Source organism: Centruroides vittatus, unplaced genomic scaffold (assembly GCF_030686945.1).
Source record: "Centruroides vittatus isolate TY-2023 unplaced genomic scaffold, ASM3068694v2 contig_1050, whole genome shotgun sequence".
Taxonomy (NCBI): Eukaryota; Metazoa; Arthropoda; class Arachnida; order Scorpiones; family Buthidae; genus Centruroides; species Centruroides vittatus.
This window is the reverse complement of record NW_027120679.1, coordinates 263,006-398,402: the sequence shown is the minus strand read 5'-3', so window position 1 is coordinate 398,402 and position 135,397 is coordinate 263,006. Positions and strand designations below refer to the sequence as shown.

At 30.5% G+C, this 135,397-nt stretch overlaps 3 protein-coding genes across 7 annotated transcripts; 1 reads left to right on the top strand and 2 right to left on the bottom strand.

Moving 5' to 3' along the window:
• The first annotated feature begins 19,169 nt into the window (after window positions 1-19,169).
• Window positions 19,170-43,042, top strand: LOC136970966 (intraflagellar transport protein 88 homolog). 3 transcript variants are annotated; one of them, XM_067265453.1, is made up of 21 exons: window positions 19,170-19,308; window positions 23,195-23,447; window positions 23,809-23,869; window positions 23,937-24,027; window positions 25,466-25,570; window positions 25,642-25,859; window positions 32,034-32,268; window positions 32,339-32,412; window positions 32,482-32,568; window positions 38,202-38,301; window positions 38,363-38,446; window positions 38,515-38,584; window positions 38,644-38,760; window positions 38,825-38,933; window positions 41,722-41,760; window positions 41,825-41,936; window positions 42,017-42,132; window positions 42,199-42,317; window positions 42,543-42,640; window positions 42,716-42,764; window positions 42,829-43,042. In XM_067265453.1, the coding sequence occupies exons 1-21, from the start codon at window positions 19,234-19,236 to the stop codon at window positions 42,939-42,941; spliced, it is 2,325 nt and encodes a 774-aa protein (XP_067121554.1). In that variant the 5' UTR covers window positions 19,170-19,233; the 3' UTR covers window positions 42,942-43,042. The 3 variants fall into 3 exon arrangements, with proteins under 3 accessions (XP_067121554.1, XP_067121567.1, XP_067121562.1); XM_067265466.1 differs by having other exon boundaries at window positions 19,171-19,308; window positions 42,852-43,042; XM_067265461.1 differs by having other exon boundaries at window positions 19,171-19,308; window positions 42,841-43,042.
• Window positions 42,974-89,022, bottom strand: Etl1 (SWI/SNF-related, matrix-associated actin-dependent regulator of chromatin, subfamily a, containing DEAD/H box 1). 2 transcript variants are annotated; one of them, XM_067265440.1, is made up of 19 exons: window positions 88,810-89,022; window positions 68,615-68,803; window positions 68,028-68,127; window positions 60,752-60,989; window positions 59,893-60,681; window positions 59,549-59,760; window positions 59,281-59,471; window positions 59,074-59,212; window positions 57,653-57,788; window positions 57,431-57,568; window positions 57,099-57,194; window positions 50,351-50,455; window positions 50,134-50,277; window positions 49,980-50,075; window positions 47,741-47,833; window positions 47,542-47,660; window positions 45,095-45,277; window positions 43,493-43,602; window positions 42,974-43,421 (listed from the first exon to the last, which is right to left on the bottom strand). In XM_067265440.1, the coding sequence occupies exons 2-19, from the start codon at window positions 68,784-68,786 to the stop codon at window positions 43,366-43,368; spliced, it is 3,117 nt and encodes a 1,038-aa protein (XP_067121541.1). In that variant the 5' UTR covers window positions 68,787-68,803; window positions 88,810-89,022; the 3' UTR covers window positions 42,974-43,365. The 2 variants fall into 2 exon arrangements, with proteins under 2 accessions (XP_067121541.1, XP_067121546.1); XM_067265445.1 differs by lacking the exon at window positions 88,810-89,022 and adding an exon at window positions 88,257-88,381.
• A 15,319-nt stretch (window positions 89,023-104,341) lies between these two features.
• Window positions 104,342-119,929, bottom strand: LOC136970934 (putative neugrin-like protein DDB_G0288135). 2 transcript variants are annotated; one of them, XR_010880068.1, is made up of 8 exons: window positions 119,665-119,929; window positions 119,325-119,490; window positions 119,164-119,232; window positions 111,792-111,984; window positions 111,610-111,706; window positions 106,125-106,578; window positions 104,734-105,855; window positions 104,342-104,666 (listed from the first exon to the last, which is right to left on the bottom strand). XR_010880068.1 is itself a non-coding variant. In XM_067265431.1 (7 exons), the coding sequence occupies exons 1-7, from the start codon at window positions 119,739-119,741 to the stop codon at window positions 105,412-105,414; spliced, it is 1,500 nt and encodes a 499-aa protein (XP_067121532.1). In that variant the 5' UTR covers window positions 119,742-119,929; the 3' UTR covers window positions 104,710-105,411. The 2 variants fall into 2 exon arrangements, 1 of the variants encoding a protein (XP_067121532.1); XM_067265431.1 differs by lacking the exon at window positions 104,342-104,666 and having other exon boundaries at window positions 104,710-105,855.
• Window positions 119,930-135,397: the final 15,468 nt, after the last annotated feature.

The following is a 135,397-nucleotide window of genomic DNA, read 5'->3' as shown; positions in this document are numbered from 1 at the left end:
ACAATATAGAATGGGTGTGTTCTACGTAAAAAGTTCTTACGACAGACTGATGTCATCACTGAGGTCATAAAGTATTTATATTAAGCTACCGAATGACAATTTTTTGTTATTATTAATTAAAAATACTTTCAACAGAAAAAATTATAAGCCTATTCATAACTTTAATATGAATGACATGTATTTTTTTTATGCCAACTTTTATTTGATAATAAATTCGAACACGTTTTGAAGTTATATATTTATTTAAATATGTCTTTAAAACTCTAATGATATTCATATTAATTATCGTAGGTGGCTATATAGGAGAGAGATATGTTAAAAATTTGTGTGAGCGGTGACGTCATATATGAGTTCTTGATAAATAAGTAATTAGTTCTAATATTTCTCTAGAATGTGTCCAGTAGGTTTTAAAGCTTATTTATGGTATTTTTATTGCCTTTTTTAGAAATTATTTAAACATCGTTTAAGAAAATTGTAAATTTTTATATTGATTATTATCTAAATAATAAAAACAAATTCTGTTACTGACGTTCGTTAACTATTCTATTTTTAAACTATTATTTTTTTATGAATAACTAATGATTAATTATTTTAAAAATTATTTTTCAGTTGTCAATGGGAAAAATACGAAAGAATTAAAATTGAATAGAGATAAAAACTTTTACATTTATTATCTAATAAGATATATTAAGACTGATAGTGATCATATGAATTGCTTTTAATTCCCAAGACAAGAATCGAAACTATTATAAAGTAAAAACAAGAACTTCAGATTGGAGTCTAAGATAATTTACAAAAGTAATTTTACTGTTAACAATTAAGAAAATAGAATTTATGAATGAAGGATGTCTTCTTTTAAAAGTATTTAATACAGACTACTTTTTCGACTGTTAATATTCTTCATCTACGAAGAAAAATGATTCAAACGGTACATTTAAAAGATTTCATATTAATACGATCCCAAAGAGAAATTTAAAAAAAAAAAAAAATTGTGGTTATATGCTTTTTGAAAGAAGATAAGTAATTTGGCTAGTAGTTGTTACATAGAACATTAGTAACATCTACAGATTCTTCTAGCCACAAATCTGTTTTCAGTCTTTAGAAATATGATTTGTTTCATCCTTTCATATCACATTAAGATTTTATTAGTTTTCATTATGTAAGAGCCATAAGATTTTAAATAAATTTTATTCTTTACTGAGATAGTACTACTGTATTTAGATATTTAAAGTTTTAATGACATACATTTATTTGAATTTTTATCAGCAATAATTATTGAGACTTTCCATTTCAGTCGTTAAGAAAATCAATTTCAAATATTTAACAATACAAGATTTATAGAATTTTAAAATTCTAATCATGTATTCGTTTAAAAATTAACTTATTAATGTTTTAATTTTTAAATTAATCATTATGTAAATTGTTACCCACTAGTGGCCAGTGTATAATATTGCTGAATACATAATTAATTGATCGTGGGTTCGCGTTTGATCAATAGTTCTGTCTAACCACGAAGTTTTCCGGCCTTTCTTTACTTGTCTAACACTCGAATAGGGGCCATTTTTTCGGAAGTACCGGAAGTTGGCAGATCGCCCGCTTGTTGCATTCCCTTAGTCCATCAATCCAATCCAACATGAATTACTGAATATTATTAAATAACTTATTATTAATCACTTAAACATTTAATATTTTTAAATTTTAATTTTGAATAATAATTTAATAATTTAATTTCACAAAAATCATTTATGCAATAATATACGAGTTATTTATTTATTTCATTAGAAAATGCATGGAACAAGTTTATCGCGTTTATTAAAATATCGATTCAAATTTCACTTAAAATTATAGAGTATTTTTATTTTAAACATAATTAAGATTTAATATATATATATATATATATATATATATTAATAAAATTTCATATATCTTACACCGTACATGATAAAATATTATTTTACCTTACATAAATATATTTTTATGAAAGCTTTATTTCATTAGCCAAACTACAGATTTAAATTTCATCATCAAAAGTTTTCCTATAAAAATATTCCGGAAGTCTTCAAACTTTTAACATCTACTTCGTATGTGAGTATTCCTCAAGCTGTGAGTATTATTTTTGCAGAACCAAGCGATAAAGTTATAGGAAAGTTTGAGGAAACATCACTTCATTATTCTAATGAAAACAATTTGAAAATTTTGAATTATCAGATTCATTTTATGGAGAAATCATTACAGACATTCGATTTACATTTTAGGATCTAAGTTCCGTATGATGTTCAAAAATAACTTCTGGATAATTACTTTTTTATACCCGATATAGAGGTTAGATCCGTTAGAATGTAGCAATCTCAGGATGTAAAATTCCTTACTACAGTTATTTTATCACGAAACCACACAATAAACTTTTAAAACTGTTTACAGTAATCTTAATAAAATTTTATTTCATTATTTCTTTATGATTAAATTGTATCTAAATTACTTTAAAAAATTAAGAGTTTTGCGTATGTGATGCTATTTGTATACTTATAGATATATACCGATGAATGAAATATAAAAATAAAAATATAGTAAAAATAACTGGAACGATAAATATTCATATAGTTATTTGTATAATTTTGTTAATAATAATTTTTTTATTCATACTTTTTATTGTTGTTATTTAGCGTTAAATCATTGAAACGGTATTTAATTGTTCTTCAGTGCTTTACCTTATAAGTTATTTAGAGATAAATAAAATTGGTTATCAATACTTAAACTAGAGAAACTAGAAATGTAAAGTAGTACATAAACACATAAAGGAAATAACAAATCTTTAAACAACATTAATCATAAACAATTTTTTGCAACGTCTAATTCTAATAAAGGTTATTGAATGTAAAGATGATTAGACAGGATACAAAAATCGTTATTTGTCAAAATAAAAGAATGGCATTTAAAAAATTGCAGGCAAACAAAACATTACCAAAATTCTATAGATCTAATTGTTTTATTTAAATTGTATTTCACGTAAAAATATAATGATTGAAACAATTAAAAAATGCTATAATTAGCAATTTAGAACCACAATAAAATTGATGATTTATAGAATAACTAGTAACCCGGGACGCCCCTAATGGGAGTTCTAGCAGCAGCGGTGTCATTCCGTGGTATAAATAATAAATTCATATTACAAATAAAAATAATAATATATTGAATTGCTCATGGCGTACCCTACTAAAACGCAGTCAAAAACGCAAAAAACCGCATTTATTGTTGTTTTAATATTGTTACGCAAAAACCTGAATTTATTGTTAATTTAAATAATAGCTAGGGGCGCTAGAATAATTGCCGATATATAAATTTGTATAAAAATAAAATAATAATTCAAACAATTTAAGGGAAAATTTTAAATTATTATGAATTAAGAAAAACCAGTTAAAATTCATCATGTATAAATTTATTATATTACATGTGTGAAAAATTTTATATTTTTTCCGACGCTTAATAAAGATTGAAGGATGTGATTGTATCTTTCCCCGAATTCACTTCCTTTCAAAGGTGACACATCTTCCGAATGTGTCACCAAGACCCAAACGACCAAAATTCGTCTATTGGACGTAGAACTTAACATTACCAAAGATGGGCATGAGAAGAAAAGGGGAGGACCTCCAAATAAAAGAGAAAAATCGATGACGACAGGACAGTTTGTTGTCTCCAAAGTTCGTCACTCATCTTTTCTCTCCCGGAACTCGGATACATCGCCCATCCTGCCGATCACCGCCTAGATCGACCACCTTGGATAAACATTCAACTACCTGAACTTTCACCCTACCAACCTATCATCAAGTGATCCACATCGATCTTCTGGACGTTTAAGATACCTGACGCCTTTCGGATCAGACGTCCTCCGAACTACCTATTCGCCGGTTAACCTCGACATCGACCTCTCCAACAAGAAACCGACCTCCTCAGCTACATAAAATACTCAAGGTATTTATCGGCACGCGACCGAATGTACACTCTCTCTCTTTCGCGGTTAAGGACTGGTACGATAGTTACGATAGTTTTAATTCTCTATATTGAAAATCCTGACTAACCTCCTATAGCTGTAAATATATGTATAATCCTATATAAATAAATGGGTATTTGTGTACGTTAAATCTGTAGTTAAGTGCACTTCTTTCAGATGCGCTGTCTGTCAAAGCGCCTCCATTCCGAATCCGACCGCTTACAGGCGCGACCGCTCGCGCGTGAAATCAACATCTAACGGCCATCGCGATTTCTGTGTCCCTTAAGACACAGTGGTGTCAGTGCTGACGTGGCATCTTGACGTGATGCCAACCCTGCGTTTACACATGTAATTAAATATTTACATATAATACGAATATATCTATTAATATTATCTCTAATTTAAATATGCAGAACGTCAGTTCAACGCAGTCATAAAGGGAAATAGAAATGACTACCTTATACGAGATGAAACTTGACAGTTGAGTGATGAATTTACACACGCATACTCGTACATTACATTTCGTCATCGAAAACTTACGGAATTATAAGTCTTTTTTTAAACTCTTTATACTAAGAGGGCCGCTTTTAGCAAGCCTATTATTGGTTCGCCCAGACCCACAATTGGATGGCCGAGTGGTGAGAGCAGGGGCGAGACATATCAGGATGGATTAATACCAAAAAGTTTATGGAGTTTTTTTGACCCGTTCGGATTCGATCACGTGCCCCCAGAGCGGCATGTTGCCACCCTAAAGCCCTGGTCACACTATGCGATTTTCAGCCGCGCAAGCGACTGCAACAAGCGCGAGTCGCGCGTGTCTTCTCGTGGTCACACATTGTTCGTTGACGTTGCAACTCGGAACACCTGACCCTATAATAAACCAATAAAATTACAGTAGCTTGTTTTTGTCTACTTTCGTGAGTTTACCGACATTTTACGTTCTACTTCAGAGTATTTACGGAATTTTAGTTACTTTTCTTATTAAAATAGCAAGCAGTTCCTTTTCTGGAATGAATAAAAGAAAAAAGGCGCTAATTTTGTTAGAGCTGGCGAAAATATACGAAGAGAAAAATAAGAAAACACGTTCATGCTGGGTTAAAACTTAGCGAAATGAAAATCAACGGGCTAAACCATCGTGCTTTCACCAGCTGATGAATGAATTAAGGCTTTCGGATGCTGAAGGTTATAGGCGATATATCCGTATGAATATAATTTATACTTATATATAATTTAGGCGAAACGTTTCGTAGTTTAGCATATCAATTTAGAGTGGCCCATAATTCGATATCAGTCATTATCCCAGAAGTTTTGGATGCTATTTAGAGGAAAGCTTGAATGATTTAATTTATTTATAATCGATATATTTTTTTCTTTTATATAAACATTTATTTTATTCAATTGTATATTATTAAAATTAATCAAACTTTTTAAAATAAATCTAACAAATAACTTTTATAAATTCAGATTTGATTTATATCGAATATAGCATTTAAATGTACTGAAACAAAGTTAATACAAATGTTATAATCAAGATATGTTGACAAATATACAGCACAAAGTATGACGTGGCACAAAGACGTTTTCTGATTGGATGCGCGTTTGCAACCGTCGCGAGTAGAACAAACTTTTTGTTTCTAGTTGCGGTTGCAGTCGCGCCGGTTTTCGAGGGGGATTACCAGTTAACGGGAACAGCTGTCGCGGTTGCAGTCGCCTGCGCGGCTGGAAATCGCATAGTGTGACCAGGGCTTAAAAAGATAAATCGATAACAAACAAAAAAGTATTTTACATAGATAATTTAATATGACAAAATAACATGTAGCCAGGGGTGGATCTAGGTTTTTCGGGGCCTAGGGCTTATTGATGTCCAATGGGGCTCCATTTTTTAAAGAATTTTGAACCCCAATTAGATTAAGAATCTTTAAATTTGGGTTTAAAATTTGGTTTTAATGACATCAAAATCAGAATTGAAATATATTTATTTATGAAATGATGTTGAATGACAAACTTTAAGAAATAAAGAAATATTTACATTGATTAAACTAATAAATTCTTCTCTAAATTAACCGTTCTCTCGCCTCTTTCGTAACGGGTCAGACCTGTCCGGTACATGACATTTCCATAAAAGTTTTAAACAAATACTGGAAATGACAAAAATAAACAATTTATGTATTTTAGTTGTAAAATACAAATAATACATGTATAATACAAATTGATACGATACAAACAATGATCGAAAAACTTGTTTTTTTTTTAAATTTTTTATAAACTAATTCTATTCGGCGATTTTTTCCGCAAAGTCGTTAATTACTTTATCATAAAAGTCGCTGGTCGCGACTCCATCAACGTATTTAAAAGCTCTTTTTCTATCGAAAGCAACGCTAGCGATCACAATTTTTCCTACGACCTAGTGTTCCTGGCCAATATATGAATTCTCTCCGTGGTCGAAAAACTGCGCTCGACAGACCCACTGGTAGATGGTACCGTAAATATTAATGATATTAAATTATATAATTCTTTTAGTACGTCTTTGTTCAAGATCGACATTAATTATAATGTGTTTTATGTCTAAGAGTTACTCGTCAATATAGTCCCGACACGAATATAAATATTGCGATTTCGCTACGTAATTTAGATAAATCAAAAAATTTCCCATAAAATTTACTTCATTTAAAGAATTAAAATACGCTTGGAAAAATTGTTAATAATTTTAATATTATGAAAAGCATCTAAAAGTGATAAAAATTCTAAAGATTTTATGTCTGAAAATCTGTCAATATAATTACAATTTTCTTTTAATTATACTGTAATTAAATATAACTTTGCAAAAAAACGTACATAAAAATAACATTGAATACTCTTTACTTTTTAAATCTTAAACAATTCACTTAGTCAGATAGCTCCCTACCAGGGGCTAAAAGATAAAACTGTTGGAAGCGTTATACGTGTGTAACTTCCACCAGCTAAACCGAATGAAATTGGTGCTCTGTAAAGCGCATGCGCCATTGCCTATAATCTGGCTTAGAGTACCTAGAGTGCATATACTGTTAGTTTTGTATGGATCGATCTGTAAAATCGGATCAGCCCTTGTCACTTGATACAGATAGCTTCTGTCATAGCAGAAAATATACAAGTAGGATCGAAGATGGCGACAAACATTTGTTAGTTAATAATAGTCTCTGCTTGTTAGTTAACATATACTGATTTTTAAAAATATTATACGTATAATATCTTTGAAACTCTGTATATGTTAACTAACAAGGATCAATTAATTAAATTAAAATAATCCATTTTATCCCTCGATATTAAAACAGTAGTTGGTACTAAACGACATACGCTGTTATGAATTATCGTTTATTTGACAAAATTGTTTGTGCTCATTCGTACGAATTTTTAAATCGTATTACTCTGTGAATAAAATTGTTTTCCACAAAATAAAATTTAAATAAAAATTTTACAAAATTAAAAATAAAACTTGCAGAAAAGGTGAAAGTGCACGCCATACATTCTTGCTGTACAATCTAGCAAAATTGTTTCTAAATACTTATTTTTTCATCTCAGTTTATCGGACATTTTAATAATGATGTTTTTACTTGTCATTTATAAGTTTTAAATAAGTTTCGTTGTCAACAATTAAACGTGTTTCTTCGTTATTTACTGTAAGCTTAACTTCAACCATGGAAGCCGCCATCTTTAATCTCTTATCCGATCCAAACGATCCTACCCTCCGCTCGGATTAGTTTGATCGCGATCCAGTTGATCCTAGATGGCGTTTGTATACGCAAATAGAGATTGATCGGATCGCAGTAGTTCCTTTGTATACACAATTTGAACGATCGAAGTGATCTTGGATCAGTTTGATTCCAAAAGTATATGCACCCCTAGATCTCAGAGTAGCGACACACGAGTCATCGCCGCCATGTTCTGTCGACTGTCAACACGTGGTCTAAGGGTTTACATTAAGAAATGAGGACGTTTTTTTTTAGTTTAATAAAGCATTGTATTCCTATAAGTGCTTTATTAAACTAAAAAAAATCGTCATTTCTTAATATAAACATATAGAACACGTGACGACAGTCGACAGAACACGGCGGCGATGAGCCGTGAGTCGCTACTCTCATATCTAGGTACTCTAGGTTTATAAAATGAACACGTCGCAAACGAATTTGGGAAGATGTCACGTCCGTGGAACCCACTTCTGACCCGCCAACGAACAATAGAGCCGCGTCGGCCCTCCAAACATTTGATTTTTGTCGCTGTTTATAAGTTTAATGGGATGGACACGTATATCTTAACGAATAAAGAAGTACTTATTCACACGTCAGCTGACAAGTGAAATTTACGTAGAAAGCGCGGGAACACGCTCAGCAGTGCTGGCGCTTCGAAATGGACTAGCCAACTAAAACGGCAGCGCTCGTGGCGGCAACACTGGTGATGTAACTGAGGCGGGAGTGGAACTCCGCCCATGCACTTTTCCCGCGCTCATTTCAACAGATAAGGCCACTCACATACAGGCCACACGCGCGCAATTTAAATATCGAAAAGTGAAAACAAAATTTTTTTCTTTAATCTTCTTTATTACTAAGGCGCCACCTAGGATTTAGTACCTGGAGCGACTGCTCTGTTCGTTTTACGGTGGGGCCGGCTCTGACTGTAAGACATTCTGATAGCATTACTTGGCGTGCAAAGGGCCACAATCATTACAAATTCCACTTTGGATTTTCAAAAATACAGATAACATTACTTTAGAATAAATTAATGATTCGACATTTCTATAATTTTATTTATTAGAAAACAGAAAGCATTAATTTAACTTAAAAATAATAAAGTAATCCTGTTTCTAATGAACATTATTATAATAAAATAATCCTTTGTGAAATATTTCAAACCGATTAATGTTTTTACGTAACGCGTGACGTAAAAATATGACGGGATCATAATATTTTACGCGTTCCAAACAATACATTCTAACAATACGCAACGAATTGTTAGAATGCATTGTTGACTTTTTCTATTGTAGGTGGCTATTGTTAAGGGTAAATTTGTTCGAAAGTTCCGCGTTTTATTGAGATTTGAGAACAAATTGCGATTAAGTAATGTACGGGAGGCAGAAAGGGCTCTCTGTGTCGCCTTTCTCTTAGGCCTGCTCGAGTAAAGAAGATGAAAATTTCCTGTCGGCCTTTTTATTCGAGTTACTCTTTACTCTTCACTCAAACTAACTCTTTGTGTTCTGCATCATTAAGGCTCGCTCGGATGAAGACGAAGACAGCACCCCGTTCTAGAAAAGCCCGCGGAAGGCGAACAGGCCCGCGTAGGGCGAACAGGCCCGCGTAGGGCGAACAGGCCCGCGTAGGGCGAAGAGGCCTTCCTAGGGCGAAGAAAGAAGATACAAGAACGGGGGTCGAAGGCGGCCGTCGACACCGTTCTAATAAAGTCCCGTAAGGCGAACAGGCCCGCGTAGGGCGAACAGGCCCGCGTAGGGCGAACAGGCCCGCGTAGGGCGAAGATGCCTTTATAGGGCGAAGAAAGAAGATACAAGAACGGGTCGAAGGCCGCCGTCGACACCGTTCTAATAAAGCCCGCGTAGGGCGAAGAACGAAGATACAGGAACGGCAGCAAACATCAGCAAACTTAACCGTTTTATAGTAATTTGAATCGGACTGCATTCGAATTGAAAGTTCCAATACTGCACGTTTATTTATTTTATTACAACGATTTCCTGAAGATGACCCAGGGTGGGTCGAAAATGTTAGAACAAATACGAAAGTGATTAACTGGAAAGATTAAGGTTATATTGGACGAAATACAAGAACGGGTCGAAGGCAAAAGACGGTGAGGCTTTCTGTGTTTCGTTTCTTTAAGACCCGCTCGAGTTAAGAGGCCGACCGGAGATGGAGAGGGCTTTCTGTGTCCCGTTTTATTAAATCGCGCGCAGGGCGAGTATTTTTTTTTTTTAATATTGTTTTTGGTTAATGAGGTTCGGTATGAGATTGAACTAAATTTTGTGACCCTAACGTGCATTTTATTACGACCTTGTGTATTTATAGATTTCCGTCTTTTTTATCACTAGTTGTTGTAATATTACATTTTTTAGTTCAGATAGTAATAATATGGTGAGTTTCGAATAGCTGAATCCAGAGGTAATTATGAATATTTTCATCGTGCGAGTTAGGAAGAACTCGGCTCGACAAGTGATGTTGGTCACTTGTGGAGTTGGATTCTTTCCAACTCTTGGAGGAACTCTGAAGCAGCCACCTCCACGTGGTGAGTTCTGGGTTGTCGTTCGTCTGGTAATGACGAACGGCAGGCGAAGAGCTGCTTGTTCCATTTTATCCATTCGGCGCTGCTGCGCAGCTTTCTTATGCCGATTGACGTTGAAAACCCGAAGTGTTTTGGTGTTTGGTTGAAATAGTCGAGTACAAAATCAAATTTAAATTTATTATAAACTGCTGATAAGTAATTTACGATTGTCCCTCCTGTGATTTATTAATTCTAAAACTGAAATATTTTGTTAAATACATTCTATTATATTAACTCAATGTAAAAAATGTGTAAAATTGTAAATATTTGCAAAGTCTTAGCTATCCCCGCAAACTTTCAATGACCCCTGAAGAGTCAATTACTGATTAATTACGTTACATTGATTACAATAAAACAAATAATACTATAAATTATCATTATTATTATATTTTTAATATTAACTATTTTTTACTATACAATAAGTGCTCATTGTTAATGAAAAAGTATTAAAAATTGATGATGATAATTCAATTTTTGTAGGTCCTTGACATTTGGGGGCCTAGAGCTTAGGCCCTATTAGTCCCTATGTAGATCCGCCCCTGCATGTAGTAATATACATTCTGTAATATAAACATCATAGGCCTATTTTATAGTTTTAGTTCATACCTAATTTTCAAATCCGCCTCAATGGAGTTACATTTTTACTTTTTTGTTGGAAAAAATTAAAATATATTTTGAGTGCCTCTTGTAAATATAATTTGAACTTTTTAAAGTTATAAACTATTAAAAATATCGTCTAATTTTTATAAAATTAGAAAATGACATTTAAAATTTCACAAAAAATACACATACTTTTACGCAGTGCCATCTTTAGAACGCAAGAGGCCCTGGGCCAGGACCAAGATGGGGCCCCCTTAAGGAAACAGAAACAATAGTATATTACAGACCTAGGGATGCATTATTTGTTTCCTCCCGTAGAGTATATACGATTTTTCATTTCCCTTGGCCAGGAAGTGGAATTTTCTTTCCGCTCAGCAGGAAGAAAGTACCGTTTTCGGCCGAGGTGTGGGGAATAAGAAGTATCAAATATTTTTAAAGTTTTCTTACTCTAAGAATAACAAAAATTATTATTTTAAAACTTAAGTTAATATATTAATCATTGAGTTTTCAATTATAATCAAACTTTTTAATCACACTTCAATTAAACTATTTCAGTTAACCTATTTTTTTATTTGTAACTTTATTACTTTCGGATTAGGGGCCCCCTACGGCCTGGGGGTCCTGGGCCAGGGCCCCGTAGACCTTGCCCTGAAGACGGCACTGCTTTTGATGTTTTAATAACTGAAATGTTGAGAAAATTTCCGATAGTTCTCTTTTCATACCATATCCAGTTCAAAAATTTTTCTTGTCACTTGAAAAATTGCAAATATTTACATTTAAAATACACTTTATATTAAGCATATTCTACTCTTTATATTTTAAAATATAACTTGTAATACGATATTTAATATTCCATTCAATGATATTTAATATCATTTACATGCAACCTCGTCAATAAAAGAAATATCTGGTGTTATTTTTAGAATTAAAAATGAAGTCGCGTATTGTTTTTAATAAATTTCAAACAAACTATACAATTTCTATACAAAAATTTCAATATTAACTATATTCCCAATACCATGCGATTTATTATAAAACAATAATTATAAATAAAAAAACAAACTACTATAATTAGTAAATCGTTTTTTTTCTATAAATATTTTCAGAGCACTGACGATAAATCACTGATACACGATAAAAATGTTATGTCAAGTTAAAAACTTGCAAATTTGTATTAAATTTTATTTATGTATATACGAGGGTTGGAAATTTAATAGTGGTGCCGGGGGGAAATGGTGACATGCTTGTTTCTGAGAGTGTTGTCACGTGCAGGGGCGAATCTTTCCTTTGCATGACCCGTTTCTATCGGTGTAGTACTTGCATATCGCCATCAGCAGCTCAGATGTGTCGATGTTTCAAACTTTAATTATTAAATGCTAATTTTTCTTTTAAAGATATAAATTGACAGCAGTTGTTTATTATCGTATTTTTGAGGGAGTCAGAACGTGGTTTGTCTGTGATCCTAGTTCAAAGCAACCGCGCTACCATTAAGCAGGATCTTTTGCAAATATATACTGTACAACTACGCAAGGCCGATGTCGTGACGAAACCGGAACTTTGAAATTCGATCTTTAAGCTGAGATATTACAGATCATATTTCCGCATTTAAAATTTATGGACCGATTGCTGGTGAGATCGTCGCGCGTTATATGTCAATCGAGTTTACGATTACTGTCAATTTATATTGATCTCTACGTTCACATGTACAATGTTGTGACGAAATTAACTTTTCAAAACTCACACGTGTGTCCTGCGGCTGAGAATGTGCGTTTTAACAACATGAAGAAAACCTGAAAAACTCCACGTGGTCAGTCCGTTGGCAAGGCCCGAATCACTCCAACTACCAGTGTTCAGTGGATTTATCTATTGAGCCACTGATGGGCTTTGATGCCATTAAATTTTGGTGGTTAAAAGTCAACAGAGTGGGGAGATAGAGGTCATGTGTTATATCTCGAGTGCGGTCGGACTTAATGAAGATTTTACTCGTTATTAGACCTTATAATTTTTTGAAAATAAAACTCATTTCTATCCTCAAAATTTAAAAGAAGTCATTCATAATTAAAATTTACCATTAAAATATTCAACATAAATACATGCAAACGCTGACAAAAAATAAAAATAAATTAAATTAAAATGATAATGTGTTTAATTAAACAATGACATTTTTATAGTCTACAGAAAGCTGTTTGGGAATTCATTATCCTTCAGAAGATGCAACTTTACATATAAGACGCAGGGCAATTTTTTGAGCTTAATTTTTTGAAGGCAAAAATACATCTTATGTGCCGAACAGATTATACATCATTTATATAGACATATCTCGACATATGAAGTTATAACGATCGTACCTTAAAACATTCATAATAGCAGTATCGGCGAACGTAAAACGCATTCAGTTGAGACAAAACAAAGCAAATATGAGGTTATGTGGACAGTTATTCATCTATAAGCGTATAACTGTCCACATAACCTAATATTCTCTATAATATGCTTCCTAATAGCTATAATACAGTATATTACTTCATTGAACGTAATGTACTGTACAGTACATTCTGTTTTATCATTACTGACATTGACTGCTGTTTATAGTTACCTTAGCATAAAAATGTTTCAAGGTTTGATGGTTCTATAATGATCACTTGACCTCTTTTCACTACCTGGCTTATTTTTGCTTGTATATACAGTACAGTACTATAGACTTTGCGATCACGCTATCGGAATGGCTGCCTGGGAGATTCGAGGGACATCTTTAGTTAGGCTATATATTTTTTATAATTATTAAATAAACAAACAAAACTTATCGTAAATGTAATGTAATTAAAAGATCACACAATGCACAGATTGTACAAATTAATAGCAATTTGCTTTTTAATTCTTATTCCAAATTCCATGGCTATTTTAAAATTCTGTTTTGATCATTAAAAAAAAATAAAAAATACTATATTGAATTTTGAAGTTTAAGTAAGGACTTGATTTACTTTAAGACGAGAAGAATCCAAATTATTATTTTTTGTTTTCTCTGTTCACTTTTAATTTATTCCTTCGTTCTTTCCCTTTTCCAATAATTTTTTTTTCTAAAGATTTTACTTTTTTTTCTTTAGATTTTGTAGATATAATATTAACTGTTCATAAATTACAATTTTACACGTTATTTTAAAGAATGTTCGAATGAAAAAGTATAAAATTTATTGTAAATAATATGTACCTACATTCAATCAACCATCGTTAATTAAATATTTGACACTTTTTATATACAGTACATAAAATGTCAAATATTTAAACTTTCTCTTTTTCTCTTAAATTTTAAGTTTTAACTTTTTGAGAGAGAGAGAAGTTATAAATTTATTTAACTCTATTTAACACTTAGTCTAAAAAAATAGACACATATATCAATATATACGGGCTTATCACACCAGTGAATGAGATTGATTGACAAATTCTTTAATGATTATTGCAGGACCCGCTCTAGGGGCAGATAACCCGGACGTTTGTCAGGGCGGCAAATCTAAAGGGCGGCATTATGGTTGTGAAAGTGACAAAAGATTTATAAGTTAGATACTTAATTAACCGAAATTTATATTTGTTGATTTTTTCTTTGGCTAAAATTACCATGAAATTTACATTTCGTATTTACTATTTTTGCGTAAAAGCTAAAAAATATTTGCAATTCTTAATTCTGAAGAAAACAATCATAAAAAAGTGGCATGTTTCATTAAATAAAAAAAGGCTAGGTATCTAAGTCATGCACCATATAGAACAACAGATCAGGGCGTTTGGTACACTTGTTTGAAACAGAAACAGGAAGGAACAGTATAGTAACTAGGCAGGTGCAACAGGTGCATCCGCACAGGGTCCACTTGGAAGGGAGCCCCAAAATGCATGTATTTGTTTTATTATTTTCCCAAACCTAATGAATTAAGGGGCCTAAATGCAAATTTTTGCTTAGGGCACAGGAATGGCTAGTTACGCCTCTGGGAAGGAATATCATGATTCGACTTGTTTATTACCTTTATAAACGGATGGTTTCATTGCAGAATAGCATTATTCTTGCAAATACGTCGGTGGTGATAACAATAACAAGATTTTATATTATGTGGAAGCTGTTTGAGTTTATAAAAAAATATTTGGTAATTTATAGTTCAGAGTGATTTGTTAATTTTTAAATGAAAGTACTACTATACTGTACATCTGTAAATATATTAAGCTGTTTAGTTTGATGGATACAATTTTTTAAAGTTATTATAAATTTATTACTTAATTTAATTATAAATTTAAAGATATTTTGCTAAATTCTCTATGCTTTTTAAGCAATAAAAGTTTATAGAACAGAACAAAATATTTTTTTTTTTACCGAGTGGTCTGTTTAAGACGGGGTTGCTCGTAGAAAAAAGTGATGTGATTTTAGGGCCTAGGAAAAAAAATTATTTTCTTAAATATCAAATAAAATTAACCTCTGATATTTGTTAATTAAGGATGTTCTATGTCTAAATAGTACCGCTTTTGTAAATTATTTCTTTCTTTATTTGGTCAACGTTTGTGTTATCAAATCAAACATTTCTTATATTGTGTGATACTTACGATTTTAGCTTTTTAAGGCAGGATATCTCTTTATTTTTGATTTTTATTATGTTATATTTTACATTGTTTAATTTGAGATATTTCAGAATGTCTGAAAGACAAGGAAAACTGTTTGGTAACCAGTACAAAAGACGAAGGATGGAAAAGAAAGCCCAAAGGAAAAAAAACAAGCTGGCCCTTTAAAGAATTATTACAGAACAAGTCGAAAGGCCCGATGCAGGCATCAGGGCATACTAAATTATAAATAAAAATAATAATATACTGAGTATTATACTGTAAAAATATAAAATAAATATAAAATAATTTATATTGTTAATTTAAATTAATTTAAATAATAGCTAGGGGTTCCCCTAGTGGCCATTTTTGGCATACCGTGACAGAAAGAAAGAAAGAGACTGTCCATGTTTTCAGCTTTATATAGTAGATATGTCTGGTAGTATCAAAACAAAAGACGACTCAAAATCCAACATCAAATTTGGTTATAAAAGAAAACACGAAATCGTCAGAGAGTGATAATAACCAACAAATGGGCGTTATTTCTAAACTGTTGATAACCGGAACTGACACCACTCCACCAACAAATGAAAGTACTGTACTATAAAAATTGGAAGATGCCCTACAAACTTTAAGTACAGATTCAGCGTTGTGGCCAAGAATTTTAGGTGATGCCGAAAGAAGTTTTTTGGTAAGGCAAGGGCCATCTAAGCGATTGTGTAGTTACAAATTTCATTCCGTTGACACTGGTCGAAAATTTAGCGCAGATTATTATACACGAATTTTCACCAATAAGTAAGTTGTAAGAGACTGGCCAGTGTTGTCTATAAAAAAAAAAAAAACAACATATACTGCTTTTTCTGCAAACTTTTCGGCTGCGTGATCAGTTCCTTTTCAAAAGAGTGTTTTAAAAGTTGGAAGCACCTCGTTGAAACTTTAAAAGACCATGAAATTTCTAAAAATCATATTCAGGCTCAAAAATCATGGCTAAAACTGAGTTAAAGGTTAAAGCGTTGAAAAACTATAGATGTGGCTGCTCAAAGAATTAATGCTGAAACAAACCATTGGTACGAGGTGCTTCTCAGAATTGTAGCAATCACTAAAATGCTTTGTAAAAGTTGTCTGGCTTTCAAGGTATATGCGACAAGCTGTTTGAGCATAATAACAGTAACTTTTTAATAATCGTTGAGCTACTATCTGAATTTGATCCCATTATGGAAGAACACTGCGTAGAGTGCTCAAAAAAGAGGAGACTGAAACACACTATTTCGGGAAAAATATACAAACGAGATAGTAGACCTGCTGCATCAAAGTATAAAATTCCATTGTATTATTGAAATAAAGAAAGCCAAATACCATTCCATAATTTTAGATTGCACTCCTGACCTTAGTAAGGAGTGCAATCTAAAATTTCATAAAGGTATAGCAATTGACTCTTGTAATCAGATATATTTCAAGTAATAAATCTGATTCCAATGAGGTTGAAATAAAAATTAATGAAAGCTTTTTGGACTTCTTTCCAGTTGAAAGGTCCAATAGGGAAACAAATGTCTGGAATTATTATTGGAGAACTTAAGGATTTGGATTTTACTTTGCAGGATATTACGGGGCAGGGATATGACTACGGGTCCAATATGAGGGGTGATAAAGCAGGAGTGCAATGTAAAATTAAAAATTTAAATTCGCGAGCATTCTACGTTCCGTGTAGTAGCCACTCCCTCAATCTATTGATTAATGATATGGCAAAAGCATCCCCGAATACCGCTAATTTCTTCAATGTGGTCCAAAAATTTATTTATTTATTTATTTTTTTTTGCATCTACTTTTCGATGGGCAATACTTTTAAAACATTTCCATGGATTAAATTTGAAACCATTGAGTGACACTAGATGGGGAGTAAGGTAGATGTCTTAAAGCCTTTAAGATTTCATATGGGAGATGTGTAAGACGCTTTGCTAAGCATTTATGAAAACCAGAAAATTGATAATTTAACAAGAGACGAAGCTTCGGGTTTATTAAAGTATACTAAACTGTTTAAATTTGTGTTAAGTAGTTATTTGGTATAAAGTATTAAACTGTATTGATCCATTAAGCAAGTTGATGCAGACAAAAGATTTCGATCTAGCATCTACACTTGATCTTTTACATTACTGAAAATAATTTTATAAGGATCTTATACGATCGGATAAATCCTTGAATAAAACTATTGTTGATGCAAGAGAACTGGCTGACGAAATTGACGTTGAGACTACTTTTGAATCAACAATACCACAACACGTAAGAAGAAAGAAACCTGTTACGAAGCACGAATTGAACGGATCTAAGAACCCAAAGAAATATGTAAGATAGTTTTTACAATTGATCAAGCACTAAATGCATTAGATGCTACATTTGAACAACAGTCAACGTAGTAACTATTTTCAATTCTTATATAATATATATGATTTATATATATGATAAATATATATGATAAAAACCATGTCTAAGGAAACACTATTAAAACACTGCAAAGATTTGGAAAGTATTTTAACAGACGGTAGAGAATTAATGACAATTTGGGAGTAAGATTAGATGTAGGATGGTATGACTTTATTGATAATAACAAAAATAAATTAATAATTAATGACGTAATAGTGACACTTGAATGAATAAATATGCAAATTAGCTGTATGCTCTAGCAGTGAGAGTGCGTTCTATTAGCGCAGTATTTCATTTGTTATAAGATGTTTCTGTCAGTTCAGCCGAAGTTTCTATTGTAAGTACAGTACATACATGTCTCTCGCTTTACATTAATAGTACTGTATTTTAATTATAGAAATATTAATTTTGGTAATTCGTATTAGTGTTCCGAGGTTAAGAAATGATGATTGTAAACCTATTTCACTTATGAGATATCATCTATGATATTTATGAAGTTGTCATGTTTACAACTGCCTTTTAATGTATTTTATAATGACTACCGACTGTAGATGGACTAATTATTATGTCCGAAATGCATTTTGAGTATTCATTATTATGTACTGTACAGTACATGTTAAAAGAGCCATAGTTTATTGTAGTTATATTATTAAGATGTTAAAAATCCTTAAAGAATTTGTGAATTAATCTCATTCACTGGTGTGATAAGCCCGTATGTTCGGTACATGTGTCTATTTATTTAGACTAAGTGGTTTTTTTTTAACTCTCCGCCCTGTGGGCACTAAAAGGGCCTCTTTTAGCAGGCCCATTATGAGTTCGGCCAGGCCCACAATGGGGCGACCGGGTTGTGAGGGTCGGGGCTCTGAAAGGACCATCCCCGAAAAATTCCTGGGGATTTCTCGACCCGTCCGGATTCGATTTCGGGTTCCCGAGCGCGGTACGCTGCCACCTTGACTGCTTGGCCATCCAGCCGTCGTAGACTGTTAAATAGCATCAAGGGCAAAAAGCAATATATTATTCTATATTAATATTCGTTGAATTAATAGTAAAAATTTTAATTTAAAGTCTATTTTTCATTAGGAAAAAGTAATGTCCCTAACATTAAAATATCAACGCATTATCTGATTTTCGAATAACTTATCGACGTAACGTTGCCAATCAAAATTTCAATATTTTATTATAATAATTTTTATCAAGTACGCTTGCCGATTTTAATTTATATTATTAAATATCAGTTTCTTAATAATAATTCATGGCTATTTATTTAGTGTATAGTTTAAATAAAAAAATAAATAATAATTCTAATGACGCCATGATGGATTTGAACGCTTAGATTTTTCGTCGTTTGGTCGAAGAAAATGGAAAATAATCATTCAGAAAAAGACGACGATTTATATTCCGGATACAATGATTATGATCGTTTAACGAAAAATGTAAGTTTTTCGATGTTTTAACGTGTATGTTTTTTGCATATAATAAGATTTCGATATTTACGTTTATTGTAATTGCAAGTAGAAAATCTCGATAAGTTCATTTTAAACAAAGTATCCACAAGCCTCCATTTTGATGACGTCTTCCATTTTGATTTAAAAAAAATTTTCTCTCTAGAAAACATCAATAATTGATGTTAACATTAACAAACTCCGAATCATAATTAACTTCTTTATGTAGCAAAATACAGTAATATCTCGGTTTTCGTCAATTTTTTCTACGAAAAATTTGCCTCTGATTTTGTCGGTGGGTCCGCGTGGTCTCGCTACTAATTTTGCGAAAACAAAGGACGATCCTCGCGTTTTCCTGCTCAGTGTGGCGTTGTTTCTCGTTGTGTGAGCATTACCCTGCGCCTCTAGCCAAACAATTCCATTGCTTTCCTTTCCTGTTTGCTCCATCATAGGACCAAAGAAAGTTTCCAGAGCCAGCAGCTCTTCGAAGAAGGCCAGGAACACGATCGAAGTTGAAGGAAATCATTGAAAAATACGAGAGCGACATTAAGATTGTGAAATCGGCACTTTTATATTCATTTTATATTAGCGAGGTTGAGACCGAAGTTTTAAACGCTAGTGGAATCATTCTCGACATTCCAAACGCCATTGTCAAACTTCTAGGCTTACAGGAAAGCGGTGTTGAACGCCCGACGTACACGTTTTCGCGTTTAAAACTTCGGCCTCAACCTCGCTATTAATTTCGTATTGTTTTTAGTGTTAAACACTATATTTATTCTCAATAAAATGTATTTTGGTGGGTTTAGAACGAATTAATTGGATTTACATTGATTCATATGGAAATAATTGCTTCGGTTTTCGTCTGTTTCGGATTTCGCCGATTGTTTTTGGACGGATTATCGACGAAAACCGAGGTATCACTGTATTGATTTCATTAAATTATTACGTTTTTATTTCAAGCCTGTTGAAACACATCTGTAATGAAACAAATTGAAACAAATCCAACTCCTTTTCCGAACAATTTGTTCTTCATTTATAATTTTTTACCTGGTAAGCCCAAATATACCGAAATAAAACTGATATAAGTTCACTATTCGTTATCATTACAAATCGTGATCATAACTTAAATATGCTACTTTAAACATATGTTGAACGCTTTTTAAGTACAGTATAGCCTATCCGCATGTCTTTACTTCAAATTTTCTATTACCGTAGAAATCCGTTTAAACGATGTTCCACATTTATCCCGGGTAAATGTAAGTGAATGAACTACTATTTTTACACTGGAATTCGTAAATGAAAGTTTAAAACGATAATATTATATATAGGTTATTTCAAAATGATTTATTTCTGTTAGCTTTTATTATTTAACTTTGATACGAGATAAATCATTCATATTAAAACATAACTATAATAATACACATTTTTATTCTTAAAACGATTGTAAGTACAGTAGAATTTCGTTTCGTGGATCGCTCGGACTCAATAGATCAATCCATTATATCACGAATAACGGATTTCTCGCACACCCAGGAAAACATCGGTTATTCGAAAAGTTTCCGTTTTTTTACCTTTACGTGAAAGAACCTACCTGTAACTTACTTGAAATTATTCAGTTGCTTAAGAATAGAGAATTTTTATTCTATAGAAACACATATGTTACGAGATCGTATATTATGCCGTACTGTACGACAAAGCTGACCGAAACTGTATGTATTGTAAGCACAAAAAAGAGGCAAAGTAAGCATATTCATTAGCACTTGACTTCACGAGTGCTAAAAAAACTCGTCCATCTTGATTTGTTTTGATGCCGTTTTTCTGCCTATTGAATATAACAACCGCTTAATATTAGCAATGTCATGTAGTATACATTGCTAATAATTAGGCGGAAATTCGGAATCTGTTCGTTCAGTGGCGTAGCGAACATAACTGGCGCCCGGGGTACGACACTTTATTGGCTCCCTCCCCCTCCAGAAACACATATAGTTTGTCTTGGAAACCATTTGGGCGCCCCTCCGCGAGTGGCGCCTGGTGCATGATACACCCCCTTGCCTCCCTCGCTACGCCACTGTGTTCGTTATGCAGAAACTCGTCAGGAAGGTCTTTATAACTTGGAAAGACTCGAGAGCCTTGCTAAATTTCGTCATTACACTTGGACCAGCGTCAGAACGTTGGATGGCTACTCCAATTGTATCAGCTTGCTGATTCTCTTCGTACAATTCTTCAATTGTCCCAGATATAACAAGTGCATCATCGAACTCTACAAATTCCTGGAAACAGCCAAATATTAACTAAACGTTTAAAAAATGTGAAGTTTACAATAGATAGGTTAGAAATAAAATCCGTTATTCCGAATTACGGATCTATTAAAAGGAGGTCAAATTGTTAAAACATTAATTTGGCGGGACCTGGGGAAAACATTCGTTATTTTCGAGAAATCTGTTGTTTCCGATCTGTTAAAACGAAATTCTACTGTATATTAGTATATGTAAAATATCTCCATCTTTGTTTGCTTTATATTATTTGCTCGAGCAGTTCAGTTAATCTCAATCAGTTTGCTGAAATGTTTCCGGGTGTACTGTAGATTACCACCTATGGAATTTCAGGACTTTGATTATATATTTGAACTCAGGGGACCGAGACGAGTTCAACGGTATCCTATTTTTGGACCGGAGACGAAAAATAAAAAAGTTATCACACTTTTTAAGTTACCATACTTTTTTAATGCTCTCACGAAGACGGCACCATAGTTGCTAGTACTGCCATCTTGCGGTAAAGTCTGCAAACCATGACGTCGGACTACGGTCATCCCCGGAGGGTTAAACACGCGATACGAGAGCGGAGAGAGCGACGCGACTTCCGATCATCGCGCGATCGCCATTTCGGTTAATGTTACTTATGGCAGCCGTTCCCACTATTCGTACTCCCGACTGACCTCCCGGAGGGGAGCCGCCGGCAGGCTGCCATGTGCTAAACGTCACTAGTTATTGATTCACGGTAGTTCTTGAACAAAGTAAAAAAAAAGGAGGAAACGTCTACTAAACGCAATTTTAACGGCAAGCGACGCGACTCCCGATTGCGATAGCGAGGCCGACTTAGCGGAGAGAGCGACGCGACTCCCTATCATCGCGCGATCGCTGGAAAAAAGTATGATAACTTTATTATTTTTCGTCTCCGGTCCAAAAGTAGGGTATCGTTGAACTCGTTTCGGTCTCCTGAGTTCAGATATATACTCAAAGACCCGAAATTCCATAAGTGGTAATCTATAGTATCCCCATGTTTCCTCTATTTATCTAAAATTCTCATAATTTTCTAAATTGATGCGCTTGTTTTCGCAATGTTTCCATTGATAGTGCAATCCTTTCTCAATTTTTCGAAATCTTTCTCTAAGTTTTCAATTTAAATGCTAATTTATAACTAATGTTCTTCTTTAAAATTTTTGAAATTTTAAATTATTTCTTTCAAAGTTTTCGGTATTTTTCACAATCATTCGTTTAAATAGTGTTAGAAACTACAATGTAATAATATTTTTAACAGTTAAAATATTAAAATTTATTGACCTTAAAAAATTTTGGTTACGTATTGACTTTTAAAAAATAATAATAATTTGGCATTAATTAATTTATTTAAAATAGAACAAGTAAATTAAAATAATATTTTAGTATATTTATTATCCACAAATTTCTTTCCATTAATTTTAGTAGCTTTTATATAATTTCTGATCTACTGCTCTGAAAAATAAAATGAAAATTGTCTGCATTTAATTACAGATATTATTAATGTAGTTTAAACTATATTTAATTTTAGCTAATTATTCCTATTTGTACGAGTACGAGAGATTACGTGTATAATATATTTTAATGTACTGTTTAAATAGGAATATGAAAGAAGTCTGTTAAATACCACAACACTTAGGATCGAGCCTTCTTCGGAAGCGACCCCTATTATAAATTACAAGACATTTTCCAGTAATAAGAATACAGGAATACGACCAATGACCCCAGATCAGATGGTTTCTTCCGTAGTAAACATGGGAAAATATCCTTCTCCTGAACCTACAACTAATTTGTCTAAACCTATGACTCCGAGAACTGCAGCAGGATATAGGTCTACTCCATTTCGAAATAAAGGTAATAGACTACTAGCATTATTAGATTTCTCTCTCTAGTTTGTTATTATTATATCAGCATTGGTTCGGATTGATATTACGAGTCGGGGCAGGAGCAACTGCTTTCCCAAATTCACGCAAAATAGTGAAAAAATTCGGGAAAAACGAGAACATAGCAAGAACAGACAGAGAAAGCAAGAACATTAATAAGTTACCATTGATGGCAAATTAAAAACAAAACTGTACTTGTGTTTTTTTTTTTCTATGTATGAAATTTCGGGAAAATCAATTCCTCTGCCAAAGTTTAACCAAAGTTTTTTCATTCTCTCTTGCGTATGATTAGGCTCTATATTACAGTATTATTTATTTTCCATAATTCTTAGCAATGCTGTCGCAGTTAAAGCTTGGAAAATCGGATTTTTCTGCGGTAAAAGATGAGCAAAGGTAATGAAATGTGTACAAATACCTTTTCATATTATTTTAATACACGAAAATTTACGCTCGTTATTAGTCCTCGGAAATACATAAAACAGCTTGAAAAAGAAATAGAGAAGTTAATAGAAGAAAGTTGCGCAGTTTCTGCTGAAGGCGATTTGAAAACAGTAAGTAGATTTTTACTTTATACGAAGTTAAAATATGTATGTATATATTTTTAGTTCATAGATTTAGCAATATCATTTTCTTTTTCTGTTTTGGTTTGGAATAACAATTATAATTCGAATAATTAAATATTTAAATTTAATTAACATATTTACAACTGGTTAAATTAACTTCAGATAGGAAAACAAAATTAGATAGATAGACCAATTTTTTCTCGTATGAAGTGAGCATAGGCTGACCATACTGTTTTGAACGGGACAATATCGTTTGCCTTGTTACGTTCCGGCCGTCCCGTTGTTTAAGTAAAATTTTTACTTTTGTCCCGTTTTTTGAAAATCGAAACACATTTCTCTAGTTTGTACACGTTTATATATTGTATTCCGAGCTCATGATTTATTGGAAAATATTTATTCTTCATTGATTCGGGTCATAAATTTGAATGACTACTGCCGAAAAAGAAATGGAATAAAATGTAGCTTATAAAATAGATTTTGAACGAATTTAAGGAGCATATTATATGAACGGAAACAGATGAATTCGACAATTCAATAAATAGGCGCTAGTAGAAGTCAATAATACCCATAAACTTGAAGAAATAGAATAAAGAAAAAATCAACATAGCTGACAGATGGGTTAAAATATTTAATGACATTCACGAAAAGGATCTTGAATTCCAAGATTTTAATAATCTCTTTGTTAGTCCTCTAATTAGTCTTTTGTATTTCAAGAATTACAGTTTCTGTAGAAAGAATATTTTCGTTCATAAATTCTATGTGGTCGAAATTAAATATTGAAACCACGAAAGCAATGCTAATTATAAAACTGCGACTTCGAGTGTGATAAACTTTATGATAAAATTGCGATCACCAGTCCAGAAGTTAAACAAAATAATGTAAATAAAATAAGTTCATCTGAAAAATATTTTTGGTTTGACTCTAGGAGACCTTCTACATTAACCTAACCACTAAATCTGATATCGTATTGTAATAAAAATTTATCGTTATTAGATATTAGAAAATAAAATCTTTTAGAGAAATTTATGTAAGTTACTTGTATGAAATACATATAGATTAATTTAATAGGAAATAATAGACTACACAAAATTCTATTTGTCCGTGTAGTTAGAACCTAGATAAAGATAGGATAAATGACGTCAGAGGTTTTTTCCCCTGGAAAATATTTATTTTGTTTACTATTTTGTATACTACTTTATTTTGATTACTAATGCCAGAATTTATTTGTTTAAGCCAATGCATCAAAGTATTAATTAAAATAGTGACATTTTGGCATAATGGAATGGATTTTATTCCTGTTGATTAATGAAATTTTAATATTTACCAATTTTTATCATTCCTATATTGTATTAGAAAAATTAATTACATTTACTAACTGTATTACATAAAATTTAAATTATTTTATGCGATTCAATTTATCGAAAAGGCTCTGGACAAAGCAAAAGAAGCTGCAACGAAAGACCAAGGTCTTGATCGTTATAGAGAACAATTGGTTGTAAACGTGTCTAAAGATATGGTCTTGACGCAGTGTGTAAGTTTCGAAAGTGATAGCTGTTTTTCGTCGAAACCTTATCAATGTTTAATCAAGGATCACTTTTTCAGGTATTGTCAAATTTGGCTAATCAGTATATGCTAAATGAGAATTATCCGGATGCTCTTAAAACGTACAGACTTCTCATCCGTACCGTTCCTTCTCCAACTTCCACGTATTTAAGAGTTAATATCGGAAATATATATTATAAACAAAAGAATTATCCAAAAGCTATCAAGTCATATAGGATGGTGTTGGATCAAGTTCCAACTATCTATCAAAGTTTAAAGTATGTAAGAAAATTTTTTGAATCAATTTTAAAGTTATGTACTCTTATTTGAATCTCTTTACAATGAATATGGCAAAATTTAAAGCAACATGTATATACAAATATACATGTAAAATACAAATATGTATTTGAGGAAAGCTTTCAAATGTTCTACAGTAAAAATGATGTAATGGAAAACTAATCCATGTCGCGAAAGCTTTAACAATTTCACTGAGTAATTTGTGATTTTGTAAATATTCAAAACAGAACGAATAATTGATTCAAAGATTTTATGTTGAACCTAATAATACACCAAAAAGGCTATAAAGTATTAATAGATGATAATTGAAATAAATAATTATTTATTGCTTTATCAGTTGCTTTATCAATATTACTGATAATATTAGCCTTTAAAATTATGTGTAAAAACAAATTTCTCTATAAGTGATTCTATTCAATAAATATAACGTGATTCATAATTTAATATATCAGCGACGTGCAGTGACAATTTTCAAAACTATTTTTCATACATTATAACAATTATTATTTAAACACCTGAAAAATTTATTTTATTCCCACATTATTAGCACATTAATTTTACTTTCCCGACTCATATATAACAGAAGAAAAATATGACGATCGGTCAAAAACTGCCCACCCCAGATTTTTACATTTTTGGATTCAGGGAAACTTGAAACGTCGAGAATGCAAAAAATTCGGGTTTTTTCCCTGTATTTATGGATATTAGTGTATGTGCGGGAGGCACGATGTTGTTTACCTTCTCCGAAGCTTAATAACTTCTACGCCTTTTGTCGGAAACTTCTGAAATTTTGCAGGGAGGTTTGTGTATTAGGGCAGGGTTCCCAAAGTGTGTGCCGCGGCGCTCTAGGGAGCCGCGGCTTCGTCACACTGGCGCCACAAAATATTTTAAAATTTTCATAATTTCAGTTTCAATTCAAGATGCGACATCTAGCAGACCCGGTGCAAATCATTAACTCAGTAATAAAGGTGACGCACAAGAATCTCAAAATGTAAAAAGCCTCATACCATCGCACAAAAACTCATTCTACCGGCTGCTGTAGATATGGTGAACATTATGATCGGTGAGTCTGCTGGGAAGACGCTTTCAAAAATGTCTTTGTCCAATAACACCATCAGTCGCAGAATACAGCACATGGCAAAGGACCTCCAATGTTTAGTTAATTGAAAAAAATAAAATAAAAGGGAAGGAATTTGGGTTTCAGCTGGATGAGGACATAATAATAATAATAATAAACATGTCATATTGTGAGAAAATTCCTGAATACAGACACACACACTGATACACTTCTTTAATTTCTGTTTTGGTTACTATGTCTTGACTTTGGTCCGGCATAGTACACAGCCACCGGTGTTAACCGAGTATATCTCACTTAACCCAACATAATAATAGCAAATCAAGTGAGCATTATTATTATTATGTACAATTTATAGATAGTAATAACATTGTAGAAGACTTTCTCTTTTGTAAAAGTATCATTGCTGGTGATAAAGCTCACGACTTTGTTCGAGATCCTTGATATTTTTATATCCGAAAATAATTTGGAATGGACCAAATGCATTGGTACTGATGGTTCTATGTCCGGGTGTTATGGAGAATTGCAAGCACTTTTTTGAAGCAAAGATCTTGATACACTGTAGACTCATTGTGTTATTCATAGGGAAGCACTCGCATCAAAATATCTGATTCCTACATTGATCCAGGCCTTAGAATATGTAGTAAATGTGGTAAACTTTATAAAAACTCTGCAGTTAAAGGAAAGTTTTTTCAAAAATCTATGTGAGAATGTGGGACCGAGCACACGTCTTTGTTGTACTATAGCACTTCAAGAAAGTACAAAACATTACCACGAGAGAGCCATCGCTCTCTCGAGGTAATGTTTTGTCTCGTACGTTTGAACTGCGACGGAAATTTATATTCTTCTTAAAGAGGAACAGATTTCTTTCTAAAGTAAAAATTTGTTCTTTGTAAAGACCACAAGTATCCCGATAATTTTGTGAATGAAAATTTTTTGGTAAAACTAGCATACTTATGTGATATTTTTGAAAAGCCCAATGCTCTGAATCTGAGAGATTCAGAGCATTTGGCATCTTTTGAAGTCGATTAAGAACATTTCAGTTTTTATAAAAAAAATTAAATTTATGGAAAAGAAAAATAAATGAAGACAGGAAAAGAACGTTTCTCCTTGTTGCAACAGTTTTTGACTTCCAATGGAATTGATTTTTCTCGAGGTATGAAATCTATTTTTGTAGAACATTTATCACACCTGGTTTGAGAAATACTTTCAAAATAATAATATCGATAAATTTGCACGGATTTAAGATCCATTTAATGCCAGTGCTCCATCTGAATTTATTGCTGCATAAGAAGAGAATCTTCAAAACAATTTAGCAGCATAGAATTAACTGAAGTTTTGATGTCAGTAAAAGATAAATATTCCTTATGAAGCTCAGAATGGTAAAGCTCAGATAATCTTAATTCCATTTGTACATCTTATTTGTGCGAAGCTGATTTTGTCGCTGTGATAAAAATTAAGCATTGCATGAAAATCAATGTGGAAAAGGAAATGAGGGTAGCTGTGTCCAGTTTGATTTCGAGATTTGAGAAAATGTGCAGTGATCAACAGGCTCATTCCTCCCACTAATTGTAATTAATCGAATTTGTTCAGTTACATTTTTTTTGTTATCGTAAATACGTATTCTATTTATTTTTTACTTAATATCCTAACTTTTGAAAAAAAAATATTGGCTATTTCGCAAATTGTACTTGTTAGAATTTGCTATTCAGACGTTACATCAAGGAATTTAGGGGACTAGCCTAGTCCCATTAATCCATTTCCGGCACGCCACTTTAATATGTACGTATATATATAATTAGTTCAGTAAAGTAAATATAAGGTTGAAGGAAGAATAAATAACAGATAAATATTTTTTGAGTCGGTGGTACTTTTTAATCAACTAAGAGAACTATCTGGAACTGAATTTTATTTGTTTTATATACATTAATTATTAAACTAGAAAGAATTAACGTCACTTGAGATAGATGCATCTCATTTTTTTAAAAGTAGCATTTTTAATTCAGTAATTTTGAAATAATCATTATTAAAACAACTTTTGGTGAATCAAATGAAATGTATATTTTAGAATTAAAAAAACAATGGGACATCAAAAATAAATATCTGAATAAGATTTTAAATATAGGCTACAAAATTTGCAGAAGAAGAGATTAGACTGCAATAATTGCATTAATTAAATGTCAATAAAATAAAATAATTTAATTAAATATTTTAACAAGTAAAATAGAATTTCTATTTTTAAAAATTTTTATAACAACTATATGCAAAAATCATCATGATACTACGCCCATGTTTCTCGGGCGACAAAACGAATAACAGATTTGTTGATATTAAACAAATAGAATTGTTTAATATCATCAGAACAATGATTTCTATATGTTTCAATGAAGATAGAGATGGAAAAATTATAACAGTCTTGTATGTATTGTATGTATTATCCTTGCTTCCATGTATCTTTTTATTTCCTTTATTCCTCTTTCATTCCATCTAGCACATGTAAAGTTAATAATAATTAATCTTACAAACGCATTTCCTAAGTAGGCCAGAATGCGTTATAAACAAATCCAAATTATCTATCTTAATCTACAACATTGACAACTTTCTACACAATCTGTGCTTGCAATATCAAATGATTTATTGAGGTGGAACATAGCGAAGCCTCTTCCACGAGGCTTACGGAATTGCGTTCGTTTTCAAAGTTAGATCGTTCGATTTTGATAAAACTTTGTCATTTTCCATTAATTGCGGCGAGGAATCCAAAAATGTAATAAAATGGGGAGCTATGATTTTGTTTTCGAGATACAAGATCGTAGTACGAGAATATGCGACAAAGCGATATCGTGCAGATCACGCGATGTCCCAAGGTCGATGTGGCTTATAGAATTGAGTTCGTTCTCAGAAATGCAATAAGGAATGTGGGTCTATAACTTCGTTTTCAAGATACATTGAGTTCAAAGTGACAACTCCATACTTCCTGATGTGATTGAGCGCATCTAACGAAATTTAGGGACAAAAAAAAATTGCGCGCGCCTGGAATTGCGAATGAACGCGAAAACCCCCAAATTGAATGTGAACTTAGAAAATTTTTTATAATTTTTCTACGAACAAACTTTAAAAATATACGAAAAATTTCTTGCTGGTGTATGAAGGGATTAAAAGATGGACAGTTTTAATAGAAAATTTTTTGTAATTTTTCTAAGTTCATACTTATTGTCCCGGTAATAAAAACTTTATTGGGCTGCAATTTGAAAAAAAATTGTTGACTTATAAATCTCCATTGTCTTTCCTTAATCTCGAGAACAGTATTTAAAAGACGAGACCAGAAATGAAAACATTAGGGGTTGGAGGCCCCGATTAAACTATATATAAACTTCCGATGCAAACTGAAAGTTATATTTCAATTCAAAAATTTTCCCCCGAAAGGTGTTAGATATATGATCGGCACGACTCTATTATTAGAGGAAAAGTATGATGTACAGGGGCAAGTCACTACTAATTCGAGACGGAGAGCATATATTTTAAATGATAAAAATGATTAAAAATTTCACCCCAGCATTGTGACAATGTCACAATAAATAATTGCTCGTTAAATATATGCTTTTACATGTTTCAATTTGTTTCTTAAAATACTTTTTCAGTACATAGACGAATGCGGAAATTGTTTTAAACAACCTCCATTGAAATATATTTTAAGTAACTTTCTTTATGAACGTATTCACTTTACGTGGTAATTCTAGGAACCATCTATCGCAACTAAGTTAACTCTGTGTATATAGATTAAGTTTACATAATTTAAGCCGTATTCAAGTAAACAGAGATTCAATTAAGTGTCGTTGGATATAGATTACATGAGTATTTTCTTAAAGAAAATAATTAGTCGAAATTCTCAAATTGAGAAATATCTAAAGACTAAGAATACTTCAGATAATCAAAAACTCGGACGACAATGATTGCTTTGCAAATTATTAAATGAACTAAATTTGGATACCTTAACGTATGCGATACTTTATTTTTATTGTAGTGTGTGATGCTTTAATAATTACACTTTTAATAAAGTGAATGTAAGACTATGATAACAATTAAAATTTTTTAATTGTTATGATAGCCTTATCCGTCATCTTTCCGCTCTTGGGGACCCGGGATCGAATCCAAGCAAACAATCCCAGGAAGTTTTCATGAGCGATTTGTTCAAAATACGTTTGGCCTCGTCTCACTACATGGAGATGACTTCATTGTTGGCTTGTTCGAAAGCACGATGGGCTCTTACATTAGTGCCCACAGAACAGACAGAGTCAAAAATGAAAAAAAAAAAAAAAATGGAGGAAATAATAATACCGTAAAAATGAGAAAAAGATTATAAAATATATGGGTGAGTGAAAAATAATGGCAGCATTATTGTTGAAAGAGGAATACTTGCAAATAACAAAAGCTGTTCCTAATAGTTGTTGGTTCAAACTACTCGCTGACAGTAGTATTTTACAAAAATCTCTTCTGATTTAATTTTATTTTATTATCTAATTACAGAGAGGAGTTTTCCTCTAAAAAATCAAATTTGCTACTGGCCTTATCTTTTTCCGACCGAAAAAAAATAACTGGATGGGCGCATTGACCCCACGAGCGCCTCCGTTTGTATGTCCCTGGGTAAAATTCCAAGTTTTCTTCTAGTAATTCGAATATTCTACTGTAGAAAGCATGCAAATAACAGACGATACACACGAGACCATAAAGAATAGAACAGTTTCGCCCTCACTCGAGAGCATATTTCTCTAACCACCAGTGCTAAAATGCTAAAATCAAGGAATGAAGACAGCGGTTTCCTCAGGCAGTAGTTGATGAATAAATAAATGAAAAAGCTATAAATTAAAAAGAATCTGCCGATAGCATTTGTCACCTTCCATATATTTGGAATACCCTGGCTGGTGATTATATTGAAGAATAGGAACGTTAATTTCATTTCTAAATAAAGCTTTTGTGTTATAGATGTTACCATTTTTTTTCACTCTGCCCACGTATATTAAGTTTTCTCGTACGTTTTGTCAATAGCAGACTTATGTATAATATAATTTTTTTTCCTCCTAAGAATAAAAATAATGAGAAATATAGGACTTGCATTTGTTCAAATGGGTCTCTTCGCCGAGGCAATAACTTCATACGCATATATCATGAACGAGAAACCCGATTTCAAGACTTGTTTAAACTTGCTTCTCTGCTATTATTCTCTCAGAGATCAGAACGGAATGAAATATTGCTTTCAACAGCTCATTAACATCGAACTCGGTTATATGAGTCACGAGAATAATTGTACTTCTAATATGGTAAATTTTATAATTTAAATAAAAACTTATCATCTTTACCAAAAACCTAACTTCTGCTTTGCATTTACAGGAAATCGGCGAAAATCATTGTTTTGTAACAGAAGCCATTCGAAATGACACACTGGCAAAACTCGAACAGAAGAAGTAATTAAAATATCGTATTTGTGAACTGCTAAAATTTTATACTGAACATGTAAATATTTTATTTTTTAGGAAACACGAAGCCGAATCTATCATACTCATTGCTTCGAAATTAATTGCACCCGTCATAACTTCGAATTTTTCTACTGGATATGAATGGTATGATTTCGTTTATTTTCTGATGATATTTAAAATTAACTTATTAGGTATATCAGCATTAAGTTTTCATATAATTTTTTATATACAAATAAACTGAAAAAGTCGTTTCTATATTTCACAATTATAAAATCATTTAATTATTTTAGGTTTTTGTGAATATAAAAAAATATTCTCTCTTTCACGAAACATTTTGTATTGGGGTAATTTTTGTGTGTTATAATAATAATTTACTTCGATGCTTTTGAACAAAATAAAAAGCAAACAAAAAATGGAAAATAAATTATCGTTAAAATGTTAACATGGCCTTGTGCTGATAAGAAAATTTACCATAAAATTCTAAAAAAAAAGTCTTTTTGGCAGAGGAAGCCAGCCATTTTTTTCCTTGCAGTTTTTTTATTACATTATGTTCTATACTTTACAATTACCACTCTTTTTTTTCGGAGTTTTGAAAATATTTCGGTAAAGTTTCTGCTCGTCTTCGATTTCGTAATTATATATTAATCCGAAACTACATTTCATTGGATTATCTATTTTTATTCGGAATTTCTGAAATTTACCAGTGAGTGGTAATTGAACGGATTAACGCCAGTTTTTATTATAGAATGCTTTAATTAATGTCGAATTTTTGTTTTTGAGTATTAATTTAAAAGTATTCGGTTTTAGTGAATGACTTTTATTAAAACTTTGAGCTTAGAAGTAAGGGATATCCTTTTATTCTTTTAACAAAATTACCATGATAGATTGCAAAACGAAAAGACGTTTATTCTGATGGGGGAGCTTTTTTTCGCAAGTTTATGTTAATAATGTGACAGAAAGAATGCATCATATAATGGATAATCCAAAAATAATTATATTGTTTTTATTGAATGACTTAGCAATACAAGTGTATTCGGAGAAGGGAAGACTTTTAATATTTTTTTATCTATCAACAAAAGTACAGTATACAGATATATACTGGACATTCTTTCGTTTAGCAATATCTAGATTTGCTTTTATAAAACTTCTAGACAAAATCATATGGTAAAAATAACGTAAAAGACATTTTTTTTTCCTCTTAATCATTGCCAGAAATAGGTGATGAATTGAAATTTCTTATTCTTCATAGGTATCAGACACCCATAGGCAAGGAAAATTTGAACACCCCTATACACTGTCTTTTATATAATCATATAGGCCAGGGATGGCGAACCTATGGCACGCGTGCCCAAAGTGACACGTATAGAGAAATCATCTGGCACGTAACGTATCATACGATTTCTATTGATCATCTGTCTTTTTCAATCATCCTTTTTTCAATAAGCTTTTTGTACATTTATTATAATTAAAGAATATTCGTTTAATTTCTTTAAATGTCGTTATTCGAAGTCTAAAACTTTGGCACACACAATCATCTTTAAAGTTAAGTGTACCTACTATATGGCACGCAGGCTCAGAAAGGTTTGCCACCCTGATATAGGCCCATATTATTATTATTTTTTTTAAAATAAATATCCACATATCATTATGAACATTTAAAAAAATTTTATTAATTTAGCGAGCATTTTGTTGCAATATTTATTGTGACATCGTCACAATGCCGGACTGCAATTTTTAATATTTTAAATTTAAAATATATGGGTCTTCACTAAGGATGCACCGATTAATCGGTAAGTAATCGGTAATCGGCCATATCGGCCATTTCACCGATTAATCGGTTTAAATAATCGGCCAATTTTGCATTTTAATATTTTTGTTAGAATGTCAGGTATAAGGCTAGTAATAAAAAATAATAAATTTGTTATATATTTATTATATATCACATGACAAACTGAATATTAAAAAAATTTTAAGTTAAATTACTTCTTTTATCAATACATATTATAAGGTATAATATAACCTATTCAAAGCTATCTCTTTATTTAAAGCTTAAACTTTAAATATATAAAACCATGGGCGTAGCCAGGAAGGGGCATGGGTGGGCACGCCCCCCAGTTAACCAGGTGCCCCTCCCCAGAAAATTACAGCCGAAAAAGTGTTGAGCCGATTTGCAAAAAGAAATAGAAAGCTGAAACTAATTTAATTAAGTGTAGTGTATCCACTGAAAGTCTAGATCTGACATGATCAACAAACAGCCCGCTTAATGAATTTATGCAGTCCGCGATTAATCTCTCAATATTAGCTACTTAACTTCTAATAATTGATCGCATGGATTCGCAATACTGCCTTATATCCTCAGAATGTGAAAGGTGAGAAGTTCTGACGCCTAAAACAAAAAAAAAAAAAAAAAAAAAAAAGGTCAATGGCTAGCCGTGCGGCTAAGACGGTGAACTATATTATAGAATGGTAAAAAAAATAATTCATGGTTAATTTTTGTTTAACGCATTGCTAGAGTTTGATATTAATGTTACGAGAACGTATGATTAAAGGAAGTTTCATATTATGTGTTAAGTTATTGTCGATTCCTATGGAAATTTCATTTTAATAAACAATAATTTGAAATAATTCCATTTTGTGTTAGGCTGGCCTCTACTACGCCCCCCATAACAAAATCGTGGATACGCCAATGTATAAAACCAATAAAAATTTAATATTCAAACTTTAAAACCCTTAAATTGTGATGCAAAAACATGAGAATTTTATCATTTTCAGAGCTTAGCCTATTTCTTGCCGCCTCATAAATGTTATCTCCAGTGCTGAAAATTCTTTCACTTTCAATGAAAGATGCTGGGGCACTTAGATATTTCATAGCTATTTTGCTAAAATTAGGAAAAAGTTTTTTTGAACTTCACCACAAAAATGGGTCACTATGTCTTTGTATAAAAGGTAAATGTAAATATTTTTCTAATTCTTGATCGAAACGCTTGTTCGTTTGTTTCGTTTTTTCTTCCTTTTTAAAAATATGCTCTTATTCATTCTTTCGTTTACCAGAAGCTAATTCATCAAATAAATTAGAAAAACTTAGAGATTCTCCTCCATCTTGATCATCTACAGAAATGGAAACTTCAGGATTTAATTCTTCTTGAGATTTTGAATTATCAACATTATCTAAGCTATCGATTGCCAGTCTTTTTATTTCCTCTACCATATCTTTTTTTTTTTTTATTTTATTTTGAATATTGAATCTAATAAAGATGACAAGCATAAAGACTTGTTTTCTATATATGCTGAAAATCTTTTTTTTTTTATTGAATTTTCTAGTCCTATTGTCTACTGCCCTTTGCTTTTGATAATAAGAATAATTTCAGTCTCTATTGTGTGAATTATTGAAGATGAGGTGGTTTCTCGGTTGCTGGTTTCCACAGTAATTTCTTCGAATGGTTTTAAAAGTAGAACAATTTTTTCAACGAGAGACCACTAATATGTGCTCAACGTGGAAATTTTATTATCTATATCATACGTGACAAGGACTTTTTGCTGTTCCAAGTTCTTTTGCAACATGTAGTATGTAGAATTCCAGCGAGAATTCCATCTCGAATTAATTTGTGTTTCTGCAAACCTAACTTGTCTTGCAAATCTTCCAATTTGCTTATAGCTACAGCAGAACGATTAAAATGTGTGACAATATTTCTATTAACTGTGATTATAGTTTTCACATTTTGTTGAGAAAATTTGCATTCGTTTAGTGTCAGCTGCAGTGTATGTGTAAAGCATGATAATACCTCTAAGTTGCAATTCCTGATTCCAGCTACCATATTTGCTCCAGAATCTCTCAGTACTAAGAATAATCTTCTCACTTTTCAACTATATTGTTCAAGAACAATGTTTATCTGTTCACTGATTCGTGATTTGTGGGAACCTTCAAAGGTAATAATTCGCAAAACAGCTTTCTTTCTTGCTGAAAATCATCCTTCAACCAGTGGGGCTGCTACATTTAAAAATGGAGAATTATTTGTAGTTGCTGTCCAAATATCAGCGGTTAAAGAAATATATTTTGCATCATCAATAGCTTTCTGAATTTTTGACTGAACTTTTTGAAATATATCAGGGGTGATATTTTCAAAAACATATTTTTTGTTGGGAATATTGTAATTAGGAACGATTTCTTTTAGTAATCTTTGAAATCCTAAATCAGACACAACAGAGTATGACTGTATATCTACACTTATCATTTCTCTAATCAAGTAATGAACTTCTTTGGATCGTTGAACATTTATATCTCACAATTTTTTCTTCCCTATTAATTGAGTTAAAGTAGCTTGTCTTTGGATATGAGTTTCCGTTGTTACTGATAAACATCCAGCTTCTTTCGTTTCGGAACTTTCTTTTCATCTTTTAAGTTTATTTTAAAAAGTTTTCATGATGACATTTTTTCAGATGATTTATCATATTTTTAGTGATAAAAGTTTTAGCATTTTTTCTACCTCTCGATATAGAAGCCTGGCACAAATTGAACTCGAAAATCTTCTCGTTTTTATCTTTCCTAAAAAATTTCCAAGCAATACTGGAAGCCATGAGGGATTTGGATTTGGCTATTAATTAAAATTAAAAAGTTTTCCAAAATAATAATTTATCGTTTTAATTTAATACGTAAATCTGAAAAAGAAAAAAATAGCTTCATATTGAAAATTATTTTTATGACAAATTGTTATTAAATTATTTTTATCATATGAAATTTTATCTTTTTATTAAGAATATATAATTTCATGCGATAATAATCATGATATAACTACCTATTACAGTAGAGAGTCGTTTATACGAATCAATTGGGGACTGGGGTTGTTCGGATAACCGATTATGTACGAAAAAATATATTAATCTGTCCGATGTTGAAATTTTTCTCCGTTGCGTGTCGCTTCGTGTTGAATTTTCGTCGATTTTAAGCCTAACGAAAATTTTTTTAATAATAATCGAGGCTATTGTATCATTAAAAATTATTTCTTTATTTTGTACAAACAAAATAAATATATTGAAAAATATAAAAACATAAAAATGATACTTTAGAAGTAAATCTAGTATCAAAAAAGTTCGATTCAGCACGACACAGTCCGACTGGAAAGCGTTTGGATAACCGGTGTTCGGATAAATGACTCTCTACTGTAATACAATAAATTAACACTAATCGGCCGATTAATCGGTAATCGGCCATTTTGCTTATAGGTGCATCCTTAGTCTTCACCTCAAATTAATAGTATCTTGCCCCTGTACATCATACTTTTCCGTTAGTAATGGAGTCGTGCTAGTCATCTCTCTCTTTTCTTGGGAAATTTTTGGATTGAAATAACGTGATTTCTGGTTTGCATCGGAAGTTCGTATATAGCTAATCGGGCCTCCTGCCCCTAATGTTTCCACATCTGGTCTCGACTTTCATGTATCTAACTCCGTTCTCGAGATTAAGGAAGGGCAGACAGAAGGTATTTATGAGAATTTATAGGTCTACAAATTTTTCAAATTGCAACCCAACGATCTATTCTTTCTTTATGAGTAAGACTGACGCTCCTAGGCGATCGCCTATATTCGTCTAATGGTAAAACCAGCCGATTCTTCAATAACATCTTATTAATTCGATAAAATCCACAGGCTTTCAACTAGCATTTAATAATAATGATGATAATAATAATAATTTATAAATATATATAGTAATTAACAATTGATAATTTTACAAATATTTTGTATTTGACTAAAATTTGATAATTTGTGTGGATTTTGAATTCCAGGTGTATTGAACAGTTAAAATTATCTGTCTTTTCCGAACTGGCAAAAGATTTAGAAGTTAATAAAGCTGTAATGTATTTAGAAAAAAGAAAATTCACCCAGGTAGAATTGGCAGTGATAAATATTTTTTTATCTATAAATGACAATTTTCATTTTCATGTAGGCTGTTGAGACGTTAAAGTCGCTCGTTAATGATCCTAGAATACTTGAAACAGTTACAACCAACCTTTCTTTTATATATTTTCTGGTAATTTATAAATTTATTTCATTAATATTTATATTATACAGATGTTTCATTTGAAATATTACTTACAGCAAGGAGACATTAAAAATGCTGAATATTATGCAGACGAAGCCGTTAGGGCCAACCATTATAATTCGGGTGGTATGTAAATATTCTAAATTCACATAATTCTTTTTAATGACGCATTTCTTTCTTAAAAGCTTTAGTTAACAAGGGAAATTGCTTACTGGCTAAAGAAGATTACAACGAAGCTATACGTTTCTATACTGCTGCATTCATCCGTGATGCTAGTTGCTTAGAAGCTCTGTACAACTTAGGTAATTAGAATCAGCAGCATAGGGTCAAACATACTATTTTGAATTGATTTATATCTTATTTTAGGGTTAACTTACAAAAAATCTGGAAGATTTTCTGATGCTCTTGTATGCTTTAATAAATTTCACGCTACTCTTCAAATTCATCCACAAGTCCTATATCATATTGGCGAAATGTATCCTTTAGTTTTGTCTAATATAATAATAAATCCCATAGTTTTAATTTCTATTTATAAAAACCACACTTAAACAGAACAGTATAAATATGAAATTTTTAATATAATAATAATAATCCATAAATATATGTAGCAATTAACAATTGATAATTTTGCGAATACTTTGTATTTGACTAAAATTTGATAATTTGTATTGAACAGTTAAAATTATCTTTCTTTTCCGAAGTGGAAAAGATTTAGAAGTTAATAAAGCTGTAATGTATTTAGAAAAAAGGAAATTCAAGGAAATCAATATCAATTAAATGACATTGATTTACAAGGCATCAGCACATTTAGACTCTGTTTGGACACAGCTACACCCATTACACGAATAATTTGGCTTTTACTGTAGTGAAATCAGCCAAAATGGGTAAAGAATAGGAACTACGTTCCAACTCTTGTATTATCCACAAATTACATGCCTCTCAACTGGTTTTAACATTTGGCAATGTAGCCAACATTAAATGACAACTTTCTATTTTTGAGAAAAATCATGTATGCATTTTAAAAATCTTATAATTGTGTTCTGTTAACCTATTATCTGTATATACGAGTATATTAAAAACAAAAATTTTAGTGGCATTTACAGTAGAAAAATTATAATTTTCTTAAAAAATATTATTTTTTGAAATAATTTGATGTTTCTGTCAATTTTTTAATCATTACCGTATATCTCGGCGGATAAGACGAGGTATAAGTTTTCGTCGAAGTTTTATAGTTTTAGCATATATCTGTCCTATCAACGGCCTATGAATTTAGTTTAGATCGGCGATCATCTTCTGGATAATAATACTGTATAGCGTATACGGAATTATGTCCTATTCGTAATTTTTCGAATAAACAAATTTTATTTTCTGCCTTGCGATTGTTGCAAACGTTCGCACTGATTCGGGTAATGATCTTGACTATTCACAAAAACGTCGTATGGGTTATTTTATTTTGTGGACATGCCCTACTCTCTACTAGTAAATAATTACGGTTTGTCCGTTTTACTATAATGGTTTAATTTATACAAAAAATATTAGATTGAAATTTATATCTGTCCTATAAGACGACCCCGGATTTTCGGGGCTTTTTTATAATTCAACTATCGTCTTATCCGCCGAGATATACGGCATTTAAAAAAGTAACAGAAACATCAAAATGACTCACCAGAAGTGTTGAAAAATTGTATTTTTCAATTTTTTGCCTTTTCATTTAAAACGTTTAAAGTATAAAATCAAATAGCGGCCGGATGGCCGAGCGGTCAAGGTTCGCAGCCTGCCGCCCTGGGGACCCGGGATCGAATCCGGACGGGTCGAAAAATCCCCAGGAATTTTTCGGGGGTGGTGCATCCGGATACGTCGGTTCCCGTCCCTCACCACCCGGCCGCCCCATTGTGGGCCTGGCCGAACCCATAATGGGCTTGCTGTAAGAGGCCCTCTTAGTGCCCACAGGGCGGAAAGAGTTACAAAAAAAAAAAAAAAAGTATATAAAATCAATTCTAAAAAAATCTTACACAGGTACACGACCGAATTTCTGGTATCTTTGCCGGACCAACAATGGTCGGCAAATTATACGTGACCAACATGGTCACGATAATAATTTCAACGACAGCTTACGCACCGAAACACCATAGTCCATTTTTTCAACAGTTCTGTTTGATCTTGGATGGATAAGGACTGGTGTTTGACACCACCGACACTCATTTTTACCAATAGAAAATGTAGTGTAAATGATGTAAGTGCGCCTGTACACGCCGCCATCTGTGGTCGCCCAGTAAACTAATCTGACGGCCGCGGGAATTTCAAGTTCCCTCTGGTACTTTTGTATGGATTAAAGATGGTGCCAGACCATCAAGATGGTGCCAACCACCGTTGTCGGAATTGGTTCGGCTGTGTACCTGTACTATATTGACTCGTCTGAATATGTACTTTTTCCAAATCAATGTTTAGATAAGTGGATTGCATATTTTTGCACTTTACGAAAATGAAAATATGAAATCTTCTTAGTTTCCCTAGAATGTGTCGACAGTGACACCGCGTTGATCAGTTGTCAGCCTATTCCACAGGAGATTGAGTCCAAACCTGTTCAGATACAATTTATTAGTCAGAATATCATCCTCCATTTTTCACTCATGATAGTCAGTCAATACATTGCTAATTACACCTGCTCATAATAGACAAAATTAGGATCAGTCACAGTCATAATGTGATAATTCCTCACATAAACATATATTTAATAGTTAATGGCATTTTTCCCCAACAGGTTGATTTAAAATATTAATATTTTTAACAAAGGATTCAAACATTTATTACATAAAAAATAAGTAATAAAATAATTAGTTTTCTTATTATTACTTATTTTAAAATATAAAAATATTAGTAGTTATTATACATCACTCTTCTCAAGGATATTTAAATATCTCAAATTTAAATATCCATAATTTTGTTTTAAATGCATTACTCAGTTATCTGTATTTACCTTATCTTTATTTTAACTTTAATTTATAATTCAATATTTATTTGTTTCCTTTACTATAATTCTGGTGTATATATCAGAATAACAATAAAAATATAACCACCACTACATTATAATGAAAATCTATTATATTTTAAAATTTTTTTCAAAAGTGAATTGTTTAATAAAGAGTGAATACAGTATTTATCTTAAAGTGATTAATTGTTACTGCCTTACAATTTTTTTTTTTTTTATATATAATTAAAAATTTCAGAATTAGCAAATATAACAGAACTTAATTTGAGTCAAGATATGAGTTAATTGGAAATTTTGATAATGCAATCAAATGGTAATCATATTTATTTTAATTATAAAGAATTAAATTTTATTCTACAATAAAATTTTGTGTTTAGGTATGAAAAATGTCTTTCTCTAGTACCATCTGAACCCCAACTGTTATCAAGAATTGGTTTTTTGTATGATGCTGAAGGCGACAGACAACAGGCTTTGCATCATTATGAACAAGTATAAATTTACTTAGTTTATTAACAAACAAAAAATGTGAGTTGTTTACATCATTCATTTGTAATCTAATAAAAAAATAGGCCTATCGTTATTTTCCGTCCAACGTAGACATTCTAGGTTGGTTGGGAGTGTACTATGTTGATATTCAGATTTATGAGAAAGCTATAGAATATTTCAGAGAAGCTTCAAGAATTGAGTGAGTTGAAAGTATCTCTATTGAAAAAACTATTCTTTAAATCATTCCTCGTTATTGTCATTCCAGATCGAATAATTCCAAATGGCTTTTGCTAATGGCAAGTTGTCACAGAAGAAATGGAAATTATAATGAAGCTCTAGAAATTTATAGGGATGCTCATGAAAAATTCCCTCAAAATATAGAATGTATGTTAAAATTAATATTTCAGTATCCTCTCATTATATTTGTAAGAATTAAATAAATTTAAAAAAATTTGAATGTATTTTGGAAAATGCATTCTAATTATCTTACCAAAACTGTACTTCATAGAAGAGAATAGTAGACTTTTAATAACAGAATATTGAACTTGTTTGTTTTATTCTTGCAAATATATTAAGGATTTATGCATATGTGTAAATTTATACTTACAGCTTTAAGATTTTTGGCCAGAATATCATCTGATTTAGGACTAGAAGAAGCTGATGAATATGTAACAAAGTTAAGAAAGATAGAAAACTGGAAATATGAAGTAAGCCTAAATGTTCATATTATTAAAAATTTGAAACTAATTTTCTGCTTGTTTATGCAACTGTTAATTTTATAGGATATGAAAATGTATGAACAATTTCAACAGAAATTAACTTTTATCAATGGTATGTTTCTCTAAAATCAAATTGTACAATTAATTTTAGACTAAATCTATCAATAAGATAACAGAACTTCTTACAGATGCCAATCAGCTAACAAATTATAATGCTTCAGTCACAAGTAAAAAATGCAATGCAATTAGTTTTGATGACATAGAAGTGAATGATCTTTTACCAGATTAATGACAATCTAGATTAGTATCTATGAAAAAATGTGCTGAGACAAAATTTATTTATTTATTTTTTTTTCTTAAAGTATAAAATAAAACCTTCATTGAATTATTTGAGATGGGTGCTACCTTAGATGATACTCAAACCAAACATGCCACCTTCACAATAATTACAATACTAGATAAATTATATTTTGTCACCACTTTGTGTACAAGATTAAATTTTGCATGCTTATGAGACAGACACAAGTTTTAAAATATCTCATCTGAAAGATCCTCTCTTTCATTGATTGAAACACTGAAATATTTCTTTTTTCCAGAGAAACTTTTGCTTGTACAACTTGTTGAAACTTCAAAACAGTTTATAATAACGTGGTATAAGAATGGTCCCTCCCGGTTGTGATTATAATAGATGGCAAATGATCCCCATAATCTTTTTATAGTCCTAAGGCAGATCGTAATAATTTATCTACACTCACTGGGTCTTCACCTTCTACAAAAAAACAAAAATAGCAATATTAACATTTGTTATAAATGTTAAAAATTTTATAGAAATTTATTTACCTTCATTATCAGCAGTAATATCTCTTTCTAGCTTCAGTTTATCTTGAGCACATCGAAGAATGTTTTCTTCGATTGTTTTTTCGCTAATCATTCTAATGACCCGAACTTCTCTACAACAAATTAATAAGTATCAATGATTATAATGATAAATAGAAAAGTAATTTATGTTATTGTGCAATGTTAAACTGTCCCCTATTCTCAGTTTGCACTGAAATGTACAAGTACATATTCAAAATATTCACAATGATACCTTTTAAGTTTTTTCTAGAATTGTATCAAATTACTTTTATTTTGGTTTTCAAAATCTGTATATGAGGGATGGACCAAAAGTCCTCAGCCCAACCTGGCAGTGGCACCAGAGAAATAAATTAGGACTACTTTCCATCTGTAATACATACTTCCATTCCAAGAGAATCTGTTTGTTCTGAGTGTAAAAATATGGGTTACAAGCATCACAGATAGCCTCACCATCTTGAAAATGCACACTAGAAAAATGGATTTTCAAGTTTGGGAAAAGGTGATATGGCTAGGATCTAGTACCCTCGGACTAACTTTTGATCTTTAGAAAATGCTGCCTTTTTTAAAAGTATTGACATAAACTTACTAGTTGAGGAACATATACTGTACAGTACACATGATATGGAAACTGAGACCAGCAATATGTACTATACATCTGGGATGAGATTGGCATCAAAAGGTTCTCAGAAAGTAGATTCTGTCTCCTAAAGTATGTTGAAATCCAGACTCATATTCTCATCACATGATAACATAGTGAAACAGAAACTAGACAAAATGCAATTTTTGTCGAAACTGCTAATTTGGATTCAGATTCTAAAGGATTCAAGAAAGGAGATCAAGTGGCTGACTATAAATAGTATTGGGATACCTTTTTGCCTGACAACAGAGATTTTGGGGTTATTGAGAAAAAGTCAAGAACTGCTCAAATTTTCACAGTGGATGAATAGAATAATGTGTTTTTACAGGCAAGAAACAACCCTTTGCAGTATATTCTTCTTTTTCTACATATTAAACCTTTTTTAATTTTTCAAGTAGAAAATATTTTTTATGTACTCAGTGATATTTATAACAAAGTAATTTGCAAATTAATATTTTTACTCTAACATTTAATTTTTCATTGTGACAGACTGCAAAAGGCTTAGTTTTTTAAGTACAAAAAATTTTATATTTATCAACAAATAAATAATGATTTTGCATATTTTTATTCTTTATTCCATTTAGTTCAAAAAGAAACTTATACAGTGAATGTAACAGAGTTCAAATAAATTAGCTAACAAAGATCATATTACAATCATTGTATACTTCTTAAAACATTTTCTTGATTTTTAGCAATTCTGTTTATGTTTTAAAACTGATTTAATTTCAAAAATAATAATCCTTATTACATGAAAATTTAAACTACATTCCATAAGACTTCAAATAAATTTTAATTTTAAAAAAATTATGAATTTCACGGATCACTAAAATTTTTTCTTACCATGCAAAATGGAACAAGCAAGGGGTATTCCTTTAAATATTAACATAAATATTCCTACCAGTTCTTTTTTTTATTATAATCCAATAAAGCCTTAATCTCTCACTTACCTGGTCTGTCCAACTCTGTGACATCTGTCTTCTGCCTGTTTATCATTGTACGGATTGAAATCTATGTCATGAATTATGACGACATTTGCAGCAGTCAGATTGATGCCGAGTCCTCCAGCTCGAGTGGACAGTAGAAACACCAGTATTTCTGGAGTTTCGTTAAATTCATCTATGAGTGGTTGCCTAGAAAAAAAAATTGTTAGTACATATTATCATCAATTTTAATAATAAAATTTAAGAAAAATTTGAATTAATACTTTTAACAATCTCTGCAATGTAAGAATGATGTATGATGCATCACATCTTGTGATTAAAAAGAAAAAAAAAATCTCTTAGTCTAAGAGAATATAATTCTTGGCTAAATAGCAAAAATAGTAATTATTAATCGACATGGATCAAAGCAAAATTTCATCTCATAATTTATGTAAGATATACAGTAAATTATCACTTACACATGAAGAACTGATTGCAATAAATATAAATAAAAATTATTTCTTTGTGTATAGTTAGGTTATAACAAAGATTATATCAGTCAAATAAGTCTCAGATACTTAATACACAATGAGCTCATTTTAACTCTCTAAATTGTGAAGAACAAAACTTGTATAAACATCACAAATAATAAAGTCATATCAATTCATTTTCAGACAGACTACATATTAATTAAGATAGTGTTGAGAAAAACATGCAGTTTTGTCCCCCCCAAAAAAGTTGAAGCAATGCTAGCAAATCAATATTTGTCAGTCCTTTTAGTTGCCAGATTCTATATCATTTCAAAATAAAAACATATATTAAAAATTATTCTGAATATCTGTGAGATCAGTCTCAACGTCAGAAGAGTTAAGTTAAAAAATCTTATAAACGAAAATATAAAAACTGTCTATTGATTTTTATCTCATTAAAAAATCTTTAACTTAAGAATTAAAAAATAATATGTACAGTACTCCCGATTATCCGGGCTAATGGTGGGGAGAGGTGGCATGGATAATCCGAACTATAATTATTTATTTTTAAAATACAACATATTATACATTTCTAAGGCAGACAATTATTTTAACATGTTTAATGCTCATTATTAAGAAAATCTGTGATTTTGGTTTGTTTGCAGGAATCTTTTAATGATTTTTTAATAATCAGTTCGAATTTTTCTGAGCTATGTCATTATACTTGAATTCCCATTGGTCAATGTATTCCAACAAAGTGTCAACAGAATTCAGGGCAGTGTTATGACTAATGTGATTGATAATTTCTTCTTCTCTACTTTCAGCTTAATTCTCTTGCTCTTCTGGTTGAATGAGATTGGAAATAATATTCGCGTCACTCATTATTTGTAAACCTCTGTCACATGAATCATGTTCTAACCACTCCTCAATATTTTCTCTATTAACATTTTCAAAGCCATGTAAATTTGCACTTAGCTCACTTATTTCAGATACTGTTTCACTTGCCTCGGGCTTGATAGAATCCAAAAATCACCTTCTACATTTGGTAGAATTTTCCTCCATGATCGAAATGAGTGTTATTGGCTTTATTTTGTTCCAAGATTGAGTTACACCATGTATCGCATCCAGTATTGTCATTTTTTTTCCAAAATTTAATCAAATCATTATCTTCATTACATTTTTTTAAAATTAAATTTATGCACGGATAATCTGCAAACCGGATAATCCGCACACGGATAATTGGGAGTTTACTGTATATGCATTCTAACATCACAAATAATAAATAATGCACCTTATTTATAAAAATATAATAGAGAGAAACAAAAATAAATAAGTAATGCATTTGTATCATTATAAACAATAATAACTATTTACTAACCTACGCCAGGTGTCGCCGACATCAGGAATCTGATACGGCATACAAAGAAGAATGATACAAATCCTATAGTTTATTTTTTGATAATTTTATGCTTATTAGGATATAAACAATGGGAATAAAAAGCTATTTTTCTCATTATTATTAGACATTTGAGCAACTTGATTCACTCCTGTCTTAGATACAATTCAAATATGTAACATTTAACCAAGAGCTAAACATACATTTAAAATGATGATTCAAAACATAATCCAACAAAATATAAATACTTTTCATGTAAACAATACTTATAAATAAGACATTTTCAATTGCAAATGCTGTCAAATTACTTAATAAGATTACATTATAGATTCCCTTATAGCTGAATTTACAATTGTTTGGTGTAATTAAATGAGTGAATTAGAAATAAACAAATTCCTAGCAATTTTAAATATTCACAAAAAGCATTTATTGGTGAAGTGACAATTAAGATGTCATGTTGGTGGTCTTTTACAATAAAAAAAGATCAGCAATAACAAAGAATAATTTGAACAATACAAATAATATGCATAATTGTTCATATTTAAAATTTAACAGAACTTTTTATCAAGTTAAATGTATAAATTTGGCAGCTGAGTTACAGCACTTACCTATCTGCAACGGGTATTGAGCCATCCATTCGTAGAAACCTGTAATTTCTGATATTCATGTATTCTTCTAAGATGTCTAACATTATTGTGAACTGGCTAAACAATAAAATTCTATCACCCTGGAATATTTAATTTTGTTATATTAATTTTTTACTTTGAAAAAATTTATTAAATCTGGTTATTAATGTATTCAACTTACATTTTGTTTTAGCTCAGGTATAAAGCTATCTAACATTTGAAATTTACCAGAACTCACTATTGTTTCAGGACTTAATTTAAATGATGAAACAGTCTGAAATAATTCAATAAATCATTAATTATCAACTAAACAAAATTATACAATTAAAACATTCTTATAAAAATGATTGTCATCTTGCAGCATATTGAAATATAATGCATACAAAACAGATTATTATATTAGATTTTTTATTTATGAAAAATTAACAGGTATCTTTAAATATCAATTATTATTAAAAAGATAATCCAGACTTTTACAATTTACACTATTTTAATGTGAGCCAATACCCAACACCTTGTCACACCGATATTTCAGAGTCAGAAATATCAGTGTAAGCTCTGTCACACATTGCACCTTTATTGATGAGTAATCGGTGAGAATTCTGATCCAAAATGCATTTAAATAAAATATCTGAGTTCAAGAACTACTCAAAGATGATCAATTGATCATCTTCAGAGTAATTCTTGAACTTGGGTGAACATCTGATTTGAGGGACATAATATTTCGATTTATTTGTCCAAAAAACCCCTTTTAAATGGTTATAAAAGTGAAGAAAAAAGAAATAAAACTTACTAGTTATTTTATTGCTAATATAGATAGTATCAAAGTGTTCATTGCATTCATTTTAAAGAATAGACTTTTATACATTTCCAAAAGTCCATTTTAAAGAGTATGGAAGTTCTCAGCAAGTAATATTAAAAAAAAAACTTGTGTCTTTATTTCATTCTGATGGCATAAAACTCTATACATTTTTAAAGATTTTCATCTCCAAGTGAACAATAATTTGCAAAGTGATAAGTTTAATTAATTTTAAACAAATTAAAAAGTCCTGTATTTATTTAAACATGTTCTGCTAAATTTGTTTGACAATGATTGTTTACTATGATGATATAATTTCATATTTAATGAACCTGAAGATGATCATTTAAAAGGATTACACAGAAAACAAATGCTGGAAAATTAAAGGTGGATTTTTTTATGGTAAATATACCAATACCAGTTAATTTATTAATTATTAATAAGATTGAATTTTGGGATGGCACAAATTAAGTAAAGTATATCTGGTATCAAAGATTTCAGATACAAGACTAGAAATTATAAAATGCTGTTGATACTCATACAGTACCAACTTCAAAAACAATTTACTTATTTATTCATAAAAACATTGGAACAAGAAATCCTTGACTCCATCTTGTAAAATTCTAAATATCAATATTACAGATAAAGAATTATTTTGAATTAATCTAGATAAAAAATAAACCAAACAAAATTTATTTGTTATTGTTCTTGCATCTTCATATCTAATAGAATTACTTCCAATTTTTCAATTAACCAAATTTTTTCTTGAGTTAATAGATGCATATTGGATAGACTACCAAGTCCAAATATTCTATCTAATTAAGTTATGTAAAATGAAAATCTAATTGCCATTTTAGAAACTTAACAAATTTTGCTAAAAATGTATAAACTAATGAATTTTATTTACATGTATTGAATACATTTAAGTAAAATATAAACTAATTTTTATTTGAAAATTATTTTATATTTCAATTCAATAATCTAGATTCTGTTTTATTGTTAAGTTTAACAATCAGACTGAATCTGTAAATTGAAAAAAAGAGGTCTTTAATTCAAATTTACATTATTATAAACTAAAATAAAACAAATTCAACAAATGTTTGGCATTATATTATCATGTAATATAGATAACAAAATCATGTGTGATAAAAATAATAAATTAACAAAGACTGACTCAAATATAAGGAAAGATGATTGTTTCAGTGTTGATAATTTTATTTTACTCCTCTTTATTAAAAAATATATTCTGCTGGCCAAGCAAAATGCAATGCATGATACAACATGATGGACTATAGATATTGAAACAATGGAAGCTTCTTTCGTGGTGTTGCATTTTGCTTGGCCAACAGTGTATATTTTTTAATAATCATATGTTTAATTATAAGCTTGAGAAATAATGTTCATAAAATATAAACTTAAATCTGTTTTATTAAAAAATAATCCAGTAGGGTATAATCTGTGCTATATACCTCTTTTTATTAAGATGTGCAATATAGGATATGTTATTAGATTGATAAAACCTTAATACCAACTGTAATTAATAATGTAGAATTAAGGAAACCATAATGTATCATTATATCATTAATAATTTTTAAACTAAAATCAAAATAATAATATTTACTTTATATTGATGGCAAAGCTTGTGTAACTGAAAATCGGACATTGGAAGCATATCTTCTAAAATGAGTTCAGGATTTGCATCACAATGAGTTGGTTCCTACAAAAAAAATCATCATTATTATAAAATTCAAAAATTGATTGTTTAATATTACTACCTTTAGCATTAATTTGGCCATTTGCTGAAGCTTATCTTCTGTGTACAACGTTCTAATTAATAGAGGATGATTAGCTAATTTCCTTAATTCCATCATCATTCCTATACCGTTTGTGTGTACTTTCTCTTCTGTGCTTTTCTTAACCTGATAACGAAGTAGAACAAGTGATATATATCATTTTTTCTTTTGAATATGATTAAATCTTTAAAATACTTACTTTACTGGATAATTCTGCAACTAAGTTGGTATATTCTTTGTATTGTACCTCTGCCATTGGACATAGTTTAACTTCGTCGTGTTTTGCAGGAAGTTGTTTTAGTACCTGTTTAAGAATTAAATATTTAAAATCAAAATTTTCTAACTACTTAAAGGCAGTGAGATGATACTTTACTGAACTATTATAACATTTTAAGTCCAGTTTTATAAGAGAGAAATATATGTATATGTATATGTTATGGACAAAGTGATTAATACGGGCATTATGAATAATGACCAACAAAATCAGGTATTGTAATAAATTTTAGTAATTTATCAAATTGAGCGGCCATTATGAATACTGCTATCATCTAGTCGGGCAAAGTGATGATAATACATTGAGGAGTGATCATCCAACATACGCTAGCCAATCAGCACTCGCATCGGAGTTGCGCGTGCTTATTGCATTTAGTACCGAATTTGGCGGAGGTCGCAACTGTTTGTGATCTCGACGGATTTCTCCCGGAGGGTGGCCGCCGGCCAGCCGCCAATTGTTTAACGTCACTAGTTATTTATTCACGGTAGTTCTTGAACACACGTATCAATATCTGGTATGTATCAATAGCGAGGTTGAGGCCGAAGTTTTAAACGTGACAACGTGTACGTTGGACATTCGGCGTCGCTTTCCTCTAAGCCTAGAATTGACAATGGTGTTTGGAAAGTCAGTGGAATCATGCTCGACATTCCAAATGCCATTGTCAAACTTCTAGGCTTACAGGAAAGCGGCGCTGAATGTCCGATGTACACATGTACACATTTTCGCATTTAAAACTTTGGCCTCAACCTCGCTAATATCTAGTGACGTTATAGAATCGGCTTCTGGCCAGCGGCTCCCCTCTGGAGGAATCCGTCAGGAGCACAAACAGTTGCGACTACCACCATGATGGCGCAAATAGGTAAAATTTTACCATTTAATTAATATAGTTAATAGTATTTAGTTTTAAAACATTACATTTTTTTTTTAAATACTTTGAAATAATTCACAAAAAATAAATATTTCTAAATGAAATAAGTGGAGATTTTTAATCAAATTAAAATGTCACATAATTTAAAATTTGGTACTAAACGTGATATGCACGTGCAACTGAGTGCTGATTGGCTAGCATATGTTGGATGATCACTCCTCAACGTATTATCATCACTTTGCCCAACTAGGTGATAGCAGTATTCATAATGACCGGTCAATTTGATAAATTAATCAATATTTATTACACTGCGCACCCTTTTTGGTCATTATCCATAATGACCGATTAATCACTTTGTCCATAACATATATATTTATACACACAAATAAAATATTGGAATTCAAAATTGCAAAATGGGTATCTGTCATCTGGAAAAAGTTTCCAGTGAAATAATAATTCATTCCTTTAAAAAACGTTGCATTACAAATGCAATGGATGGCACAGAAGATGACTTAGAGAAAATGATTTTCCAAAATCAGCTGTCATAGTGCGACTGATGAATCGTTTTTACAATATATTATCGATAGTAAGAGCAATTAAGATTTACTTTACCTATCTATGATATTTTTAACAAATTAATTCTTCACTTCTTGTTACTTCTCATTTTTTGAACTTTGTAAATAAATCTTACTACTAGTATTTTTTACTTTTCACAAAATCTGCTGAGTATTGAGATGTGGCTTAGAATCAAATAAATATGATAGTTAAAAAAAAACTTCTCAATCTTGAAATTGCAATCTTCCACAAATCAAAATGCAGAATTAACAAACTACATGACTCAGCCATTGCTGCTTCTTATTAGTATTTATTTTAATTAAGACATTTAAACAAAGTTGTGTGTTTTTTTTTTTTACTTTTTTTATGGAAACACAGAATTTTGCAGAAAAAGGCTATCAGGGAGGCAATCTCTATAAAATGTGACATTGGCAATTCCAACCTTTCCTTGTAAGTTTTTCTCTTAACAAAATAATTTTATAAAATTAACTGTCTTTATATAGTCCTACATATCAATTGATTTTTTAAGATATAAAATCAAAAATAATCTAAAATTTTCTTTTTTCCATTTAAAAAATTTTAAATCTTTCATGAAATGGTAGTTTCCTTTACTATCCAGTTTGCTTGTAAAACTTGTTTCAAATTTGACTTCAGAGAGGGGGATTATTACATGTACTGTACATTACAGTATTATATAAATTACAGGGTCCGTAGCACATATGTAAGTCAAAACTAGTGAGAAAAGTGAGTTTTTGGACAGAAATAGTAAGTAAAATGTGATCAAAAAGTGAGAAACCTTTCAGTAAAAAAATAGAAACTGGTATATGCAACTGCAATGGATTAATAATTTTTTATTTTCACTGTAATTTCTTCCAGTTATCTGTATTCAAACAAAAACATCTGAGATGTAAAAAACTTATAACAAGTAAAAATTTATGACAATTTAGATGACAGTCAAAATTTTTCTTAGCAGTTTTTCTTTAGTAAAGATAAGCTTGATGCTTAAAGGCAAAATGTAGAAAACAATAATACAGGTAAAAATCTTGCAGGTACCACTTGAAAGCATCAAGCTTATCTTTACCAAAGAAAAATGCCTAAAAAAGTTGGCATTATTTTTTACATATCAGATATTTTTGTTCGAATATCAATTGTGTTTGTTTAATAATTGTATAATTACATCAAGAAATAAGACAATGATGTGTGATTTGGTCAGTGCTCAGTGACTGTGTCGCCAACTGACACTTTCAATACGCTGTTTAGAAAAATTGTTATAAAACATTTTAATTGGCATAAATTTGAACTCATGTAATTCTGAGTAACATTTTGAATAAAATTCATTTGTTTCCTTGCAATTTTACCTTTATAAGCATTCAATTAAAACTGCCGTAATACTGAATTAACTATGGGAAACCCCCGTGAACTTCGACCTTGCAATCTGGAAGTTTTGCCAGCACCTCACTGATAACGAGTAAGGCTAAGTTTAAAAATTTGAGTTTTCAAATTTAGTACCAGTAGTTTTTTCTGTATGAGCATCTGCAGTGCCAGACGAAGAAAAATACTGCTTTTTTGGCAATTTTTGCACTTTTCAATTGCCTATATTTCAGCAATTGCTTTATAGAAAATATTGAAAGTTTGACCATTACCTAAGAAAACAATTTTCTTTCATACAAGATATTCAAAATTACTTCAGGTGTTTAGGGGGACAAAGAAATTGACCTCTGGAAATTGGCAACTCTGATTTCTGTATATATAGTCAGTCAGTGCCTTTTTTACTTGGCAAGAGGTCACTGCCCAGACTTGTGACATGAACAATAATACATGTTTCTACTAGTGATGGAACCATATGAAAATCTCTCTTGATTTCGATTCTGCTGAAAACTCTCAATTCCAATTCTTTTGAATATGTTCTAAAGTTTATTTTAATTTAGCAAAAAATTGATTTACATTACAAGCACAGTACAGTCATTAATTAATAAACATCAAGCTTAACTAGTAAACCCCCTTCAAAAATCAGAGCAACTGCAACCACAACTAGAAACAAACAGTTTGTTCTACATTGCTGATTGTATGCACGTTTGCATTCAGCACAACATCTTTGTGCCACATCAAAACATCATATGGTGGCAACATTGAAAATAGTTCATCATGGTGGAAAGTATGAGGATTGATACTTTTACAGAATCGAGATTAATTGAGCTTATTCAGGCTCAAAGAATGCCTGTGGGATTTTAATTCTTCATTTTATCGAAGATTTTATCGCTTCGTGTATCCTCACCAGCTGTAATAAAACGATTTGCCTTTTTTATTCATTGCAGAAAAGGAACTGCTTGTCATTTTAATAAGAAAAGTGCCTAAAATTCCATAAATACTCTGAAGTAGGACATAAACTGTCAGTAAACTCAAGAAAATAGTCAAAAACAAGCTACTGTAATTTTATTGGTTTATTATGAGGTCAAGTGTTTCTGAGTTGCAAAGCCAACAATCAATGTGACCGTGACAATACGTGCACAACTCATGCTTGTTGAAGTTGTGGTCGCCTGCATGGCTGGAAATCGCCAGGTGTGACCACTGCTTAAAAGTTGTTTTGAAATTTTCAAATTGTAAATTAAACTCATTTTTAAATTTACATTATTTGTGTGTGACAGTGACTGAACATTTTGCTTTCAATATATACAGATTGCCAGTCAAGCTGGTCAAATGGCAACTCTACTGTCATCCTATCTGCCTTAAAATGGAGACAAAGTAAAATCTCTAATCACTCTGACTTACATGAAAAGTCGCCATGACAGACATCGTCATGTACTCTGCTCTGTGGAAGAATCATTTTAGGAATCAGAAATCGCAATGAGATTTGCTTGATTCTAATTCACAGAAAATGCCCTATTTTTTTGATCCTGGTATTTGTTCCATCACTGGTTTCTACTAGTGTAATCTTCACTTGCTCATGTCAGTTTTCAGTATTCATTAATTGTCAGTTTTATTTCTTTAAAAAAAAAAAAAAAATGTGATAAGTACAACTTTCCTCTTCTCTGACTCACACTGCAGTCAATAAAGTTTGGCATAAATGCTATGCTGCCAACCAACAATTGTGGTGAACATGACTAAGTAGTGGAAATTCTCTTCAATGACAAGCATTAAAGTCTGGGTCAATTTCCCCCCACAAAGCAGAACATTGACCATTATTGTTACATTTCAGTGCCAATTTATTGTAGATATTAATCAACATAAATTATATCATTTTAGATTCACTTGGTCCAAAATACATTATCCATTAAATTATCCTGGTGATAATAAAATATCACCAAGATAATTTGAGTAAAGTAAAAATGATGCAAATTTGATGACATTCTTGGCTCATTTCCAAATTTGTTATGTAAAATGACTCTCCAAAATGACTTAACGGAAATCACTAGTCATTCTAGCCCTTCTGTTCACATCACCATACTTTCTCTTGCCAATAGGTGGCACCATGATAAACTTTTGCAAGGTATGTATGTCGTTAATGATTATGAGGTTTGTGACAAAATAGATTATCACAAACCTCGTAAACATGACACAATAGTATCCAAAATACGGTATATGGCATGTAACATATACTAAAATCTCAAAATTAGTGAGAAAAGTGAGGTTTTTATAAAAATAATGGTGAATAGTGAGCAATCTGAAAAATAGCTCTATGAAAGTCTCTATGAACCCTGAAATTAACTGTTTTATTCATTTTTTTATAATTAAAAGAAATGGATAGTGTAAATTTAAAATTTCTCTATTTTCAAACATTTGGTTCATAACTACTTTCACACAATTATTTTTTACATCTAATTAACAATAAGTTTTACAATATTATTGAAGTTTTCTGAACCACAATTTGTTAATATTTAAATGGTTTTTTTATTACTTATAAAAAATAATTTAAATTTATTCCAAAATGACATGTTTGTATGAAAATATCCTCACTAAAAAACTTTTATTTTTCAATAGTATGAAATTTTGTTAAGCAATTTTTCTTATTTCATTTTTAAATTAATATTTTTCTTCTAAATAAATCATAATGATAAAATTTTATAATTAAACAAAAACCTCGTTAGAAAGCAAAAAGTACACTATAAGAAATATTTTAAATTCATACATTTGTTTCACACATTTATAATTGAATAACTTGGATAATTTAACTGTATAAAAGTATTTTTTCATTGGAAAAGTATCATAACATCTTTTAAAATATGTGGAAAAATGTACTATATTCTTAAGTAAAAAAAATACAGTGAGTAACAGCTCTCTCACTAATCATAAATCCACTGCTTCAAAATTTTTTCAAAACATTATATATTTTAGTTTCAAATTACAAAAGGTATACTAACATATAAATGCACATCTCTTAAGTTTTTTGAAAGAAATTTTAGGAGTGAGAGCCAAGTCTTTTCTGGACTATTATATATTTAATCTGGGATCATATGTGCTTATTTGTTAACAAGCAAATAGAGTAAGGTGGTGATTTTCTGCTGAGTGCACAATTATCGCTCCTTGAATTTGATGATTCTGAAAAATCCCTTAATGTGTTTTCACATGCCAAATTTCAATGTCCTATTTTGTTTAGTTTTCAATATATTGTTTTGTTTACAGAACAATGTCCTTGAGCATGCTCCCATTGCAATAGTGTGAAGTAATTTGAGACAAGTTCAGCTAGAAATAAATGACAGGATAGCTGAGATGTTTCTCAGAAGAACCAGAAAATAATTTTGTATTTTTTTGACATGAAAACATTTAAATTGTTGAAAGTCACAGTGCCCCATGCTATCTTATGAAGACAAATGTTCAAGATCATAGTGACTTGCAAACTGCCATGGCATTATGTTATGCATAGCTGACAAACATCCATCAGTTCATGGATGTTTGTCAGTACAGCTATGCATGACAGCAAAAATGATGTCAGAGTGGAAAAATGCTGCTATATGCTTGCGATCATGCAACAATAAAGAAAAACTTGTATATGACTGCATGCATAAGGTAGTAATTTTCTGCAGCAGTTTTTTGAAGGCCTGTGATAAGAGGAAAATTTTTTGACTGAAATTTTGCACAGATAGATAGCATGTATAATGAGGATAACACAGAAGCACAGCTAAAGAAGTCAATTTGGTGAAAAATACATGCAAAAAATTGCTGCTATTGCATTTGATTTGCAAAATTAATTATTATTTAGTGTTACTGTTATTGACTGTATTTTAGCAAATTAACTGAATTAGATAAACTTACATCACATTTTAATCTTCTTAATACAAAAGGTTTCATTATCCTTTTAGCTTGTTCAATTCTTTCACGTTCAAAACTACTTCTATTATCTTCAGTTTTCTAGTTAATCAATAGAAAATTATTGAATATGATTACATATATTTCAGTCCATTTTGCAATATATATACATATATATATATTAAAATAAAATTATAAAAATATTTAACATATAATTAATAAGACATAAAATACCATAAAAGAATTATTATCTTATAAATCATTCTAAATAAAATTATAAAAATTAAGCTACATTAATTATAATGAAAAAATAATTATATAAATAATTTCAAACTCACACAGGCTGCAGAAAATACTTGTTTTACTTGATCAATTTTTCCTAAAAACATATCGGGCATTACAAAAATAAGTAGAGACATGAGTTCAGATAAATTATTTTGAAGTGGTGTGCCTGTTAAGAGAAGGCGACGTTTTGCCTTAAAAAATAAAAAAAAAAAGATTGTAGTCATAAAAATTTTAAGTAAAAGTTTAAAAATTAGTCCATTGAGAATATTTCTTACTCTAATTCTCATAAGGTTTTGATATCGTTGTGTTCTCATATTTTTTAACATATGAGCTTCATCAAATATCACATAATGAAAATCAAGATGTTTAAAGAGGCTTCTGTCTTCAGCACTACTAGTAACTAAAGCATATCTGTAAATAATAATAATATTATTATTATTTTAATTGTAAAATAGAAAAATCTATTCACTATAATTTTGTGCAGGTAACCCATGGACTATGTGTGTTTAAAACACAATTTGAAAGTGAGTGCAAATTATGCAATACGACTGGTTATATGCTGATTTTAAATTATTGTTATGAATGTATCAAACTGTTTTTTCTTTATCTAAAATCACCAAGAACATCTTTACAAAATGTGAAAGACCTTATGTACTGTACACTGCTGGCATATTCTTCTGTCATCGAGATTTACTCCAAAAGCATCAAAGATAGATGCTTATATGTACTGTACACCTGTGCCTTAGTTCTCTCACATTCATTTTCTTTATGTTTGTTCAATCCATGCTTTAACTAACAATATCAGACACTAATATTTGAACCTGTCTTGAAAGCCAATATATTTTCAATAATTATCCCCTATCTACATAATAGCATAATTTCAAAGATCTTTGACAGTTAAGATGCATTAGGATGACAATTGTTAAATCATAAGCTATAAACTCAATATACTTTTTATCCCATAAAGTGAATTTAGATACCTAAAAATAATCATATACATTTAAAGTGATAGTTCTAGCTTAACTATGAAACATTTTGTTTTGTTTACAGACAATAGCATTACTTTCTGCAATTTTTCGAGCAAAATCAAAACTAAAAATAACATCATTACAACTCTGCATAATGTTTTCTAAACAGTAATTGGATAAACAAAACATAATTTCAATATTATGTAGGATAGTTTGACCACTACAATTAGTATACAGCAATCATGACAAACTCAAAGGCTAACACAGGCCAAATAAACAAGGTTTAAGTTTATGTGGACTGCAAAAAAATGAGCGAAAATAAAATTAATGTTTTCTTCCTGACACTTTGCATCTCTCTACTACTATATTTCCTTCCCTGGGGAAATCTTATTTGCAGTGTTTTCAAAGCTGGCCCATGTTGAATGTCGGTAATTTTGGATCTGACAGATTATTTCCTTTCATAACATAATTGTAAATAACTGCTCACATTGATAAGTACTTCCAAACACAAAAATAATTAATTTAAAAAGTACTCTTTTTTTGGCAAGACATATGTCAAAAATTAAGTGGATTTTGCGAAATGTTTAAAGGAAATTTTAAACTTATTTTTGATCCTGGAATCTATCCCTAAAATAGTGGCACATAGTTTTGTTACACCCTGTATATAATTTAATTTCTTCTTTGTTTTTACAGCTTAATATTACATTTTTATTATCTGAATTACTTACGTTGTGACCAAAACATCAAAATCATCCACTTCATCATTGAGGATTTGATGTCTTAAGAGTCTTCTTTCATCTTGAGGTCCTCGATAACATAAAACACTTGCAGATGGTAACCATAAACGTAATTCTCTTAACCAGTTATCTACAATAATAATTTTTTAAACATATTTTGTAGTTAAAAAGTAACAAACTAAAAAATAAAAACCTTACCTATTGTAGATGAAGGAACAATGATAAGAAATGGTCCTTCTTCTCCCTTTTCTTTAATTTGTGCTAGAAAAGCAATAGCTTGGATTGTCTTTCCCAAGCCCATTTCATCAGCTAATATTCCATTTATATGCTTTTTGTGCATTAAAACTAACCAATTCAATCCCAAAAGCTGATATGGTGCTAAGTGTAATCTGCAATATCATTTCATAAAATGCTGAATTGAATATAAAATAACTTTAAAAGATATTTTATTGTTAACTATTTTTACCTATTGTTTAATAATGAAGGTTGTTGTGAGATATAACCTTCAATTTCATCCCCCTTTCCTTCTATTAAATATTCAATCATTTTTCCAGATTCCTCAGAGATACGTTGACATCGTTGCATCAATTTTATTACCGCTTCCCTAGTGTTTATCAGTGTTCTGGCTCCATTAAGTAAATCAGGAGTTATATATTTATTACTTTCAAATTTATTAACCTATAGGAGATTTAAAATAAAAGTAAAATTATTTTTTCAAACAATAATATCATAAATCAGTTTGAAATAAAATTATGAATTAATTAATTTAAAACAATCTATAAGTTTTAAATTATTTTTATAATTGTTTACCAAATCCATCCATCCATTAAATGGTCGAAGGCCCACAATAATGTCAACTTTTTTTTTGCTGCAACCAGGAATACTTATTAATTCCTCAGTTGTTGCTTCTTGAAAAAAGTTTAGAACTGAAGCTCTGGCTGGAGTCAATACATCGTCATTGTCATCACTATTATCACTATCATAAACATTTTCTTGCTGATAAACTCCTACGTCGTCATCATCACTATCAGCTCTTATTTTTTTAATTTTTTTTCTCTTTTGTAAATGCATAGGTTTTTTGAGAGGTGTTCTAACATGTGGAGTGTCATCATCATCACTTGACTCTCTCATTGGAATAATTTTCTTCTTTTTTTTTACAACATTATTCACAGTTTCTGAATTATTTTCTGGCTCAACCTTTAACTGAAACAAATCATCAAATGTTTCACAATTTTGATTTAACCAGCTATTATCTGAGACTGATGTATTTTTATTATCCTCAGACTTCTTTTCAGCATCACTTTCATCAGAAATAACTGGCTTAGCATCGCTGTAATTTTTTTTTGTAGAGTTTCTTCCATATGTTCTCATTGCAGTTGTTTTTGATAACCATCCATCATCACTTTCATCTTCTGAGTCTTTTATAATGGGTGCATGCATATTTGATTTTGTTTTAGCATTATCAGTTGGTACCGAATGTTGTGTATTTGTTAATTTCTTTTTCATTTGATTTAATGTATCCTGTTCTGTATTTGGTTTAATGCGTGCAGTTGCCTTTTCGATATCCCATTGACATGATACAAGAATATCTTGCATTTCCTGTTGAAAAATAAAAAATTAGCATTTATAAAATTATACTTTTTCACTCAAATCTTTATAATTAACTTACCATAATATCTGCATATGGAAAAGTATCCATTAATACTCTTAGACTTCTTTCTTTATCTGTTAAAAATTCTGAATCTATATCAGAATATTTTCTTTTTTTGAACCAATTATTGACTGAATTTTGTTCACTATCATCATCAGTCTCATTACATGCACTTTTTGGTCTTTTTTGAAGTATGGATAAGGAAACATTCTCAGAATTTGATATTGTGGTTGAATGAGTATCTGATTTTTCTGATCTGTATTGAAAAGAAAAGAAAAAAAAAAAGAATATACAACATTGAAATCCCTAATGTAAATTTAGATTACATTTAATAAACAAATTACTATCTAATAATATAAGCCACTGTAACAGTATACCTAGAACAGCCACTAGGGGCATCCCTAGCTATTATTTAAATTAACAATAAATTCAGTTTTTTGCATAACAATATTAAAACAACTGGTTGACTACTAAAATGCACTTTTGACTGCATTTTAGTAGAGTACGCCACAAGAAATTCAGTCTATTATTACTGTATTTACTCACATATAAGACAATCTCGCATATATAGGATGAGGTGTGACTTTAGAGATCAAAATAAAGAAAATTAGATTTATTAATGCAATTCTAATTTTATATCAAATGCACATAAATGCACACATTGTCCCGCAAAAATTACTGGCATTTTGAACTTTAAGGAAAAATCTTGTAAAATCAACAACATAATTTGTTCATATAAAGCTGGATGATCCGGAACTTTTTTGCCTATTCTTAACAGTCGAATCCACTCTATGTTGATTACACTTATGAGTTTCTTCAAATTCTGATTTCCGAATGATTATCTGTTTTCACCTGGGAATAAATTTAAACTTATATTGGACTCCAGTGTGATTTTGGAATTAAATTCAAAAGCTTTGCTTATCCTATTGCTATTCATCTTTAGTCTTGACAATACACAAGAACAATTCAAACAACCCAGATAAAATACTTTTGTTTTTAAACACTATAGGGTTACAGAGCATCCGGTAAAAAATGCAAATACATGGTTCACAAAAATTATTGCAAAAACGCAAAGAATCCTTCGCTCACGTTTATAGGACAAGGTTTTTGAAGCAGTGAAAAATGAATAAAACCCTTGTCTTATATGCGAGTAAATGCAGTATTTTTATTTGTAATATGAATTTATTATTGACATGAATTTATTATTTATACCACAGAATGACACCGCTGCTGCTAGAATGCCCACTAGGGGGCATCCCAGGCTACTAGTTAATCATAAACCATTAGGAACATTATTATTTTTAGCTTTTTGCTTCAAACGAAAATGTATAATCTATTCTAGATAACTATCATTGTAATTTCATATGGATAGTCTGAGGATTATCTGCAATTTAAAGATTTTTCAGAAAGTTGGTGCTAGTTATGTAATAGGAAAGGTTACACATCAATTTTAAATTTCATTTATGAGCTCACCAAACACTCTTAGTGACTTTAGAGAAGGAAAAAGCTGTCTTTATAAAAACATGCATGCTGAGACACAATATTCTTCTACATTCATAATTTTTCAGAAACCACAAAAGACATATTGCATTTCTCACTTTTTAGTTTTATCCTATTCATCTGCTGTATCTTCAATTCATGCTATAATTGAGATTACCAAATCTTCCAGTTTGAGTACTGATATTAAATAAGTACTCACTTTTTGAACCTTTGTATCCGATAATTTTTTACTCTCCAGAAAACAAACGTTTTTGTTTGTTCTTTAAAGATGGCAACGCACTTTCATACACCTGGCGTTACATATGCAAAGAACAAGAAGACGACAACGCTACGTAGCGCACGCATATATTTGAAAATTATGTTCGAATGTATTTTAAAGCTAAGCGTTTCTCGAAGAATAATTCAAATAATTGGGAAGCCAGTTTTCTTTTGTTCTTTTAACCTGAAGCAGACCTCGAGTGAGGCCGAAAACGTTTGTTTTCTGGAGAGTAAAAAAGTACCGGATACAAAGATTCAAAAAGTGAGTACTTATATAATTGAGTTTATTAGCATTCCTGCTCAAACATCTATCTTGAAAGCTAATAAATTTCCAGTAATTATCCCCTATCTATTGTAAATAATGATGATGTCACTTCAAAGAACTTTGACAGTTAAGACATATGATGCAATAATTAATATCAGCTATGGTGATCAACTATGGAGATTCCACTGTATATAGATAGATATGTACAGTTCATACATATACATAAAACTATTTTTTTTTTGTGTGTAATTCTTCATATTACCTCAGGCATAAAAAGATCATGGGGTTCAAAAAATCATAATAGTATGTATAGACTTTTGTTGTGCTTTTTCTGGCTGTATATCTATCCTTTATTTCTTTGTCCTAAACCTGCCACTGGGTAGTTCTAGAAAGCTGCTTTAAAAACAAGTTTCTAATTGTTATCTAAATTGTAATCATTGACAAATGTTGTTCTCACAATACATTTTTTGTGATTCATGATTTTAACAAGTTTTACACTGTCTAGAACCTGTCTATGCAATCCACCCTATGTTTAGATTGCGATTATGGCTCGGTGATATTCACAGACAAAATAATCCATCACAACAGACCAGACATCACATTCATTGACAAATAAAACAAAATCACACAGATTATAGATGCATTTGTTAAAAATACCACATCATACAAAAGACAACAAAAATATCAGTAAATATTTAGAACTTGCTTTTGAAACAATGTATATGGAGAATGGATAAGATGTTTGTCATACCTGTAGCTCTCTTCTGCATAGATGTCATACCACTGCGCATAAGTCTAGAAATATTAGATTTTAAGTACCACACAGCATGCACATCACATTACATAAAGCAGCTATACTAAAAACAGTAACATTTTTTCTGTAAAACTAGACACCAGTATTAACTAAGATATATCCATAAACATCATAACAATATGCTAATAAATGTAAAAATAAACTCAACATTCGCCAGACTGGTTGACTTAGGCTGTTCTTTCATGATGGATAGCATTTAGCATGAGATAACTGTGTAAAAATTTCAGTCAAACAAATTTTTTTCACTTATCATAGGCCCTCAAAACACCACTGTGGAAAATCCCTGTCTTATGCATGCAATTGCACAAGATTTTTCTTTTTCATTTGTCATATGATTGCATGCATAAAGTGATGATTTTCCATTCTGATGTTATTTTTGCTGACCTGATGACATTGAAAATGGTGTCATGACTTGTTAGCTTGAAAGTTGCTATGACCTTCATAAGAAAACCTGGGGCACTTAAATTGTTGGTCATAACTAGGGTTTCTCAAATGGGATCCTAATTCTTTTTTTAACCTGGGAAATCCTGCAAATTTCTTAAAATTCACTTTTTTCTTATTTTGTGTTAAGGTTAAGGAAATTTTGCAAATAGAAAGCATAATTAACTCAAACTGTCAGAATTCATTTGTATTTATTAATTTTAAACCTACTTATTAGTTTTTTAAATTTTTGCTCATTATGGCATGTCACAAATGGTCAATAATCAACACACAGCTTATTTGTGGCAGGACTTTCAAAATTCTTTACTTGCCAGAACCTGTGATATCTGGAATAATTGTGCTTACGCTGTGTTAATTTTTAACCATGCCCAGTAGCTTCAACTGCATTTTTTTTTATATTTTAGAATTTTACTTACTTTAACTTTTTACTTTGCATTCAATTAAATTTTTGTATTTCAATTTTTACTCTTTTTTTCCTTTGTCATAGTTCACTCTTACAACCTTCAAGATACTTTTACAAAACATAAAATCTATAAAAAAATAAATGTTTAAATCTGCCTACTATCCTAAATGGACCTTTACAATTTATATACAATAGAGAGTCGTTTATCTGAAACGTCGGCTATCCGAACGCTTTCCAGTCGGACTGTGTTGTGCTGAATCAAACTTTTTTGATACTAGATTTACTTCTAAAGTGTAATTTTTATGTTTTTATATTTTTCAATATATTTATTTTGCTTGTACAAAATAAAAACATAATTTTTAACGATACAATATCCTCGATTATTATTATAAAAATTTTCGTTAGGCTTAAAATTGACAAAAATTCAACACAAAGCGACACGCAACGGAGAAAAATTTCAACATCGGACAGGTTAATATAATTTTTCGTACATAATCGGTTATCCGAACAACTCCAGTCCCCAATTGATTCGGATAAACGACTCTCTACTGTATTCTAACTGAAAGCTGGTCAACTATGGACTCATATGACATCAAAAACTTTATAATTCAATTAGGATATTCTCAGATTTCTTTAGTAGATTATAATCAGTGAGGGGAAAGTATCCTCCCAATCTTTCCACTCTCACTACATGCAGAAAAGTATTTGAATATCTTGACTCTGTTCTTGTTAAAATTCCAGCTATCAATCTTTTTATTATTGCAGTTAAGCCCATTACCCTAAAAGAGCAAATATTGTTTTGACAATTAATAGATTTTTATCTTCTTTTAATTCCCTGTCAAATTGCCATCTCCTAGTGTGGCGATTTTAATCTCTCAAATGTTTCTTGGTCTTCCACCAGTCCTTATTATTGTTCTGATTAAGAGGAAAAGATTTTTATTAATAAAATTTATTACTATTTTAATTTTTCTCAAAACATCTTTTTACTTCCAGAAACAACACTTTTCTAGATCTGGCATTCAGTTTTAGTTGTTTAACTCTTGTTCATGGATTCTCATCTGACTATTTGGATTTATGGTCCCATTTCAGTCATAGAGAAGTCAATAAACACCTTTGCTCTTTTGACTGGTTACTCACATAAAATCCTCTTCTCCTCCATAATGTTATTACAAATCTATCTTATATTATTTTTAATTCCACCCTCAATAAATTCCTACAAACCTGCAAAACTGAAGTTTCATCCTACAAGTGGTTTTCCAATCATCTTAAAAAACCCAAGAACCACCTCAGAAAACAATGTAATAAGTAGAAAAGGTCTGGTGGTTCATGCAATCTCTACATTTTCTGTGTCATTCAAAAACAATTTTACTGTGAATGCAATACCACCTTTCAATTGTACTTTAACAAAATTATTTCTGCTTTCATTACTGATCCTCAAACCTTTTGGGGTTTTATTATGAATTTCTCTAGACAAGTTCCATGTAAGCAATCTACTATTCTGAACCACCAAATTTACAATGTTTACAACAATTTTAAAAATAGATTTATTAATATTTTACAATCTTCGGATTATAAAACGCTCTCTCATCACTCTTATACATATCATTTATTTTGATTTTCTGAAGTTTCCAAAGCTGTAGATATATTAAAACCATCTTACTTCAGTCCAGTTCTTATCCCAATCATATTTTATAAAATGTTAAAGCCAGTAGCTGCAGATTTTCTCTCGAGATTATTTATTATATTCACTCAATATAGCTTTGTTCCAAAACAGTGGTATTCTTTTATTATAATAGCCATTACAAAAAAAGATAAAAATTCCTTGTCCTATCACTTTGTTGCCTTATGCTAAAGCTATATTTACCGCAAGATTTATTACCCAATCACATGTAAACTCTTACCTATCCAGCACTGTGGTCTCCGTCACCATTTGACCTCTACCAACCTTCTTGAAACTCAATAATTATTGATAACTTTGAAAAAAGCAACTTATTTATATTGTATACATTGATATTAGCCAAGCCTTTGATTCTGTTCTTCATAATATCCTTCTTTCTATGCTCTGTGAACATTTTAACTTAGACCTTGTTTTTTACTCCTGATTAAATATTTCTTATCCTGTGCCTACAAAATTAAATTAGGCAAGTATGAATTTTCCAATTTTGTTCTGATCTGTAGTATTCAACAAGACTCAATTTTATGTGAATTGTTCTATTCACGAGGGGACCTTGTGGTCTCAGAAATTCAGTTCAGGATGAGACTTCGCAGGTTAATAGTATACCTCAAGAGTTACTACTAACTTGAATACAATTTTTAAAAAATTCCCTGACATTCCATGACTTTTTCTAAACACTAATAAAAATCCCTGACTTTTTCCTGATTTCTCCCGACTTTTCAGGTGTGTAGGAACCCTGTTTGTAGAAATATTAACAACTCTTGAAATCTCTACTCTTCTCAATTCTTCAATCTACTTTCTCATAAGTATTCCATCATGCTTGACAATGGAATTTCTAGTGCAATAATAATTATTAATTGGTTCATAAATTATGGTTTTATTTTGTGTGCAATAATTTTTGGGGAATTTTGGGTCCTGAAAATATTCTGCATGTCTTTTCAAAGTTGCATTGTATCACATTACTTCTTGCTGCCTGTAGACGGCTATATTGGTCTACCTTATTGCGAACAAAAGACCCAACAAGGCAGCCAATGAGACAAATTCCCTGACTTTTTTCAAACACTAATGAAAATCCTGACTTTCCAGGTGCATAGGAACCCTGAATGTACTTCATGCATAAAAATGCCTACAAAAGCAATGTAGTATTATATGTTATTACATTTTGAGGTTGAGGCCAAAGTTTTAAACGCAAAAACATGTACGTCTGACATTCAGCGCAACTTTCCCGTAAGCCTAGAAGTTTGGCAATGGCGTTTGGAAAGTCAGTGGAATCATGCTCGACATTTCAAATGCCATTGTCAAACTTCTAGGCTTACAGGAAAGTGGCGCTGAACGTCCGACATACACATTTTCGCGTTGAAAACTTCAGCCTCAAGCTCGCTAATATATGTAATATAATATTATATTAGTAAATTTTTGTTATTTAATTTGAATTAAGCACCTTTAAACACAAATTAAATACAAAATATGTGAATGTCAATTAACATGATTTTTATTACTTAATTAGATTTAGATTCAACTGCTACATGTACAGAAAAACAGTAGTAGTATCTTTCCTGCATGCACATTGAAATCTAATTTTAAATAGCAACATCATTGACAATTACTGATTACAATTACAATTGTTGATTGGTCAGACTGTCGTCAACTTTTCTTTAACATAGGAAGTAAAGGGAAGGGAGTTGACCATCTGTCTCTCTCTAATCTGTGGTCAGCTCTTGTCAAGTAGCTTGTTTGGCAACAGTTATTGTATGGCAACTGGTGCAATTATGAGTTTGAAACTCTGTTCATGAATTGATTTATTTAAAAAGTGAGTCATTTGAAACCTGAAGTTTGACTATATATATATATATATATATATATATATATATATATATAATGTCAAATTATCAAATTTATTTATACAAATTTCAATTATTATAATCAATATAAACATACCTTGGGCTTTCACAAGAAATTCCATTTTTCACTTCATTATCACTAAAATTATTACATGAATTTATTGATTTTTCAGATTCTGGTGTTTCAGGTATTACATCTGATAAAAGTAAAATTAATTTTTAAATAAAAATATTTATTAAAAATATTATTTTGTAAATTTATCATTAATTACTTAGCTCATTAAAAAATATTATTTCATAATTTGTCTTATTGATTTTTGACCTTAGATTGATCTGAAAATCAACTGTATCTATTAATATTTATTCATGAAATACTTTTTGATCTAATTTTAATCAAATTTTCTCTTTAACAACAAAATTTACTGTAACTCTTTTTACCCTTTCTGCTTTATATATAACTTATACATAATAAGTATAAAGACACAAAAGAAAGAACTGCATCAGCCAAGAATCAAACCTGAGCTGTGGTGCCTATTCCAGGGTTTAAGTAATCAAAGTATATTTTAAATTATTATTTAAAGTTGGAGTCGGATCTTCTAAAATTGTGACTCAGAGTCAGAGACTTGGCCTACCAATACCACAGCTCTGATGATTATAGTATGATAATATTATGAAAGGACTTACCAACTTCTTTACGTGAAGAAACTGGTGTTAACTGCAAATCATTATTCTGAGATGAATTACTGGAAGATGGGGTAGCACGAGAAGTTAATTGCTTTTTTTGGAATCTGAATTGACGTAATTTGTTTATTAAACTAGGAGAACTGGATTGGGAAGAATCACACATACTTGGCATTCTTTGGAAAAACAATCCTATAACATAATTAAAATTAAGTTATAAATATAACTTTTTAAAAATCATTTTTAAAGATAAATTTCATTTTACTTTTAAATTAACATCTTTTAATAATCTATATTATATATATATGAGGATGTTTGTTTGTTTGCCATGCACACCTAGGCCATTCAACTCCATCATCAGTTACATTCAAATATTTCTAACATAGATAATGGTGTACTGTACATCCCACCCCTTCCCCAAAGTTGACACTACTGCAATTTTTCACTACTTTTACCCTAGTTACACCCTCATTCAGCTACTTACAGGACACAACAACTTTAAGTAATACTTACGTAGGTTTAATCTTGGAGACAATCCACAATGTGTTTGTGGTATTCAGGAGTCAGTTTTTCACCGCAATAGGTACAGTACAATCACATTAAGGATAGTTTAATGAGAGTTTCTATTCTTGAAGGGTACAACTGGCCTTGCAACCTGCACCAACTCATTCACAAGCGTACAATGTTTCATCATTACTCGCATTCATATCCCTTAGTGGGGCTCTTGAGAGCACTTACTCTGGGAGCACGGATGCAGTTAGCTTTCTTTTGCTTTGTTTCAACTGTCAGTATATAGCTGCCTTTGAACTTTGTATTTTATTTCTTATTTTCCACCTTTTTCAGTCTAAATTTGGTTAGTTTAAGTTAGTCCCAGTAGTAAGTTAGATTAGGGATCTTAGCTTGGTTTCCGGTTAAGTTAAATTAGATTAGAGTTTGTTAGCTTTAGTTATCTGGTTAGGTTCGTCCTAGATTATAGTAGGTTAGTTTAGTTAGTGAGTAAGTTAATGTTTAAAAAAAATATACATATATTTGAGTCTTGCTCATTTGTCTCAGTTGGTCTGTTCGTCTCATCTAGTTTGTCATTGTGTTTGTTTTCGTGCTGTCTGTCTGGCTGTTAAGTAGTATTAAGATTTGCAATCGCATTCAGTTTTATTAGTATTAAGCAGATATAAGTCTTTCTACTAACAGCCACTTGGCACCAGTGGCGTAGCATGGATGTCAGCCACACAGGGCGGAGGAAAATTTCGCCGCCCCCTTATTCAGGTATCTCAATTTAAAAGACTAAAATATACAGTAATTCTAAAGAACTTTTCGGCAAGAACAATCATCATTATTGTGTATTGTACAGGTTACAAATAAAAAAGTCATGTATATATATTTTACATTATTATAATCACATTTATTACAAAATATTATTATTATTTATTGTGAGATTTTTCCACCCCCTAAAAGTGCCACCCAGGGCGGACTGCCCCTGCTGCCCCCACTACACTACGCCACTGCTTGGCACTAACTTCTACACTTAGCTATTTGTGGCGGCACTCAATTATTGATGTTCGCTATACTCAGGTTTTCTTTTAGACCCTTTGGGGGACTAAGCCCTTGCAGCCTAAAAACTGCACATCATCATCAAACATAGAGGATACTGTAGTGTTATGTACACCGTTCATGTACTACCTTTCTCTATTGTCTATCTCTTCTCCCTCCTTCTTCCCCTCTTTTCTACTGGCTAAACACTTCGTTAATGACCAAGGTCTTTCTTGTATGTATGTACAGTACAACCAAGAAAGAATCATTTTCAATTGGGTATCTACTTCACCAACAAAACTGTACCACTTCATGGAATCCAAATGCAACAAACACTACAATGGTAAGTTAAAATAACCAAACTCTTCATCTTGTTTTTGTTTTAATATTTGTTATATCATAGTATCTGATTTATACAACTACAAAGGTTATTTTATGTAAGGGTTTATCACACCGAGCAACCAATCTAACACATTTTAAAAATTTTCTTCCTCTACTGTACACAATTTAAAGAATTTTTAAACTGTTAGATTGATCACTCAGTGAGATAAACCCTTACATAAGATAATGTTTGTAGTTATATAAATCAAATACTATAATATAATAAAATAAAAGGTTAGAAGTAAGAAATAATCTAATGATCTTAATGTTTGTACTTATTTTTTTGCCCAGGCAATGCAAGGCTTACCTGCTAGTTTTAAAAATAGATTAGCTGAAACAGTTTTGAATTTTTCAGAATTGTTTTAGAAAAACTAACTTTAGATAGATTTTATATATATATATATAAATATACATATAAACTTATTTTTATTCATTGCTTACAGGAAATATCATCAATACTGTTATACATCTTAAATAATGTGTCCAGACTGGATAAAAAATATTTTGTACTAATCTTGAAATGCTCTAAGGGAACACTCTTTGCCTATGGCTAATGGTGAAGAAAATTAACAGTTGTAATTTTGAATCTAATTTAGTGATTTTGCTTTCTGAAACTTATAGCTAATACACTTCCTGAGAAAAGAAAAACTTTCCAGTTTCTCAAGATTCATCTACCAGAAATGTAAGAATGCAATCTCAGAATGAAGATAAAGTAATTTTGAGAGAACCAATAGAACAATTGATTCTTTTATATATTCAAGTTGAAAAAGAAATTAATGTTCAGGAAGATATTCATTTCTTGCTTAATTAAACTACAAATTTCTTCTAATCATAAGTTAAACTCTTTTTGGAATGACTGTCAAATATCCTGTTGTGGGTGTAATCATTGATACAGCACTTGTAGATTTGGAGTCTTGGCACTTGGTATTTGAAGGGGACAAGAAAGATGGTTATACTAGTTCAAACAATAGTAAATCATTTGAAGGCATGAAAAACTTGTCTAAACTTAGTTGAAAAACTGTTAAAGTTGGAAGATAAGGGGAAAAAATAATATAGTAATTTCCAGTCTTCCAGATAATGGAACTGATGAAGATGCTATAGTTTTGGTGCAAAATTTGTTTAAAGATAACTTAAAACTTTCTGAAGTAAATGTTAAGAAAGCTTATAGAGTTGGAGTTCAAGATTCACTCTGAAGAAAATTTTAATTCACAGATCTTTTATTTATATTCATTTCAAATTGAAGCTTTTACCAATCTCTCCTCAGTCTACAAATAATAAAACTATTTTGTAATGTACTATTACTTTTATTTGATTTTAAAAGATGTAAAAATTAAAACAAATAACTTACAAAAATACAATCTGTAACAGAGTTTAGTCTTTGCATTTTTTCAATATCTCAATTGACATCAATCACAACAATAATCATCCTGCATTGTGTAACATTGTACTTTTATTCTTACCCAAGATGTCATTTCATAATTCAAATTAATCAAGTTATCATTATTTTAAATTCAAGGTTTAAGCTAGGAAAATTTTCTGTAGCATTTTAGCTAATTTTACTAAAAAAAAATTGTAGCAAATTTTTAGAAACTGTAGCTAACATTTCTCATCCGTGAGACTGAACAGAACAGTACACAATACATTATTGTTTAAACAGTTGTTTATTCTCATAGATACTGTACATTATTCAGTGTACTGAACTACCAATATAACTTTAAATCTATTGTTACAACCCACAAATATCTTACATTATTGAATTAATTCTTCTTGTTTTTGATTTACACCAGGTAATGAATGCTGAATGAAAATCAAATTCACATCTTGATGGCCTTTATGGAGATGTTAACAAGTTGCTGATATTTTTTACATTAAGACAGTTTCCAATTGGAGATTTTATTAATGTTATCTCACAAAACCTTTCACACTCGACAGTGTGCCCTGGTTTTGAAAGAGAAAATTCAATAACTGTTGATATATGAGGGTAATCTGAGAGAAGGTCATTTACAACTATCATTTTATAAATTTTAGCCAATGGCATATCCTTACATTTGATAGCAACAAATCTTTTAAGCAAATCCCACTTCATCAGAAATTGTGTTTTTAAAATTACAATATTAACAATTAAGGAGATAGGGTAACATTAAGTATTCATTTATTGGAAATTTTCATGTCTATAAAGCAGAGAATACATGACACTTCGTACATGAGGTGATGTCTGTCAAGATGAACTTTTCTTTCACATAGTTGGCGCAATGAGAGAGTGAACTTGGTTGGTACTAACTGCCTCATTTTAAGAGATAGGGTGACATTAGGGTTGCTGGTATTGTTAGGTCAGCTGGTATTGGGTTGGTTTGACCAGCAATTTTAAATCAAGACAGGCAGTTGACAAAAATATTTATGTTTTGGCAAAACAGTTTAAAATATAAACAAAATTATATTTTAATTGAAAAGATATTAGATAATTTTATTTTTAATATTTAGTATGTTTACTTAATGATAAAATGCTTGAACAACACCTTAAATATTTTTTCAGCAACACTTTAATTTGTTTAAACAACCCTTTTCATAGGTCTGCATCAAGTTTATTTAACAAGAAGATTGCAGTGTTTAAGAAGACAGTTCAAATCTTTTTGTTAAACCTGATGCAGACCTGTGAAAAGGGGTTGAAAACATTCTTTTACAGAAATTAAAGTGTTGCTGTAAAAAGTATATAAGATGATGTTCAAGCTAAATTAGTTTCAGCCTATACAGAAGTGTTTTGTAATGATGAAACAACTTTTCAATTATAACCATGAATGTTTTTGTTATGATTACGGTGACCATACATCCTTTATTTAAGAGGACAGTCCTTTATTTCACCTCTCTGTCCTCTAACTTTATTTATTTTCTAAAATAGGCATTTTGTTCTTTATTTTGTAAAGTTGACGCAAAGTTTAAAAATTTTTTAAAATAATATATTGAACAAGTTAGTTTCGTGTACACCATCACGACCAGTGTCGTGCATTGCTACGTAGAGCACGGTAGTGCAGTGTGTCGCCAATTGAACGGCTCTTTGAAAGTACCAAGGGGTGGACACTCTTATGGGGATTTTTGTGATAGTTTTTTAACTGTCTAGTTGGTGGATAATACACTTGGAGCGTTGGTGACCATTCGTCGCCACTGGTCGGCAATCTTTGGAGGCTCGAGCATGTGACATTTTTACTATTGAGTTTCCCTTCTCTTTATAGTACAATAATTAATAATAATAATTAATAATTAATAATAATTCTTAATAATAATAATAAACGTCTAATGGGTTCTGGAATTTCCAAGTCTGTAAGGAAAGTTTCATAGTGTTGCCTAAGCTAATATGAAATTCTACTTCATCATTGGTTTAATAGTGACATGGTTATCTGGAATGCGTAGAAACTAAGGATTTTTACTACGAAAAAATACATTGGCAAGGCGCGGTGTATTAGTGGATTGTGCATCTGTCTGGTGACCTATTGCTACTGGCCAAGGAATAAAGATAGACGAGCTATATCTTTTTCGATACAACTAATACTAAGAGGGAATTCCGAAAAAGTAAATATTGTAGTTACCTAGGCTTCACCTATACCAAGTTATGGAGATGAGAGGAAGGTTCATGTGACAGTGAGTTCTAGCAGAGCTCGGAACAATAGTATCGGCATATTATCGCATGAGGGAATTAAAAATCTTATAGGAACTAGGACAATTTAAAGGAGGTACTATAATTACATCATTTTAAAAGTATTAAAAAAATATGACAGTTAACCTTAAACAAAGTTAATATGATATTGTTATGGACGTAGGGATCTTTCCCAATTTATGTTTTGTTCTTGTTAAGAAGCATTAGTCCCAAAATGGATATTACTTCCGTGTGTTGTATATGATTATCAACGTAAATAGCAAATACAAATTTCTTCTCATACAGCAGAATTGTAACTAATTATAAGATATCCAATTTGTTAAAATTTTTGTAATTAAGTTATACAGCATCTTATTTAAAAGTTAAACCTTTCAATAATGAATATATGTCAATGTTAAACTAAATAACTAAGATATATTATATGGAACTAATATGTTGTAATATGATTGTGATTGGTTAATAATTGAAACACCCCATGTAACAGGTTCAATCCTATTACAATAAACATTACTTACTTACTTACTATTCTTTATAGTACACTCCTTTTCTCTGGATAGTACACACGTGGACCTCGCATCAGTTACTACACTTTTACGCAACGTTAATTAGTTACACAGGGACTGCATGTAAGTTTTTAGTCCATTATTTCTAATTTTTCGTAATTAGGTATTACTTAATTTATATTTTGTAGACCATTTATCATGGCACCCAAAAGAAAATGCATTTTCAATCAAACATCACAAGAAGAATTTTCATTTATTAAAAAAGGAATAACAGATAGTGACGTCAAATGCAACAAGTGTTTAGCCAGCTTTAATATTGCGAATAGTGGCAGATCAGCAATTACAAAACACATTCATACAGCAAAACACGCAAGAAGCGGTCATAAGGGCTTCAACAAACAAATCGTTAAACTCATTTTTCATTAATAAAAATTCCGATGACAACCTAAAGGTTTTAGCACTAAAAGAGGCATCTTGGTGTTATCACTCAATACAACATAACTATTCATTTCGATCAAATGACTGCTCTTCTAAATTAATTAAGAAATGTTTTGAGGAAAAATATTCTTGTGCCAAGAACGAAAATGGAAGCAATCATTTGTAATGTTTTCGCACCATATTCTTTTAAATCAATTAAAACTGACTTAAGCAAAACAAATTATATAACTATTTATTCAGATTGTTCGAATCATGGTAATACTAAATTGTGCACAATTCTGGTCAGATATTTTTTAGCCAATTGTGGTGTCAGAGTAAAAGTTTTGAATATAAATAACCTTTCTGGAGAAAGTTCAGATATATTAACAAATTCCATCAAGGAATCACTGTCAAAATTTGAAATTAGTAATAAATTTCTCGTTTGTGTGCTGACAATACCAACAGCAATTTTGGTGGTTCCCAGAGAAAAGGAAAGAATATCGTTTTATTTAAAATGCAACAATCAAGTAAACATAAATTGATAGGAGTTAATTGTGCTTCCCACATATTGAACACTGCTTACATATGAACTGCATAAGCACTGCTGTAGATTGTCTTCCGATAGATATTGGAGTGACATTAGTAAAAATTTATTCACATTTCTATATTTACACAATACGAGTAGAAGATTTGAAAGAATTCTGTGATGACGCAGAGGTTCAATATAAAAAGCTTCTTGGTTACAGCAAAACACACTGGCTAACTCTTTTACCAGCTTTAGATAGAATTTTACAACTATTTAATCCATTAAAATCATACTTTTTAAATCTGGAAAAATGTCCCACAATTCTGAAAAACTTTTTCAATGAAACATATGTAAATATACTCGACAGTTAATTATTTAATGAAGTTTCGTGTGTAAAAAAAAATATGTCACAAACGCAAAGATCGACGCATGGCGATAGAATAACAAGCCCTGCCATCAAAGATGGGTTGAGATTTTTGAACATTTTACAGCAAAAGAAATTGCTTTCAAAAACATCTGTAAAATTGTAGAATTTTCTTTGTGTCCCTGGATCAAATGCCCTGTTAAACGAATATTTTTATTGGTAAATAATATGTGGATAAATGAAAAAAACCCAGTTAAAAGTAAGCACATTAGAAGCATGTATTTCCATCAAATACAACTTTCAAATGAACTGTATGGAATTTTATGACTTTTCAAAGCGTGAACTGGCACTATTAAAAAAAATTAATTCTACTGAAAAGTATCAAAATTAATGTTATTTAAATTTTTACAATGTGTGTGTATGTGTAATAATTGAGATTGTTTAAAATTTTAATGTATGCATTGTTGTATGCTACTATTTTCGTAATAAATATTATAAACTTATGAATTTTATAAGGTATTTTTTTTTATTTTCTTCAATATGTCCTTTATTTTCCCCAAAAAAATATGGTCACTGTAGTTATGATTCACAGATGATGCTGTCATACATTAAATTTTTGAATGGGTTTCATGTGATTCTAAGTAAAAATAATTGTTCATGCTAAATTTACTGCCATTTTGAGTTTTAAAAATTGATTTTTCAAGATGAATCAGTCTAGGCATTCATTTGAGGAATAGCCGAATTTACAAGTAAGCTATGTAAGCTGTTGCTTAGGGCCTCAAACATTTCTACAAAAAAAAAAATTAAAGTCTAATTTTGTAATAAAATGTTTTTTACAAATCAACAAAATATACTTTGCTTTTTATTTTGTGTAGTATTTCGTTAGTTTCTTTTTGAAAAGAATTAACATAAAGTCTTTTTTTAAAAAAATTGATAAAACCAATTAAAAAAAAAGATTTTGAATGGAATGGATATAAAAATTTAATTAAATTCAGTAAAATGTAAGACTAGTGAAACCTCATATCTTTTTCTTCCAATATCCGTATTAAATCAGAGACATGGTTTGATTTAATTCTTTTCTTTTTATGATTTACTTCTAAAATTGTGAAGGATTGGTAAGGGGCCTTACAGAGTTTAGCTTATGGTCTCAAAATGCTAAAATCCAACCCTGCGTCCCACACAAAATTACTGGCATTTTAAACTTTAGGGAAAAATCATTTAAAATTGACAGCATAACTTGTTCATGTAAAGCTGGACAATCGGGAAACTTTTGCCAATTCTTAACAGTCTAATCCATTCTTTCAAAATTCGGAGAAGCTCGTAAATATAACTGACCGTTTTCTGAATAATCATGTTTTTTCATATAGGGATGAAACATATTGGACTTCCGGATGACTTTGAAATCACAAAAGAAAGCTTTGCTTATTCTACTGCTATTTCATCCTTACTGCTGATAATACACAAGAATGATGCAAATGACCCAGATAAAATAGTTTTGTTTTTAAACACCAGAGGGTAAACATCTGATGAAAAATGCAAATATCTATGTAAAGTTTGTTTTCCCACTACAAAATAAGAAAGTAAAAGATTTGAAATAAATAAAGGGTAAGAAAGAATTAAGGAAATAAGGTATTATCAATCTTACACCAGGTTTGGAGTGACTTTGATAGCTGTCTGCAATTGGCATTAAACTAGTAAACACAATCATATAGTTATCAATGAAAAATTCTAAAAACTAGATGTAACTACAAATATTAACTCCAAAATACCACAAAACAGAATTAAAAAAAAAAGAGCATTTATTAAATGGAACAAATACTTTCAACCATATTTAATAACCATTTTCAAGTTCTAGAATGGAACATAATAAATTGAATCAAAACTATGTTTGAAAACTATAAATATTCAATAAATAAATATTTACATAGCAAGTCACATGTACAAGAGCACAGGATACAAATATATTTAATAAAATATAGAAAATAAGATTAAAACTAACAAGAAAATAACAAATATAAAATACAATAAATAAATATAATGAGTAAAAACATAAATATAGCAAAAGGTGATAAAGAATAGTATAAAACTTCGAAATAATGTCCTCCAAGCATGCAACACCACTGCAGAATCCTTAAAGTTAACTGCAGTTCTTTTCTTGATAGCTTTATTACTTACTACATCACACTCAACTCTGATGTCTTAAATATTTGGAAAGTCTGGAAATTTATAAAGCTATCAAGAAAGGAACTGCAATTAACTTTAAGGATTCTGCAGTGGTGCCACATGCTTGGTAGACATTATTTCGAAGTTTTATATAGCTGACTCTTGATAATCCGACGCTTTTGTAATCCAACGTGCTCAGTAGTCCGACACACCTCCCGTCAAGGTCACCGTAGTCCCCGTCCCATTATGTGTCTGCTTGCACAGAAGGATGTCGCAACATGAATCTCCCACCCAATTCTTACATGACGTCACACATTTCTTGTGTTTTCCGTGAGCAGTTCTGTACATACTGTATTATTTATGCCTATACATACTGTATGTAGTACATTTATTGGCTTCCATATTTCTTTAATAAACATGCTTTAGTTAACCAAAATGGGTGTTTCATTTCCATATTAACCTAGACAACATTATACTCATAAAATGTAGGAATATTGTAGGCTACTGCTAGCAAAACAATGCCAAATATGTAATCACTTTCGGTAATCCGGACACTTTTGGTAATCCGACACCCCTTTGGTCCCATACCTGTCGGATTATCAAAGGTCAGCTGTAGTATTCTTTATCACCTTTTGCTATATTTATGTTTTTTCTCATTATATTTATTTATTGTATTTTATATTTGTTATTTTCTTGTTAGTTTTAATCCTATTTTCTATATTTTATTAAATATATTTGTATCCTGTGCTCTTGTGCATGTAACTTGCTATGAAAATATTTATTTATTGAATATTTATAGTTTTCAAACATGGTTTTGATTCAATTTATTATGTTCCATTCTAGAATCTGAAGATGAACCTTAAATATAGTTGAAAACATTCATTCCATTAATAAATCTTCCTTTTTACTGAGTTTTATGTTTTTTTCTGAGTGAATACATACAGTTATCATTCTAGTCCTATTGTTTTTGATCAGGCAAAAAAGGATCAATATCAATAACTTTCCTCTTTGAAATAAAATTGCTAATTGTATCTATACAGATAGCAGCTTGCAACTCTTTGATATTGGTAATTGGTTTTGGTTAAATTATTATTGCATCATTTCATAAGTGACTGCACCAAATTGACACCTGATATGTTATTTTTCAACTTATTAGTTTGACTTCCACACTGATCCAGAAAGGTCTTTGTAATCATGTCAAAATTATGCATGGTGATTGGCATGTCCCAATCATTACCAATGGTAGCTACATTTAGGCCTATAATTACCTTTTCTTTACCAGCAGCAAAAATAGGTTGTCCCCATATTTTTAAAACGTAAATCTTTATATTGGTTGTATAGTGTCCCATAAGGAATATTACTCTTTAGCAGCTTTATTTAATGACCAACTATGGTCAATAAGTTTTTCATATACCATTTCACATCTCTCATCTGAAAAATACCTGTTTCCTGCTTTTTTCTTATAAGTTCAGACTACATTCACAAATTTCAGCACAAGATCTAAAACAAAAATTACACTGCCAGCAAACTGAATCAATGACCTGCACTAACAAAAATATCAAATGAAAAAAAGTCCAGAAATGAGTTGCATAACTTTCCTGGATATTATGAGATCTTATTTAGAAAATAACTTTTATAATTTTAATTACAATGTGACTTAATAAAATTGTGTATGGTGCCATTTGTTAGGAGATTTTGTTATAAAAAACTTTTTATATTTTTAATTACTATAAAATGGCAAAAAGCTTAATTTTGAAAATAGAAATGAGTTTTATATTAAAAAAAATTATAAATATTAATAACGAGTAAAACTGTCATTAAGTCTGATCCTACTGGAGATACACATGACCCCCTTTATCTCCCCACCCCCTAGATCTTTAACCACCAAAATTTAATAACATCAATGCCCCTCATATATAAGCCACCATGCCAAATTTCATTACTTAATCTTTACCTCATCCTGAGATATTAAGCAAAATATATGCCAATACACACATCCATAGAATTTTTTTTCATTTTTGTTTTTTTATATTACTTTTTTTGGATTCTGGTCTCAAAACATGTAAATTTGCAAAAATAAATATAAAAATAAAAATAAAAAACTCAGAGGGTCAAATTTGACATCATTCCAATATTTTTCCTTATGTATACCTAACAGCAGGAAAAGTAACATAGGTATTTGAAACTTAATTCAAAATTCAGACTTAAAAATGACTCACTAAAACCTTTGATTTTCCAGTAATTTGTTGCCCAAAATGGTTTTATACAAAAGATTCAAAACGTTCTAAATGTTTAAATTGTATCATAAAACTGTTCTTAGAATCTCAGTATTTGTAAACCTGATGAAGACCGAATTTTAAGGTCGAAAACGTTTGTTATCTCGATTAAATATTTTTACTGGATAATCAAAGATTTTAGTGAGTCATTTGTATATAATTTCCAGTGTCCTTATAAGAAGCTGTTGAATTTACCTCAGGCTTAAAAACCCATAAGAAATATTATCAATCTCAACCCAAAATCCAATCAATGTTGCCCTGTATTATAAACATGACTGCCACCAGCTGATATCAGCATAATAATTCTACAGTATAGATTTAGGTATTAATAGCTAAGATAGTAAACAATGCCTTAATGAAAAATGAACCCTACACAGAGAAGAAACTGATTCTTGCTCCACCAAAAAAGTGTTCTGTTTTTTGTGGTTTTCGTGAGTGAAAAACTCATGAAAACCACAAAAAACAGAACACTTTTTTTCAGGAGCAGATAAAAAATATTCAATCTACAAAATATTGCAAATTGATGCTAGTTTGACACATACACTTGCAGTTCAGACCTTACACACAGGCTGTTGCCACTTCATGGATATCAATGGATTATTCAAAGTGTGAAATTTGAAGAAGAAAACAAATACTGTATTTCTGCTATTATCAAACTGACCACTTGAAATCAATCTCATGCCGTTTGATGGTAATTCCTTTTTTGTAATAATGGTGCAATAATTATGTATATCTGCTACTATACTGAAAGAAACAATGAAGATTGTTGTGTTTCTTACTAATCATGATAATAAGGAAAATAACAATAGAACAATCAAAGCCTTTCTTTCCTTTCTATACAAACAGAATCACTGATTACTAAAATCTATAATAGTCACCCAACTTGATCAAGGACAATTAAAACAATTTATTTTTCAATACTTTCATACAACTTTAAATTATAAATAAATAATAAAACAGATAAATACATATTTAATTGGTAGGTACTGAACAAAATTATTGTTATAAAAAGTTAAAACTAAAATTTAAAAAAAAAATTGAAATTTTATAAGATATATAAAAAATATTTAACAATAATTAGTTAGTTAATCATCCTATGTTAATTGGCTAACTTGATAATTGTTCCATCCTTATTAGCATTTGAATGGTATTATAAAGTTAAATCAAAGACTCAACAATATTTATTTAAGCATTTCACACATTTTCCCACAATTATGCAGATACTTAGATCAGATAAAGAGAACTTAAAGAACAATGACAAGATGGATGTTTATATTATTAGTCTAGTCAAACAAAACAATAATTTTTATTATGTGAGATCTACTTATAGAACTCTAAGCAATGAATTAAAAAACAGATTGACTCTAAGCAGACTTAGTAAACTTTTGTACATTTCAACTTACATACACATTTCAGGAACCAATTAGGTACGAAAGTAGGAGACCACCTGTATTTCCAAATGGGCACCATGTAAATGCAATGCAAAGATGTGCAAGTTGATTGAAAAATCCAATTATTATTAAGAAATGGTTGGATATTATTTCCATCAGATTAATGGAACCATTTTACAATCACCTACTATCTCAATCTTTTAATGTTATAAATGCACAAGACTCATCTTTGGATCCAAGATGGGCTACAGTTTTAAATACATGCACATCACCATTTTGTATCAACAAACTGCTTGATAGATTCAACCAAAAACCAAAATCCATTTAAACATTTTACCCAAAATGTTTACCACTTATTAAACTTATGTTCGTATGACCTCATTATAATTTTTAGTACTTTGTATTAGTTAAATACAAATTAATATGATCTACTTTTATTATAGTTTTATTTGTATTTCTATCTTTTTTCTGTATATTTTTGTTTTAAATTTTAAATACTACAAATTTAAATGCGTTTATCCTAATATAGTTCCATAACAGGCATTACTCTTACTCAAATGTTAGCTGACACTGTTCTGATGTAGAATGAGCAATTTTTAATATTTTTAATTAATTTAATTTAAAATATATGCTCTCTACCTCATATCAGTAGTACCTTGCTCCTGAACATCATATTTTCCTGTTAGCAATAGTCATGCTGGTCACCTATCTTACTCCTTTCAGGGGAAAATTTTTGAATTGAAATAACATGACTTCCAGTTTTCACTGGAAGTTCATGTATAGTTAATCCCTCCAAGCTTTCTAAACCTGATTTCAGCTTTCATCTATCTAATTCCGTTCTCAGGATTAAGGAAAAACAGACAGGCAACAATGGGAATTGATAGGTTTACAATTTTTTCAAATTGCAGCACAATGAAAACATTTCTAATGAAAACATTTACACTGGTATGCTGAGATAAAACATCTCTCTTTATTCTCATAACAATAAATTTCTAAATTATATGTAATTATATAAAACAAGCAATAAAAAAATAATGATAACAAATTCAATTTAATATGACTGGGTGATATCAAGATTATTTTCATTAATAGCTATTCTGCAGTGTAAAATTCAACAATGGCAAGGTATATTCACTATTAATGAAATATTGTCTACTACTAAAGGAATTATAAATGTATTCTTAAACTTTAACTTGCCATCTTTAACAACCTTTTTGTAGTTTAAATGAAGTGACATTGGAAAGTTCCCAGACTAGGCATATAAAAAGTTACAGGATTATCTTATTCAAATCTGGCCACTATCCCCTTTGAAGTAGTTCTTTGGGAAGTAATAGTAGCAATTCCAGCACCTCTTCCATGACTCAAAGACATTGTGAGTCATTGTGGACTTTCACAATACCACAACACCTCCAAAAACATACCAATACCGCCTGTAATAGGCTTCCTGCCTAAATCAGATGGCGTTACGATAAAGAACCCACTTGCAATGAAAATTTGAAAAATGCACACTCAAACCTGTTTTTGTGCAGTCTTTTTTTGTGTGATTTGTTTTGTGCAATTTTTTTGTGCGGTATACCAATTTGATTGAAATTCATATACCACACAAAAAAAAAAAAATCGCACAAAACAAATCACACAAAAAAAGACTGCAAAAAAAGTGTAGTTACAAACACATGTACTTACATAGTTGCAAAGAATGGTTTTAAGAAATAATTTTATTTCCTGTCATTTTTGAGGATGATTTTTTGTAGAAAATACATTTGAGCAGGGAAAAAAAATTGGTTCTTTTTAGTTAATGGAACACCAGAAGATTATTGCATTTAACAATTTAGCCCAAGCAACTGTGTCAGCTTCGAGTGGCCCAAGTATTCCACAAACAGTCAACAGACTATTTATGGAGTATTTGATGTTATATAGTTCTAGGGGGTGTGGGGGCTCGCCCATACTCAGATGCTAAGGTGCAAGCAATAGCAAGTATCAAAGTGCACATCTACATGCTTCACATGTAGAAAACCGATACATGTTAAAAACTGACCTTTGGAGATAAATATCTGGCAAAGGGTCAACAATTCTGGGGGTGGTATAAGACCCCCCTCATTCAGAGCTTGAATCTTACCCGTTACTGTACATATTTGCCGGTATCCCTAGTGTTACCACCCGTCTGGTTTTCACCCGGACATTCTGGGAATTGACTCACTGTCTGGGTGAATTGTACGGGGATTTCGTAGAAATTGTGAAATTTCAATGAAACAAAGTTCTTACAAATATTGTTATAAATTTACACAATTTGAACAACGAAAGACCTCACACTCACTGAAACTCATCCTCCATTCTGCCATGTTACTCTGTTTATGCTGACATGCAACACACAACCTGCCTCACCACCTTTTTCTTTTCTTTTTTTTTTATTCCTTGTATGTTACTCCTACGAAAGTTCCTAGTCCCTAACTGTAACTAATTTAGAACCAGCATGCACGTTATTCTTCGCATTGTAAAATGACATTGCTCATGCATCAGGAACTGTTCAAACAAACCTGACCTGCCGTCTGGGTCAGCGATTCTGTAAAAATGGCAATACTAGGTGTCCCATTAACCAAAAAGTATCAAAAACTTAAAAAAAATAGGCCATTTTCATAATGTTACTCAAAATATTCAAAAATAAACAGCTTTTGGTAAATGTATTCCAAAATGCATGTACTTATGTAATCTATACAAATCTAGCTTACAAATTCCATAAGTAAGTAAGTTGCCCAGAGGAAAGTTAATCATCTATATTACATCTCTTTTGATCATTTTTTTAAATGTCATTAAAATTTAATTTTATAAAAAATGTGTTTTATTTTAAAAATAAAAGTATTAATGCAAAAATTTTTTAAATCTAATGTTTATTGCAAAAGAAAAACATATGTGCAAGATTTGCTGTCTTCAACATAAGAAGACATAAGAGAACCAAATTAAACAATAAACAAATTAACTTAATGGTAGTACTGTATATTATTTTTTCAGCTTAAAAACCAATAGCAAATTATTAATGCCTTTTGTTCATGCAGGGCAGGACTTCTTGGTAGTTGCAAGCATGCAGCATGTCTTACTTTTTTATTAGTGAAAAGGAAAAAATGTGATCAAGAACAAGTTTACTACAAACTTCAAAAACACCTGCAACTTTAAAAAAAAAATACAAACAAGCAACAAGGTTTAGCCATGTTTTTGGAACAACAAAACGATATAGGAAAACAATATCCCCACATATCCCCAGCTGATTCAAATATAGTACAGTGGATGATAAGTTAACGAACAGTTCGGTTAACAAACACTTTCACAAAAGATTTTTATGTTCAGACAATGAACACCTCACAGAAAAAACACAAAAAAAAGTGACGTAAAATAATGAATACCAATTGGCCTTCCCTTGTCTTCAGGAAACAATTCAAAACTTTTCGGAATGCGGGAGATGTCGACATCGACGCTCAACCCGGTATATACTGATTGGATAGTATTCTTTCAAACCTTGTAATTCCAGCCTTTTATTTTTCTGGCAGAAACAATTCTTTTATAGTATTCGCGAGACTGTCAGGCAGGCACTCGTTAAGTTTTGCGTCAGTTTTTATTTTCAAAAGGTGAGAGTATAATAACAAAGGCAGAGAGTGGGCAGAAGATGTCTGATGTTGCTGAGCAGTATGGCTTGAATAGGTCTACAGTAGGCTGCAGTTCAATCTTATCTAAGAAAGCTACAGTATCAAGAAGACTCAAGCAGCTTAATGAGTAACAAAAATCACATCTGAGAACTAAAGAATATTGAAAAGCTCATAATGAAACCTGAAACTGATTGAGGACAGAAGAACGCCAAGAACTCTTGAATGAACAACACCAAGAAACTCGGCAAGATATGCTTTCTTCTGAAAAAGAGGATTAATGCTGATATCTGCTATTGAAGATCTTTTGAAGAGGGAGGATGTCAGAACAATGGTCTTAGAATGGCATCCAAACCAGGTTGAGGTTAATAGGCTTAGGGATCTCTACAATTACAATGCTATTAATTACTTCTGAAAAATCCTGAAGAAGAGAGAAAAGCAAACAACATTAGACAGATTCTTTAACCCCCACAAATGGAAAAAACGTGACTTATAAAAATGCAAGACTGTGTATATATGTATTTTTATTATTACATATAAATAAACGTAGTAAGAAAGTACATATTTTTTATTTTTTGGGTCTCTAGAACAAATTAATCAAATTCCCATAAAAACTTATGGTAAATCAATAATCAGTTAACGAACAATTCGGATAGTGAACAAAGCCTTGGAATGGATCATGTTCGTTAACTGATCACGCACTGTATACTGAAAGAAAACTCTTCAAATATTATCTGCTCAATGAAGGGTGATTTGTCCAGAAATGTAATGACTATGCTGTTCTCCAGATGGCATTATCAGAGACAGTGCCAGACATTATGGCATTATAATTTAGTGGAAATAAAATGTCCATCAAAACATAGGAATGCTTTTATAATTAATGAAGATGAATAAATAAAAATAAAGTCTCTGTACAGCATTAATCCAAGCCTTTCTTCTAACTGGGTCTTTTTCATTTGAAAAAAATAAAAAACTACCCCTATGGTATCACTGTAAGAATTATTACATCCTACCACATACAAATATTTTGTTTCTTTATTCCAGAGGAAAAGTTTATCAAATTCACCATGTTAGCTTATTCATGTAGTTTGTAACTACAAAGTTCACTGTTTTACCATAAGAGGTCTCCATAAGTAGTGCAAAATTTATGACAAGGAGCCTATTCCATTTGAATTTCATCAACAGTCTGAAAACAGCACCCTTTAGCCTCAATTTAACTTTGGGAAACAAGACAAAGACACAGGGAGCTAAATCAGGTGAGTACAGAAGTTGTAGAACAACCACTATCTTGTTTTCTGCCAAACTGCATTGTCTTCAGCAAGATATGAGTGACCATGTTGTCATGATGTAATAGCCAATTGCTGTTGTGCCACAGTTCACCTTTTTGTCTCATACCTTCTCTCAAGCACTTTAAAACATCACAGTAAAATCAGAATTGACTATCAGTCCAGGAGGAACAAATTCTCAGTGAACAATGAGCCTAGTTTGAAATGTGCATGCCACTCAAAAACCTGTTTGGCCAAATGAATGATCACCAAAGCCTGTTGAAGCATTTTGAAGTTCTTGGCAGATTTCCCAAGCTTGACACAAATTTGTTTGCTTGAATTTTTCAGCTATCATCACAATTGCAGAGCAGTCCTCATGCTACTTCACAAAACCAAATGTAATGATTATGTGTGTGACCCTCTGATGATACTCAGTATACTGACTGGGCAGACTTGAAACTAATGACTTTCACCATATACACAGTTAGGTTGAATAGTAGTCAAGCCAGCAAGAGTCCAGGAACTTTCTGATACCACCTCATATCTTTTGTAGTTTATACATCTTATATAATTCCCTTAACCGGTCGTGTTTTTTAGTCCTTTAGTGTAAAAAATTTAACTTTAATGTCTGTGGTTATTTGTATTTTTATGGTCTTTTTGAGCCTTTGATCACTCAGCATAAATTTGTTTATTAATGATTTACCCATTCTAACAATTCACCTTTACATTTTTACAAATCAAGCAATTCAATCAAATAAATAAACAATCTTAAATTCACTTCATCCTTTCAAGACTTGTGATTTAAGCTAAAAAACATGCAACTAAAGCCATAATATTTTTATTCATATTTTAAATACTTTGGATCTAAGAATGGTCAGTATCTTAATTCTTTTCTAAAATAGTGTCATAAAATTATTACTTTATAAGATTAAAAACCATGAAATTTAAGAGTGAAGTATTTTCAATCATAATATATATTTTTGAGTATTTTAACTTTAAGAAAGAATTTCTGCAATTTCTAATGATGACCTTTGAATGCCTGTGCTAGAATTTAAGGTTTTTGTTTTATCTGAATAATTTAAACAAAATATTTCAAATTATATATATTATTATATATATATATATATATATATTAATAATTATTTTTACTGATTAAGTAAAAACAGACATTTACTAAAAATTATATAAGATCTGATTCTTGAATTTTAAGCTTTTATCAAGGATAATGAATATTACCCCTTTATAACTATCAAAAAATGAATAACTTTTTTTAATTATAATAAATTTTAATGAATTTATATACATGTGTACACAAAAGACAATAATTTAGTTATTGTAAACTATTAAATAGTTCCTTTGTAAAGAAAATAATAATGGAAGTAAAATAACTTCAAGACTAGTTGCAAATTACTTAACCAGTCAAACAAAAAACATCATAAAGTTAAAAATTTTAACCAGAAATAATTTATTGTTTTTTTTTTAATATAAATGTACAAGTTAGAGCTTATAAAAGTAATTTCTACAAAGACAAAATCTCTTATACAAACCTACTTCTTATACAATAGAAAGCAATTATGTATCAGACGTTTAATGGGGCATAACAAGGGAAGAATAATTTAGATTTCTAAATATATTTCAGCAACCGATATTAAATTTTTAATTAAAATTTAATTCTTTAATTTTTTTAGAAATCGCCTTAAAATTATCAATAAAAGCAAATAAAAAAAATATTTTTTATTAGATAATTTACATAATTCCTATTCACGTTTTATAATTAGTGAATATCTTAAGAAAAAACGTTTGAAGAAAAATCTAATTAGGCTTATAGTTATACGCCACATTAAATCGTTTTAAATATATACGTAGATACATAAATACAAGATTGATTTTGTATAAAAAAGTACACGTGTCTGAAGGAAAAGTTTACTAGTGACGTCACGATCAATATCAACTATTTTTTTTTATCATATAAAAATATTTATGCAAGTTAAAAGCATTATTTATACGACTATTGATACGTAACGTTGTAAAACTTCTTAAATGAAATACTTAAAGGAGAATTAAGAAATTTGCTAATGAACCGAAATTCTTTGTTTGGACTTACCGGAATGAAAAGCCGATCGAATCAGATCATAAGATGGACATGTCACCAATATATTTAAATATTAAATGTCAACTGAAACTGTTATTGTTGTTATAAGTTAATTGATTATTCGTAATTTAATTAATTGAACGAGAAATTTACTCGTGAATGAAAAACTTCCGCTAAACATGTCACTGACAATCGAGATTGACGGAAGAGACCGTGAGAGGGCGCTACTGTACATTTGCTGATATTTGTCGTCGATGTTTTTTTTTTTTTTATTCTGTATTACAATATTTTTCTACAATGCCGCTATTATTTTATTTCTTAAATTTAAAATATTAAAAGTTTTATAGACTATATAGACTATTTTCTGCTGAACTTCAAGAGATTAAAAAATTTAAGAAACGATATACACGGTATAGAAGTATATATATTCAAAATTATAAAATTTTAAATAAGAGAAAATTATCATCGGTTTCCAAATAGCAGCAAGAAATTGAATTGTTTTCCATTGAGAAGACGCGGTACTGAATCACGGTCGAGCGAACTTTGTTCGTCAATGCCTCTTGAAAATTAACGTAAAATCATTAAATTGAATACTAAATGACAACTATTATAGTAATTTCATCATTAGAATGTAGTTTATATAGCTGACAATAATAATGATATGTTATAATGGTTTTTTTAACTCTTTCCACTCTATGGGCACTAACATGGTCTCTTTTAGCAAGCTTGTTATGGATTCGGCTAGGCCTGACAATGGGGCGACCGAGTGGTGAAGGACGAGCCCGACATATCCGGACTGACCACTCTCCAAAACATTCCTGGGGAATTTTTCGACCCGTTCGGTTTCCATCCCGGTTCCCCAGAACGGTAGGCTGCCACCTTGACCGCTCGGCCATCCGACTTATAATGGTGCTGAACGATATGATTCCATTTACACTGCGTAAATGCACAGCAATTTTCAAAAATTGTGTAATGACAGCATATATAACTATTTTTTTTTAAATAGTAGGTCGTAATAAACACTAATTTGTCTTAATATTCTGTCTAACGAGCTAGAATATACTACATAGTGTCTGTAGAGACGCCATGTTTAAAGAAAATTGAATACATGTCCACCATTTTCCTTTTAATCAACGAGGCGTTCCATTTGTTTTGCGTAAAGACAACGAGCTAGAATATTCTAATGCGAGGCCCGGAAATTACGTTTAAAGAGTAAAGTGTAAAATTTGTTAAGGTCAACAGTAAAGAAAACAAGTTGTATAAGTGTCGAGTCGGCGACACCGGATTTTGACGTCGACGCTCATAGAGTAGCGGAAAAACAAAATTTTAAATAAAGAAAATTTAAAAAGGAAAATATTAAAAATTTAAGACGCAGTTTAGAAAGCAAAACGAAACTAGAAAAAATTTTAGATTGAGCGTGGGTGTCATCGTCACCGATTAAACGCGATCAGAGTCTAAAAGATGGTGTCGGGTAGATCATTGCTAGCCTACCTTTTCCGCGCCCTAAACAGAGCTCCATTTACACCTGGAGACAGCTGGAAGACCAATTGGGAAGCGAGGAGAAAACGGTTTAGCCAATTAGCAATGATTCAATCTCGATAAAATTATAAAATCTCCGATGCCAAGGAAAAAAAGAGCTTCACCTCTAGAATACATCTGTTGTGATCGTCGCCCTCTTCCATTTTTTTTTTTTTTTTTTTTTTTTTTTTTGTGCTTCAGCTCGCCGCTATTTGGTGCTTCTCCTCTTATCGAACATTGACTCGACGTCGCCCAGGGGCTCCGCCAGCTTTGAAAAAGAAAAAGGAAAAGAACTCGTGAAGACTCGTAAACCAAACTTCGGACTTCCGAACATCGACTTAATTGTGTAAGCATTGTCTTCTAAATAAACAGTTTCCTTGTGAAACACTTGTCTTTATTGCCTCCTCGAAACCGCTACCCACATACGGATAGACCTTAATCCATCCCGACGGTTGGGAATAAAAAACACTGTCCCCCAATTTCGGCGAACTTACATAACTCTTTGTGTAAAAGTGTGCAAACGAAAGGAAGAGTTTTAACCCTTAACTGAGATGATGCGAGTCAAAATGACCGTACTTAGTTAATTTTTTAATTTTGAAAATAAATAACATGACATTTCTTTCTTTAATCCTTAACGTTTAAATAATTAAACGTTTCTAAACAAGACAAAATATTCTGTAGCAATAAGTCAAATGCATTTCTAAACATTCTTAATTTTACTTTCCCGGTTGTTATGTATTGCCACCCACCAAGGTCTATATAAATAGGTCTGGACACAAACTTTATCTTATTTATGAAACTGCCAATTTGGATCTTTTTGAATAGTGCAGGTTTTAAACAAACTTGTATGAACAGTTAGTTTACACGACATTACAATTACATAAAACCAGTGAGATTTCAATCTAATAATAATTTCGAATGATTATGCAGTCATAATTTTATATAACTTGATCAAAATCAAGACAGTAAATGATAAGGATGCTCTTTTTAAGAGCATCCTTATTATTTACTGTCTTGATTGAAAGTAATCAAATTAGTACTTGCATTAGTTTTAACACCTATGTAGGCATTTCCTAAAGTGGTGCAATAATATTAAAGAAAAGTCAAAGGAACCATACCTTTACACACACTTCGCGAGATATAGCCCCCTGAAATCAGCCTACAGCCTACTTCCAAGCGCTATAGGAGTCAAGCTGCATGCTCAGCTAAGCAGTGGTGTAGCGAACATAACTGGCTCCCGGGGCATAACTGGCGCCCGACACTTTATTGGCGCCCCTCTTCCCCCTCCAGAAACACATATAGTTTGTCTTGGAGACCATTTGGGCGCCCCTCTGAGAGTGGCGCCCGGTGTATGATACACCCCCTTGCACCCCCTCGCTACGCTACTGCAGCTAAGCCTATAGCGTTTTTAATAGACAGCCCAGCATGTTGATCAGACAAGTTAACGATATTCATCGGTAATGAATAAAGAAAAGTTCGACATTCGACTCTGCCAAATATTCGCGTCCAAATGTGGAAACCCAAGGCAGCAGTTCCAGTCGCATCTTGCTTGCGGAAGTCAAACTTGCAAATGTGGGGGTCAGGGGCCGTCAAAGGTTTGATTACGCAAGTTTAGGATAGGGTCCTGCCACCAGGTGTGTTTTGTCGGACACACCTCCGATTTAGACAAAAACAAATAGTTAAGGCGCGAGAGTAAGAGTCACTCCGAAGTCCAGGAATGATCCTCTCAGGAAGATGAATGCAAAATCAAATACAAATGGAAAAGAAGTTTATTATTAAAAAAAAAAAACAACGTACTGAACAACGTTATAAAATCTGATTTAGGAAATTGGCCTATTCCTATCTATAAAACGGGGGATATCCGAACTACGCGACTCACAATATACCAGGAAAAGAGTTGTCTTCTTCTCTTTCTTTTCGTCTTTTTGTTCCTTTACTTGGTCCTTCACTAGGTCCTTCAGTAGGTCGGTTGTCTCTTTTCTGGTCAATCTCCTGTCCAGCCAGTCCAGTCAGTCTCAATCCTCTCTCACTCTCTCAATTCAGTCTCACTCTTTCAATTCTTTCTCATTCCCTCAATTCTATCTTACTCTGCGTTAATTTCATCACTTCTTTCTGTTTTTCTTTGTTTTTTGACCAATCGTGCATTAATTCCGGAGGAAGGTGAGGTAATTTGTAAAATGCATGATTGGTCACGTAGCGGTCTTCCTCTTTTCTTGTCAATGAAGAATGATGTATGTGTCCATGTGACATACCATCTGTCATATAACACCGTCGAAAAAGGGGAAAACGACGAGCATTCTCTCATCTTTTCCTTCGCATGTTGTAAGATTTATAACGATTACCGGTAATTGATAAATTTTTCGTCCTAATTTGTTTCTCTAAATTATTTTAAGTCGATGTTACAAAAATTTTGGAAAAGGGTCACTAAAATTGGAAAAATAGGCGAAATTCCTTTACACCTTTACTTGATAGATAAACAATTGATATATAAACAATTTCGGTGTCACGTTTACATACGCATCTTCTCTTCTTGATGTGGGTCTAAAGGGCGTCTTGTTTAAGCTAACAGTTTTTTTTTATACAACCAGGCACAGCAAAAAAAAGAATATAAAATTAACAGAGTTTAGAATACAAAAAAAAATTCTAACTGATTAATTAAAGTAAATACATTATTAGCAAAAGGATTAAAATATAGTAATTAAAACTAAAGTTATGGGCACGGCCATCAATGCCTGTAACAAATACATGCTTTAACTTCAACTGACCAAAAACAGTATTTGCCTTTATTATTTTTTATTGAAATAAAGAGTTTTGCACGTGGACTTCACGAGAAAATAACATGGCTGACTTGCATGTGGTTGATTACAAAAGAAAAGTTAAGTCTAGATTTGTTCAATTGTTCTCGTATAGATTAAATTTTGCTTAAAATTGAGCCAATGCAATTGAAAGTGTTCTATAGCTGACTGTAATTTAGCCAACTCTGTGCATGTGACATCGGAAACCATATTGACAGTTCACTAACAATAAATATTCCCATTACGTGATTGGTTTCAATCGTTTAAAAATTGCGAATTCTCTTATGAAAGTGATTTGTAAGTATAAACAAGTAATATAAAAAAAATTTTTTAAAGTCAATTCCTACTTAGGTCAACAAAGAAAAATTTTATTCCAGTTACTTTTTATTAAATAATTACAATTAATATAAATATGTATATACATATGCTAAATATCTTATATAAGAGAAATTTTTTCTCCCATATAAAACTAAAATTAATTAATTAAATTTAATTAATGAATTAATATTTGAAAAAACTGTATTAACAACAAGTGTCATCCACTACAAGTTTAAAAAAATGTATTTGAACTTGAGTGGATGAATAAAAAGTATTTTATTAACGATTGAAAATTTGAACAAGATATATAAATATATATAGGAGAGTGTGAAGTAATAGTAGGAATTTAATAAGACTAGAATTGACGTTTTGGGTTATTTTAGATATGAAATTAAGAAAAAACGGAAAAAACATTTTTGAGGTTACGGATGAAACACAAATGATACTGGAAACAATACTGATAATATCAAAATTCCGTTTGGTGTAACTTATATTGAAAGAATATTTAAATGAAGACTTGAATGTACAATTAAATTTAATTGTGAAAAATTAAAAGATTCATTTTTTAAGTCTTTGTTGACTTAATTTTGACTTTTGACTTGTTGACTTTTAAGTCTTTGTTGACAAAATTTTATGAAATTTGTGAACAAAAGAATGAAAAATAATTAATGAAAGGTTTCGTTGCACATCGACGGTGTATTTTCTTCAAAAATAAACGTTTTGTTGTATAAATTTCGTGTAAAAAATGAAAAAAATGTAAAGATTCTTATAGAAAAATTTCATAAAAAAGAATGCTTCTTATCACTACGGTAGAAGCTGTTTTTATGAGAAAAGAGACCAGTCACTTTTAATCGACATTGACGAGATTAGGTGCATTAATAAATATTGATAGATACAATCTTAGAATGTATTAAGTTGGATGATTGTATAATACAATAGCAAAATGAACAGTTAATGGCAATATATTATGAGAATATAACAGACCTTTCTAAGAAATTTGACGATATTCTTTATTTGAACTTGTTCTTCAGTATCAGAGTAATCATTTATTGATTCTTGGAGATATGCTGATTATTCGTCTTTAAATGTTGATGGTTTGAACCATTAAGAAAAGTAACGAAGCCTTTCGAAGAACAAATCACCAGTATTCTTCAAAGGATATAGTTATATATGAATGTATAATAGACTTTTTTTTTTATATTCCATTGTTAGAATAAACAGGTAGTTCGATCGATTATGTATTGTATACATAGATCAAATACTTATGAATTTTTTCTTTGTAACTAAATTATAGTGAGTCACAGTTGTTTATAATTGACTACAGTGACTACATTATAAATCCATGGATTGAAAATTATAGATTTAATAAACTAACGAGCAATTATTTATTATAACATCGTCACAATGTTATTAATTTTTTGGTCTTGCCCCTGTACATCATACTTTTCCTGTCCGCAATAGAGTCGTGCCGGTTATCTAACGAACTCCGTTCAGGGAAAAATTTTTGAATTGAAACAACGTGACTTCCGATGCAAACTGGAAGTTCATGTATAGTTAATCTGGGTTTCCTTCTTAGTAGCAGGAGGCCCAGAACATATCTGGTTTCGGCTTTCATCTATCTAACTCCGTCCTCAAGATTAAGGACAGACAAACAGAGGGAATTTATAGGGATACAATTTTTTCAAATTGCAGCCCAATTAATTTAATCTATCTAACAGTTTATTATCAGATAAACTGTCACTTTCACTTGTAGTCGTTTTCACTTGTCAGCACATGAAATTGTACAAATTGAAATGCTAATGTGTTTTGTCAGTTCTTTGCTAATTGAAAGATGTTCTAGGAACACTCGCGCACTGATATAACATTATTCTATAGAAAGATATACACCGTTTAACTTTTGCTCGACCATCCGCATTTACACGTCAAGCACATCATTCTGTGTAAGTCAACAAAATAAAATAACCCAAACACTTGATTCCCACAAATCTAACCTCTGGATCCTTGTCCCAGGAAGCGAAAACGCCAGTTTTAAAGATTAAAAATTAAATTAGCGGCCGAAGGGGCTCTGATAATCACAATTTACGTTAATTTAATCGAACTTCAAATATTTGCAATAGAACCAATAGTCAATTTATGTCAAATTTTTCTATTTACAAGTAAGAATTATACTTTAATTAATTCGCTCATTACACATTAAACCAAGGGGGAAACAGATTAATGTATCTTACACGCACAGCCGCTATCTTGATGGCGGCCATATTGAATTCAACTCTGAAACAGTAAATTGGAAGGGAGTCATGTGACTCATCATTTAGGGTCAGAATTTCACACGGAATTAATTGCTCGAAAACTTTATCGGACCTACTTCGAATGGTTACAGAGTTGTACACGTTACATGATGTGTTCAATATGCCTGTACCAGAGAACAAATTTCCGTAGAAAGTTTAAAAATTATATTTCCTTCGAGAAATAAATATATATATATAAATTATAATTATTTGCATTTTGTGACATTAAAACTGGTTTACATATTTGATAATGATAATGAGGTGTTGTTACGATGTATACCAATTTTTAAGAATTAATCTAATACCTGATAATTATCATCTTACAACTCAGCACAAAATTAAGTGACATCGATACCCAGAATGCATATCGAGGTACTGGTTGACAGTCAGCTTTGACATCTAATTTTCAGTTTGAAATATATTGAAACCTGTAACATACTATGTGGGTATTGGATCCTCAGAGACTTTAGAAATAAAATTTAACTAAAAAAAATCGTGTTAAACAATAAATCAAAAATTAATTTTATTAATGATCAATCAATTATTTATGATACGCTTAATTTTTCTTCATTCTGATTGTACTTTTAGATCATCCCCAGAGGAAAATCTTACTTATACCATTAATTGAAACAATATATTTATTTTCTAAAAGCGGTTATACTCATATTTATGAATCAGATATACAATACGTCAGCGTACAGTACATCACAAACTGAGTTTGAAATTTTCAACTTATTAATAGCAACAAGTCACAATGATATAACGATGCATTCATTAGTATTTGTTAATTCATTATTAAACACATTACATCTGTATTCGATAGTAGTTTAGATGTTAAAACTTTATTGCTACAAATAAAATTACAACATATTTTTTTAAAGTAATGATAGATTACAGGTAATATTATTTTATTTTTAAACTTTGTCAATCAGGATTAGAAAAACTACTGTATTATATTTCTAAAATATACATGAAATAGCAAGTATTTTTGCAAAATAAATATTTGTTAAAAATGTACTTAATCCGAATATTCACTGATATAGTATTCGTTTTCAAGCATACGAAATAATAAACGTTACCATCAATAATGTTTACTAGATAATCTAAAAACAAAATAAATTTGAATCATCAGTAATTTTCCCTTAATTTATTGACGTAAATAATATTTTTATTAATGTATCAAAAATCAAATTTTGAGATTCCTTTTATCGTCACTATTTATTATAAAATATTAATATCCATAATAAATTTTTACTCCTGACATAATAATTCAAAATACTAATATATTTGAAAGTACTGTATATTTAATTTTAAAAGTTTTTTATTTTAATAGGGATCATTACAAATGGATCAGAATTAATCACCACTTACTTAACGATCTAATTTTGTCAATGCAATTTATTAAAACTAACGAACAAAATATTTATTATGACATCGTCACAATGCCGAACTGTAATTTTAAATTTATTTAATTTAAAATATATGATCTCTACCTCAGATTGGTAGTGCACATCATACTTTTCCTTTTGCAATCGAGTCATGCTAATCACCTATCTAACTCCTTTCAGAAATTTTTGAATTGAAATAACGCAACTTTCGGTTTGCATTGGAAGTTCGCAACTTCCGGTTTGCATCGGAAGTTCGCAACTTCCGGTTGCATCGGAAGTTCGCATATAGTTAATCGGGACCTCCTGCCCTTAAGGTTTCCATATCTGGTCTCGACTTTCATCTCTGTGTTCTTGAGATTAATAAAGGACAGACATCAGAGACAACAGTGGGAATTTATAGGTATAATTTTTTTCAAATTGCAGCCCAATCACAAAAAAAGCTAGAAATAGTAATTGTTGAGTAGTTTTGCCATTTTAAAGTTATTATTATTATTTTTTCTACAAGAAAAAGAAACAGCAGCATGCGGAATAAGTATATTTTGCTACATATTGTGTATGCAACTTTTGTACATAATTTTATCTTTATATAGTATATCTGTTTAATAAATAGGTGCATTTGCATTTTTCTTTATCGTATTTCATTGCATATCTGTGACAATATAATTAGAAAAACTATAGCTTATCCTCTAATGCATTTAAGCAGCCACAGAAATTTAACTCAGATAAAGGCAAATTTTTTCAAATAATTTATTAATTTTAATACTGCGTGAAGTACATAATTTTATTTGATTCGGTAATAATAAACAGTATTTGGTTATGACATACGAAATTGATTTCATTATGTCATTCACATTGTGCATACATATTTTAGTAGTTTATAAGATATTCTACATCATTAAAAGTAAAACATGAATGCAGGATTATTGATAACCTATTCTGACATCTTTCCTTGTTTCGGAAGCTTTTAACTCAAGTACCGACAAAGGACAATGATGTTCTAAAATCATATTGTTGTGACCATAAATACCTTTCATTCCGTTCTATTCTATACTTTTCACTTTTCTTATTTAGAAACATGAATTTTTATATATACAATACAATTTCGGAAAGATTTTTGTCATTCGATTTGGGAGGGGCGTATGCCCTTGGTAGCCGCTCCCCCCTAAAATAAGTTGGGGATTTTTTTTCTGTACATAATTATGGGTGTTAGAATGGTTTCTCATTTCCCGATCTTTTGCTTATCCCGGGATTTCGAAAAAGTAATGTGTGTTCCGGGATCACGGGAAATAATTATATTTGGAATATACTATAAAATAAATTATCCTAGAAAGTAATGATATACTTTGTAAAGTATTGGCTTGTAAACAAAGTTGTAAACAGAGAGGAAACAAAAGAAACGCCGACCTTATCAATTGCATCCACGTGTGGTCGGGTGATAGACCACTTGCCAGATGTTGGCTTGTAAACAAGTGGGTCGGTTATCGGCGGACGTAAATGTAAGCTTAACTCTCATCCGATAAAACCGGAACTGGATGAAAGCTGTTCGCGCAAGGAAGATTTGTAATTGGTCGGAAGTTTCCGTCCAGGATATCCTTAAATTGAGGAGCGAACGGAAGAGGAAGGGAGAGGAGGACAAGACTCTGGTAACACGGAAGTCTCAGGCACTGGGAAAGCTCGCTGAGTTTAGAGAGAGCATACTCCTCTAGTAACTATTCAGGGACGGGTAAGTGAGAACCGTGCAGTTGAGCCACTCCACAGGCTGACTAGGGCATCTCCATAGTCTAATAGTTTCCGAAAGCCAATCTAGTACGTGAGGCACCACGCTTTATGTATCGTGTATTTTCTAACTTCTACACTTTATATACATATTTTGTAAATAAAGTGTAAATATAAACTATCTGAGTATGGAGATGTGCATTCCACGAACCTGGATCAAACTATATCGGGTCGAGACAAATATGGCAAACAACTCAACGAGTTTGGGAAAGAAACTTCACTTAGTTATTTTCATTTTTTTAAATTAATTTGATACATTCTGGAACCTCCATGTTAGGCAAAATAATTTTGCTGTGTAAAATATGCAAAAATTACCCCCGAATCACAGAAATTTTCACAAATATAAAAATTGCTTGAAGTTTCATTGAAAACTGACTAGATACGAATTATTTTTGCTGTAATCATTTAATTAGCTCTATTACAGCCCGATAATTCGACAGTTCGTCTGGCTTTAATTAATTATCGGGTTTATGGAGTTGTTTATATAAAATACTTGCACAATTTGCATAACAAGTCAGAGTAGAGGTAGGACATAGAGTTAGTGAAGTGGTAAGAATCTCGTTAACTGCATAGGATTGAGTTTCTACCGTACACGATAAAGTGTGATTAAAGTTTGGTTTTTGCTAAGATATTTGACTATTTCAATTCGGTACGACGAACCGATGGGAGGGAATCCGTAAACGCAGGCTGGATTCTCTACAATAATCTTCATAGCCTTCAATACTTTTCTATGCATTAAAGTCAAAACAAAATTACATCTATTGAGTTACAGATATATTAGATATAATTGCTTATTTATACAGTAAATCTTTAAAAAAAATAATGTTATGGGCCAAGTGATTAATATGGGCATTATTTATACTTCCTGGCCATTATGAATAACGACAAACAAAATCAGGTATCGTAATAAATTTCATGTTCTTTATCATAATTTCACATTGACAGGCCAATATGAATACTGTTATCTGGTCAGGCAAAGTGATGATAATGATATCTTGTTGAGTGATCATCTGACAGACGAGTGACATGATTTTTGGCATGATACCATTTTGTACACCTTATACCAAAAATCACATTCACATTCCAAAAGTTTCAAGTTGATTTTTATGGTTGAATTATGTAATTTTGTTAATATTAACAAAATTATATTGATGTTGATAATTTTGTTAATTTTGTTGAAATTATATAAATGTTGATATTAACAAATTTGATGTTAAAATTAATGTTGATATTATATAATTTTGTTAATATTAACAAAATTATCAACATTAATTTAATTAATAGTTAAATTAATAATAAAATATTTCAGTTTAAAAACTTTTCAAAATTATTTTGTCGAAAGCTATGTGCAAAGTAATTGCCAAAATAAACTTTTTTAATAATGATTCTAATTATTATATAGTGTCTGTTGATTATTAAAGAGTTTTATGTAATTAATATACCTATATTATGCATATAATAAAAAGTATTTTGAGAACAAGTTCTAAGATTTATTTTTGTGAATTATTATTTCAATAAAAAAGTAATTTTTTTTTCTTTTGAAAATCAACTTGGCCAAAGAGAATGTAGCTTTATGATAATGTCTGGTCAATTAATAAATTACCGTATTTTACGGACTATAAGATGCTACAGACTATAAGACGCACCTGAATTTTGGAGGCAATTTTTCGAAGAAAAAAGTGCATCTTATAGTCCGTAAAATACGGTATTCAATATTTTTCAGACTGTGCAGCAATTTTAATCATTATTCACAATGATCTATTAGTTACTTTGCCCATTATATATATAATTTTTAATAATTTTTGAAAAAATAATTAACAGTTCTACAAGGTCTGTCCAGAATGTTTGTAAAGTTTGCAAATAGAAGTTGTTTGTATTTACCTAGCAGCTAATCAGTTTTGTTGCCTTCGAAGTAGTTCCCTCCTGAATCTATCCACCAAATCCAATATTTCTGCCATGAAAAGAACACTTCCTAAAATGTTTCTTTTGGAATGATGTGCATCTCCACTAGCATATTTTCTTTAAAGCAACAATGGATTCAAAATGGTGACTTTTGAAAGCAGATTTTATTTTGGGAAGCAAAAGTAAGTCTTCTGGGGCTTAGTCTGGTGAATGTGAAGGTTGGAGAACAATTGGCATTGAGTTCTTGGCCAAAAATTCTATTATCAGCAGTGATGTTTAGGCAGGTGCATTGTCACAATGCTGTCCTCTCCAAGTAGTTGGGTCCTTTTCTTACTGCTTCATGAAGACATTTCATAACCTTCAGATAGTATTCATGGTAAAGGATACCTCCAGAATAGAATAAAACAGTGAGCAAGATCTTCACATTTGACTGAACTTGTGCCTTTTTGGTTGCAGTGAAGATTTTCCCACCCATTCTGACAACTGACATTTTGTTTTTACATCATACCCATCGACCCAGGTCTCACCCCAAGTGATGTTTTTCATGAAATTTTTATCAGACCTAGTCTATCCCAGAAGCTCTTCATTCACATTTGCTAAAAGAAAATAACAAAACACAATCAACATATGTTTACACAGATGAATGTAACAAATGAAGATAGAACAAACTATTTTTGGTAGATAGTAATGTACGTAAAACTTGCTGTTGGTTGCGCAAGCTGCATTCAACTTCAATTATCGGTTAGTGCATAATTTAAAAAGTTTGTGTACTCTCTCAACAGATCTGATGTGTTTACATAAATGAATACTTGTCTGCTATGTTTGTTATATTATTGTCTACTTAGGACTTAGCATATTATTAGAACTTAAAAATAAAGATTGTCTTTCTGAATAAGACAACCTCTTTTTGTAGAAACAAAAACACCAATATAACTCCTAATAATATGCTAAGTCCTAAGTAGACAATAATATAACAAAAATAGTATAAAATAAGGGCATAGAGGCAATTGAATTAATAGTCTGATTTGATATTTGCATAATTGTTTAAATTGTGATCAAGATTGTATAGCATTATAAGGAATATAACTTCTTGTGAGTTGCATTCCTTAATTGCTATGCAATTATTTTTGTGATTTTCTTATTACTATATAATGTATACATATACATAATTAAATAAGAAAAATCACAATTATAAAATATACATGATAATTTAAATATTTTATTATTTGTGATAAATAGTTATTATTGTTTATCACAAAATAAAATAGCACATTTAAATAAAAGTTTACATAGACTTCTTTTATTTATACAGTATACTATAGCATTAAATTCGTATAATTATGAAAATTTTAAATTATTTAAACATGATTGTTGTGATGAATTTTGTACTTTATAATGTTTATATGCTGTACACTGATTAGACATCTTGCAATAAATCACATAGAAAATTTATTACAGCTATAAACTATAAAATCTATTGTTAAATTCATTCAGACAATCTTATGACATTTTCAATACATGAAAAATTGCATACAGTACTACTATTTACAAAACTTTTACAATATTGACAACATATAGATTCCATAAGCTAATCTTTCTTCAGAGGAAATGAAAGAAATCTCATCTGTTTATTCAATTACAATTATTTAATCTATACCATCACACACAGTTGAATAGTAACAAACTTATAATATTCTTTGAAAAAACATAAAAATACTCTTGAGAATAAAGATTAAAAATATAAATTATCATTTCTTTTAATTGATGATATGCATAAGTAACACTTAACTTGAATATATACATGGGCTACAATTGTTTTAAGTGAATTATAAAAATTAAACACTTTTTGAAATATGTTAATCTTTATTCTTTACATTTAAATTCAAATTAATTACTTACACTGAGCAATTAATACATAAAAGTGATTTGATTTAAAAATTAAAAATGTTTAATTTACTAATAGTATCAGAGCTATTTATTCTGTTTACAAAGCCTATGTGGAACTATTTCACTTAACAAATACTAACTATAGCACAATACAAAATATATATATACTTGATAATAAATATCATTACTTATTGTTTATTATTCTTTAATTTCATCTTCAAAAGTTTGGAAACTTTTTATTTTTTGTACTTGAAATTTATTTAAATTCTTTATTTTTAAATAAATCAGCCATATTTTGAGTTTCTTCTGCTGAGCTTAGCAATTCACATTGCAAACAAATGAAATTTTATTTATAATAGTAAAATCCACAACACTGACTACACTATAAAACTCAGTAATTATTATTAAAATCATTATCTGATTTAAAAAAAAAATTATATTGTGAATTAATAACCATTCCTGAGAAGAATCAGTTCTAACTTCTGTATGTAGTCAAATTTGATTAATAAAGAAAATACCCTAAAAATAAATGTTTAGCATCATTCTAAGCTAAATTCTGAAGCTGAATTTTAAAATTATAAACTGAAATGTTTTTATAATTTTGATGTAGCCTAAAAATATAATTAAAAATAAAATCATTTCATCATTATATGTTAAAAAATAAATATTTAAACTTAACAAAACTAAAAATTTCTGTGTGAAAATTAAGATAATTGTGGATCTGTATATAAATTTTAAATAGGTTCATTTTTTATTTTAAAATGTTTATATACTCATTTTCTGACTACATCCAAATTTACCATATTGGCCCAAATATAAGTCAACTTCCAATTTAGGAAGCCTTACTTTTCAAAAAAAAAAAAAAATTAAAATCTAAATATAAGTCAATCTTTTATCACTAATCTTATTTTGCATTAAAAAGATTTGGGAAGCTATTAAAACAATATTTTATCATTTTCATTATCATTTATGTTTCCTATTTCATTGCTATCATGGTCTTAAGCCTCCTTGAACAGCACAAACAACATATCTGTTCAAAGTAGTTGGTAACACAACATTTCTTAGACATTTATAATTCTTTTTCTTCATTAACAATCTTTCATAATTCTACTGTGTTTTTTAACTTTTACAAGAATTTGTTGTATTTTTATATTTTTCATCTATGCAATTAATTACGAAAATGAGTTGCATTCAATTCTTGTTTTTTTAAATTACTTTAGTTAGAAATTTTTCTTTTATAATTTTTTAAAAATTCATATTTAAAATTAAAAACCCCTAGGAATCAGTCAGCATAATGAATTTTTGATAACTTTCTTAGTAATTTTTACAGATTATATTTCAATCATGTGCCTAATTAATCAGAAAATTGTACTCAAAGGATTGGTTTTATAGAAAAATATATGCATTGGATACCTATACTAGATATGACAAATTGTAACTTATTGCTTCATTTTATCAATATCAATAAAAATGAAATTAATAAGTTATAGAACAAAAGCAAAACAATATCTTATGCACTGGGTCATAGGTTGCCCAACATACCCACCACACCAGAAGGTACAGTACACTTCCTTGAATATTTCATATGTATTCTGGAAAGTGTACAGTATATACAGTTTTATGACTATCACAAACTCTTATAGAAAGAAATGAGAGTAGCATTAAGATAACTGTCTAAAACATTTGATATTAAATACATAAATTTATAATTAAACATAAATTTATACTTCACATAGAATAAATTTTGGAGTAAATTTCCATCAATCTTCTCAAATTTTTGATGATCTTTCAATTAGTAGTAATAAATAAAGGAATAAATAAAGTTATCAAAATAAAATTTCTGAAGAAGATACCAAACTGACTGATTCTGTTGAATACAATAAAAACTTGGCTTAGTTTAGTTGGTTGTTTTTAAACAATTAACTAATCAATTATTTACAGTTGTGCTAAGCATTAAATTCCCATGCATAGCTTGAGAGCCATGCATAGCTTGAGAGCTATGCCTTCTCAGGAGCAAGTTGTGACTTACCATGCATAGCTTGAGAGCTATGCATGGTAAGTCACAACTTGGCTGGTGTTAACATAGTTAAACAATCAACACTGAATTTTAGTATCAGTTAACTCTGTAAAATATGTACAGTGTACTACAGAAAGTTATTGAAATTGAATAAAGTTTATTGAGCTCTAATATAAATCAAGACTCAAATACAGCTCAAGAGCAATTTTTTTGCTCCTTTAAAAACTGAGAAAAAAGATTGACTAATGTTCAGACCAATACAGTATTATTCTATATTGTTATTGAATGTAGAAATTATATTCACAAATACACAGTTTACTGTAATACGAGTATAATACATAATTTATGTTTGTGCTATATATGTATGTATATATGTTACACCTACAATGAAAATTTACAATAATTCTTAATTACAATATCTCTATCTTTATAAAATACAATTTTCAATTTCTGATACATATTAATATTAATTTAACCAATTCTCAACAATTAATAATACTTATAAATTTTATATTAATATAAGTTATTACAAATTCAACATTATATAATTATGATCATTCTTATAAAACATTTTTATCGTCCTTATTTTTTAGAATTGTTATTAAACAGTTGACATATAAACTTTTTATTAACTAACTTAGCTTTCCATAAAATTCTTTCTTGTAAAATTCAAAATTGTAATGTGACTGTATTTAAAGTGAATATGGTTCAAAAACTGAAAAAATTTATTTTTCTACTTTGATTTGAATTTCTTGCAATAAATTATCTTTTTTACTATTGTCTTGTGAATGATATTCATTTAAGCTTGGCTTGTTATTTTGTTTTAAAATAAAATTTTCAACTTGTCTTTTGATTCTTGCTCTTTCTTTGCTGCCATAGAAAACTATAGGCTTAGTGTTAGAATGAACAACTTTTCTTTCAGATATGTTTTTACTATATGTTTTTAATGTTTCTTTGTTTGCTCTTGCCAACCATCCATCACTAGTCACTTCATGTGAATCTTCATCTAATCCAATATTGACATAATTATTTACTCTACGTCTTTTATATTTCATATCATCTGAATTATATGAATTCCTTCCATATATGAATGGAGAGCGATGTTCTTGCACAAAAGCAATTGCTTGTTGAACATTCCATTCAGAAAACAGAAGTATATCTTGCATTTCCTAGAAAAATAGTATTTAAATAATAACTATTTAAATGTTATACAATAAGAAATGTTTCACACAATCAAATATTTTTTCTCTTTCTATTTATAATTTATTTCTAAGCATTAAAATTTAATCAAACAGAAATTTTCAAGTATTTTTTGTTTTAATACATCTAAAACAAATTCAGAAATATTTTTGGAATAATAAATCAAATACACTTAAAATATTAAACTGACAAAAATTTAAATAAAGTGAAATACTTAAATTGAAAAATTTAAACATACCATTATATCAGCATAAGGAAATTTGTCCATAATGAGTTTCAAACTACGTTCTCTTTCTTTTAAAACATCATAATATACATTTTCATTTTTCCTCTTAACTGGTTCATTAGAATTACTGTTATTGTTACCATCATTGTTATTATTGTCATCATCATCACCATAATTAATATTATAGTTTTCTTCAATTTCAATGTCTAATTCTTTTTTAATATCATTACAGGAAATTGGGAAAAACTGGTCTATTTCTTCAGTCCTACTTTCCTCAAAATCAACTTCTTGTTTCAATTGATCTAATGGTACAGGAAGTTCACATTCAGTGTTCTTAGGCTCTACAGTTTCATTGTTTTCATTAACTTCTGCCTTTATTTGACTGGAGGGAATTAAAGATGGATCTGTTTCTTCAGATTTAGTATTAGTAGAATCATCATCTGCATATATAACTTGCAAAAATGATCTAAAAAAATTTTTTTAATAAGTATGCTGAAATATTTCAAAATTTTGTTTTTCACAAATTTGAGTTAATTACTATTTAAAAACTATTTATAATTTAATTAAATTGTCAATCTAATTACAATCTAATTATCTTCAACTGAAATGTAACCTTTAAATTTGTATACTGTATGGATTCATGCCTACATGGATAACACATACACCGACTTTTTCTATGGTCCAAATACTACTAAATAATTTGCAATAAATCCATGTGCCGGTAAACAAAAGTCAATTCTATAAGAATAAATCTGAGGATTAGTTATCCAGAGTATCCACCTTTCCATTACAAATTAGTAGGTTTGGTAATGTGTGCAAATTGCCAACTGTAATTACAGTGGACCTTCGTTATAGCACTGTTCACTATACCATGCACTCGGTTATAGCGCGGGCGATGTTTGCGATGTGATAAGCTCAAACACGTTTATACAGGTCCGTGCGGAGTTAGTGAGTAGCGCATTTTATTGTTACTGCCTATTGACTAATTGCATATGTATTGAGTTCCTGAATGTATTTTGAATAGTGTTTAATTATTGTATGCATGGTGAGTAAAAGAAAAGCTTACAGTGTGGAAGAAAAGCTTGACATTATTGCTAAAGTAAAGAGGTGAACTGCGTTACACCGCGCCGCTCGGTATAACACGGTTCACCTTATAACACGAGTGTTGTTTCCTGCCCAGCATGCGCGTTATATCGGGGGTCCACTGTAATGAGTTTTATTGAGTTGTATATATAATATTCTATAAATATTGAAAAACTGGTAAAAAAGTTTGTCTCAAGTACTCACTAAAATTTAAGTAAATACAAATATTCTTTATTTTACTTTTATACATTAAATCTGGCAATGTCTCAAAGACAATATTTGTCTTAATTCTGTCTTAAATTTCTCATTGACAATATTTTAAATAAATAAAATTATGAAAATCTTCATTAGTTTGAAATTCAAAGGATGAATCGTTCAAATTATTGAGTTTTGAATTATCCAAGATTTACATATTTTGCTTTCAAATAAATGTAGGAAAATGCCTTTTAAAAATTATGTCGAAGGCTATTGAATATGATATATAATATATAGTAAGTAATGTTAATGTATGACAGAAAAAGTTTTCTTGAATGGGGTGGGGATACATTAAAAAAATTGGAAAACCCTGGTTTAAATGTTTCCCAATAAATATTACCAAAAAAGAAGTATAAAGGCTAATCATAAGTTGTTCTTGAATTTTGATGAACAATTTAGATAAACATTGTAAAATAATTTCAATAAACATTTTATTATTAAAATCTAATTCTCAACAATTTTCCTCTTGTTAAAAAGTTGTTGTAATGTCATTAAATATGTATTCATCAAAGTAAATACAGTAAGACCTCATTTAATGCTACCTTGATTAACACTAATTCGATACAATGCAGTCTGCTCTAAGCCTAGAAACAAGCTCAAAATTTACACTGATTCAAATTAACGCAGCATTTCATTGATTCGTAAATAATAAATTATTCCCAAACATGATCCAATCAGCAAAAGGTGGCAATTCGTCATAGCACTGTACTTTCCTTAAATCTATGTTTGTTCAGTGCAATTTCAGAAAAAATATAACATCAAAATTTTACTTTCGAATTTTACTTTGTTTTTTTCTTGAGAAAGGTCTTTTAACAAAACCGAAAACGTTTGAAGTTAATAAATTTGGCTGCATGTTTAAAAGATTTTTGAGTAAGTTTTTATTAATATAACATCATGGATGCCATAAGCAATATCGGCTTTGCTTGGCAAGAATTAATTGATAAATGCATGAACGGAGTGTGGAAGAAAGTATGGCTGGAGATATCCAAGAATTCTCAACAAGAAGACACAATCGTTGATTAAATTGTCAATCTAATCAATACATCAGGACTAGGAGATGTAGACAAGCAGGATATTGAGAAGTCACTGCAGGTTTCTGGTGAGAGCCTTACCAACAACCACCTTCAACAACTGGCAGAACAAGGAACTCATGTATAACTGGAAAATAGTGATTCTGAAAACAAAGAATCCAAAATATTTCTCTACAGATTTTCTTAGTAAACATTTGGTAATGATAACCAAAATCATTGATCAAATTGTAGCAAATGATCCAAATTTTGGAAGGAGTGCAAAAGCAAGACGAGGCGTTTTGGATGTGATCACCTGCTACTGACATTTGCTTAAGGAAAGAAAAAAAAGCAATAAATGACACTAGACAACTTCATTGCAAAAAAATCAAGCATTTCAGAAGAGCAAAAACCTTCATCACATAAAAATGAATTTTACATTTGTGTGTGCATATGATTGTGTTTTATTTAACATATATTATTATGCAGATTAACATAAAAATAACTTAAAATTAAAGTAAAATCTACTTATTTTTGGTCGTGTGTTCCTCTTTCCCTATTTACTGTGTGTTAAAATGATCTTGTTTAATGCTGTTTCATTTAGCGCACTGTCATCTAGGAATGTATCCCCCCTGTTAAGCAGGGTCTTACTATATATCAAACTCCATTACTCCTATTATCTTCTTTCATATTCACAAATATTTATTATGTTTTTGTATAAATGTAACAGTATGAGGTTAATATAAAGTCATAAGGATAATAGTATGTTTGAAAGAAATCTATTTGCATTCTATTTCAAAACCGTCGATAAAACTTGACGAAGATCGCGGAGGCGATCGAAAACGTTAGTTAATTGGTTGTTAATTTTCGTATGGAGTACCGGAAATTTAAAAGTCTTATGAAGTTATATTGTATATTAAAGTACCGGTATGAGGATTGTTTTCAATAGTATGTTTGTTTAAGAAATAAATATCCAGGTCTCTAATGATTTTCCATACCATCCACAGTAAAACATTCTCTCTCTTTGAAAAACAATTTAAATTAATTTTTTTTCAGAGTGAAATTCTCTTTTCTGTATTCTATTGGATGATCAAATGAAGTTTACTCATAAGTAGTAAAGCAATGAGCTTGGAAAGCTGCAAGTTTGTAATATCTAAATGTTTCACCTTGCATCACTGAATCCCGAGTGTACTGTCAGATTGTTTTTGTTATGTAAATTAAGTGGTGTGATAACTGAAAATGCTTTAACTCAGAACAGAGGATTTTCACAATGGAAAATTACATAAAGAAGAAAAATTGCCAAAAATTAAAGAAATGGTTTAAGTAAAACATGTCTTGAATTAACAGTATCTATAAAACTTTTGTTAAGCTTAAATAAACAGGAGTCAATGAGGTCTGTACGTAACATGAAAAAAGTTACTTGAGGAAAAATTGAGACATTTGGACATGCTAAATGTCCAAAACAAATCTGTAAAATATTTATCTTAAAGGCAAGGTTTTCATGGAACTGTGAAAAGAATCAAATTTTGGTCTTAAGTAGATGCTGTATATAAATTTTATATTTACTTATTTATTTAGTTTCATATATTATCCTTCTTGTCAGTAGTAAATAAATGTTCAAGATTTAAGTGTTTCTCACAATGCATAGAAACACTACTAATAATAGCAAGCCATTTATTATTGCCACAAAGTCTAACTTTACTGTAGCATCTTTTAAAATTCTTCAGTCTATTTCTTGAAAATAATCTTCTCATTTGATCCTCCCTAATAAAGAACCTGTCCTAAGTTCATTGAGTTTAGATATTAAAAATTGATGTAGACTACTCTGACTAGAATTACTTAAATTATAATCACTTGTATAAAATCATACTTTTACACTTACTTATAACTTAAAATTATTTTTTATTTATATTCAAATTCTATTAAAAAAATATTCCAATTCTTTAAAATGCTCTTTAATTATTATGAAATGAATTTTAAATAGATTTAAATTTGAAATTTAAACCAACAATTTTAAAATGAACAATGTATATACTTATCATACATGTACAGTACAAGAAAGTTTTAAAATTTCAAATCTTAAAACTATTCTAAAAGATTGTAATTACCTATTTTAGATTATTAAATAAATGTTTAAAATAATAAATTTAAAAAAATTATGCATGATTATTTTAAATTATGAATGAATAAATTATGAAATGAAGTCTGTATAGATGAGTTGTTGACTAATTTGAACATAATGAGTGCAAAATAAATATGTTCCATTCATTGTATCCAAATAAAGATATATCAAATGTTCCACTCATTGTGTTCAAATGTCTTATAAGAAAACTTAAACAAAATAAGAAAAAGTTCATTTGGTATCAAAAGATTTAACATTGTTTTGTGTATTTTTTTTCATTACCACATTACTCCACATCATGATTCTACATACCAGAGTTGTTCTTGTGCATATATAGCAGTTATCAATTTTTCTTAAATTGATATCAAGACTACTTAAATGTTTTATTAAAATTTAACCATCTTTTATTCAATTGAGTTTTCAGAAAATTTCTATAATCAATGAATAAAATATATAAAAACAGTTTAGTCCTTTCCAGCAGAAATATTTGATTAATAAAACATTTTCAGCTGACTAAGCAGCCATCTTTGGGATTGAACTACAGTAGAGCATCGATTATCCGACCCCCGATTAAGCGACTTATCGGTTAACCGACCGCGTTCTAGTCGGCAAATTCAAATGTCCGCTAGTGATGTGGTGCTACAATATTTGGTTATGTCTTGGCTACTTTAATATTATTTTTGTTAAATTTTTGCATGTTTTAGCTGGCAGCACTGGCTCGACCATGAAAGAGCTGCTAGTATTTAAACCAGGCCTAATACACTATACTAATAATGCATTTTTTCATACTTTTCGGTTATCCGACCTTTCAGTTATCAGTTATCCGACCAACCCCAATCAAGTCGGATAATCGATGCTCTACTGTATTAACAGATTGGAATGTAAAAACAGAATATATATAATTTTTAAAATTACAAATTCTTTATAGAAAAATTTGTATATTTTTTAAATTTTTGATTAAAAAAAACAAGGTAGAACTGTTTTTATTTATTCTATACACCAGTTTAAGTAAATAAAATATTTTTCTTACTCTGGACCTGTTGTAAATTGTTTTTCTTCTTCTTCAAAATTTTCATCTGTAGGCTCTTCTGTATTATTTCCAAGAAAATCTGGTACAAGATACACACCTGCATAATTTAAATTTTATTACAATGTAGACAAAAAACTGCTTTGTAGAATAAATATATAAATTATCACCACTATTGTTATTACCTTTATCTTTTCCTGCAGAAAGAGACTGACATTGGCTTCTACTCTCTGCTATTATTTGAGAGCTAGGAATATTTACCTTACAGCAAGAAACTGGGGGCATTTTCTTTTGCAATCGAAACTGACGCAACTTACTGAGAGAACCTGAAGAACTGTTTGAAGTAGAATCATTCATAATTTGTATTCGAATTTTACCCTACAACATTAAAAAATTATATTTAAAATGATTGAAAAAGAGGTACAAAAATTATTCATTTCTAAAAGACTTATTAAATATTTAGTTAAAATATTTATAGATATATACCATTTTCTTTTCTTATTTTGTATAATTATTATTCAATATTTGAGAAGTAAACACCTAATATAATTTTAACAGAGAACTGCAATATACAATGTCTTTTAATTTTACTTTTCTAATAAACATTAATTACAGTTGAAAAATGAAATAAAAATTTTTCTTCTCTGTACAAATATATTTCAAGTTATTAATAATAATTAGTTAATTTTAATGATGCTTAATAATGACTATGGATGCATTACTGATAAATCAGTTTGTGGTGGTAATCAGTTAAAAATGCATTAGTAAATATACTGACTTGATATTATTTTACCAGTAAAAATAGGTATACATGTAATAATATTTTTGAAGCTAAATATTTACTTATATATGACTTCATGTATGTTTATATTGTTATATAGGAGGGACAAAACATAATTTTGTCCTATTGCAATACAGTGCAGAGCATTACATTTTTGTAAGTAAAAATTTTTTAATTAGTATTACTACATACAAATTATCTTTCACACCATCTAATTCAAGTGCTGATATGTGACTGAATATGTAAGGGTATGCATGTGTGTATGCATACATGTGAAAGTGGGAGAAGAAAATGGTTGCTGATCACACAAGATGGCAAAAACTACATTTGCTCAGTGTCAATTGCTTTGTTCTCCTGTTTTGTTTATTGGTACCCATTTTCCATTAGGCATACATTATGCTGTTTTTTATTTTTTCCCTCCTAAATTCCATTGGGTGTACTCAATTGTGTTAGGGAGCATAAACATTGTCACTTTGACCGCACTGTATCTCAAAAATGAAGTCATGGGTCTCCATTTTTTTATTAAATTTTTGGATTTCTCATTGCACTTTAAACAGAAAATAGCAAAGTTTTTGTTCAAAATCAATTGAAACTCAAGAATGTAAAATTTAAAATTTGTACATTCTTGAGTTGTATATTCAGCTGATTGCAGAGGCAATGTATACATTAACTGTTGATTAACAACTGAATGGCATTTGTGGCATCACTGCACCATGGTTTAAAATGCATTGCAAAAACAACAATCTATTCTGAACACAGTCTAAATCAGTGTTTCTCAAAGTGGGCAATAACGCCCCCTTGTGGGCGGTGAGTAAATCTAGAAGGGCGCTGGAGGCAGGGTACTGAACGATGATCAAAGGTAAAAGTTCCCTTTCCTCTGTCAAACGGATAAGAGGAAACATTGCATTCAATGGTTTTCAGATGTCGAGAACAATGTACGGTAAGGGCACAAAGTGTGAGATTCATAGAAAAGTTTTCCTAAGAATATTTCCAATCCTTTCTCACACAGGGGGCGTTGGGTATAACTTTATGGAACAAAGGGAGCGGTGGATCGAAAAAGTTTGAGAATCATTGGTCTAAATGAACCTCAACAAAACATTGGCTATTGCAACAGATTAGAGAGAGATAGATGGTCAACTCCCATATTTCCAAGATTAAAGAAAGTCGACGACTTGACCAATCAACAACAGGACTATTGATCCAGAAGTTATTGGTACTGAGATCACTATCATTAGACATCATAACACAAATCATTGATTGATGACATTGTTATTTAAATTAGATTTCAATGTGCATGTGGAAAAAATACTACAGTACTTCCATTTTTTGGTACACACCACAGCTGAATTTAAATCAAATTAATTAATGAAACTGTGTTAGTTGATATTTACATAATATAAATAGCATCCAAAAATTTGTTTTTTAAAGATGCTTAAGTCAAATTAAACAAACAACAAAAATTTATTATTAAATACTTTTTTATTATTTCTCATTAGTACATAATTGGTGTTTGGTATTATATTTAACAGTATTAATTAAATGCAAGAAAAATTTTACGATGATAAAATATACAGCGAATATTCAATTCAAATTTTAATGTAACATTTCATACAAAAATCATGCATTTATATCTATTAAATCATTATTAGGCTCACATTATCATAAATATTTTAGCAGTTATTGTTCTACTAAATAAAAATATAAATTTCATACAATTCTGCATATACTTTCAAAATCAAATGAAATTTTTATCATTTTTATTTGAAGGTGCTTTTATACTATTAAAAATCATCTTCTGAAATTTATGTTAACCTACATATTTAACATTCTTTAGTCTTTGGTTATAAGTCTTAGAACTCATTAAAGTTTTATTAAATTCTCTAATATAATGATTTATTATATTTCTAAGATGTGTTTTTACAAGCATTAGGATGTCTTTTATTTTATCTTTATGTTTATTATGAATATGAATATTAAGCCAATCAGCCCCTATTTTAACAGAATTAAAATGGCAGATAATTTTTTCTTTGGTTTTTATGTCTTCAGTATGGGAGTAAAATATTTCTCTAAGTACTTACTAAATTATTTGATGGATATGTTAATCATTGAATATTACCATATTCCTTAAACAACAGTAATACCTTGGTTTTCATTACTTCAGTTATTGTCAGTTTCAGTTTTCGTCGATTTTTCACAAAAAATTTGTTTCGGTTTTTGAATTTGTGGGTGTTTTTCTTTTATAACTTATTCAAAAAAATATAAGTACAGTAGAGAGTCGTTTATCCGAACGCTTTCCAGTTGGACTGTGTCGTGCTGAATCGAACTTTTTTGATACTAGATTTACTTCTAAAGTATAATTTTTATGTTTTTATATTTTTCAATATATTTATTTTGTTTGTACAAAATACAGAAATAATTTTTAACGATACAATAGCCTCGATTATTATTATAAAAATTTTCGTTAGGCTTAAAATCGACGAAAATTCAACACGAAGTGACACGCAACAAAGAAAAATTTCAACATCGGACAGGTTAATATATTTTTTTCATACATAATCGGTTATCTGAAAAATCAGTTATCCAAACAACCCCAGTCCCCAATTGATTTGGATAAATGACTCTCTACTGTATATGTAGTTGCAGTTATTTGAAGTTTTAAAATTTAAACTTAAACTTACTTACTTATACAGAAAATGCTACTTTCAACACTAAATAAAAAATGAAAAATTGATGATGAGGGAAGAAAATTTCAAGAAAGGTAGGAGCTGAACTATTTTCGTGTGGAAATGAACACTAAAATTATGTGCTTAATCTGCAAAGAAACAATTAATGTCGTTAAAGAATACAACATTAAGTGACATTACAGCACTAATCACAAAGAACAATTTTCATGCTTCAAAGGAAAAATAAGAAAAGACAAAATTAAAAACAATAAAGAATTCACTTAATAGCCAGCAACGAGTGTTTACAAAATTCATGAAAAGTAATGAATCAGTAACAAGAGCCAGTTATGAAATAAGTTATTTATTAGCAAAATAACTTATTTCATAACTGGCTCTTGTTACTGATTCATTAAGTGCAAAACATTCAAAATCATTCATCAATGGTTCTGTAATCAAGGAATGTACGATAAAAGCTGCCAAATTCATCGGTCCAAAAAAAGTACAGACATTTCGAGATATCTTGTTATCAAGAAATACGGTGGCCGACAGAATTACAGAAATGGCAGATGATCAGTTCACAACTACAGGAAATATCTACCAAAGGCCAATGCTTTTCAATTGCAATTGATGAAAGCATAGATGTAAGAGATGTTACACAAGTTGCTGTTGTTTTTTTTTTGTGGTTGCAATAACATGAGGATCACTGAAGAATTGTTGGAAATTATCTCTCTTCACAGAACAACAACTGATGAAGATATTTTTGATGCCATATGGAGCATTTTATAAAAATGTAAGCTTCATCACAACAAGCTTGTTTTTGTAACAACTGATGGAGCTAAATCAATGACGGATGAAACCAAAGGATTTGTGTCATGACTGATGAGAAAATTACAACATGAATATCCAAATAAACCGAAAATCAGGGCTTTCCATTGCCTTATTCATCAACAAATTTTCTGTTTAAGATTATTAAAAATGGATAAAGTACTTAGAACAGTTACAAAGACAACCAACTTTATTTGATCAAGAGTACTTAACCATCATCAATTTACTTCGTTTCTTAAAGATTTAGAATCTGAATTTGAAGATCTTCCCTATTACATAGAAGTTCATTGGTTGTCCTGCCACAAAGTCTTGAAGAGCTATCTGCTTTTACAGGAAATATTATTATTTCTTGAAATGAAAGATGAAAACAACAAAAATATGTCATTTATAAAAGATCCAATATGGGTAAAAGATGTGGCATTTTTAACAGATATTACAGACCATCTGAATAATCTTAATATTACATTGCAAGGCAAAGATCAATTAATAATGAACATGTACTGTACTATGCAATTGCAACTTTGTTTAAAAATCATTTGCAAAAAAAACATTTTGACGTATTTTCCTGTGTGTGTGTGCAGTTAAAAGCACAAAATCAAAGTTGCTCTTTTTCACAATATGTTGATAAAATTGAAGTATACAAAAACAAATTCGATAAATGTTTTGATGATTTCAAAAAGTTACAAGAAATTTTTTCTCTTTTCATTGGACCTTTTTCCTTTGAAGTTGAAAAAACTCAGATTCAATACAACTGAAATTAATTGATTTCCAGAATGATTCGGTTTTAAAAAACAAATATTGAGAAGTAGGAACTTCCAAAATATATTCCTATTTAGGTGAAAAATACCTAGAAATTAAAAAGTTTGCTGCACAAATTTTATGCTTTTTTGGAAGTATGTAAATAAAACGGCTTACAAATCAAGATTAACTGATAAACATTTATCTGTCGTAATGAAGATTGTTTGTTCTGTCTTTAAATCCAGATATTGGAAAACTAGTATGAGGAAGAAAGCACTGGCAAGTTTCCAGAAAAAACAATTAATTTTAGTTTCATGAATATGTACAGTACATTAAATAAAAGCAATACTATGGCAATCATATATTGTTGAGTTGAATTCACTGAACTACATAATGTGTTTTAATTGTCCTATATTCCTTCATTCTCACTTCAAATTATAATTTTAAGAACATTTGTAAATGTGATGTGGCCTGCATGAATCTTACCAGTCACATTAAATGGCCCCTTGTTTAAATGAGTTTGATATACCTGCTCTAAATCATTTGTTGTCAAGACTAACTAGCATTGTGTACAATTACTTAAGGCTGTCAGCACTTTTTTGCCAAACATCCAGCAAGATAAGTTGTGGCAGTGGTAATATTCAAGCTCTGAATGAGTAGACCATCTATACGAGCAAAAAAGTCAGAGAAACCATATCTATACATGCAACCCTTTGCAAGATATTTACCACCAATGGTGAGTTTTTAACATTTATCAGTATACTATCTATTCTCCATGTCACGTCTTTAGTGCTAACTATCTCTTGCATCTCAGTGCCTGGATGGAGGCAATCCCCCACAACCCTTAAAACTATATAATAGGGGTGGGCAAGCAAGAGTTCAGTGGGAGCCAAAATGGTTTTGCAAAATGCATCGGAGCCACAGTTCTGTACTGTCGTGGCGGATAGTATGGTAAGGCGCGCGATTTTATTATATAATATAAATATAATATAAAACAAATATTGAATTTTTTTAATAATTTATTTAAAAAATTCAATATTTTTTTTATATTTTCACAAAATTATAAAAATAAAATTGTAAAAATAATAATAAAAAAACAGACACACACTTTCAGACATTAACACTTTCAGCAAGAGCCGCATGTAACTCAAAAAGAGCCGCATTTGCCCATGCCTGCTATATAACATTAAGTTCTCATGAACAGTCAAATGGGTTACTTGAAGCTGGGATAGTTGCGTGGAATAGATAGCTAAATGTGATAGTCTTAGCAGAGCGATATGACTTGCGATCTCAAGCAACCTGATTTCAGGGGCTGGATCTTGCAAAGGGTTGTTTGTAGTGTTATGGTTCATTTGACATTTTTGTTACTATGGCTATGCTCTATAGTATGACAAGGTCCTAACCATCTCATTCACAGCTTGAATTGTACCTGGCATTTTGTTCAATCAGACTGAACAGCTTCTTCACACGAAGGCAAATGACCCGAATCATCAATGGAAAATATGAAGAGAAAATATATGAGTTTTAAATAAATCTGTCAGTAACATATCTGAGTCATTTTCACAATTACTGAAATCACAATGTTTTATTAAATTCTGTAAAATAGTTGTTCTAAATGCTGAAATAAAGTGCCTACAATCAGGATTGGCTCAAAATCCCCCTTTGTGTCTAATAACAGAAAACTTATTCAAGACAATCCTGATTTAACCTATTTGTTACTAAAAACTGAAACCCATTATTTTTTAGTTTTCCATAGCAGGAGTGATGCATTTATAATTAAAATCCATCCATCTTTGCTAGCTATCCTGATAAACTTACTATATGATCATACCAAATATCATGAATTTATCTTATCCATTCTAGTTTCTATTTCAACATGTCTACTGTTAGTTGTTACTGCACCATTGTTATGCTAATACGCTAAGCCATTTCTTTGGCATTTGTCAGAGTTTTAGAATTAAATGGATCAAAAAGATTAACACTATATCTGGAACCTGTTACTGGTGTGTTTCGTGAAAAAAGCAGTCTATCACAAATGTTTTCAAACTTTTGAATAGTTCTTCAGGTAAAATCCGATGGAACGCTTTAAAATAGAACATAATTATTTAAAAAACAAATTGAATGCCTATTTGACAAAATTCATTACTATGTGGATGTCACCCCCAATGTCAAGGTGATGTTGAACTTCTTATTCAAAAAGATTATCCCTATCTACAACAAAACCAGCAGTAAAAAAGCACCTTTAGAACAAATACTATCAAATTGGCCTTTTATTTACATTAATCTGAAATAGCATATACTACATAAAAACAATTTTTTAAAAAATCATAAAAATATATTAACTGTTACAAAATTAATACTAACTTCTGAAACAGAACTATGTCATTCTATTTGAAATGAATTACTAATGAATGGATAATCATCATTTATATGTATACAAATAACAAAAACTGAAATTATATACACACATACATATATTCACCTATATAAGTAAAACTATCAATTTTTATTACTTATATATATGAAAAAAAAATTGAAATTATAAACTACCTCAGATACAGATACTGAATCAGCAACTGTATTCTCTGCTAATGCAGGATTATTGTCATTTGCATTAAACTAAAAAAAAAACCATTTTTTAATTCAAATACATGCCAAATTATTTTAAATGATATATTTTTGTGGATATAAATTATAATTTAAGCAATTACCTCTGAATATGGTATTGCTCCAGGAATTAATCTTTTCCTTTCAGTTGAAGTAAAACACCATCCCTGAAAGTGCATTCCACAAATTTTTTTCCATTTTTTTGAACAAATGGCATTATACATATCGCTGTTAATATTCTTAAAAATTGCAGCTAGCCATTTGTTACATCTAAAATTAAATTATTTTAAAATTTATCATCTGATAATTTCTACCTTATCAGAAAATAAATATTTAAGTCTCTTTTAGCAAATAATCTTTTAATGAACATTTTAGAAAAGCATGGTAACAGCAAACCAGAAAAACAAAACAAATTAATTAGCATATAAAAATATTACTACTCACTTTTCTGAATTTTCAGGGAAAGTAAATAATGGTAATTTATTGTTTCCACAAATTATGCACTTAACTCTATTTTTCATTTTTAAATTAAACTAGAAACCACAGCGTTATAAACAATAGAAATCAACGGTAGTACTACTTGTGATGATTCAGAAGTTAGTGGCGCTGAGATCGCCTCATGTCATCAATGTCACTATACGAATCATCGACGATCTTGCTATTTAAATTACATTTCAATGCGTATTAAGATACTATTACCGTTTTTCAGCACACGCCGCAGTTGAATTTAAACTAAAAACCACAGCGCTAAAAACAAAGGAAATTTAACACCACGATAAAGTGAAATCGACACTAATAACATTACTCGCGTTAAACGGAAAATATAAATCACGAAATCATAGTAGTACCATGTTTCAGCCGATAGTGCGCTGCATGTCTTTGGTCACGTGATTTTTCGAAGTTGACCATCTGTTTTTCTAATCTGTGGTTGTTATTTCCTTCGCTGTTACTCCCCTCTTAGGAGTCGTTTAACCGATCAGATAATTCGTTTGTGACGTCAGAAAAATGGCGATTAACAATGTGCCTAAAACATGTAGGAAATTTTCCAATGGAAAAAGTGTTCGCGCGGAAATAACAAAAAATAACCCCACGGTTGAGGAGAAAGAATATGAAAATCGTATCCTTTAGATTCTTACTATTACGCGTTTTCTTTTCATTTCTCTTAAAGACACATATTTGATAGACTTTTCCAAAACAAATATTTTGTTGCCGACCCATATGAAAAACGCTATAAACAGAAAATCATAGGACTATTTACCGACTCCGCACCGTTCAGGCCGCCATTGGTTAAACTCATTTCCGTCGTGGAGTATCACATTGGACGGCGAACGAGTAAAAAATGTCACGTGACTACCTCGAAACGTCACTCGTACAATAAAGTACTGTACTGTACGTAATACAGTAATAATAAACTTTAATTAAAGTAGTAGATTTTAAATACTCAATATATTATAACCTCGGAAAGTACAGTACATAAACAGTTTTTTAAAAACGATCCTATATACATTAAAAATTCAGATATATTAATTTCCAGATTGAAAAAAATTAAATTAAAAGCTACTTTTAGAATAATAAGCTTAGATTATTGTGTGCATGTACAGCACCCATCAATAAAATGGGAAGAGGTATTATATAATTTGAAAGATAATAACATACATGATTGGATTATACCATTCATAGAATTTTCCTTTGAAAATAATTACTTTTAAGTAATAGATTTTTACAAATTGACAGGATAAACATGGGAATGATAACTGACCCAAAATTGGCTGAAATATGTATAATAAATTTTGATAAAAAATAAATATATCAAAGGTGTTGTTTTTATGGTCGTTATGTAGATGACATAATTCTAATAAATGATGACATCATCAATACAAAGCAAAATATTAATAGTAGAAAATGATATAAATATCAATATAAAGTTTGAATGAGAAAAAAATAGTATTAATTATTTAGATATTGCAATAAAGAGCATGAACACAAAATTTATTTTTTAAAAATATGAAAAATTATCATCTAGAAAACCATCCCTTTTAAATCATACTGTCCGTCATCAATAAAACAAAACAATTTAATTACAGTTAAGGAAAATAATGTGTAGAACTACATTAGAAAAAGATAGATTCAATGAAGAAAAACAATGAAAAATTCTTATTAAATGGATATCCTTATAATACTTTAAAAAATGGATAAAGGATTACTAGGTTTAATGTCAAAATAAATAAAAAGAATGTCATACATTTTTCGTTCCCATATATAAAGCATCCATATAATCAATTTTTAAAGATTTTGAAATATGTATTATCCCAAATTTAAAACATAAATGTAAATTCATTTAATTCATCATCATAAACAAAATAATTTAGATAAATCCAAAATGTCAGTAGTAGTATATTATATAAACTGTACAGTACTTGTAAAGATAAAAATAAAAAAATTTTATATAGGAGAAACCAAAAGACAATTAAAATTAAGAATTAACGAACACAAAATTAAGAGTTAAAGAACAAAAGCCACTGTTAAGTTAAAGTATAGAGAATTTCCATGATTTACATACATCAGACCACATAAATGTAAAATAGACATAAATAATATAAAAATTTTATGTAAAGAAAAAACTTTAATAAAAAGGAGAATTAGAGAGCACTTAAAAAAAGGAAAAAATCTGTTAAATTTAAATGATGGACTAAAACTGGCCACATGAATAACTTCATCCACCAATAAATTGCTTCTGAAAACTACATGTTAAAAACTAATTCTAGCAGGATAAAGTGTACTATACAAGAAGGCTAAAGTTGTAAAACTTAAAAAAATTTTTTTTAAATGTAATGAAAATCTAAAAATGTAATAATTTAAAAAAAAATACTTATGTAAAAACTAAAATAACAATTTAATTCAATGTAATCTAGAAAATAAAAAAAAATGAGAACATTAGTGATTGTAAAAAGATTAGATGAGTAAAAAAGACGACAAAAATATTTTTTATATAATAAACATTTTAATTGTAATTACCGTATATCTCGGCAGATAAGACGATAGTTGAATCATAAAAAAAGGCCCCTAAAATCCGGGGTTGTCTTATAGGACAGATACAAAAAAATTAGATTGAAATTTATATAAATTAAAACCATTATAGTAAAATGGACAAACCGTAATTATTTACTAATAGAGAGTAGAGTATGTCCACAAAATAGAATAGGCCATATGATGTTTTTGTAAATAGTCAAGAATGCCCGAATCAGTGTGAATGTTTGCAACAATCGCAAGGCAGTGCCGCCAGATGCAAGAAAATAAAATTTGATGTCCTTTCAAAAAATTACGAATAGGACATAATTCCGTGTACGCTATACAGTGTTATTATCCAGTGATGATCGTTGCTCTAAACGAATTTCACAGGCCATTGATAGTTTGGGGGTTGTCTTATAGGACAGATATATGCTAAAACTATAAAACTTCGACGAAAATTTATACCTTGTCTTATCTGAAGGTCATCTTATCTGCTGAGATATACGGTAATTTTTTAAAATTTTGTAAAAATATTTCTTAGAATAATTTAATTTTTTTAAATAATATATAATTGTAACCTTTTATGCACTTTAATTTATAGTACAACTGAAATGGGCCAAAATGCATTTGTAATAAAGAAATTTAATTATTAAATAAAACATCTTTCAAAAGCAGTAACTGTTCACTAAGGTCTCAATAATCAGTGGTTAAAGCATAAATTATGATCATCCCTAGTCTGAACCACACTATTATCACAGCCAACTACAACAGTTGTGTTGGCTGTAGTATATTAAATGATACAAAAAAAAAAAACCACTCTTCATTGTTTCACAATAACTGTTATTATTAACTATTACTTATTGCATAAATTTTATTTAATACATGTTGAGTACATAAAAAGTCATGTTTTGCACTATTTGTGAAATAAACACCATCTTTGGTTTATTAAATACAGTACACTTGGAAAAACAGGTATTGTGAAATAAGTTTTTATTTTGATAAGTTTCACAAAACCTTTCACTCTTTCTCTAGCAGTTTCTTTAATCTATTAGATAGGAGAACAAACATTTTTGGCCATTTTAAATGGCCTTCAGGTTCTATAACATTGGAACATCAGTTAACAAATATTCAAATGATGTCATTGATTACAATTTACAATTTTTAATTTGTCACAAACTTGTTCACTTCTCTCAATTTATCTAGTTATTTAATCTTACCAATTTGTAAATTTCTTTACACTTATCTGCTTTATAATCTTAGTGGCAATAGTGATTTGTTTTAAAGTCGTTAAACTCATTTTACTATATTTTGTTATCCATTTACACAGTTATTTGTTAATTTTATTTCAATTTTATCCATGTCTGTCTTTTGTTTAAAACAATGATGTCATAAGAAAGAAAAAACTTTTGTAAACAATGACATCATTCGAATATTTGTTAACTGATGTTCCAATGTTACAGAACCTCTACATCGGAGAAAAGGCCAACAGATTAAAATCTCCATATAAACTGGAATAAAGAAGGGAAGAGAAGAGAAGAACCTGAAGAAGGCCATTTAAAATGGCTGAAAACATTTGTTCTATCTAATGGATTAAAGAAACTGGTAGAGAAAGAGTGAAAGGTTTTGTAAAACTTATTTAAAGAAGTTCTAGTTTTCCATACATGGAATTTTTATTTTGAAATGGAATTTTCTTATTCTACAGTATATCTAAGTAATATTGTGCTAATGAAGTCTGAAATGAAAGTTTTAAACAAAATTTTTGAAATTTATAAAATGAAAACACAAAAAAATCTTAAAATTATTTAGAGATGAATTTTGTTCTTATATGGTGGGTTCACTCTTTGACAAAAAGTCCTTTTCATGATGATACAATTTGATATAGTCCTAAAGTACTGTTATTCAACTAAAATGTTTCAGTACAAAATCTTCAGAGAGAATATCCAGAAACTGCTTGCTCACTGATTGAAAATTTCCTCTTCTCTTTCTTCATTTATATATTTGGTGATAAATTCTTTTTCTTTTAAATCAATAGCCCAATTATGTAAAATTTCTGTAGCTATTATTATATTGAGAGTATTATTGCAAACAACTACCAATGCATGGGAATCTTCTTTTCCAGACACCAAATAATTTTTCAATAATATTTCTTGCTTGTGCATGAGCTTTGTTGTACCTTCTTTCAGCATGATTTTGTAGATGTAAAAATGCTGTCATTAAATATGACAAAAAATGATAACCAGATTCACCAACTAAATATTCTTGGTGGTTTTTCTTTAATGCTGCTATTAACAAAAATTATGCTATCACATCCTTCATCCTGGCCATGCAACAATGTTCCTTATTTTCATTTTTCCATTGCAAATTATCTGAAATATAGATTTAAAACTACATCAATTATATATTTTCATTAAAGTTATTAGTTTGACATATCATGGATGTAATTTGACATGCTAATTTTTTCTACTTTGTTCTTAAGTTATAATTTCATTTGTCAGAGATAAAATTAATTAATTAATTAATAATAAACAATTTTCATAACAATTAAAAACATTAGGAAAATACACAGGCCATTGAATATTCAATAGTCATTTAAGTTATCAATAACTTACTATTATAATAATATTTATGGAGGAAAAATAAAATTGAATTTTATTGAAAATTATCTTTAATAGATAACTTTCTTAACCTTATAATTATTAAGTAGCAATGATATTGTATATAAGTAATTCTCAACTGGAAGTTAATGGAATAACATGATTTATGATTATAAAATAGCTGAACTCTACTGTTATCAGAATATGATATAGGAATGTGAGTGCAATCAATTGCATCGATTATTCCAAGAAAGTTATCTTTGGATAATGCAGAAAAATTTTGCATAATAGATGGAAATTCAGATTCCATCAAAAATACAATTTCAGCATTCTTCACATGAACTAATGCATTGGAACTACTTTGGATAGCTCTGTTAACAATATGTAATAATTATTAATAAATAAAATATTTAAGCTATTACACAAAGTCGAACAAGACCTTGTTTCTATTATAAACTTCTTTAACACTACACAAAAAACTTTTAAAATTTATTTAATGATAGTTTGACACATACCTGCATACAGTGGAAACAGGAACTCAGATAAGGTCATCAGCTACTCTCTGAAAGCTTCCGATAGCATAAAATCATAAGGTTGTGAACAACAGTTGCTTGGCAGTTAATGGCAATCTTTTTCCATTTAGATGTTTAATTTCATTACCAATACAATTTAAAATATGAATAAATCCACATTTAGAAAATCAGTAACAAATTCAGAATTTATCTTCAGAATAAATTTCTAAAAGATTATTTCAATCTCATATTACAGGATACTGTCAACTGGAAAAAGGCAATCGGGCAATGGTTAACTGGGCTATCGCTAACTAGACACCAGACATCTGAGTGACAAAATAAAAGATAAATAATAGACAAAATACAACAAATAGACTGAAAAGAGCAGAGAGTTAGTGGACTTGATGTAATGAAGAAGGCTGAGGATCTCACGCCTGAAGGAAACTAATGGAAAGAAGGTAAAGCAAGGAAGTTGGGGATGCTATAAACCAGGCATGGGCAAATGTGGCTCTTTTTGAGTTACAAGTGGCTCTTGCTGAAAGTGTTAATTTCTGTTTTTTTATTAATATTTTAACAATTTTATTTTTATAATTTTTGAAAATATGTTTATTAAAAAATTCAATATTTGTTTTATATTATCTTTATATTATATAATAAAAGTGTGCGCCTTACCATACTATCCGCCATGACAGTACAGAACTGCGGCTCCCATGCATTTTGCAAAACCTACATTTAGGCTCCCACTGAACTCTTGCTGCCCACCCCTGCTATAAACTGTTCTCTGGAGGAAAAATGAAAAATAGTATTATAGTCTGCAAGGAGTTAAGTAATAAATGGTGTTTGCGAGATAATCAGAAGTGACAGGATTGTGAAGATCTAGATAGGCCATATATTTTTATGATACAAATTACAGATATTTAAATTTAATAATCCCACAACCACAAGTTAAACTGAAATTTTTTACTTTATTTTATTAATGTTTTTGCTAAAACAGAAATACTGATAAATTTTATTAACATTTTGTTAAATCGATGTAATAAAAGACACAAAAGTAAGGCCACATCCTGTCAAAAACTGATGACACTTTTTACTTTTATGGCAAAAAGGAAATAAAGCTTCCTTTAACTGCACCTTATCTTGATTTTCTCACACTATCTGACCGATTAACACATCAGATCATCCCGTCAGATGATGTCAATCTTGGAGTATGATTGGAGGAATTTACTGATAAAAAGGGCAAATTCCCATTATTCAAGGCAGTTCACAGAAAAAAGGAACATGCCATAGAACCTGCCATCAACTTAGCCACAGAGGGCTATAGATAATGACCCAGGTCCATATTGACCATACCGAATAGCCAGAGGGGGTATTATTTTGAACATATGTAAACTCTTTCTCATTCCGATATGTAGTCATTCATTTCGTTTTCAGTTATATTTAGTCTTTCTCTTTATACTTTATATATATATATATATATATATTAAATTATATGAGTATTATAAATGCCCCTGTTGACTCATTTCATTGAACGGACTCCTATTGAACTTACCCGCGACTTCTCTCCTCACTCGCATTTAAGCCCCCTCTTTTTTAAACAGTAATTTCATAATGAGATAGGGTGCGAACTCTTACCCCATCTGGTGTAAGCATCCTGACTAGATTTTACGATCTTGATCTCAAACATCCTTTTAGGCCATCCACAGACAACGTGGGCAAGTCTTGCAGACTTGTAGCCAATGGTACAACTAGTAGATATAATATATTTCTGCCCCTGCTTCCTCACAGGATTATGAGTGTTAAATTAAGAGATATGAAGAAGTTTTGTCACAATAGTGTGTGTATGTTCCTCAAACAGGATGTGGGGAAGAAAAAAAGGATAACCTGGCAATAGTCACCACTTACTTCAAAATGGAGAATCAGCTTATAACATACAAGGGTGGGGTTAGGATAAGCCAAATTGACAACTTTATGTATCATGGAAAATATCTTAAGGAAATGAGGAATTACAAGGTGATTAATGGAGAAAGTGTGGCTGCACACCACAGATTGGTAGTGGTTGATTGGGTGATAATAGTTGACAAAAAGATTTAGAAGGGAAAGAAAGAACAAAGGATGAATGAAATAGTGGAAATTGAAAGAGGAGAACCTGAATAGAGAGTTTAAGGAAAAAGTGCTTGAAAGAATAAAGGTATTAAAAGGTGGGAATGGTGGAAAATAAATAGTCATATTATAGGAAAGTTACAAAGAAGATATTGGAGAAAACATCAAGGAAAGGGCCACCATATGGAAAAGAGGCATGATGATGGAACAAGAAGGTACAAGTTGCAATAAAAAGAAAAGAAGGAAATGAAGAAAAGATGGAAAATGTCAAGTAACAAGGAAGATAAAGAGACATATAAGGTGACAAGCAAAAAGAGCTGTGGCAATAGTAAGGCAAAGACAGTGGATAAGGCCTGTAAGGAACTGGAAAGAAAAGATGGGGATAAGTAGCCAATAAGAATTGCAAAAGCGAGAAACAAGGCATCAAAAGATTTCATATCAATAAAACAGATAAAAAAATACAAGACTATGAGAAAATAAAAGAAAGATGGAAGAATTATTTTAGGAAGCTACTGAATGAGAAAAATCCAAAAGTACTATGTGAGGATGGGGAGCAAATGAAGGAGTGGCAGCAGATATAAGCAAGAATAAGAGAGAAAAAGGGCACTTATAAAAATGAGGAATGGAAAAGAAATAGAAGCTGACCAGATCCTAGCTGATATATGGATATGTTTGGCAAAGAGGGTATTGATACTGTATGGAATCTTGTGAAAAAGCTATGGCAGCATGAGAGGATATCAGATGAGTGGAGGAAAAATATTTTGATGCCAATTTATAAAAAAAAATGAGTGCCGGTAATGTTACAAATTTAAATTGATGTAGCACTCAATGAAGATTTGGAAGAGAATTGTGGAAAGAAGGTTAAGGAACAGTTTGGTTTCATGTTGAGAAGAGGAACAATAGATGTGATCTTTGCTCTAAGGCAGTTGATGGAAAGGTATAGAGATGCAGGCAGAACTGCACATGGTATTCATAGATCTGGAGAGAGTCTGCAACAGGGTGCCTAGAGAGGAGGTATGGAGATGTATGAAGGAAAACAAAATACCATAAAAGTATGTAAGACTTGTAAAGGAAATGTATAAGGGAGCAATGACTTGAAATAAAGAATAGTGTAGGTATGACAGAGGAATTCACTGTGAGAGTTGGACTATACCAAGGGTCAGCCCTTAGCCTGTTTCTGTTCAATTTGGTGATGATGTATTGGTGAAAGATTGAAAAACAAGGAGCTGGAGTATGCTGGAGTATGGAGTATGCTGTTTGCAGATGACATTGTGCTGTGCAAAACATCCTGAGATAAAAGGTAAGGAATGGAGTAATGGAAGAGAGAGGCATGAAGATTAGCAGAGCAAGACAGTATATATGACATCTGGTGGAGGGGATGAGAGTTATATACAACTCTAGGGTGAAAAGTTAATAACAGCCTCCAAATTAAGTATCTTGGGTCATATGTACCAAGTAATGGAGGAATGAGTAGAAATCCAGCAGAGTTCAAACTTCAGGGTGGATGGCTGAACTGGCATGAAGATGAGGTGTTATGTGATAAGAAAATAAGCTGAAAAATAAAAGGAAGATTATACAAAATCATGGTAAGATCTGTAATAATGTACAGTGCTGAGATGTGGACAATTACAAGAACCCAGGAAAAGAAGATGGAGACAATAGAGATGAGAATGCTAAGATGGATGTACAGCATGACAAAAAAAGGACAGAATTTAAGAATGATCACATAAGAGAAAGTCACATTGGATCCTATAAGTAAGAAGATGAAGGAAAGTAGATTAAGATGGTTTGGACATGTGGAGAGAAGTGAGGACTCACTTATCTCCACATCACTGCTCTTGTGCCTAGTTTGTGTCTTCATCACTTGAAGCAAAGTCCCTATACCTCCAAATTCATACAGACTTTTCAAAATAAATGTGATTGCTTTATATCTGTCTGTACCCCACAAGCACCTTATTAATCAAGAATGAGGTTGTTCCATACCACAGATACTGGGATTGAGAGAGGGTGCTTTTACTAATTACTGAAAACAATTATTTCTGTCTCAATGGAAACATTTACTTTTGTTTTTGTTGCTTTGTAACGTTGCTTTTGTAAAAAGCAGGGAATACCTATGGGTTTACCTCTATCAGCCATTTTGGCAGAGTTAGTCATGAAAACCAGTGTCCAAAATTTTTAGATCTCCCCTCACCATACATCATCCTCTTCTATATTTGAGGAATGTTGATGATATTCTACTAGCATGGCAAAGCTCTGATAAAGAGTTACTGATTTTACACAATGACCATTGGCTATTTTCCAACTGTTTTGTTTACCAAAGAGGAGGAAAAAAGAGGCAAATATCTCCATTTTGGATCTGCTGATACATAGATCTCCCAATGGCATCTTATTTTCTGTGTATCATAAATTTGATGAACTTCCTTACATCACTGCTTCTACAACTTTTTAACCCTCCAGGTACAAAAACTTGCCTGTTATAGTGCTGATATGCAGGGTGTTCTTATATCCTTCTACTCAATCACTTATAGATGATGAGCATTCCCTTCTTAAATTGGCAGTTTGTAGTGCTGGGTATTCTTTGGCCAAGTTCAAACACCTAGTCAATTGGGTCAAAGGTATGTTATTTCCACCATCCACTTTGTATAAGAAAAAGTTGGTTTTTTGTAACACCAGCCATTCCATACCTGGGTCCCCCTTATGTATTTCTCAAGTTTTCAAGAAATTTGACTACATTTTGCCACTAGCATCCCAGCCCTTGTTGCATAGGATACTTTGTAATGATAAGAGACAAAGTTACACTCTATGAAAAATCTGGGATATATGTCATACTCTTACAAAATCCACTAACTGGGTCAAAGCTATTATATATTTGAGCCACTACTAGAATACTCTTCCTCCATCTTGCAGAACATTGTGATGATGTTATACATAACAAATGTACAACAGAACTAGCTAAAAAAGTGATAGAGAGTAACTTCAAGCCACTTTGGTCACAAACTTCCCTTTTAAAATGCTGTGGTGATCAAAAAACATTACTCATATAGGAATCCCTTTACATCTCAACAATATCAGTGTAACTTGCCCCATGCTAGATATACCAGAACTGTGGACAGCACTATTTAACCTCATAAATCTGTAAATCACATGGTTAATGATAAAACACTCATTGGCACTGCTACACATTCATTTTTGTTTATTTACTGTTTATTTGCTTATTAATTATTTTAATCTGGTTTTATTTTTATTTTCTTTTACATATAATCAAAGTTTTGTAATATTGTATAATTTTGTAAATTGTATATATGAAATTTTAAATGCCATGCACATGCAGGACAAATGATTTGTAAAAACATTAGTTCCTATTCGAGTTCTATTTTTTTCAATTCAAATATTTTGTTCTCTATGAACGATTTTGCCTGAAGAGGACAGTTATATACTGTTGAAAGTACTTGCAAAATAAATAATTTTATGTAATGCCAACAGACAGTGGTGTATGTTATCTTTCTCTAATAGTAAGAACTATGTTGGAAAGAGGATTGGGAGGTTGGAAGAGATAGGGAGGAGGAAGCAAGAAAGATCAAAGCTGAGATGGAGAGACAAGATGGCATAGGATTAGGGAGAGAGGGTGTCCTAGAAAGAGAGAAGTGGAAAAGACAGATTAAAGATGGAAATGCCAACCCCATATAAACATGGGAAAAAACAAAGACAAACAAGAAAATGTATTCCATATTTGAAAATTTTATTAAAGTGTTATTAAATAATTAGTGTGTTGTTAGGAAATGTAAAAACACTAGATGCCAAATAACATTACAAAATTTAGCACACAGCTGTCAGTTGTTTTGTAAAGTGTTATGTATTTTCTAATAATTTTTTTCTCTCTGAAATGTCCAAATTTTCTCTCATGTGCATTTATTTTTTTTCTTCTTGATAGTACAGTACATATAAATTTTGTCAATGTCTTAGAAAAATTTTTATTAACAGTTTTTATATTTTTATTTTATTTATTCATTGCACAGATCATGATATGGGCTAGGGCAAAATACATACTAAGGGCCCTATAGCAAATTAAATTATTAATTTATTATTAAAGTAAAGGAAGTAAATGAAAAACTGTTGTATAAGGAAGGACCCAGGCCAATTTGCTCCCTTCTAGCATCTCCGCTAACTCATATTCATATGAAAATGCAAGGAGTTAATGGTAAAATAGCATATTAAATATATAACAAAATCAGATCTTGAATAAGATTGTCTTTTATTACATATTTAATTTATATCAGATTTTAAAAAGATGATTCACATAATTTTATTTGCATTATTTACTGATTTTCTGAATTTTAGCTCTGTATTTAAAAAATATTAATTTTTGAATTTCAATAATGCATCAGAATGAGATTAATACTACAAAAATATTATTATACTTCATAAAATGGTACTATTTTTGTATTTTAATTACTATACTTAACACTGCTTAACATAAGGAAATCAAATTCTTTATTTTTCTTTAAAAACATTTTCATTGTTACATTCTAAAACTTAAAATTTTTTATATACAGTTGAAATATTCATTATGAAATTTTACAAAATTCCAAAATGAATATAACAATGTGTATTTTTCTTTGAAAAGTTTTAAAAGATAACAGGTAAAACTGACAATGGCTTAAGACAGGGATGGGCAACCCATGGCCCCCGGTCCGCTTTAATACTTTTTGTGGCCCACGTTGCATAAATATATCAATTTCCCAGTTTAAGGAAGTATGCAGCAAAAATTAAAACATTATTTTCTACAACCTATATACATGAATTGTTTTTCTGCAATGAATTTAGTAAAAATTAAAACAAGAAACTGGCTAATAGACACATCGAAACTAATTTAAAACTAGCAGTGACTAATATTTAACCAAATACATTTCCAATATATTACATTTACATCAGTTCAAAAAGCTAAATTAAGCTAAATACCTATGATAATTTATAATTATATATGAATAAATAATTGTGATTTACCAGCATTTTTTTCCCTCTTTTTTCTTGTATGTGACCGCATCAGTTCAAAAGTTTTAAAATGCAACCCTTACATAGAAAATGGTTGCCCATCCCTGGCTTAAGAGAAGCCAAAAATGTTTTTAAAGAAAAATAAAGAATTTTGTTTCCTTAAATGGTGTGAAGTAATTAAAATATTAAAATATATAACTACAGAATTTAGTAAAACCCTAAATTGCCAGATTATTTACAGGTTAGATTTTAATTAAACTATTTTGTGATTAATTATAATCTTAAACAAAAATAATCCAGCAATTTAGAAATATGATAGCTATTAAATTAGGTTTTGTTATATGCTTAGAAAGTAAACATATTCTGAAATAAATTATGTAATATGTATCCACTTGTTCAAAAAATATACATAATTCCTGTATTTTCACCTCTATCCAATTTTAAAAGTATTTTTAAGAATATGTTAAATATTTGTGAAATTAGAGACAAAATATATTTAATTTTTGAAAATATGTCACTTTTACTTGAGTGATCCAAGTAATATTGCATTTACCTATGAACTTGTTTTGCTAAATTCCTTTTCCGGTTAATGTTACCCTAGGTATACAAAATGGCAGCTTGTCTCTGACTCCAGCATACAGAAGCGAGGAAACAGTGGGGACGCACGTTTTCTAAACCTAGCCTATAATAATAAATTATCATAATTATTAGAATAAGTTAGGTTTAGAAAACGTGCGTCCCCACTGTTACCTTGCTTCTGTGTGCTGGAGTCAGAGACAAGCTGTCATTTTGTATACCTAGGGTAACATTAACCACTATGATGTAAAAAAAGTCAATTGAATCTGAAAGGTTTGATAAGATTAAATTGAACAAATCAATATATGAAATATATATGTTTTAGCAAACATTTAGTTCACTTAATTTAAATTTGAAATATTGAAAGCTAGACAAATCAGCATGTGAGAAGTTTATTAAACAGTTATATTGATTACTAATCATTATTAGGTAATAGCAGAGCAATAATAAGTATAGAAATGTGTGAAACAAGATTCTTCTCATGTATAAATTTATCTTCTTGAAAATGTATTTAAAGATTTTCATAGAAAACTTTTTATTTATTATTGTACAGCTTTTGCATAGGCTTATACGTTTCTTATTGTATTAATCTGTGATTTTCGTTGAATAACGATATTTATTGGTTTCATTGATTATATACATGGAAATAAATAAAGAAAATACTTTTATATGGTTTCTTGTCGATTAAAATAACCTATTTTGATTGATAATACGTTGCATAAAGTAAAAAAAAGGCACTCACGCATTTGTTGACAATAGATATTCCCTCTTTAATTATCAAAGCTATAGACAGATGGCGCCAAATATATTTGAATAACAGTCGTCTGAATTTTGAAATGTTATTTATTAATAATTGTTATATTAATGTTAATAGATTATAATATATATTATTATTAATGTTAATAGTATAAAATTACAAATTATTTTTTTAAAATTATGTTATTTATTGTGATACGGTTATGTTTGCCTCATCGAATAGCGGCGTTTCGTAGCAAGGTCCAAAAAGTATGCTATTCAAAACGCCAAAAATTTATTTGAAAATAACTTTAAAAGAATTTCTTAAAATATTATAACTATTTTTTTTTTGTTTGTTAATTTTATAACATTAAAGCACGCTATTCATTAAACCAAAAGCAAATATTTCGAAATTAACCGAAAATAAATTTTCTAAAAATATACAAGTACGAACTTTTTTGCTATTTTTATTACGTTAAAGCATTTAATTAATACTGCTAGAATAATAATCTCGTGAAATTCTATATATTATCTTTATCCTATTTCACAATTCACTTATAAAATTTGCATGCAAAACTTAGATTACAACACTGCTTCAACCGGACAAAACTCAAAAAACTGAAAAACTAACGTTCTATATGGGCTCCCATGAATTAGTCTCCATACCAAACTTACACTTGCAGATTACTTCGTTGCAAATCCATCTTGGCTGTTAACGCTCTCAAAATAAGTTCGTTTTGCTACCTTTTTTGAAAAAACTTGGCAAGCTTTCTTGCATGACATTTCCAGTACTCTATAGAAGGTTACGGAGACCATTAGGAAGTCTGATAACATTCAATTACACTAGGACAGGTGTTCCCAACTTGTATTCCAATAAAATTTGGGGTTCTACAATATAATCCATTGAGTCTAGTGATGTATGAATGTGCCAATGCATATTTGCTTTTTTTTAACTCCTTCCGTCCTGTGGGCATTAAGAGGGCCTTTTTTAGAAGGCCCAATATGGGTTCGGCCAGGCTCAAAATGGGGCGACTGGGTGATGAGGTACGGGGCCCGACATATTCGAACAGACTACACCCCGAAAAATTTCTGGGGATTATTCGACCGTTCGGATTCGATCCCGGGTCGCCCAGAGCGGTAGGCTGTCACCTTAACCGCTCGGCCATCCGGCCGTCGCATATTTGGTATATGAGGTGTTATTGTTCTCGGATTGAGTTCTCTTATGATGTCTTCTACACGTGCTAGAGTTATTTATAGCTTAATAAACAGTGGGGACCGATTTATCGGTAACGGAACGTCGAAATTATAGTATAACGTTTGACAAGATAATGAAAACCATAAAAACGGTAAAACAACTTAAATCTAGAAAATTATTTAAAAAATAATCATAAAAATTATTCAAAATATTAATAATAATACAATCGTTTTTTTTTTTTGTAACTCTTTCCGCCCAGTGTGCACTAAAGAGGGCCTCTATACAGCAAGGCCCATTATGGGTTCGGCCAGGCCCACAATGGGGCGGCCGGGTGGTGAGGGACGGGGACCGACATATCTGGACGGACCACCCCCCGAAAAATTCCTGGGGATTTCTCGACCCGTCCGGATTCGATCCCGGGTCCCCAGGGTGGTAGGCTGCTAACCTTGACCGCTCGGCCATCC

Bases quoted from the DNA above. Each gene is read 5' to 3' on its own strand.
- LOC136970966 (XM_067265453.1), top strand. From the start codon at position 19,234: ATGGAAAATAATCATTCAGAAAAAGACGACGATTTATATTCCGGATAC. The intron at 25,860-32,033 runs GTATGTAAGAAA...TTTCCTCCTAAG, and splicing joins ACTATCTATCAAAGTTTAAA to AATAAAAATAATGAGAAATA. The intron at 38,585-38,643 runs GTATGTAAATAT...CTTTCTTAAAAG, and splicing joins CAACCATTATAATTCGGGTG to CTTTAGTTAACAAGGGAAAT.
- Etl1 (XM_067265440.1), bottom strand. From the start codon at position 68,786: ATGCCAAGTATGTGTGATTCTTCCCAATCCAGTTCTCCTAGTTTAATA. The intron at 47,661-47,740 runs GTAAGTTGAATA...TAAATATTCCAG, and splicing joins TACCTGAGCTAAAACAAAAT to GGTGATAGAATTTTATTGTT. The intron at 45,278-47,541 runs GTAAGTGCTGTA...TTTTTTTTCTAG, and splicing joins TCAATACCCGTTGCAGATAG to GCAACCACTCATAGATGAAT.
- LOC136970934 (XM_067265431.1), bottom strand. From the start codon at position 119,741: ATGAAAAATAGAGTTAAGTGCATAATTTGTGGAAACAATAAATTACCA. The intron at 119,491-119,664 runs GTGAGTAGTAAT...ATTTAATTTTAG, and splicing joins TTCCCTGAAAATTCAGAAAA to ATGTAACAAATGGCTAGCTG. The intron at 106,579-111,609 runs GTAAGAAAAATA...AAATTTTTTTAG, and splicing joins CAATTTACAACAGGTCCAGA to ATCATTTTTGCAAGTTATAT.